Source organism: Molossus molossus, unplaced genomic scaffold, assembly GCF_014108415.1.
Source record: "Molossus molossus isolate mMolMol1 unplaced genomic scaffold, mMolMol1.p scaffold_m16_p_12, whole genome shotgun sequence".
NCBI classification, from domain to species: Eukaryota; Metazoa; Chordata; class Mammalia; order Chiroptera; family Molossidae; genus Molossus; species Molossus molossus.
In genome coordinates this window covers 90,095,169-90,238,246 of record NW_023425347.1, presented here as the reverse complement: position 1 = coordinate 90,238,246, position 143,078 = coordinate 90,095,169, and the positions used below count along the sequence as shown (strand labels likewise).

The 143,078-nt window shown below is 45.4% G+C and overlaps 3 protein-coding genes across 3 annotated transcripts in view; 2 read left to right on the top strand and 1 right to left on the bottom strand.

The window, feature by feature from the left end:
* The window catches only part of CELA3B (chymotrypsin like elastase 3B), a 7,196-nt gene extending 1,700 nt beyond the window's left edge, over positions 1 to 5,496 (top strand). Inside the window, exons 3-8 of the mRNA XM_036256713.1 lie at positions 1,930 to 2,027; positions 2,149 to 2,283; positions 3,384 to 3,520; positions 3,901 to 4,043; positions 4,643 to 4,795; positions 5,479 to 5,496. Of these exons, the coding sequence (XP_036112606.1) occupies positions 1,930 to 2,027; positions 2,149 to 2,283; positions 3,384 to 3,520; positions 3,901 to 4,043; positions 4,643 to 4,795; positions 5,479 to 5,496 (684 nt within the window). The remainder of the gene's footprint in view (positions 1 to 1,929; positions 2,028 to 2,148; positions 2,284 to 3,383; positions 3,521 to 3,900; positions 4,044 to 4,642; positions 4,796 to 5,478) is intronic.
* A 28,197-nt stretch (positions 5,497 to 33,693) lies between these two features.
* CDC42 (cell division cycle 42) lies at positions 33,694 to 92,296 on the top strand. The gene is made up of 6 exons (XM_036255350.1): positions 33,694 to 33,768; positions 68,328 to 68,482; positions 71,261 to 71,333; positions 85,279 to 85,388; positions 85,498 to 85,695; positions 90,792 to 92,296. Exons 2-6 carry the CDS (start codon positions 68,378 to 68,380, stop codon positions 90,879 to 90,881), a joined length of 576 nt encoding a protein of 191 aa, XP_036111243.1. The 5' UTR covers positions 33,694 to 33,768; positions 68,328 to 68,377; the 3' UTR covers positions 90,882 to 92,296.
* Positions 92,297 to 122,586: 30,290 nt separating this feature from the next.
* On the bottom strand, positions 122,587 to 132,697 carry WNT4 (Wnt family member 4). Its single transcript, XM_036257040.1, has 4 exons — positions 132,468 to 132,697; positions 123,962 to 124,093; positions 123,731 to 123,873; positions 122,587 to 123,130 (listed from the first exon to the last, which is right to left on the bottom strand). The coding sequence occupies exons 1-4, from the start codon at positions 132,613 to 132,615 to the stop codon at positions 122,663 to 122,665; spliced, it is 891 nt and encodes a 296-aa protein (XP_036112933.1). The 5' UTR covers positions 132,616 to 132,697; the 3' UTR covers positions 122,587 to 122,662.
* Between the last annotated feature and the right edge of the window lie 10,381 nt (positions 132,698 to 143,078).

Here is a 143,078-nt window from a genome sequence, read left to right as displayed (position 1 = left end):
GGTTGTGTGGGAGGCAGCCAGTCAATGTGTCTCTCTTGTGTCGATGTTTCTCTGTCTCACTCCCTCTCCCCCTCCCACTCTATCTGAAGATAAAGGGGAAAAGTTTCCTCAGGTGAAGAATTCTTCTTTTTTTTTTATCCTCACCGGAGGACATTTTTCCATTTTTTGCACAGACAGAGTGGGAGGGAGAGAGAGGAAGAGAGAGAGAGAGAGAGAAACATCGATGTGAAAGGGACACATCGAGTGGCTGCCACCCGCACGACCAACCAGGCCGGGGACAAACTGCAACCGAGTCTCTCCGGACCGCAGGCCGACGCTCTAACCGCTGAGCCAAACCGGCCAGGGTGTCAGGTGAAGTTTTTTGTTTTTTTTTTTTTATCCTCACCCGAGGACATTTTTCCATTTTTTGTTCAGATAGAGCGGGAGGGAGAGAAAGGAAGAGAGAGAGAGAGAAACATCGATGTGAAGGGACACATCGAGTGGCTGCCACACGCACGGAACCGAACCCGGGTCTCTCTGTACCGCAGGCCGACGCTCCAACCGCTGAGCCAAACCGGCCAGGGCGAGGTGAAGTTTTTTTTTTTTTTTTTTTTTTAATCCTCACCCGAGGACATTTTTCCATTTTTTGTTCAGATAGAGCGGGAGGGAGAGAAAGGAAGAGAGAGAGAGAGAAACATCGATGTGAAGGGACACATCGAGTGGCTGCCACACGCACGGAACCGAACCCGGGTCTCTCTGTACCGCAGGCCGACGCTCCAACCGCTGAGCCAAACCGGCCAGGGCGAGGTGAAGATTTTTTATTTTATTTTTTTATCCTCACCCGAGGATATTTTTCCATTTTTTGTACAGATAGAGTGGGAGGGAGAGAGAGTGAGAAACATCGATGTGAAGGGACACATCGAGTGGCTGCCAACCACACGACCAACCAGGGCCGGGGACAAACTGCAACCGAAGTACGTGCTCTTAGCGGGAACCGAACCCGGGTCTCTCCGGACCACAGGCCGACACTCTAACTGCTGAGCCAAACTGGCCAGGGCGAGGTGAAGATTTTTTTTTAAAAAGGCACCCTGGTCGGTTTGGCTCAGCGGTTGGAGCATCGCCCTGCGGACCAGAGAGTCCTGGGTTTGGTTCCCTCTAGGGGCACATACCAAAAAAAAAGGCAGTGGCTCAATGCTCAATAGCTATATGTGGCTAGTGGCTACCATATTGGACAGCCAAAATATAGAACATTTCTGTCACCACAAAAAGTCCTGTTGGATGGCGCTGGATTATAGCAGAGGTCAGCAAACTTACTCTGTAAAGGACCAGAGAGTGAATATGTTAGCCTTAGTTGGCCATATGGTTTTTATTGCAATGACTTAACTCTGCCATTGTAATTTTAAAGCACAGATGATACATAAATGAATAAGTATGACTATTTCCCAATAATCTTATATACAAAAATAGACCATAAGCCCAACTGGGTCCATGGGCTATGGTTTGCCAACACCTGGTTTAGCGGGAGCCTTTGAAATTCAGAATGTAGGAAATGAGAAGAGAGACAAAGGTCCTGGGGTGGGTTGTGCCTCAGAGGGCCGAAGAAACCTTGAAAGAACTGAGGTTCAGAAGAACTGGGGGCCCTGATAGAACAGAGGGCCTTGGGGCTCTCAAGACAGAAGATTAGAGGACAGAGAATGTTGAGATCCCCAGGGAGGTCATAGGGCTGGGGGTTGGAGGGCTTTGGACAGTCAGAATGTGATTCCAGTGGAAAGGGACAGGGCCACTGCGAGCAGGTGTATGGACTGGGCGCTGCTTCTCTCCAGAGGGCACCGTTCTTTTCTGCGTGAATGATGCCCTCTGGAGTTGTACAGTGCACAGCTTATACAGCCATGGGTAGCAACCTCATTGTGGGGTCCAAACCACTTGGGTTTCTCCCTCTCTGGCCCCCAGATCTCCCTGCAGTATGAGAAGAATGGAGCCTTCCACCACACCTGTGGTGGCACCCTCATTGCCCCTGACTGGGTCATGACTGCAGGCCACTGCATCTCGTGAGTTCCCTCACTTGCCCTGTCCCTGCATGTGACCCAGGCAGTTCAGGGTGGGTGACTGTGGGAGGGAGGGAGCGAGGGGGGCCAGTCAGGCCTGGACTGATGTTAGCTCCACTGGCAGGAGCTCCATGACCTACCAGGTGGTGTTGGGAGAGTATGACCGGTCTGAGAATGAGGGCCCGGAACAAGTGATCCCCATCAACGCTGAGGACCTCTTCGTGCACCCACAATGGAACCCCAACTGCGTGGCCTGTGGGTAAGTGAACTCTCAGGCCTTGGACCTGGGGGCTCCTCTGCTCATCTCTCCATGACCCAAAGCCAATTCTGAGAAGACTCCTAAGTTCAGTGGGGCTGGGTCCAACAACCTGTGCCCAGGTCACACACACTGAGAGTGGGAGCCAGCAGAGCCTTTAAGGACCATCTGCACCAAACCTCTCTCCCTAAGGAGGTGACAGCAGGGCAAAGGAGGGCAGGGACGCCCCCAAGCCACATGGCTAGTTGGCTTCAGAGCCTAGGATTCCTCTGGAGCCCACTCTACCGAATCCAAAGGTTCTTCCATTCAACACATGTCGCCAGTGCACCCTGGGGTCCCAGCATCATGGGCAAAAGGCGAAGCACTGCACTGCGTCAGGCTCTAGTACTGAGCCGCTGTGTGGCCTGGGCGAGTCACTGCCCTTCTCTGGGCCTCAGTTTTACCACTTGTCAAGGGTGAACTTCTGGGCTTCCTGGGTGATGAAGGTCAAGGAGGCAATCACTGGGTGAGGACACAAAGCGGGGACTTTTAAGCCCCTCAACCATATGCAAAATTGCCTGTTTGGATGGCTCAGCATTGTCTGGTGGGATGTTCAAAAAAAGTGCAGAACCCCTAAAAGTGCAGGACAAGAAGGAGGGGCCATAACAATCAAGACCTTGACCCATCTTCACGGGGCTCCTGGAGTAAGTGGAGAGAAAAATCGGCCCAGGTAAAGTGAGTTGAGTGACAAGCAGGTGGATGAAGACCAAGAGCAGGGGCTCTCAAAGTGTGGTCCCCAGGCCAGCAGCAGCAGCAGCCCCTGGACACTTGCTAGAAATGTGGATTTTTGAGCCCCACCCAGACCCCCTGCATCAGAAACTCTGGAGTGGGCCCAGCAACCTGTGTTTAACAAGCCTTCCTGGTGATTCTGATGCAGCTGAAGTGTGAGAACCACTGGGGTAAAAACTGAGGACAATTGTGAAGGTCACGGGTGAGAAGGGAGCTGAAGGGGTCCAGAGGGAAAAAGAGGTGCATATCCAGGAGGTGAAATGTCTGGGGAAGGGCTGGGAGGTGGGGCTTGGTCTGGCCAGAGGACCAGGCTCCTGGGACTCTTCTCTCCTCAGGAACGACATCGCCCTCATCAAGCTGTCTCGCCCCGCCCAGTTGGGAGACTCAGTCCAGCTCGCCTGCCTCCCTCCAGCCAACGACATCCTGCCCAACAAGGCGCCCTGCTACATCAGTGGCTGGGGTCGTCTCCAGAGTATGTGCTGACCCTCCATCCGGCCACAGGGCCAGTGGGCAGAGAGACAGGGCCTGGGAGCCGAGGTTGAGGGCAGTATCAGGACCTATCCTTGCTCCTTTTCCCCATCCCTCCCCCAGCAACAGCCTTCTCCTTCTCCTCCCAAACAATGAATCTGTTCAACTGAACATGTTTAGCGAGTGTCAGGTGCTGGGGATGCAGGTAGACAAAGCGGACAGGACTATATAACCTGGTGGGTAGAGAGTCCCTGTCCTTCCCTTCAGAAGAGCTGCCTGCCTCAAACCCTCCACCTGACACCCAGGCTCCCAGCCTTGACTCCCAGACCGCGGCCCAGGCCCTGCACCCCACGACCCCCCACTCAGTGCTCTCTACCCCCACAGCTGGTGGGCCACTGCCCGACAAGCTGCAGCAAGCCCTGCTGCCCGTCGTGGACTATGAGAACTGCTCCAAGTGGAACTGGTGGGGCAGCTCCGTGAAGGAGACCATGGTGTGCGCCGGAGGGGACATCCGCTCCGGATGCAACGTGAGTCAGCTCTCACCTGCCCGAGGTGGGGCTGGGCAGGAGGGCCCTGGAGTATCATTGCCCTCTACATGGAAGGTGCGGGAGGAATCTTGTCTGCTTGCCCATTCAGCCTCCAGGCCAGGCAGGACTGGGAGGAAGTCAGGTCATCTTTCCTGACATTCTCAGCCTGGGAGTCACGACCTTCGGATTCGAGTCCCAGCTCACACTGACTTGACCTGGTCCTCAGGCTTCCCCATCAGCACAGCAAGACCTCTAAAGTCACCTTCGACTCTGTTGTCCTGATGTTCTAATTAAACCAAACTATTACTGTATTATAAATGAGCATGAACAAGAACATGAAGAGTTAACTGTGGTAGTAATAATGGGAACTACCATTTATTAATGGTTTCCTCTCTACTAGGCATTGTGCTAAGATCATATATCTATCATCTCATTTAATTCTCATAATATCCCATAAGACCGATACTATTCCTCATCACAAATGAGCAAACGGAGGCTCAGACTGGTCAAATAGGGGTTTCTTGAAATCCCCAAGGTCAGAGCCAATTCCTTAAAGTTTAGACGTGGCTCAAACCCCCACTGCTCTCTGACTCTTCCAGGGTGACTCTGGAGGACCCCTCAACTGCCCCGCCGCAGATGGCTCCTGGCAGGTCCATGGTGTGACCAGCTTCGTTTCTGCCTTCGGCTGCAACACCCGCAGGAAGCCCACTGTGTTCACACGTGTCTCCGCCTTTAACGACTGGATCCAGGAGGTGAGCAGGCAGGGGGGCCAGGAAGGTGCCAGGCAGGGGAGGGTGAGGGTGAGAACAGCGGATCCAGAGGAGGATCTCAAAGGATCCTAGAAAATCAGTAGTGAAGGGGCCTTTGGTGACATTCCAGAGGGTTTGAGGACATTTTCTGCTACAGTGTGGCCCCAAGAACTTCTGGGTGGAGCTCTGAACAGCTGAACTTCCTTATTTCACCCAGTGTTTATGATGTGCCTCCTTCGGTGCAGGTCTTTTCTTGCCATGAAGGACGGAGTGATGTGTCCAAGGTTGCCTGGTGGGCACAGATAATTAAAGGAGCAATAATGATAAGTGGTGATAGGAGAAGTTCAGGCCCTAGTGAGAGTGCAAATATCTGTGGTTGAATGTTTAGGGGGGATTAACAGTGTTCATAATAGTAATAGCCACCAATTATAAACTACTTAAATACATATCAGGCACTGTATAAGCATCTTAGTTCATAGTTTAATTTTAAAAGCCCCATGCGGTAACTACTATGATTATCCCCATTTATACAGATGAGGAAACTGAGGCTCAGAGAGGTAAAGTTACTCTCCCAGGGTCACACAGCTAATGAATGGCATGGCTGGGAGTTGAACCTAGCTCCATGTGGCTTCAGATTCTGTGCTCCTCACTTGACTATTCTGTGTTTTCCCCCCTTATTTTTCCAGACCATGGCAAGCCACTAGAACCAATGCCTAGGTGGCAGTACTGATCCACACTCTGCAAAAAAATAATAAAGATCTCTCAGAAAACCCCAACTCAAGTCTCGCTTCCTTCTTTGACTCACCTCTTCCCCTCCAGCCCTTTCCTAAAAGCGTAGATCTGCTACATAGAGATCAGACCAGATCCAACCCTCTCATATGAAGATGAGAAGAAAAAAAAAATGAGACCTAGAGAGAAGGGAGTTGCTACAGGGTGACTAACCATCCCAGTTTGCCTGGGAGTGAGGGAGATCCCAGGACACAGGATTTTCGGTGCTGAAACTGGGAGAGTCCTGGGAAGTTATTATCCTGTATAGCCACACACAATCATTGGCTTTTCAACGCACACAGAAAAACATGGTAGAAGCTGCAAAAAATTTGACTTTGCCGGCTCCTTGGGAGGCTCATGGTAGAGTGAGAAAGGTCATGTTTTTTTCTGCTTCCACTGATGGGCTGGGGAAGGAGGACTACAGTCCTTCATTCATTCAACAAACATTCACTCCTTGTTCCAGAGAAGGGCTCGTGGAGGGACGATGACATGGTTCCTGCCCTGAAATAGCTAATTATTTAGATAGAAATAAGTACATCAGAATCATCCATTAAAACATTTACTAGCACCTTCTTTGTAGAAAGTTTAGGGCTGGGAGTGCAGAAGTGAGTAGGACAACCTGGGGTAGGGATAGGGGGAGCAGATGCACAAACAGATGTGCACACAATGCTGAAAACAAGGTTGGAGCCCTGTGAGCTGTTGTTGAGGTCTAAGACTGCTGCCATGCAGCCAAAGCAACATTCAAATCAACAAATTCCTTCACTTATGTTTTTCCTGAATACCGTGAAAGGAAATATGGTTCCAGTGAGGACATACATATATAATTTTTAATATTAATGTTGTCTCATTGCCCCTCTCTTTAAAAATGATACCTCTGATTTTGAAAGTTAAAAAGGTACAATATAGCAAATGTAGGACACACCCAAGTAGCTTCCCTCCAGAATGAACAAATTTCATGTTTTTGCTTCATATTTTCTAAAATAATAACTACAGTTAAGGTGGAGTCTCCTTTGTACTTTTCTCAGAGGTCACCATCATCATCACCATCAGCTTGCTTGCCTCCCTCTCTCCAATGACATCAGTCGTCAACCCTATCACTGCTTTTCCTTTAGAGCAAATAGTAGGAAAGCTGTTGCCTGACCCCTTGAAATTCCGTTTGGCCATGTGGCTTGCTCTGGCCAAGGGGAAGATTTGAGACTCAGGATGATTTGCTAAGCTCTCTTTCCTTTTGCTCTGGTATCTTGTGGCTACCAGTCAGCCTGGTCCCAGAGTGAGGAGACATGGAGCAGAGCCTCTGCTGACCCCTGCTGGACATGTAGCACAACCAAGAAATAAACTGTCATAAGCCACTGTGATTTGGGGTGTTTGTTACAGAAGCATGGCCCTAACCTACCCTAACTGATCAAATGAGTTTGGTATTTATTTTTCTACTCCATGTTCTTATATTTTGATTGCATATATAAATATCCATAAACAATATATTGCATTGTTTGAGTTTTTAAAAATACATGCATGAACACTGGCCGGTTTGGCTCAGCGGTTAGAGCGTCAATCTGCGGTTCAGTTCCCGCTGGGGGTGTGTACCACGGTTGCAATTTGTTCCTGGCCCTGGTTGGGTCATGAGGGAGGCAGCCACTCGATGTGTCCCTTTTACATTGATGTTTCTCTCTCTCTCTCTTCCTCTCTCTCTCTTCCTCTCTCTCCCTCCCACTCTATCTGAACAAAAAATGGAAAAATGTCCTCGGGTGAGGATAAAAAAATAAAATACATGCATGGAAACCAACTCATAGATACAGAGAACAAGACTGATAGTTGCCAGAGGAGATGGGTGTTGGAAGACTAGGTAAAAAAGGTAAAGGGATTGAGAAGTAAAAATTGGTAGCTAACATATAATCATAGAACTGTGGCTGGTTTTGCTCAGTGGTTAGAGCATTGGCCCTTGGACCAAAGGGTCATGGGTTCGATTCCCAGTCAAGGGCAAGTACCTGGGTTGCAGGTTTGATCCCTGGTCCCAACCTCGTTCAGGAGGCAACTAATTGATGTCTCTCTTTCACATCAATATTTCTGTCTCTCTCTCTCTCTCTCTGCCTCCCTCACTTCCACTATATCTAAAAATTAATGGGAAAATATCCTTGGGTGAGGGTTAACAACAACAACAACAAAAAGTAATAATCAGGGGAATGTAGAGCCCAGTACAGGGAATATAGTTAATAATATTGTAATGTCCGGCCAGTGTGGCTCAGTGGTTGAGCATCGACCCATGCACCAAGAGGTCGCCAGTTCGATTCCCGGTCAGGACACATGCCCAGGTTGTGGGCCAGATCCCCAGTGGGGGGCATGTAGGAGGCGGCCTGTCAATGTTCTCTCTCATCGATGTTTCTATCTCTCTCTCCTTCTCACTTCCATTTTCTCTAAAAATCAATAAAGAAAATAATAATAATAATAATAATAATATTGTAATAACTATGTATGGTACCAAGCGGGTACTAGAAATATCAGGGGAATCACTCTGTAAATTATATGATTGTCTAACCACCTGAAATGAATACAAAATAATGTTTAAATAATGTTTAATGTAAACAAATTTAAAAATTTTAAAAATACATGTATGGCTTCATGCCATAGGGATGGTTTTGCTTCTTCTACCTCACATTATGTTTCTGAGGTCTCTCCAGGCTGATTTCTAGCTCTTTGCTGCTGGTTTTGTAGAGTCTTCCATTGCACAACAACACTAATTATTTATCCTTCCCTCCCTACTGATGGACATTCACAGCAGGGCCAATAGTGCCTTAATGAATGTCCTTGGACATATCTCTAGGTGCACATGTGTGAGTTTCTCTAGAGTATATTCTGAGAAATAGAATTGCTGAGTGGGAGGGTGTGCTCATTTACAACTTGACCAATTGCCAAATTGCTCTCCAAAGTGATTGTAGCAACAATACTTCTCAAAATTCCCACTTGTTTTTCTTTTCCCATCTACTGTTTCCACATATTACAACTACCCCACATTTTTCTTCTACATCCACTCCTGGAATCTCAAGTCTGTCGTACAAAACTCTCCTCCAACCCTTACCCCCACTCCAGCTCCTACAAAAGCCCAAGAACTGGTTAGGCAAGGCCCAAGTGAGGGCAAGGAAGAAACTGCGCAAGCAGAGCAGAGACCTCTGTGTCACGGGAGTGTGGAGGAGGATGGGAGAAATTCTGGAGCTAGCATATGTTGAATCAAACAGACAGTGCTGGGTGATATACGTAACTGTCAGGTGTTCCCAAGGCACAGCAGGGTTGCAAAAGATGAGTATCTACTTCTTCCTAATGGGTCAGGGAAGGGACTTGGACAATTTTCCAAAATAGTTTTAGAATAAAGGGTAGTCACATGTGTAAAATTCCACTCTGTGGCTGGGCACTGGGTTCTCTGGGACCCTCCACCCAGCCTCAAGGGGAGGCTGAGGGCTGCTTTGACATCCTTCTCATGCATGGGCAACAGAGAATTAGAAAATCTTGCCCCAAAATGCCAACAATTTTATCAGTAATTCAATTTCCTCTTGTTTAATCTCCAAGTTTCAACCAATCAAATCCTTTAAAAATTATATAGTCAATGCTCTGGTCCAGATGGCAGACTAGATAAATGCATACTTATCCTCCCGCAATCTCATCAAAATTACATCTAAACTACAGAACAAGCGTCATTCAGAAGTGCCTGAAGCCTAGCTGAACAAAAGTCCTATAACTAAGGATAAAAGAAGCCATGCCCGGCCAGCGTGGCTCAGTGGTTGAATGTTAACCCCTGCACCAAGAGGTCGCCAGTTTGATTCCCAGTCAGGGCACATGCTCAGGTTGTGGGCCAAATCCCCAGTGGGGGACATGCAGGAGGTGGCCAATCGATGTTCTTTCTCATAGATGTTTCTATTTCTTTTTCCCTCTCCCTTCCTCTCTCTAAAATCAAACAAACAAACAAAAAAGAAGCCACGACAAGACTGCTACAAAGGGAGCTATCCAGTCTCCAACATGGTAATTGCTGATATAAGGATGATATATTTTCTTTTTTTATTTATTTTTATTTTTTATCCTCACCCGAGGACATTTTTCCATTTTTTTTTTTTTTTGTTCAGATAGAGCGGGAGGGAGAGAGAGAAACATCGACGTGAAGGGACACATCGAGTGGCTGCCACCCGCACGACCAACCAGGGCCAGGGACAAACTGCAACCGAGGTACATGCCCTTAGCGGGAACCAAACCCGGGTCTCTCCGGACCGCAGGCGGACGCTCTAACCGCTGAGCCAAACCGGCCAGGGCTTTAAAAATTTTTTTTTTATCCTCACCCGAGGACATTTTTCCACTTTTTGTTCAGATAGAGTGGGAGGGAAAGAGAGGAAGAGAGAGAGAAACATCGACATGAAAGGGACACATCGAGTGGCTGCCACCTGCTCGACCAAGCAGGGCTGGAGACAAACTGCAGTCAAGGTACACGCCCTTAGAGGGAACCGAACCCAGGTCTCTGGACAGCAGGCCAACACTCTAACCGCTGAGCCAAACCGGTCAGGGCTGATATAAGGATGATATTTGATTCCAATCCAGTGAAACAAACAGTGAAAATACTTGAACCATCTAGCACACGAACAGGACAAAAGTGCACAACAACCATGTCTTGATTTTTTTTTTTTTAATCCTCACCCGAGGACATTTTTCCATTCTTTATTCAGATAGAGTGGGAGGGAGAGAGAGAGAGAGAAACATTGATGTGAAGGGACACATCGAGTGGCTGCCACCCGCACGACCAACCAGGGCCGGGGACAAACTGCAACTGAGGTACGTGCCCTTAGTGGGAACCGAACCCGGGTCTCTCTGGACCGCAGGCGGACGCTCTAACCGCTGAGCCAAACCGGCCAGGGCACCATGTCTTGATTTATATGGAACGAGTTACCAATCAGACACTGAGCTTTTCCTTCACTATTCTAGAATACACCCTGTAACCTGCTACTGAGAAAGTCTATGATTACTATGAGACAGATGAAGCAGCTTTTACTGAATATAATGCCCTTGCGACACAGACACAGAGCAAGAAAATGTTTGAGGCCCATATTTATAAATAGAGCTTTGCTGAAATCCCCAGAACCAAGACTCTTTAAAAGGATTGTTTTATCTCTGCAATATAGATGCCAAACAAACTTGATAAATAAATATATATTTCCAGCCCTAGCCGGTGGCTCAGTTGGTTGGAGTGTCATCCCATACACCAAAAGGTTTGGGGTTTGATTCCTAGTCAGGGCACATACCTAGGCTGTGGGTTCAATCTCCAGTCTAGGTGCCCATGGAAGACAACTGATCTATGTTTCTCTCTCTCGTTGATGTTTCTCTCTCTCCCTCTTCCTCTCTCTCTAAAATAAAAAACAAAAAACAAAAACATATCCTCTGGTGAGGATTAAAAAATATAATAATAAATATATATATATTTCCAGAGTAGCTTAAAAAATCATATAGTCTTGAAACCTACATAATTTTAATTAATCAATATCACTCCAATAAAGTCAATAGAAAATTTTAAAAAATCATATAGCAATAATTTAATTTTTTGAGTAATTAGAATGTCAATACCAACAATTTTTTTGTTTTTATCTTCTAAAGTGTGAAAAACCATCCACTTGAAAAAGCACAATGTCAATACTTCAATTCCCTTTTCAAAATGAGAAAGGGTCAGTGTTGCAATGCTCTGTTTTTAATCATTATGTCAACAATTTAGTTCTCATTTTAAAATCATTCAAGTGTCAATAATCCATTTTTTAATCTTCAAAGAGTCAACAATTCCATTATCTTTTCCTTTTTCAGGACATTAATAATGGCTATATTTTAGAAATTTTCATTTTGGGAAAGATTTTTATAAATCACTCACATTTGCCCTGGTGGATTTGGCTCAGCTGTTAGAGCGTTGGCCCTTGAACCGAAGGGTCTCTGGTTCGATTCCCAGTGAAGAGCATGTACTTGGGTTGCAGGTTCGATCTCTAGCTCTGGATGGGGTCATGCAGGAGGCAAGCAATTGATGTCTCTCACATCAATCTCTCTCTCCCTCTCTTTCCTTCGCTTCCACTCCCTAAAACTCAATGGAAGCCCTGGCCGGTTTGGCTCAGCGGTTGGACCGTCTGCCTGCGGACCAGAGAGTCCTGGGTTTGATTCCCGCTAGGGGCACGTACAAAAAAAAGTAACGATAAAAAAAAAAAAAAAAAAAAAACTCAATGGAAAAATATCCTCAGATGAGGATTAACAAATAAATAAATCACCCACATTCCTACCTCTCCTTCACAGCCACTACTATCATTTTGATATGTTTCCTTCCGCTTTTTTCTTTGTATTTAGAAAATCTATCAACAGTTAGATCCAATGGACATGGACTGAGCACCTAGTGGTATCCATGCCAGGCATGGACAGAGGAAAAATGACCCAAAGTTGGGCCAAGCCCTCACTGAGCCCACAGTCTGGCTGGAAAGCTGACAGGTACACCCAAGCAGGGAGGAAGGCTTGGCTCGGTGTTCTAATGCAGGCCCAGAGTGATGTGGGCTCCAGTAGCTGGCGTCACACTGGGATGGGAAGATCGGAGCTCTGGGTGGCCCTCACATCCAGGTGACTGAGGTATCAAGGAATCCCTGTCACATGTGAATCTGTCAAACCTTCTTTTGTCACTTAATACCAAAGACATAGTGCTGAGAAACTGTGCTGTATGGAATCATGTCAGTGAGATAGAAACATTCCCCTCTTGTCTAGTGGGTCGGAGCCAGATTTGGCATAGAGAAGCAGCTTGGATTACCAACTCAGCTGCAGAGCCTCAGATAAGGGGTTTTTGGACACGACATTCTATATTTATCTTAACTTTGTGGTATCCAAGAAAACAGGACTATGAGTCCACTTCTCCACCCAAGCCAGATGTAAACGCCTCCTCACACAGCCAGATTTGCTTTGAGCCTATCAACACTGCTTCATTTCAACGTCATCTAAATTCCAGTCTTCCTCCAAATCCTATTATAACCCTGTTTCTTCCTTTATTTAGTGAGACACTCCATGGCTCCTCTGGGTGCTTGCTGAATAAAGTTAATAAACCCAACTTTGTTAAACTCCACCTGTGTCCCTGGTGGTCTTTATCAGACTGACTTTATCATAAAATTCAAGCCTCCTCTGTTCATTCATTCACTCATTTACTCATTCAATACACGTCTGCTCAGGCTATGCTCAGTTTTAGGTGCTGGAGACATGGTGACAGGATGACAACTGGAAGTCTTTAATCTAGCCCAACCCTCTCATTTGGGAGGAAGTGGAAACTGCACTGTAGGAGTGAGTGGGAAGAGAGCCCACAGTAGCCAGGGGAAGTAGGGGTGGGACCACAGCAAGGAGCACTGGTCCTCCGACCACCAGCTGGAGTACCTGGCCATCTAGGAGTTTACCGACTAGCAGTGGCAGTGTAGACAAAAGGCACATCTTCCCGCCCTGGCCAGTTTGGCTCAGCGGTTGAGCGTCGGCCTGCGGACCAGAGAGTGTCCCGGGTTCGGTGCATGTACCACAAAAAAAAAAAAAAAAAAGGCACATCTTCCCTTCCTCAGGAACATAGGCTCTTGAGGTGATAACCCAGTAGGGGGCTTTGAGGTGACTCTCTTAATTCCTTTGTCTATCCTATTTGGATAGGCCAGTAAAAGGAGGGTGGGATGAGCCACCTGAGTGCCTCTTCCTAATAGCCAAGTCCCCTCTCTTTCAGAGTTAAGAGCAAGGTGGAAGGGCTGGCTTGCTTAGCATTTTTGCACTGCTTCTTACAAGCTGTGCTATTTACCTGTGTGCCCAGATACAAACACAAACAAAATCAGACTCAAACTAGCTCAGTATGACTTTACAATTTTAATTCTTTTTTTTTTAATGTTTTTTTTATTGAGGTAGAGAGAGATAGAAACATCGATGAGAGAGAACATTGATTGGCCGCCTCCTGCATGCCCCCCACGGGGATCGGGCCCACAACCTGGGCATGTGCCCTGACCGGGAATCAAACTGGTGACCTCTTGGTGCATGGGTGGACGCTCAACCACTGAGCCACACGGGCCGGGCTACAATTTTAATTCTTTTTTTTTTTCATTTTTTTGTTCAGGTAGAGTGGGAGGGAGAGAGAGGAACAGAGAGACAGAGAGAGAGAGAGAGAGAGAGAGAGAGAGAGAGAAACATCGACGTGAAAGGAACACATCGAGTGGCCGCCACCCGCACAACCGACCAGGGCGGGGACAAACTGCAACCGAGGTACGCGGCCTCAGCGGGAACCGAACCCGGGTCTCTCAGGACCGCAGGCCGACACTCTAACCGCTGAGCCAAACAGGCCAGGGCTACAATTTTAATTCTTTTTTTTTTTTTTTTTTTTTATCCTCACCCTAGGACATTTTTCCAATTTTTGTTCAGATAGAGTGGGAGGGAGAGAGAGAGAGAAACATCGATGTGAAGGGACACATCGAGTGGCTGCCACCCGCACGACCAGCCAGGGCCCGGGACAAACTGCAACCGAAGTACGTGCCCTTAGCGGGAAAACCCGTGAGTGGCTGCCACCCGCACGACCAACCAGGGCCGGGGACAAACTGCAACCGAAGTACGCGCCCTTAGCGGGAACCGAACCCGGGTCTCTCCGGACCGCAGGCCGACGCTCTAACCGCTGAGCCAAACCGGCCAGGGCTACAATTTTAATTCTTAACCACCAGCAATTGGAAAGTCTTGGGAGGAGGCACACAGGACTAAGATTGATCCTCCCAGATGCATGGGGTCCGCCCTGGACAAACTGTTAAACCTGCACGGCACATGCCCACTTCTGTCTGGGTAGACTGAGGCAGGGGTACTTAATAGCCTGTGCCCAGTTCCTCACGTGAAGCGACTCCACGGGGCGCCATACAGGACCACTGTCTCCAAACTGCAGCCACTCAGCCTTCTCTTTTGGTTTCTTTCCCCTGGGTGATGCAAAGACTCAAGGGTGTAACTTGTGGGTGGGGCGCTGACTCGGCTGCGGGCGGGCTTCTAGAGTGTCTCAATCCCCCCTTCATCCTCTTTCCCTTTTGCCGTTGGGCAAACGGGCTCAGAAAAACGACGATCTTCCGCAGAGCGGAAAAGCTGCCTAGGCTGTACCCAGTGCTCCGCACGGCAGGCAGGAGGGTGGACTGAGACAGACCAAAGCACGTCACAGGTTAAAACCATGAAGTTGCAGAGCACCCCCGAGGCCTAGAGAGACGCGGCCCCTCTAACCTAGTCTCCTTCCCACTTCCAATTTCCGGGCGGGCGCGGCTTCCGGTTCCGGCGATGGGGTACAAAGCTCTGCGCCCGGGCCGTGGTCTCCCTTTCTCGGAGTCGGTTGTGAGGCGCCGCTCTCGTGGTGAGCTGCCTCCGTCCCTTTCCCCGCCCTCTGAAGTGGCATATGCGCAGGTGAACGCCCCCTCCGCTCCCTCCCCCGCGCACGGCCGTTAGGAGCTGGCGACCCTGGCGTCGGCCGGTCTCAGGAGTCGGGAGGCCCTGCGTTGGGGTCGGCCGGCTGCTCCGCCCGGCATGACGTTGGGCCCCGCCTCAGCTGAAGAGCAGCAGGTCGCGGTCTGAGTCCCCAGAAGCGCGTTCCGCAGCCCAGCCTGGGCCCTCTGAGCCGCGCCCCTGTAGGTGGGAGGAGTCGGGCTCAGCTCCCCGCCCAGACGCCGGGGATTTTTTTTTTTTTTCGGCCGAGTGGTCCCACCATGCCCTAGCCTCGTGACCTTTAGCACGTGCCCTCACTCCGAGCCTCCGTGTGCGTGTCTGACTGGGAGTAACAGTAACTGCCCCCTGGGTTATCGGGAGGATTGATGGGGGAAGGCTGCCGTGGAGTGTTGGCCTGTGGAATTCAACGCACGGCGGCGGCCGCTGTGGATAGACGCCACTGGGGCAGTCGAGAGTCGAACCCGAGCGGCCAAGAGGAGCACGGAGAAGATAATATACGGTGCTCAGCACAGCGTCAGATAGGAAGTGCCCAGCAAAGCGGAGTTAGTGAGTGGGGAGGGTGAGCGCTGTGTCCGTCAGGTGGTCGCCGAAAACTGGTAGGATTTCCCCTGGCCGGTGTGGCGCAGTGGATTGAGCGTCGTCGGGTGCACCGAGGTCGCCGGCTCCATTCCCGCCAGGTCCATCCCCAGTAGGGGGCGTGCAGGAGGCAGCCATGGTTCTCATGCACGTTGCTCTCCCCACTCCCTCTAAAATAAAAGAACATTAAAAGATAAACTGATAGGATTTATAAGAGGGGTCCATCTTTCAGAGCCATCTTTGAGAACTGACCTACTAGAAACCAGGGTTGTAAAGTCCTCCGTGCTGGAAACTAGAATTACTAAAAGGGTATTTTCCTAAGTGGGTTAGGGGTTTTTCACTCAAGTTGTCTCCCGCTTGAGTCATGAAGGTGATACGTAGTTGTGGTTAAAAAAAAAAAAAAAAAAAAAAAAAGAGCAATACAGCCTGGTGGGTGTGGCTAGTTAGTTGGAGCTCCATCCTGTACACTGAAAGGTTGCAGGTTGAGCACCGGCCCTGGCAGTGCAGAAGGCAATCAGTCCAGGTTCTCCTGTCTCGCCCCCTCTCTGTAAAATCAATAAGCATATCCTAGGGTGAAGATTAAATAAGTAAGTAAAAACAAAAAGCAGATGAAAAAATTTTGTCATACATTTCTTTAGGTGGGTCATACTGTGCATATCAGTTTGCACCGTGGGGATGTGATGATCACTTGTGGACATTAGGTCAACACTCAGGCCTACTCCCCCCCCCCCTTGATTTTTTATTTTATTTATTTTTAATTAATTATTATTTTTTTTTACCTTTATTGATCTCAGAGAGAGGAAGTGAGAGGGAGAGAGAGAGAAACATAGATGAGAGAGAATATCGATTGGCTGCCTCCTCCATGACTGCCACTGGGGATTGGCTCACAACCTGGGCATGTGTCCTGACTGGGAATTGAACCGGGACCTCTTGGTGCGTGGGTCAATGCTCAACCACTGAGCCACACCAGCGGGACTCCCCTTGATTTTAGAGGGAGGAAGAGAGACATCAATTTGTTGCGCTTATTTATGCATTCATTTGTTGCTTGTATGTGCCCTGACTGGAGAGTGAACCCACAACCTTGACATATTGTTAAGATTAACCAAGTAAGCTACCTGGCCAGGGCCAAGCCTACATTCTTTTTTTTTATTATTATTTTTAGAGAGAGGAAGGGAAAGGGAGAGAGAAATGTCAATGAGAGAACATAATTAACTGCCTCCTGCATGGCCCCCTCCTCCCCACTGGGGATCAGGCCTACAACCTGGGCATGTGCCCTGACTGGGAATCAAACCAGCCGCCTCTTGGTGCATGCGCTGACGCTCAACCACAGAGCTAAACTGGCTGGGCCAAGCCTACATTCTTTACAAGGCTGCACAGTATCCCACTGAATGGCTGACAGTACTTTATTTAATCATTTTTCTTGTTGATGGTTACTTCATTTTCCAAACTTTGCCTTCCCACAATGTTTAATTCACCCGCTCCTTGACTAAATATTTCCAAAGCACCTCTGAGTTACAGCAATACTTTGCTTTTATCCTCATCACTAGGTTAGTAACAGCTTAATTTTGGGAATGAGCACACCTTTTATTTGATAATATGAGTAGAATTGGTGGTACTCCAAGAATATGCAAGCTATAGGGTGTGGAATTAATACAAGACTCCTAGAAAATGGGTTAGGGAAGCTTTGGAGAACAGATGACTAGGACTAGTTAATGTAGGGCAGAAGGTCAGTGTTGGTGATTGTTGGCCTCTGTCAGTTGTTACCCAGGAAACGGATTTGAGTCTTTGAAGTGAGAATGATTATTATTTTTCAAACACTAGAATTTTTTTCTTAATTTTTATTGAGGTTTTTAGAGAGAGAGGGTGAAATATCAACCTATTGTTCCACTATTTATGCATTCATTGATTCATTGGTTGCCTCTTGCACGTGCCTTGACCAGGAACTGAACCCACAACCTTAGCACATCAATATGACACTCCAAATGAACTACCCGGCCAGGGCTAGTGAGAGTGATTTTTGTTGTTAAACCTCACCCGCGGATATTTTTCCATTGATTTTTAGATAGAGTGGAAGGGGGAGAGAGAGAAACATCAATTGGTTGCCTCCTACTACCCTGACTGGAGCCAGGGATTGAACCTGCAACCCAGGTATATGCCCTTGACCAGGAATCAAACCCTTAATCCTTTGGTCCTTGGGCCAACATTCTAAATGCTAACACTTACAGGTGGACTAAGGAGGAATTAGTTCTTGGGGGAGGGGAATTAATGAAAAAAGCGATGATCTCTGGGAGCTGACTACTTTGGAAAGGTTATACTCTTTGATTGGACATACCCTTATATGAAAATTAATTTAGTCATTACTATCATTTGAGTTTCTCCCCCTTCTTTAAAAAAAAAATATATAAGGTGTGGTTTTCCTATAAAGAAGCTCTCTTTTGGACCGAGGCCCTAACATAAATGAAGTAAAGCTCTTCTTTTCTGGCATTTTACAGGTATTTGATTTGCCCACTTCCTTCCTGCTACAGTTGGTTTGCTAAACCTGGAGCTGTCAGGCATCCAAAGAGATTCTGAGAAGTTCAATTTCCCACACGCTGATTGGAGTAGCTTAGGAGCTTGATTTTAACATACAGGCTTTTTATTTTATTTTAATTTTTGAGCCTTAGTTCTGCCCTGATGGTAGGTCCTAAAGTAACACTTGTATTCTTTCATCATCATGAAAAAGATGGGGGAAGGTAGAAAAGGCAGTGGAGTAAATGTGTCTAAATGAACAGACCTTTTTCTCTATCTTAGCACTGCTTTGCAATTTGCTTTTGGGCATCACAGATGCTCTGTAAAAATGGTTGGAGGTAGTGAATACCCATGGTTTTAAAGATTTTATTTTTGCCCCCTACAAATCATGTGCATATATAGTTTTTTATTTTAGCATAGTGTAAGATGCTTTGTAATTCAGTGGGGGGCAAATAGATGAAAAATTCTTCAGTTAAAAAGGCCAGTGTTCTTCATTCTTTGTGCTTGAGAATCTTTTTAATTTTGGTAAACCATTGACACATTTCTCAATTTTGTCAGTTGATCCAGCAAGAGAAAGTAAAAATAGAATTTCTGGTAGCTTTATTAAGGAAACCTCACCTGGCCCTGGTGGGTTTGGCTCAGCGGTAGATTGTCGGCCCGAGGACCAGTGAGTCTGGGGTTCAATTCTGGCCAAGGGCACATACCTCAGTTGCAGTTTGTCATGGCCCAGGTCGGGGTCGTGCGGGAGGCAACCAGTCAATGTGTCCCTTTCATGTCGATGTTTCTCTCTCTTTCCCTTATCTCTCCCTCTGTCTGAAGATTAGTAGAAAAAACATCCTCGGGTAAGGAAAGAAAAAAATTTTTTTTTTAAAGAAAACTTCACCTAGCCAGTGTGGCTCAGTGGATTGAGCATCATCCCATGGACTGAGAGGTCCCGGTTCCATTCCTGGTCAGGGCACATGGCTGGAGTTGTAGGCTTGATCCCCAGTAGTGGGTGTGCAGGAGGCAGCTGATCAATGTTTTTCTCTCACATTGATGTTGCTATCTCTCTCTCTTCCTTTCCCTGAAAAAAAGAAAGCCTATTAAGCCCTGGCCAGATGGCTCAGCAGGTAAGAAGAGCGTAGGCCAGAGAACCGAAGGGTCACAGGTTTGATTCCCTGTCAAAGTCAAGGGCATATACCTGAGTTGCAGGTTTAATCCCCATCCCCAGTCTGGGTCATGCAGGAAGCAACCAGTCAGTGTGTCTCACATCCATGCCCCCCCGCCCCCTACTCACTTTAAAGATCAATAGAAAAAATATCCTTTGGTGAGGATTAACAAAAAAAAGAAAACCTATTAAAACAGAAACAGACTCATAGATACAGAGAACACACTGTTGGTTGCCAAAGAGGAGAGGGTGGTTAGGAAAATGGGTGAAAAAGGTAAAGGGATTAAGAAACACAAATGGTAGTTACAAAATAGTCACAGGGATGTAAAGTTCAACATAGAGAATATAGTTAATAATACTGTAATAGCTATAATATAGTGCCAGGTAGGTACTTATTGGGAGGATCACTTTTGTAAATTATATAATTGTCTAACCAGTATGCTGTATACCTGAAACTAATATAAAATAATGCTGTCAACTGTAATTGAAAAATAAAATTAAAAAGAACAAAACACACAAAATCTGAATACATCTCTGAAAAGAAAAAAGAAAACTTAAGGTTGGAAAGCTGATGGAACCTGGGTCTGGACCAGATTCAGGAGATTAGGGTGATTTTAATATCCTTTGTGGTCTGTTTTTGCTGACCTTGTATTTTCTCTTCATGCCTAGGAGCCTGAGTCATCCTTTTCCAGAGTTCCAGAATGGAGACTGAAGGAGACCCAGAGACACAAGGAGATAGAGAAGTCCACAATGATCAAATAATGCCACCACCAAATGAGATGATGGTTAAAGGGCCAGAAGATGACCTAATAGCAGCTCCCCAGGCCCAGCTTCCACAAGAGCCTTCTGGGTGTCCACCAAAGTGCCTTGAAGAAGGCTGTGTCGAAGATGTTGAGACCGTGCCAGGAAGGAATCCTCTCAATCCCGCAGCCTTCAGGCAGATGTTCAGAAAGTTCCGCTATGAGGATGGATCTGGGCCCAGGGATGTCCTCAGACATCTCTTGGAGCTTGCTAGGCAGTGGCTGAGGCCTGATATAAACACAAAAGAGCAGATTGTAGACCTGCTGGTGCAGGAGCAATTCCAGGCCGTCCTGCCTGAGGAGCTCAGAGCTCATGAGCAGAAGTGTCCACCTGGGGTCAGATTCACTGGTTAAGTCTCACTGCTCGTTTCTTGCTCAACCTAGTTATGAGACATTTGGTTAAAGGTTCTCTTTGTTGCAAGTTCCTACTACAGTCATGGGAAATATGAACTCAATTTTCTTTGAGTTTGCCTTTTGACTAGTTGTAATAAGAATCAATCAAAACCCATGTCTGGACCTGTTTTTGCCTGAGGCAGCTCTATTTCCTGGGACTGAACTCCAGAGGGGTTTCTCTGCCCTCTTGTTAGGACAATCAGCCTGCTGTTTGTTTTTGCTCTGCTGAATGTCTCCTTTTTTGCACTTTGTGACATCCTTTAATATATTGTTTTTATGTATCCAAAGAAGTCATTACTTTAACTTTCAGAAATCTTGATTCTTGCTGTTGTGGCATGAGTGGGAGCTTCTGTAATCCCAACAGTAACTCATTTGGGATGTTCTTGAAATGTTAAAGTTTGGTTCTTAATAAAAATGTTCTGTGGTAATTTACCAGTGTAGTGCTTAGTAGTCAGCATTTGAGAAAGATAATTATCAGGAATAGTAGAGCTAAAGATAAGAACTATGACTGTGGCATTTGCTGAGCTAGGAAATAGGAACAGGCCTGGCCCTTGTTTTCAAAGTCAGAATTTAAATTGGACAAAATGGGGTCATAAGAGGTAAGTAATTCTTACGCAGAGCTGTTTGATTTGCTCTTTCTCTATTTCCGTCACCTTTGTTCTACAGCTTGTCTTCCTGTAGAACTCTAAAACCATCTGGCTGTTCTGTTCTGGTCTTCCTGAAACAGGTCATTCTGGCTTTCTGTGTATGGAGACCTGTACTTTGGTTGACAGCTGAGACAGAGCAGTGGCTGTGGTTGTGACAGTAAACAGCAGCTGCTTCCCCAGCGTGACCCAGTCTGAGGAACCTTTCTGCCTCTGTGGCCTGGCTCTTGGATTTATAGTTCTGCTCTGGTGCCAATTCACAACTAATCTTTTGGGTTAGGGGTGATTAGCTTCATGCTGCTGGTGTTTGTTTAGTACTTCTTGTGCCTTTGGGACTGTTCTAGATGCTAGAATACAAATATAAATATGTAAAAAGCGAAGAAGAGGAAATAGCCACATTAGGGAAGTGACAGTTTAATTGAAATTGAGTAGGAGATCATTGGACAGAAGAATGGGAATGCAAAGGCCTATATAATTGGGGAATGGTAAACATAAAGACAAGTGAATTCTGCTTCTTATTAACTAGATTAAGCTTTGCTATTAATTCTAGAAGTAAATTTAACTTGGCAAAGAAGTTAGTAAGGTTGATAGGGTCCTAGTATCTCCAATACTTCAGTTTGTTTAGAAGATTGGAAGGTATTTCCCTTGGTCTGTAGGGATCAGGAACCCCTGGTATTAAGGAATTTCCTGGCCTGTACCAGTTTCTTAGCTGTTTCAATGATCTCAAATCTTTCATGCAAGTAAAGGGGTTTTATGGCAAGCCAGTTGAGGTTTCCAGAATTGAGTAAACCTAGCACAGGTTTTTTTTCAACCTTGGCACTTTGGGGCTACATAATATTTTTGGGGGGGGAGGGCTGTCCTATACATTATAGGATCTTTAGCAGCATCCCTGTGACAACCAAAAATGTTTCTAAGCATTGCCAAATGTCCCCTTAAGGCAAATTTGCACCTGGTTGAGAACCACTGATTATTTAATAGAGTTCATCACAGACATGCTTTAGATAAGCAACATGGCCAGTAAGTGGTGAAGATAGAACCTGAGCCTTGAATTTCTGTTCCCCTAGTCTTGGACATTTTTCCATCATGTTTGGGAATGTTAATTAACAAGTTCTCTTGAGCCCTGGCCGGTTTGGCTCAGCAGTTAGAGCCTGCGGTCCAGAGAGACCCAGGTTCGGTTCCCGCTAAGGGCATGTACTTGGGTTGCAGTTTGTCCCCAGCCCTGGTTGGGTTGTGTGGGTGGCAGCTACTCGATGTGTCCCTTTCACATGGATGTTTTTCTCTCTCTCCCTCCCGCTCTGTCTGAATAAAAAGTGGAAAAATGTCCTCAGGTGAGGACTAAAAAAAAAAACAACAACAACAAAACAAGTTCTCTTGAGAATCTCCTGTATGCAAAAAATGTCTTCTTTTGCTTTATTTTTATCAAATTGAAAATAACATTTCTTAGATTCATTTGATACAACAAAAGTGTGAAAAAAAAAAACCCACCAAAAATGGTGCATAAATTTACTTCCTAGGTAACTGCTATTGACATTGTTTAAGGTAAAAGATATAGTTGCATGTGGATAGTAAAGTCCAACAGTATAGAAGGGTATAAAAGGAATAGTTTTTTTTTATGATCCTCATCCAAGGATATTTTCCCATTTATCTTCAGATAGAGTGGGAGGGAGGAGGAGAGAGAGAAAGAGAAACATTGATGGAAGACATATTGATTGGTTGCATACCACATGACTCCGACCAGGGCCAGGACAGCACCACAACCGAGGTACATGTCCTTGACCGGAATCGAACCCGCAACTCTTTGGTCCACGGGCTGTCACTGTAAGCACTGAGCCAAACCAGCCAGGGCATAAAAGGAAAATTTAAGGGCTTTCTTCTCATTAACACTTTGTTTTAAAAACTTTTTTTTCTTTTATTGATTTTTAGAAAGAGAGGAAGTGAGGGGGAGAGAGAGATAGAAACATCAATGAGAGAGAATATCAATTGGCTGCCTCCTGCATGCCCCCCACTGGGGATTGGGCCCACAACTTGGGCATGTGTTGCCTGGGAATCGAACCGGCGACCTCTCGATGTATGCATTGACGCTCAACCACTGAGTCACACCAGCTGGACCCATTAACACTTTCTTACATACCTTCCAGAAATATGAATTATACCTATGTATAAGCAGATACATACATGTGGCATGTGCACATATACCCCTTATTTATACAAAATACATATTATGCATGTTTAGTATTTATATTTCCTGCCCAATAAGGCTTAGAGGTCTTTTTCTATCAATATAAAGAGATTTATTTAAAATTTTTAGCAGCTATATTAATAGTTTTTTTGTATGGCTAATATGTAGTCTAACACTTTATAGTATAAATTAGCATAAATGAGGTTTAGAAATATAATTGACAGAGCCAACACTCAATACCCATGTTCTAAAACCGGAACTGGTACAACTCACAATTGCCTAGCACTTTTCTCCCAACAACCTTTGGTACTATCTCTTTCCCTTGGAAGTGAATTTACAGATGACATTCCTTGTCCCAAATAAACCCAGTAAGAGAAGCCTGAGTTTCATCTGGCTTTAGCCCCATGCCCTTACCGCAAGGTCACACTGCCTGGATATCAAAGAGCAAACCAATTCTGTTGTTTCAAGGACTCTGCAGGAATTTGGGAGTACAGTAATTCCCTATCTCTCTTGCCACTCCCTGAGATGATTCTGCGCTTTCTGTACTGAGTGGGCACTACCCAGTTACCACCATTGTCTGTCATTGTCATTTCTTGAGTCAATACAGATCCCAATTCTAAAGCACCCTGACAACTAGTTCTGAGGTTGACGAGGAAGGAAGAAGACAATGTGGAGGAACCAGAGGGAAGTATTTCTAAAATGTCTTGTATCTAGTTTTCCCGTTGTGATTATTTTTTCTCCAAATTCCACAAAAGAATAATTTCACTTATTGAAAAATGCTCCTGCCTACTGACTGCTGGTGAAAATCAGTGTTGGGACCACAAAGTAACATGAGATTGCTAGCAGCTGGCTAGTGCCATGGAAAACTCATCTGTTGGGCAGCTACTCCACGGGTGAGTGGGTGACAGGCCCTGGCTGCTGGAGAGGAGGCCAACTCCAGTAGGGGTGGGGCTATGCGGGGGCCATGGTGGTGGTGGCTGGAGAATTCCAGTGTATCTGGCCTTCCCAGGAGCATTACGTGTGGTCAGTTTCCACAGGCCACTCAGTATGATACACTTGACAATGCTGACTATTTTTCTAAACGTTTTCCACCCACTGCCATGCATTTATTGGCATTTTTCCTTTGCCTGGAATGCCTCTCCCCCAGTCTTTGCCAGCCTACTCCTATTCTTTTTTTTTTTTTTCTTTAGAGAATGGAAGGGAGAAGGAAGGGAGGGAGGGAGAGAGAAACATCAATCAGTTGCCTCCCAAACAATTGAAACCTGCAAGCTAGATACGTGCCTTTGACCAGGAATCGAACCTGTGACCCTTCAGTCCGCAGGCTGACACTCTTAACTGCTGAGCCAAACCTGCTAGAGCTCCTATTCATTCTATTTTTAAAAAAATATGTTTTCATTGATTTTATTTATTTTGGGGGGCTTTGTGGGAGGGGGCTGTTTTCATTGATTTTAGAAGGAAGGAAGAGGGAGAGAGAAACACTGAAGTGGAGAGAAACCAATCAGTTGTCTTGAGCACGCACCCCAACCTGGGATGTGCCCTGACCTGGAATCTAACCGGCCACCCTTTGGTGCACAGGATGATGTCAGGGCTCCTATTATATTTTGTTTTCATTGATTTTAGAGAGGAAGGAAGAGGGAGAGAGAAACCCAAAGTTAGAGAGAAACCAATCAGTTGTCTCATGCACGAACCCCAAAACTGGGATGTGCCTTGACCTGGAATCTAACCAGCCACCCTTTGGTGCACAAGATGATGTCAGGGCTCCTATTCATTCTTTTTTATTTTTAAATGTTTTTATTCCCTGGCTGCTGGCTCAGTAGTTGGGCATGGACCCATGCACCAAGAAGTGGCTGGTTCCATTCCCTGTCAGGACACATGCCCAGGTTGTGGACCCGATCCCCAGTGGGGAGCATGCAGGAGGTGGCCAGTCGCAGTTCTCTCTCATCGGTGTTTCTTTCTCTCCCTCTCATTTCCTCTCTCTAAGTTCAATAAAGGAAAAAAATTTAAAAATAAAAGAAAAATCAATAAATATGTTTTAAAATATTTTTATTGATTTTTTAGGGAGAGAGAGAGAGAACAATGTGAGAGAGAAACATGGGTCGGCTGCCTCCTGCATGCCCCCCCCCCCCCCCCCATCAAGCTTGAAACTGGGCACACGCCCTGACCAGGAATTGAACTGGGACCTCTCGGTCCATTTATGCAGATAGTGATGGTCACCTTCCTGAAGCTGTTTTTTGATGTCTGCTTTGAATTGGCATCTGAAACCCTCCTGTGAGCTGTGATAACACCTCAGCTTTAGTTCTCTCAGTCCCTGTTCATTCAGCAAATATTATGCACCCAATGTGCCATGCCCTGTTCTAAGTATCACATTAGTGGAGCCTCTAGTTTGTGTTCCCAGGCAGATTATGAACTCCATGAAGATGGAATCTCTATATTCTTGGTCTCCAAGACCATGTGGCTAATTCTCAAGGAACAGTTTGATTTTTGTGGGAGACCCATGGTTGCTCCCTGATTTAAGATGTTTCCTTCTAGTAAACACAAGTATGGGAGACCATTAAGTGTTACATTGGGAAGAGGGCAGGAAGTGAGATTTTTTTATCCCTATGTAAGGGCTGGTGGTAGCAGTAAAATTTAAACCAAAAAAAACAAAACAAAAACCTTTCATTTAGGCTCAACTCTGGTGACTGGCTTCCCTCTCCATTCTGCACCTGACCTTGCAGTGAGGTGAGGTTAACAGCCCTGTGCTGGCTCTGCTTGAAAGCTCAAGGGCCCCCTTGGTGCCTAGCAACAGCCTGACTGCCCAGAATGGTGATTTTGAAGCTGGGTGTGTCTTCTGGGCAGGAAGCCACCTACACCGCCAAAGCAGCCAGGGCCTCCCCTTCACTTCCTCTGAGGCCAAACTCTACTTTCAATTGGAGCCAATACATAGTGTTTCGGAGCCCTGTCTTTGGAGCACAAATAGGATGTTTCTAGCAAAGATAACTCTAGTGTAATCTTAGGCAAGGCATGTCACCTCTCTGAGTGTCAGTTTCCACACATGTCTTATTGTTCCTGTCTTATTCCTAGCTAGGATCACCCTAGCACAGCACTGGAGGCACAAAAACATTCAATAAAGCAGTTGTATCTGAATCTGCTTGATTAGGGGAAGATTCAGTTAGTGATTCTTTCTCAACTGTCCCTTTGATTTTGTTCTGAGCCCTTCTCTCAAACAGTCCCATCTTCTATCTCCTAATTCTTATACATAAAATCCTGTTCTTAATTGTCCTACTTCCCCACCCCCCATCTCTCTCCTTTTGGCAGGCATTACACCTCACCATCAAAACAAGTGTACACTTCTTTTTTTTTTTTTTATCCTCACTTGACATTTTTCCATTTTTGTTCAGATAGAGTGGGAGGGAGGGAGAGGAAGAGAAAGAGAGAAAGAAACATCGACGTGAAAGGGACACATCAAGTGGCTGCCTCCCACACAACCCCAACGGGGGCTGGGGACAAACTGCAAACGAGGTATGTGCCCTTAGTGGGAACTGAACGTGGGTCTCTCTGGACCGTGGGCCAACACTCTAACCACTGAGCAAAACTGGCCAGGGCAAAACAAGTGTACACTTCTTAAAAGATGTTTTGGTTTTTAGGCCAATACTGCTGTTGTAGTGACCTTTAATTTTTTTAAAAATTTAAATATAACATGTACCCTGTACAAACCTTAATGGTACAAAGTGGGCATACCCCTATAACCACCTTCCAGATGGAAATACAGACTAATCAGTACCTCAGAAGTCTTTCTCATGCCCTTTCCTAGTCATTAATCCCCTGAAAGTAACTGCTGATATGATTTCTATTGCCCTAGCATAGTGTTGCCTGTTTTTGCACCAAATGGAATCATATAGTATATACTCTTTTGTGTCATCTATACCTGCTTTTCCATGCCTGTGTACCTGGACATGCCTGTTCTTTCTGGCAGGAAACTTTTTGTTCTTCCAGCATGCCCCACCCTCGCCTGGCCAGTCTGTGCAAGTCTTCTAGACTCAGTTCAAACATCACTCCTTTGGGAAACCTTCCTGATCACTCTGGGTTTGAATCCCAGCTCCTCCATCTACCGGCTGTATGACTTTTGGCAAATGTTACTAACAACCTCTTCATGCCTCGTTTTGGTTGAAGATAATAGTTTCAATATTCCAGAGTTCTTGTGAGTTTCAAGTGAGATAATATGTAGTAAATACCTGGAACATAGGAAGTACTTAATAAATGTTAGGCATAACTATTGTGAATATTCTTCTTATTCCCTGGCCTAGACCCTTGTACAAGGTCTTATCCTAGCACTTATTTTGATTATTGTTTGTCCTACAATGAGACCTTAATTATTTGATTAGGGATTTTGTCTTCATTTATTGTATTTCTTCAACAGATTTATTGAGTATGCACTATATTCTGGTACTGAGGGTACAGTGGCCCTGGATTTTTTTCTTTTTTCTTTTCTTTTTTTTAAGGAGGAGACAGATAATAAGAAAATTAAGAGGTGAGATTATTTGGGATAGTGATAAGCACTATGAAGGCAGGAAAGCAGTGTGGTGTGATAGTGGACTGGGGTTGCCACTTACGCTGGGTGGAGAGAAGAGGCTCTATATAAGCAAAAGAACTTCAGGATGAAAGGAGCAGGTATGTGCAGAACAGGAGAGAGAACAGCAAGTGCAGGGCTCTGAGGGGCGCAGTAAACTCAAATATATCTGAGAAGAACAAAGTGCAGTGTGGCTGGAGCCCAGGGAGTGAGTGCATGGTCCAGAGGAGGTTGGCGAGATGGACAAGAGCCAGGAGAAGCCACAGGGTTAAGCAGGGGGATATTGAACACCTTTTCATCTGAGGTACCTAGCACATAGTAGACACTAACTGTTGAATACTGGTCACAACTGTCAATGACCAGTTGGTCCACGTGAGCGATTCTCAGATAGTTTTCAAGTTAAAACTTCATCACTGCCTGGCTGGTGTGGCTCAGTGGTTGAGTGTCGACTCTTGCACTGAGAGGTCATGGGTTTGATTCCCGGTCAGGGCACATGCCCAGGTTGTGGGCTAAATCCCCAGTGGGGGGTGTGCAGGAGGCGGCCAATTGATGTTCTCTCTCATCAATGTTTCTATCTCTATCTCCCTCTCTAAAATCAATAAAGAAAAACAAAACTTAAAAAACACAAAAAACTTCATCACTGTGCCACGTGCTTACTAAACTCTACCGGATGGCGATGGAGTCGCTCAGTTCTAGACTTTTCTTTCTCCTATCCCATCTCATCTACCCTTCTTTAGTGACCCAAATGATCTCCACTAGAGATGTGTAACAGGGATGAAAACCTGGCAAGCCTGGACCAGTTGGAGAAAAGGCAAGTAGGAAACAGGTTTGGTCAGTTCCTCTCCTCTCTCTGACTCCTAGAAGGGTCAAGGTCCCTGGACAAGTGGACTGATGTGGCTTAAAGAGGAGGAGAGAGGCTCAGCAGCAGGAGGGGCTGCAGAAGGGGTGGGGGTGAGGTCAGAGCCAAGGAGTAGGCAGACCGCAGCTGCAGCAGCTCTAGCCTCATGTTGTGTCAGGCCAAACCAGGAGCACATCTGGAGTCCTAGCAGCAGAGTGGGGTTGATGATAAGGTCTGGGCCATTATCATTCAGCAGAGGGAAAGACCAGCCAGTAAATCAGAATGTGTTTTTTAAATTTTGTTTTTCTTTATTGATTTTAGAGAGGGAGATGGCCTTGATTCTTAAGTGTTAGGAATTTGCACAACAACATCAACTCTTTAGTAACAACAGTTGAGACTTGATTTTTGTTTTATTGAATTATTTTTAACCTTTATTACCCATGAGAAAAAGCACATAACACAAATGTACAGTATAGTGAATAATTACAAAGCAAACATCCATGTACTCATCACCCAGGTCATGAAACAGAATATTGCCAACATCGTCCCTCCAGCAGGCCCCCATCCCTCCCAGATTACCACCACATTTAGGGGCAGCCAGCAACTAGATTTTTTTTTTAAATAATAATCACTTCCTGGCTTTTGCTTATAGTTTTATCACCTGTGAATCACACAGAAAGTCTTAAATTGGGATTTTCTCATGTAAATCCTAAAACTGAAGACCGGGAAGGTGAGCCTGTATAATGTGGATCCTCCTCCTCTTTTATAAATCTTGTTTGGCCAGGTGAGAAGGTGGGATTTGCTGTCTTCAAGATGTGGCAGAGAATGCAACTTTGAGGCTTCTCTCATCCTGCCCATGTTCAAATGCTCACTATGTTTAAGGCACCTGAAGAGTACAGTGAGGGGCACAGAGATGCATTCCAAACTGCTCCTGCCTCTGGGAGCTGGCAGTTGGGCAGAGACAGCATGGAGATACATGACAGAACAGGGCGTGGGCCTGAAGGCCCCAGATAAGTGCTGTGGCTGTTTTGAAGAGGCAGAGATCACTTTTGGCAGCAGGAAGAAGAGCAGGCTTTGTGGAAGAGGTGGCATCAAGTTCATTCATGCATTATTTATCAGACATTTTTGAGGGCTGGCAGTGTGCCAGGAAATTAGGTCAAAGGATACAAAAACAAATAAGATCCCTGTCTGCTCATAGGCTAATGGTTGCATTAGCACAAATATAAATGATTCTAATATGGTATGCTCGAAATACAAAGTGTAATAGGAATAATTGTGTCCTGGGGTTGTCAGGGAGGGCTTCAGAGCTGAAGTCTAGGATAGTATTTGAAGGAGAGAGGAATAGGAGTTTGTCAGACAGAGAAAGGAACCTCTGAAGATTCAGAGGTGCTGAGGTGGGAAAGGACACAGGTCATTGTTGGCAAAAGGTAGAGTTCATGGTGGGACTTGACAGGTAGGATGGATGAGCAGGAAGTGTGTTCTAAGCAAAGCGAACAGCATGAGCTGGGTGTAGAGGTAAGAAATTATGGTACTTGCATGCACAAAAGGAAGTTGTCAGCGTAAGGTGTGTTTAATCTTATGTCAACTTGACTGGGCCATGAGGTGCCCAGACATTTGGTCAAACATTATTCTGGGTGTGTCTGTGAGGGCGTTTAGGGATGAGATTAACATCTGGATTGGTTGACTGAGTACTGCAGACTGCTCTCCCTATTGTGATGGGACTCATCCAATCAGTTGAAGGCCTGAATAGAACAAAAGGCTGACCAATCCTCGAGTTAGGGAAAATTATTTCTGGTTTTGGACTCAGACTGAAACAATGGTTTTTCTTGGGTCTTGAGCCTGTTGGCTTTTGGACTACAACTGAAACAACGGCTCTTCTGATTCTCAGGCCCTAGGACTTGGACTGGAACTACCCCATTTGCTTTCCTGGGTGTCTGACTTGCCAAGTCACCCTGTAGATCTTGGGACTTATCATCCTCTGTAGTTGTGTAAGTCAGTTCCTTAATATATGTAAAATAGGAGATACAGATAGAAGGAAAGGTAGATGTAGATACAGATCTTTCCTATTGGTCTGTTCCTCGGGAGAATCCTGACTAATACAGAAGGGAAAAGTAAATAACTTTGGAAAGGCAAGCTGGTGCCAGATCATAGAGGACACAGAATGCCTGATGAAGGACTTAGAATTTTATTTGGAAGACAAAAAAGAAAACACTAGGGGTTCCTGAGGCTGGAAGTGACTTAATAAGAGGTGATATCTGGGAAGATGAAGGTTGTGTTGTATAAAATGAATTAAAACAGAGATTCTTAAAGGAAACCTCTAGAAATTGGGTATTAACTTTGTGGGTACAGAATCAATGTTGCAGGAAATGTTGGGAACCCCTGGATATACAAGGGTGCAGGAAGGGACCCAAAACAGATGTAGGCAGCACAGAACCTGGAACAGGTGGGAACTGGAGGATGATTTCAGTGGTGCTTATAGGACTTCTGGGTAGCTGAAATTTGGAGATGGGGTAGGAATAAGTGCTGGAAGAGGTAGAGATTAGGGAATCATCTACATAGAGGGTTTGGCAAGTACCACATGGGCAGACATGGGGGCAAGGGTTGGCAGAATGATTCATCAAGAGTCTTGCAGTTGTGACAGAAATCTACTCAACCTGGATCAGACAGTACAGGAAATTTATCAGTTAATGTGACTGAAAGTTGACCAAGACAGAATCCAAGGTCACTCAAACAATGACACTGGGACTTGGTGTCACTATCTCCATCTCAGCTCGGTTTTCCCCTGTGCCTTGGTCTCATCCTCAGGCACTCTCTCCTTGCAGTGGAAGATGACTGCCAGCAGTGGCTTGGTTACATGTTGTCCTCAGTGGAAAGATTCATTCAACTGGACAGTTCTGACCCAAGTTCTAGGATAGACTCTCATTTGGTCATATACCCATTACTGAAATGCAGCAGCAAGAGTGCTCTCTAAATGCTCTGATTGGCCAACCCTGGGTCACCAGTCTATCCCTGCAACTGTGGGTAGTCATCTCTAGAACTACTTGAAGTGAGAATGGACCGAGGGGTGGCTCCTAGAGAAATGGAAGTGCTACCAGAAGAAGGAGGAATGGACACTGGGCTTGTAACCACAGGAGAAGTGGAATGGGAGACCCACAGGTTACCCTTCCTCTTAATATGAGGCAGCTGTAGCCATTTGGGCAGTGGGAGGCTTGTGTCTGGACGGGCCAGCAGCAAGGGAAGGGGTAGACTAGGGTCAAGCAGTAACGCTACTGCCTTTTGGGGCTTTGGAAAGTTGGGGGAGGAACCTTCTGACAAAAACCTGACAACATAATAGACAAAGTGCTAAGAGAGTCCTTGTCCTCAGAATAGAGGCAGGAAAAGCCAGGCAGTTGGGTGACACCCCATCAAGATCTTGCTGCTGATGGAAAGGGCAGACATTGTCTGGGGACATTCATGGGGTTGCGAGAAGAGATGAAGGAAAGGTCACTGCTAACTGGCCTTGCAGGGGGAGAAACAACAACCAGTTTTCCCTCAAGTTTAAGAAACAAAGCTTATGCATTTTTACAGTAGTAAAAAGTCTATAATAGCCCCAAACAACGTAGATTCCAACAGAAGATTAGGTACATATTATAATGCTCATGCATTAGACTGCCTGTACAAGTAATGCTTTTTTTGACACAAAAAGATGTTCACAATGTAGTTTATACACCAAAATATTAAGAGTTGGTATTATTAGAGGCAGGACCACAGCTGAAGCTTATCTATTGATTTTGCAATAGGGCAGTGTAGTGGTCAACTAGAGCCAGACTCTGCGAGGGTTTAAGTCCCAGCTCAGCCACTGCCTGCCTTGGCGACCTTGGGCAAGTCTCTTGACACTTATGAGCCTCAGTTCATGTATCAATAAGTGGGGATACTAGTTATTAACTTATAAAATGGTTGTTGAGTGCCCTGGCCGGTTTGGCTCAGCGGTTAGAGTGTAGGCCCATGGACCAATGAGTCTCCGGTTCAATTCTGGTCAATGGCAGGTACCTCAGTTGCCTTGGTTGCGGTTGGGCCCTGGTCCAGTACTAGGGGAGGCAACCAGTCAATGTGTCTCTTTCACAACTATGTTTCTCTCTCTCTCTCCCTCCCTCCCACTCTATCTGAACAAAAGTGGAGAAGTGTCCTCAGGTGAGAATTTAAAAAAAAGGATTAAAAAAAAAAAAGGTTGTTGAGTATTAAATTAGCTACCATTACATGCAAAGTTGTTAGCACCATGCCTATAGTAACCACTCTTCTTGTGGAATTAAAAAAGTCCAAAAGAAGGTGTGACTATTAAATCAAATGTATTGAAACAGCTGGCCAAATGGCCGTGGTAGTCATCAACAATCGAACTATTATTAAGGTAAGCTGTTTTCCTCCAATACTGGGAACCGTCTGAGAAAACGACAGAGAAGGTTCCTGGTCCCTCCACTAGCAGGAAAGCCAGATGATAAACAGGTGCATTGAGGATAGGATGATCAGGGAGGGCTGAGAGCCAAGCAAAGGGCTGGTGAAGAGGAGCAGGCGGGGGAGACAGTGAGTGCAAGGCCTGGCAGTGAGGAGGAAGTCTCAACCACGCGAAGACGCTGTGGCTGGAGCGAGCGAGACTGCGGTGTGGGCAGAGATGAGAAGGGCGGTTCAGCTCACGCCTCGGCAGACCCACACAATACAGTGTCATCCACCTGCAGCGTGGTCTCCGGCAAGTCACTCCCCTCCCTCTTTGAGTAGTCTCCCTCTTCTCTGCAAACGGGATGATAATACTGTACTTCACAAGACTGCAAGGATCAAAAGAAATGTTAGTGGAAGCGTTTTGCAAACGACCGTTTACAGTATTATTATAAGTGCAATTATCTCAGAAAGACGTGAGGAGCTCAGCCTCAAGCGAGGAAGGCGCGTGCACGATAGGCGGCCGGCGGGAGGGCGGGGGATGAATTCAGGCCGTGGCTCGGCCTCAGTTCGCCTCCCGGTCCCTCCCACTTCCGCGGGTGCCCAACCGTGCGTCGCCTGCGTGCTGACGTCAGGCGCGTGCCCCTGTCCGGCAGCCGAGGAGACCCCGCGCAGTGCTGCCAACGCCCCGGCGGAGAAGCTGAGGTGAGTGCGGGGCCTGAGGCTCCCCGCGGGAGCGGCTTCCCAACCGTTCCGTCCCCACTGCGCCGCCCCGGGCCTCTCCTCGTCCGCGGGGACACCCCGCCTCTGGGTTCCCGGGAAGTCTGGGAGCGCGGGTCGCGGGGTGGGGTGGGGGTGCCCGGCTCGCGCGGCGCTGTGCGGGCGAGCGCGGGTCTGGGTTCTGTCGGCGAACGGAGGGGAGGGGGTCCCGGCGGGGAAGGCGGGGGGCGCCCGTCCGGCCGAGGGGAGTGCGGCCGGAGCGCGGGGTGCCGGCCTGAGGGCGCGGGCGGGGCCGGGCTGTCACCGGGCAGCGGCGGAAGGAAGGAGTCACACCCATCCCAGCCGCCCGGCCTCCCCTCCCCCCGGCCGGCCCCGCCGGCCCCGAGGCGGGCGGCGGGCCGGGGCGCCGTGGGTCTGGGCCTCGGAGCCGCTCGCAGGCGCCCGGGCTGAGCTGGAGTGTCTGTGTTCGTGCGCCCGGGCTCACTCGGCTCCCGGCGCCCGGGCTTCGACTTCCTGCTTCGCCCGGCGCTGCCGCGGACATTTTGCGGCGGGCGGGGGGAGGGGAGCGGAATTGCTAGCGCGGCGGGGAAGTGGCGGCTCGGGCTCGGCCTGCGACGCCTTCTCGCCGCAGCCTCGCCTCCCGACGCTCGGTCCCGGCGGGGTGGGTCTGGTCGCCGCTCCTGCAGTCTCTCTACTCCTGCCCTGGGTTGAGTTCCTAACACCCTTTCCGATTGCTTCTCCAACTCTGCCTCCCTGCCTGGTCAGCTGAAGCTTCCCTTTCTGGGAGTTACCTAACCGCCTCTCGAAACTGCCGTTCTGCCGCCTTCGTAATTCCTCTTATTAGGGGGAAATTTTCTTTGTTCGTTTGTTTTTTCCTCCCCTTTAAGTCCAAGAAAAATGCAGTGTGGAAGATTACGTCATCGCAGTATAAGGGGTGAGGGTTTTAACTCCTGCAAGTCAGGGACTCTCCCCATTAAGACAGCATTTTGCAGCCTTACTTGGATCTACGGCCTGCTTGCCAATGCATCGAATACAGAGAGCTTTTCAAATCTCGGTCGTCTCAAATGCACCTAAAAGCCAGGAAGGTTTAAATCTCAAGATTAGTTTGTGCCAGGGAATAAAGCGTGAGACAACACCTTCTAGAGCCACCTTCTAGGCAATACCTTTAAATATCCCTTAGTACTTGAATGAAGTGGATGTTTTTTGTAGGAGCATCTCTGGTCCAGAAGGACTTTACTAGACTGTTTAACGTCCCATATGACACTGATGCAGCATGCATACCTGAGTTGACTCACGTGTGGTTTTTGTGACAAGGGAAAAGAGAATCAGTTCATTTTACCCCTACTCTTTGCTTGCTAGACACTTTTTGATTTGATATGAAAAAAGAGTTTTGAATATTTAAAAACACTTGAGTAACATTTTCAGACTTTTGGATCACAGTATTTGTTCCACAGAATGTTGGCCACATCCTTCATGGACTATAGGGTGCAATAGCACAGAAAAATCTTAGCATTGTAAAGCAAATGACATCCAATTGTGTAATGCATTGTAAGGGTAGTTCTTGTTGGAACGTGTACTTTCCTATTGTTTCTCATTTTGTATAGAGAGAATGAATTGCTTGTTAAACACTTGAAAGAAATGGTAGGTTTAAATCAGCTTTCTGTAGTGTGGGTGTTGTAGATTGATTGGATAGGGGTGGAACTTGGATCTTCTGAATATGTTTGCCACAATTTATCACGTTTTAAGAAATAAAAATGGGACATTTATATGTTGTCTTACTTTTTGAAACCTCTATATTTAAGAAGTTTAAATGTACATATATTAGTATCTTTCCTCTTAAAATATATTGGGAGAGTTTGAATTTACAGTGTTTAGAACTTATTTCCCATAAATAGATTTATATATCCCAATATAGCAAAGGTCTTCATTCTAGGACTTCAGTATTCAATATTCTCTTCCAAATCTGTTAGTTTTCCCCATTAGAATACAGTTTCTATGAGGGCAGGGCTTTGACTTGGCATGGTCACCCCTGTATCCCTAGAAATGTTTGTCAGGTGATTGAATTGGATGATGCTTGAGGGTTAACCTTCTCTTTCTGCATATTCTATAGGCCTTTGTAATGTGTTTCCTGAGACTTCTTTTGTGCTTGCTCAGCCATATCCATATTTGGGCTCATTGAAATGATATTTTTGTTTGACCATATCTATCTGTTTAGTCCACTATCTTTGCAGCTGTACTATCTGGACAGTTTACCATTGCTTGGAAAATCTCTTCTAATGATCAGTTCTTACACTCTTAAAAATAATTCAGACTTTAATGTTTGTTTCATTCCTCTATTTCTTTGTTTGCAAATAGCTTATTTTTGCCACTTCTTTTCCTCTACTTGACAGTATCAGATTCCTGGTCATGTTAGGCTTTGTCCTTGACCAGTTTCTACTTTTAGTTACTCATCTCTTCAGTCCAAAATATTTTCGCTAAAGCAATTTTCTTTCTTTCTTTGTGGTACGAGCCCCTAGCAGGAACCGAACCCGGGACTTTCTGGCCCGCAGGCCGATGCTCAGCCGCCGAGCCAAACTGGCCAGGGCTAAAGCAGTTTTCTTGACCTGCCATTTCAGCTGTGTCTGCCACTGCCATAAGTCCTGGATGTCAAAATTCTTCACTAGTTGCCCTTGTGATCCTGGTCTCAAACTGCTTATTTCATGAATTGAAACGAGGTGTCTGGCCACTAAAGTGGTGTCCCATTAAAACAATTTTTTTAGGAAAAATTTTTTCTCTCAAATATTTTGCTATTCTGAAGTCCAGAACAGTTTCTAATATAGCAAAAACTAAATGTTGTTAAGTCATGGTATTCACCAAGCATCTGTGGTCTGTCACCTTGTTGCTCCTCTGCTTTAACACTTACATTGTTTTCTCCAAGACTGAGCCATTATGACTTGCCATTTTAATTCTGCTGCTGTGTGTTCTTGGGAAACATATTGCTAGTATAGTGATTAAAAGTGTAGAATCTGAAACTGGGCTGCCTGTGTTCAAATCCTGGTTCTGCCATTTATTAGCTGTGTGCAATGTAAGTAATGTCTTTGTGACTCAGGTTTTCCTTCTGTTTAACAGGACTAGCAATGGTTCCTGCCTCACAGTGTTATGAGAATCAAATCAGTTAATCTGTGTACTTCAGATAATTAAAATTTTTTTTTCCCTTTATTGATTTTAGAAAGCGAGGAAGGGAGAGAGAAATATCGATGAGAGAGAACATTGATTCGCTGCCTCCTGCAGGCCCCCCACTGGGGATCGGGCCCACAACCTTGGCGTGTGTCCTGACCAGCAATTGAACCAGCAACCTCTTGGTGCAGGGTCAGTGCTCAACCACTGAGCCACACCGGCCGGACAGTGTACTTAAGATAATTCACTGGCACGTAGTAAGTGCTCTATAGGTGTTTGCTCTTGTTATTAATTACAACTGCTCTTTGGCCCCCACTTTTAAGAAGTTATCTGCATTTTCGCCAAACATCAGTATTTTAATAACCATCTCTCCCCCAGATTAATTTCATGAAACCATTAAAATTATGAAGTGGAAATTATTGCCAGTTTAAATTTTTGTCTATTGTCTTAATCAGTGTCATAGGAGCAAAGGTGTAAGGTCCCAAGTATGCATTGTGTGGTCTACGGACCAGCAGCATAAGCATCACTTTGAAGCTCATGTGAAATCTCAGGCTCCATCTCAGTCCTACTGGATCAGAATCTGCATTTGAACAGGACCCCCATGTGCTTTTTATACACATTGAAGTTTGAAGCACCTCTAGGACCGCTAGAGCGATGTTTTGAGGAATTTCAGGAACAATGTTTAGTGTTTTATTCCTACTTTCCCCTCTACTTAATTAGGTGTAACCTGGTTCCTTTTAAGCAGTGTACCGGGATTTATTGCAAAGATCATATTTTAAAGTGAATATGAAACCTATTTGGTTTTTAAAGGAATTACAGTTTCTTGCCTACAGTAGAGTCACCTCATGCTTATACTCATTCAGGAACAAATGTATAGTTTAGTTATTAAAATGCCATTGCCCACTTAGTAATAACTAGATAATTTTAAATGCTAGTTTAGTATATCAGTTACACATTTGAACTCAAATGACATTTTATTGGAAACTAATTTTTATGAAGAGGATCATTCATATAACTGTTGGTTATGAAAATATGGGGAATACAAAATTAGCATTTAGCTGGTCATATATAAAAAGTTTTCTGCTTTCTTTAAAATAAACCATATCTCCAACCTCAAGGGAAGATTTTAGTAACAAAAATCTAGTCTGTTTTAGCTGCTATATTGAAAAATTATTGAGCCCAGCCAGTGTGGCTCACTGGTTGAGCATTGACCCACATACCAAGAGGTCACCAGTTCGATTCCCAGTCAGGGCACATGCCCAGGTTGTGGGCCTGATCCCCAGTGGGAGGTTTGCAGGAGGTGGCCAATTGATGTTCTTTCTCATCGGTGTTTCTATCTCTCTCTCCCTCTAAAAATTAATAAAGGGAAAAAATTATTGATATTTTTTAAGGACTAGATTGAATTTTTCTCTACTAACTCCCCTTTTCCTAAACTATTTTGTGTATGAGAAATTTACCAGTGCTATTGCTTTGCAGTGTATGCTCTAGAATAGTGTTTCCTAACCCTTTTGAAATCAAGGCAGACATAGAAAAGGCCATACTGTAGTAAATGGATGAGGCTGCTCTTGGCTCACGAGGTGCTGCAGACCCCAGGAGAGCTGTAGGATTAATGTCTCAGTCACACCTGTGTCCATTCTCTGTGTCCCAAGTGGCCATATGAAGCCGTCTAGTGTTCGAAGTTAAACCACAGCCATCCTTTTCAGTTAAAAAGATTATCACTGTTTGCTATGCCTTGTGGAAACAGGAGAGATTGAGGACAGATCAAATGAGGAGCAAATTAAACAAGAGGGAGAGATAAAGGTGAAATAAAAGAATACTGTATTAATTAGTGTTAAGGAGTATGAGAAGATACATTTTGTTGAAGAAAACATAAGTAAACTATCAGATACAATCCATTTGCTTTGTTGGTTGATAATTTAAGAATATTTGTAATTTTTTTGTTTGCTCTTAAATCTGTTTAAAAGCCAATGAAGAGGAGTAGAAAGTAAAGAATAAAGTACTTTAACAAAGCATTACTAGCCCTGGCCGGTTTGGCTCAGCGGTTAGAGCATCAGCCTGCGGTCCGGAGAGACCCGGGTTCGGTTCCCGCTAAGGGCATGTACCTTAGTTGCAGTTTGTCCCTGGCCCTGGTTGGTCGTGCGGGTGGCAGCCACTCGATGTGTCCCTTTCACATCGATGTTTCTCTCTCTCTCTCTTCCTCTCCCACTCTATCTGTACAAAAAATGGAAAAGTGTCCTCGGGTGAGGATAAAAATAAAAACAAACAAAACAAAAAAACAAAGCATTACTATTTGTGGTTTCAGGGTTTTCATTAAATACACTGGAGCTACTAGTATTTGTTTCACCAGCTGAGCGCTCTCTGAGAGGAGCTCAACTTTGAGAATCTTTCGAAGTGGAATTAAACTATCACTGTGAATATTAGTGTACAAAGGTTTATTTAAATATGGTTTTACTGATTTTTTTAAAGAGAGAGGACGGGAGAGGGAGATAGGAACATCGATTGGCCGCCTCCTGCAGGCTCTGTACTCAGGATTGAGTCCACAACCCGGGCATGTGCCCTGACTGGGGATTGAATTTGGACCTCTCAGTCCATGAAGCGATGCTCAATCCACTGAGCCACGCCGACCAGGCTAGAATAGTAAGATTTAAATCACCATCTATACCCTCATTTGTTTCAGAAAGTGTACAAATAGTATAAGTAGTACAAAGAATAAGCCATGGAAATGTTTGAATTATTTTAGGTCATATTATTTGTTTTGCTCATTATAGGGGCAGAGGGAATGTTAGATCATTCTAAGGGTTTATAAACCAGTAGAGATAGGGGTTGGGGGACAATTTTAAGAGTAAAGCCTGTGTTGTTTTTCTAGTGTTTCAGAATACCTGAAAGATGTTTCCATGGAGGGGGGTGTCAGATTAATTGAAACCCTACTTATTATACCCCCATTGTGGAAGTTCATAATGTATATGTTTATTAAAGGTTGAGAGGAGTTAGAATCTGTTTGTTTGTTTGTTTGCTTATTTTTAAAATATGTTTTTACTGATTTTTTTAGAGAGAGAGGAAGACAGAGAGAGAGAAACATCGTGGCTGCCTCCTACTCCCCCTACCCCTTGGGGATTGAGACTGCAACTTGGGCATGTGCCCTGACCAGGAATCTAACCTGGAGCTCTCAGTCAATGGGACAGTGCCACAGTAGCAGGGTTGTTTGTTTATTTTTAATTACTGATTTTTTCATTTATTGATTTTAGAGGAAGTGGGGATGGGGGGGGGAGAGAGAAAACATCGATTTATTGTTTCACTTATTTATGCATTTATCAGTTGATTCTTGTATGTTTCCTGAATGGGGATTGAACTTGCAACTTTGGGGTATCTGGTTGATGCTCTATACAGCTGAGCTATCTGGCCAGGGCTGAGAATGTTTTTTTTTTTTTAATTTTATTTTTCAGTTACAGTTGACATTCAGTATTATTTTATATTTGTTTCAGGTGTACAGTATAGTGGTTAGACAATCATATAATTTACAAAGTGGTCCCCCTGATATTTCAGTACCCATCTGGCACCAACATAGTTATCACAGTATTATTGGCCATATTCCCTATGCTATACTTGACATCCCCATGACTATTTTGTAACAACCAATTTGTACTTCTTAATCTCCAGAAAATCTGTTTAATTCAGTGTTTCTTAAACTTGTTTAATGAGACTCTCCTTCCTCCTCAGGACCCCACATCCCCCTATGGAATACTCTTTAAAGTTTTGAGAAAATGGACTGGGAGACCCTGTTGTCTTGTGACTTATTAGTTTCTATTCGGTTCAAAGGCTGTTGATGTGGCCAAACAATGTTTGTTGTGGGTAAAAAAATGGGAAACATTTTTTCAAGTTCCTGAGGCAGGTGAATGGTAGACTTCAGCAAAGGCCATGGATTATCTATTCTTCCTGTGGCCTAAGCTCCATTCAGGAGCTGTTGTATAGAAATAGCTAATTAGCAATTTTTTGGGGGTAGACTTGAGCATGTTATATGTAAAATATATCTTTGAGGTATCTCTGGGTAATAGCTCCATCTCAACTTAAAATTAGAGCAAGGTATTAGAAGGAGAAGCAGACTGATACTAGGGACTGGGGAAGTGATTATCCAGTGGTTGTGGGGGAAACTTGTGAAATAGTTTGTGTTTTATTGTTTTATAATATTCTGAAAAGCTTACAGTAATTTCAAAGCCAGTATTTTAATGCTCTGAAAGTCATATAATTCTTAACTGTTTTATCTGCGATCTAAAAATTTGTTTTTTAAAAATAATTATCACTTCTCAGCTTTTTGGCTAAGATCAAGTATAATAATAATTGTTCACAAACATAAGAAGTTAATTTTTTTTTAAGGAGGTTGTGGCAACAATCTATAAATTCTCTATATTTTTCTTTTTCTTCCTGTTATACATACTACCCAATCCTCTCCTCGCCCCTCTCTGAAAATATCCCACCCCAGTGCTTTTAGATTAATTTTTATTTCCTCATTGTATGTATTACATGGAAAAGAAGATTCTCCTAAAAACTCATCCTTGATTCTAGTTAAATCAGAGCCAGGAATAGGAAAATTATTTTACTCATTTCTTATGTTACCATTATCTGAGAGAGATGGAAGAGTGATGAAGAACATAATTTTGTATATCAGGTTAGGAGTTTAGGTAGGGCTGTCTTATTTTATTTTATTTTATTTTTTATTTATTTATTTTTATCCTCACCTGAGGACACTTTTCCATTTTTTGTACAGATAGAGTGGGAGGGAGAGGAAGAGAGAGAGAGAGAAACATCGACGTGAAAGGGACACATCGAGTGGCTGCCACCCGCACGACCAACCAGGGCCAGGGACAAACTGCAACCAAGGTACATGCCCTTAGCGGGAACCGAACCCGGGTCTCTCCGGACCGCAGGCCGATGCTCCAACCGCTGAGCCAAACCGGCCAGGGCTAGGGCTGTCTTATTTTTAAAAATTACTATTTGGCAATTAAGTTTTCTTTTTTTTCTTTTTTTATCCTCACCCGAGGACATTTTTCCATTTTTTTTTTTGTACAGATAGAGCGGGAGGGAGAGAGAGAGAGAAACATCGATGTGAAAGGGACACATCGAGTGGCTGCCACCGCATGACCAACCAGGGCCGGGGACAAACTGCAACCGAAGTACGTGCCCTTAGCGGGAACCGAACCCGGGTCTCTCCGGACTGCAGGCCGACGCTCTAACCACTGAGCCAAACCGGCCAGGGCCAATTAAGTTTTCTTTAGGATCACAATTAATTCATATCCTGAATGTGACGTGTTGAAGATTCAAGTTTGTTTACTTCTGACACCAAATTTCTTACCTCTGCTACTTTCAGTTGGAGAAATTGGTGTCATTTCTGCTCCTATAAAATATAAATGTGCCACTCTGGCTCTTAGTCACTGTCTTTTTCTTTTTTTTTTTTATCCTCACCCGAGGACATTTTTCCATTTTTTGTTCAGATAGAGTGGGAGGGAGAGAGAGGAACAGAGAGAGAGAGAGAAACATTGATGTGAAAGGAACACATCGAGTGGCTGCCACCCGCACGACCGACCAGGGCCGGGGACAAACTGCAACCGAGGTACGTGCCCTTAGCGGGAACCGAACCCGGGTCTCTCAGGACCGCAGGCCGACGCTCTAACCACTGAGCCAAACCGGCCAGGGCAATCACTGTCTTTTTTAAAAAATAAATGGGAGATCTTAGGAGGGAAGTCCAGGACACAGCACCTGTTTTTATTTTTTTTTCCTTTATTGATTTTTTAGAGAGAGAGGAAGGGAGAGGGGGAGAGAGAGAGAAACATCTATGAAAGAGAACATCGATTGGCCGCCTCCTGCATGCCCTCCACTGGGGATCAGGCCCACAACCTGGGCATGTGCCCTGACTGGGAATCGAACCAGTGACCTCTTGGTGCGTGGGTCGACGCTCAACTACTGAGCCACACCGGCCGGACTTAGTCACTGTCTTTTAAAAATATCACTGTAAGATGATTCTTTACAAACATTAAAAACAAAATAAAACCCAAAAGTCTAAGAAAAGAAACCTATGACAAACAGCTTTCACAAAAGAATTGATCAATGGCAAAGATTTTTGTGAAGACTGAGATTCTGGAGACAATTCTTTGGCAATTACGTGATGCTTAAATTCATTATATACTATTTTTTATAAATATGATTTTATTGATTTTTAGAGAAGAAGGGAGAGGGAGATAGAAAAACATTGATGAGCTGCCCCCTGCTGGGGATTGAGTCCCCAACCAGGGCATGTGCCCTGACTGGGAATCAAACCAGCGACCTCTGGGTGACCTCATGGTGCCTGGGACAATGCTCAATCCTGGGAGCCACAACAGTGGGGCACATTATACACTTTTAATTTATTTAAATCTGAGTGAATTGTTTCAAAATTCGAGGCATATTAAGATTGCTCACATTAACTATTTTACTGTAATACAGTTGCAAACCATGTGATACACATACTTTCGGGGGTATCCTGCTTTTTCTAGTAGAGTGTTTCTTTTTTTTTCTTTTTTCCGCTAGTTCAAAAGTTGGTAGGATTGTGCATTCTCAGAATAAAGTTACTTGTGATGATACAGAGAAATGATTTAGTTTTTACTTTTTTTTTCTTTATTAATTTTAGAGAGAGAGGAAGGGAGAGGGAGAGATAGAAACATTAATGAGAGAGAGCATTGATTGGCTGCCTCCTGCGCATGCCCCCCACTTGGGATTTGACCCACAACCTGGGCATGTGCCCTGACCGGGAATCAAACAGGTGACCTCTTGGTGCATGGGTCAATGCTTAACCACTGAACCATACCGGCTGGGCAGGTATAGCAGTTTAAATGATCATGGTTAGTTTTGTAGTTGGTTTCTCAACTAATATAATGTGTGTTGTCTAGGTCATATAGTGACTTACTATTTATTTTTTTGCTGCAAACGTATGCTTGTATGTAGGATTTCTGATACATGCTGGCACATGATTTCACCCTTGATAGACTTAGGACAGAATTTGTTTACTGATTTTGAAAATGCTGTTTTCTTATAAGAATGCCTTAAACATAATTGCTTTCTTCTGACTTCTCCATTTATCTCTGGTACAAACTTATTCCCAGATTAAATATCTCCCTCAAGATTTACCACCTCCTTAAACCCACCCTCCACCCACAAACTGGTCAACTATTTATTTTCTCTTTCCATGCTCCTACTCTAGTGCAGGTCTTTCATGTAAATCTTGGATTATTAAAGTAGTTTCATAGCTGAGTTCCTTTACTTTATCTGCTTATCTTTGTCAGTACACCTTGGAATACAGGTACAAGATTGGTATTCCTAAACACACACACACATACATACACAAAATACTGTTCCTCTTGTTCACTACCCAGGTTAAATTAAAACAACTCTGCCTAGCTTTCAGGGTCTTTAGTGACTTGGATTCATCTTTTTGTTTGTTTCTTTGTTTCTTCCACTTAGGTTGGCAATAACTAGAGATTTATTCTCACAGTCTACTAAATTATTCTCATTTATTACTCTTTTGAAAATTTATGGCATGTGAAGTGTAATTTTGTAGCAATCAGAGTACTTAAAATTGTGTTAGCCTCTTTTGCTTATAACCAGTAAATTATATAAGGTGATGTATGTCAAGCTTTCTAGCATAGTGTTTGGCAGAGTAGGCATTCAGTAAATTATTGAAATGTTTTCAAGACCTTTGAAGGCAGGATTTCTGTCCTACTCAATGTAGTGTTAAGTAGGCATTGAAATATCCTGCTGACTTTTATAGTTAATAGAATTGTTTCTTGGAAGACAGAAGCCTTTTGTAACATGCAGTAGGTTCTGATCTATGTCCTGATGAAGTGAAGTTGGCTAAGACCTGTTAGGCACCTGGTCTTGTTCTTTAACATGCACATGCACCCCATGCACATATGTGGGCCAGCACAACTGCTGTTAAACTCTTTGCCATTTGTTTTTTACACATTAGAATACAAAATTTTAACAGTTAGTGGTGGTATGTTTTTAATAACATTATGTTACTATATTGGCAGTCTTCATAACTATTTTTTTTTTAATAAAATTTTTTTCCTTTAGTGATTTTAGACAGAGAGGAAGGGAGAGGGAGAGAGAGATAGAAACATCGATGAGAGAGAACATTGATTGGCCGCCTTCTGCATGCCCCCCACTGGGGATTTGGCCCACAACCTGGGCATGTGCCCCGACCGGGAACTGAACCAGTGACCTCTTGGTGCATGGGTTGATGCTCAACCACTGACCCTCACCAGCCAGGTCTTCACAACTTTTTAAAAAAATTTTTTTATTAATTTGTTTTTGTTACAGATATGTCTCATTTTTTATCCCCATTGACACCCTCCTCCCCTCCCCAGCTTTGTTGTCTGTGTTCATTGGTCATTCACAACTATTTTTAATATGTAAAACATTTTATCCTGTGATATATTGTTAATTTTTTGTTGTTGCAATTCTGTTTTTTTTTTAATCCTCACCTGTGGATATTTTTCTGTTTATCATCAGATAGCGTGGAGGGGGAGAGAGTAGAGTGAGATGGGCAGAAAGAGAGAGAGAGAGAGAGAGAAACATCGATGTGAGAGAGACACATCATCTGGCAGCCACCCACACGACCCGCAGTCAAGGTATGTCCCCATGACCGGATTTGGTCCACAGGGCAGTGCTCCAACTGCTGAGCCAAACTGTCCAGGACGCAATTCTGTTTTAATGTTATAGCATTTTATTGTTTCTTGGTAAAATATTTTCTTCATTTTGGATAAATTATCTGAAGTGGTATTGTTTATTTTTTTAAAAGGATACAAACGTTTTAATTGTTGAAATACAGTTGGTAAATTGAATGATTTACATTGCAGTACTAATTGGAAGAAGTGGAATTACTGAGACAAGTGATGTGAATATTTTTATGGCTGTTAAAATACGTGTGTAGGGCATTAAAAGAAACTCCCTAGTCCTGGCCAGTTTGCCTCAGCGGTTAGAGCGCCGACCCGACGACGGGTTTCAGGTTCTATTCTGGTCAAGGGCACATAGGTGAGTTGCAGGTTCATCCTGGCTCCAGTTGGGGTTGTGCAGGAGCCAACCAATCAGTGTGTCTCTCTCACATTGATGTTTCCCTCTTCCTTTCACTCTTTTTAAAAATCAATGGAGCCCTGGCCGGTTTGGCTCAGCGGTTAGAGCGTCGGCCTGCGGTACAGAGAGACCCGGGTTTGGTTCCCGCTAAGGGCATGTACCTCGGTTGCAGTTTGTCCCCGGCCCTGGTTGGTCGTGCGGGTGGCAGCCACTCGATGTGTCCCTTCACGTCGATGTTTCTCTCTCTCTCTCCCTTCCTCTCTCTCCCTCCCACTCTATCTGTACAAAAAAAAAAAAAAAAGGAAAAATAGCCTCGGGTGAGGATTAAAAAAAAAAAAAAAAGCCCTGGCCGGTTTGGCTCAGCGGTTAGAGCGTCGGCCTGCGGTCCTGAGAGACCCGGGTTCGGTTTCCGCTAAGGGCACATACCTCGGTTGCAGTTTGTCCCCGGCCCTGGTCGGTCGTGCGGGTGGCAGCCACTCGATGTGTTCCTTTCGCATCAATGTTTCTCTCTCTCTCTCTCTGTTCCTCTCTCTCCCTCCCACTCTACCTGAACAAAAAATGGAAAAATGTCCTCGGGTGAGGATAAAAAAAAAAAAAAAAAATCAATGGAAAATATCCTTGCGTGAGGAATAACAACAACAACAACAACCAAACCAAACCAAACCAAACCAAACCAAACCAAACCAAACCAAACCAAAAGAACTGCCTATACTTATGAAATAGATCTAGGATTTAGGTAAAATTGGGTTATCAGGACTTGTTAGCTGTTAGACCAGGTTTGCTGATGGTGTTTTTCTTAAAAAAAAAAAAAAATTTTTTTTTTTGATTGATTTTTAGAAAGAGAGGAAGGGAGAGGGAGAGAGAAATAGAAACATTGATGAGAGCCCTGGCCGGTTTGGCTCTAGAGCATTGGCTGCGGTCCAGAGAGATCCGGGTTCGGTTCCTGCTAAGGGCATGTATCTCAGTTGAAGTTTGTTCCCTGCCCTGGTTGGGTCGTGTGGATGGCAACCATTCAGTGTGTCCCTTTTGCATCGATGTTTCTCTCTCTCTCTCTCTCTCTCTCTCTTCCTCTCTCCCTCCCACTCTGTCTGAACAAAAAACAAAAAACATGTTCTTGGGTGAGGATTAGAAAAAGAAAAAAACATTGATGAGAGAGAACATTGATTGACTGCTTCCTGATTGTCCCCCCTGGGGATTGGGCTCACAAACTGGGCATGTGCCCTGACTGGGAATTGAACTGGTGTCAATGTTCAACCACTGAACCACACCAGTCAGTGATGATGTTTTTCTTCATTATTAAATATGTTTTGGATATCTTTTCATTTTAGTAGTTCTGTTTTTAAAAGTAAAGGAAATACATGCACATGGTGAAAACTTTAGTACAAAAGAGAATATGATTAAAAATAAGTCTACCCATTCCTTCCTAGAAGCAGCCACTGTTATCTAGCAGATGTGTCTTTGTAGATAGTCTCTGCACCTGTGCCTTTGCAGATAGTCATGTGTCTTTGCATATTGTCTCTACACTTGAAAGTATATATGGATGTCTTTCTTCTCCATTAAAGAAAACTCACACATAAATTGGCATGTAATACACATTGTTCTGCACCTTGTTTTTTATTTATTTATTTTTATTCTCACCCGAGGATATTTTATGCATTTATCTTCAGATAGAGCGGGAGGGAGGGAGGGAGGAAGAGAGAGAGAGAGAAACATTGATGTGAGAGAGACACATTGACTGGCTGCCACTGCATGATCACAACCAGGGCTGGGGATGAACCACAACTAAGGTAGTACGTGCCCTTAGTGGGAGCCGAACCCAGGATTCTCTGGTCCATGAACCGATGCTCTAACCACTGAGCAAAACCGGCCAGGGCTGCACCTTGCTTTTTAGAAACTTGATATATAGGGTTTGATATACACCTTGATCGAGCCTTTAACCCGGGCATGTGTCCTGAACTAGAATCGAACCTGCGACCTCTTGGTGTATGGGTCGACACTCAACCACCGAGCCACACCAGCCAGGCTACCTTAATTACTTCTTTTTTTTTTTTTTTTTTTTTTATCCTCACCCGAGGATATTTTCCAATTTTTTGTACAGATAGAGTGGGAGGGAGAGAGAGGAAGGAGAGAGAGAGAGAAACATCAACGTGAAGGGACACATCGAGTGGCTGCCACCCGCACGACCAACCAGGGCCGGGGACAAACTGCAACCGAAGTACGCGCCCTTAGCGGGAACCGAACCCGGGTCTCTCCGGACCGCAGGCCGACGCTCTAACCGCTGGGCCAAACCGGCCAGGGCCTTAATTACTTCTTAAAGGCCCTATCTCCAAATACAGTCAGTCATATTTTAAGGTACTTGGGGTTAGGACTTCAACATACTAATTTTTGGGGGACTCACAATTCAGTTTATAACAGGCATTGTAACACATTCTTTATAATACTTACTAATATTCCTTTGTATTATAACCTAGTTTCCCAATCCCCTTTTGGTACACATGTAGGCAGTCTCCTGTCTTGTTCCTACTACAACCAAGGCTGCAGTAAGTATCCTTGTGTCTACCTCTTTGCATACATAGAGAAAGTTTTAGAAATGGAATTGCCACAACAAACAAGTGCTTGTGAGGATGTGGAGAAAAGGAAACCCTAGTACACTGTTGGTGGGAATGCAGACTGGTGTAACCACTATGGAAAACAGTATGGAGTTTTCTCAAAAAATTAAAAATGGAACTGAACTGCCTTTTGACCCAGTGATCCGGCTTCTGGGTGTATACCCTAAGACTCTCAAAATACCAGTCAGAAAGAATATATGTGCCCCCCCCTCCCCCCCACGTTCATAGCAGTGCTATTCACAACAGCTAATATCTGAAAACAACCGAAGGTGCTCATCGGTAGATGAGTGGATAAAAAAGCTGTAGTACGTTTACACAGTGGAATACTATACAGCTATAAAAAAGAAGGAACCTCTTACCCTTTGTGACAGCATGGATGGACCTGGAGATTATTATGCTAAGCAAAGCAAGCCAATCTAGAGAAAGACAAATACCATATAATCTCACTAATATGTGGAATCTAATGAATGAAATAAACTGACAAAGTAGAACCAGAGGCATGGATACTTGGAACAGATTGACAGATCTCAGAGGGGAGGGTGGTGGGGGGAAGTGGATAAAGGAAGGTGAAGGTGAAGGGATTAGCTAAAGAACATATATGCAGCCCTGGCCAGTTTGGCTCGGCGGTTAGAGCGTTGGCCTGCGGTCCAGAGAGACTCCGGTTCGGTTCCCGCTAAGGGCACATACCTTGGTTGCAGTTTGTCCCCAGCCCTGGTTGGGTCGTGGGGGTGGCAGCCACTCAGTGTGTTGCTTTCACATCGATGCTTCTCTCTCCCTCTCTCTCCCTCCCACTTTATCTGAAAAAAATATGGAAAAATGTCCTCGGGTGAGGATAAAAAAAAAAAAAAGAACATACATGCGTAGCCCATGGACAATAGTGTGGGAGGCAAATGGAGGGGGGCCAGGGGCTGGGTGGAGGTGGGCAAAGGGTGAGGGAAATAGGGGACATCTGCAATAGTGTCAACAATAAGAAATTTAAATTAAGAAAATATTAAAAAATAAAAAGGAATTGCCAGGGTCAAGAACACACATGTTAAAGTTTGGTAGGTATTGGCCTAGACATGGAGGTCTTGTTTCTTATTTTTTTTGAAAATTTTTTGTGTGTAATATGTCCTAATCTAAAACCACATTGTTTACAGGGGTACATGAATGGCTTTCACTTCGCACTTTGATGGAGTATAAACACAGTCCCCCTACACAAGATTGCCTAGATAATCAGCTGCTTTTTTGTTGTTGTTGTTAATCCTCATCCTAGAATACTTTTCCATTGGTTTTTAGAGAGAGGAAGGGAAGGAGGGTGAGAGAGAGAGAGGGGAAGGGAAGGAAGGGGAGAGAGAGAGAGGGGAAAGGAAGGAAGTGGGGGGAGAGAGAAAGAGAGAGAGAGAGACATCAATGAGAGACATCGATTGCTTGCCCTCCCGCATGACCTCGCCTGGGGCTGGGGCTCGAACCTGCCACCCAGGCATGTGCCCTGACTGGGAATCAAACTCTGGGAACTCTCAGTCGATGGGATGGTGCTAAATCCACCAAGTCACACACTGACTGGGCTGGAGAAATAGTCGTAAAGCGGTTATGTAGTTTGCCCAAAGTCACACAAGAAGTGGGAGTAATGAACTGAGGGCTGCTTGACTTGAAAGCTGCGCTTGACTGCTACGCTAGATTGTCTTCCTTGGGCATATTAGAGACTTGTTGAATATTTTTTGTGTGATTAAGTAATGTTCTTTTGTCTCTTCTTAAAACAGAGGCAGAATTCAACCCTTTTAAAAAGCATTCCAAATCCTCTGGTTAATAATAATAAGTTTCCTTTAAACTTTTGAGATCATAGTGCCTGGGTTTCAAAAAGGATTGATCAAGTTAGCAAATAACCCTGTCAAGTAGAAGCACAGAATTTTCTGAGTTTTCTCTTAATTATAGTATTCAGATGCTTTCATTTTAACAGTAGTAGTTCTAATCTTTATCATAGGGCTGTTTTGCCTTTTCAACGTTTAATTGGGGATACGAATAAAATGTCATATTATGTATTTACTCTGTGCCTGGTGATATAGTAATTGCTTTATATACATTACCTCATTTCTCTTTATAGTATTTTTTTGAATTAGATGTTATTGTGTAGATGAGAAAATGAAGGTATAGAAGTGAAGTGACTTGCCAGGACCCACACATTGAAGTGGAGCTAAAATTGGAACCTATATGTGCTCGGTTAGAGTGTCCGTCCGCAGATCAATGAGTCTCAGGTTTGATTCCAATCAAGGGCACGTACCTCAGTTGCTGTTCATCCCCAGCCCTGCTTGGGTTGTGCCGGAGGCAACCAGTTGATGTGGCTCTGTCATATTGATGTTTTTCTCCCCATCCCCCCCTTTCTATCTGATGATAAATAGAAAAATATCCTTGGGTTAGGAATGAACAAAATCCAATGCTTTTTTATTTTTTTTATTCCTTTTTTTAAAAAAAAATCTTTATTGTTTTATGTATTACAGATGTTCTTCATTTTTCCCCCATTGACCTCCTCCTCCCCTGTCCCACCCCCCTCCCACCTTTTCCCATACTATTGTCTGTGTCCATTGGTTATGCATATAAGTTCTTTGGTTTATTTCTTTCCACCCCCCAACCCCTTTCCCTTTGAGGTTTGTCATTCTAGCAATGAATTTGTACTTCTTAATCCTTTCACCTTTTTCACCCATTCCCCCAACCTCCCTCCCATCTGGCAACCAACAAAATGTTCTCTGTATCTATGAGAATGTTTCTGTTCAGCCTGTTCATTTTATTTGTAGATTCCATTGTCGATAGATAAGTATTTATTGCCATTTTGTTTGTTCATACATTTTATCTTTTTCTTCAAAAAGACCCTTCAACATTTCATATAATAACGGTTTGGTGGTGATGAACTCCTTTAACTTTTTCTTGTCTGGGAAAGTCTTTATATGGCCATTGATTCTAAATGACAGCTTTGCAGGATAGAGTAATCTTTGTTGTAGGTTCTTGCTTTTCATCACTCTGAATATTTCTTGCCACTCCCTTCTGGCCTGCAAAGTTTCTTTTGAGAAATCAGCTGACAGCCTTATGGGAATTCCCTTGTAGGTAACTAGCTGCTTTTCTCTTGCTGCTTTTAAGATTCTCTCTTTGTCTTGAACCTTTTGCATTTTGATGATGATGTGTCTTGGTGTGGGCCTCTTGGGGTTCATCTTGTTTGGGACTCTCTGTGCTTCCTGGACTTGTATGTCTGTTTCCTTCACCAAATTAGGAAAGTTTTCTGCCATTATTGTTTCAAACAGGCTTTCGATTTCTTGTTCTCTCTCTTCTCCTTCCGGCACCCCCAAGATGCGAATGTTGGCACGCTTGAGGTTGTCCCAGAGGCTCCTTACACTATCCTCATTTTTTTGGATTCCTTTTTCTTTTTGCTGTGCGGATTGGGCGTTTTTTGCTTCCTTATATTCCAAATCAATGATTTGCTTCTTGGATTTATGTACTCTACTATTGAATCTTTGTAAATTATTCTTTATTTCAGTTAAAGCCTCCTTCGTTTTTAACTGTTCATCCTTTTTTCTGCTCTTGAGGCCCTCACTAAGTTCACTGAGCATCCTTATAAGCAGTATTTTGAACTCAGCATCTGTTAGGTTGCTTATCTCCATTTTGCTTAGTCCTTGGGGTTTTGTTCTGTTCTTTCATTTGGGGCCTATTTCTTTGTCTCCTCATTTTGGCTGCCTCCTTGTGTTTGTTTCTGTGTATTACTTAACGAGAGGTATGGGGCTATCTGAGACCAGATGCTGCTTATTTGAAAGAATTTAGGAACACCTGAAGCAGGATCCAAGCCAGGCCAATCCTATGGTTAAGCAACTGGCAACAGCTTGGGTGGGCCTGAAAGTTGGGTGGGGCGGGGCCTCAGGGAATCTCCAGGGCGGAGCTACCAGTGTGAGCCAGGTTGCTGGAGTCCCAGATATGGCCGCTGTCTGCTGCCCCAGGGAAGGACTCACCAAAGGAACAAAGGCCTCTGACAGCACGTTTGTCCTAGAGAAAGCCCCCTCTCCAGCCCTCGCTCCAATGCCAAACAGCTCAGTTCTTCCCTGTTGTTGTTTTGTTTTTTTATCCTCACCTGAGGACATTTTTCCATTGTTTTTGTTCAGATAGAGTATGAGGGAGAGAGAGAGAAACATCGATGTGAAAGGGACACATCGAGTGGCTGCCACCCACACGACCAACCAGGGCCAGGGACAAACTGCAACCGAGATACGTGCCCTGAGCGGGAACCGAACCCGGGTCTCTCTGGACCGCAGGCTGACGCTCTAACCACTGAGCCAAACCGGCCAGGGCTCAGTTCTTCCCTGTAAGTCTCTGGTGCCCCTCGAGCTGCCTCCCCTCCAAGCTTAGAGGGAGGGAGTCCAATAAGTCTGTGCGCGGGCCCTTTAAGAGGAGATACCTGGGACTCCAGCCGGGTCAGCTTCCCTGAGCCTCAGTTCCCGCTGGTTTTTCCAGCCAGAAGTTATGGGGATTCTCTTCCTGGCACTGGAACCCTGAGCGGGGCATCTGGTGTGGGACAGGGACCCATCTCAGTCCTCAGAGAGGACCTTCCCAGCCGAGGTAGCCTCCTGATTTTTTTTTTTTTTTTTATCCTCACCCGAGGACATTTTCCCATTTTTTTTGTTCAGGTAGAGTGGGAGGGAGAGAGGGAACAGAGAGAGAGAGAGAGAAACATCGATGTGAAAGGGACACATCGAGTGGCTGCCACCCGCACGACCAACCAGGGCCAGGGACAAACTGCAACCGAGATACGTGCCCTTAGCGGGAACCGAACCCGGGTCTCTCTGTACCGCAGGCCGAAGCTCTAACCGCTGAGCCAAACCGGCCAGGGCTAGCCTCCTGATTTTTATCTGCCACACATGGGTGTGGGACCAGCCGGTCGAGCCTCTGCCCCTCCTACCAGTCTTGATGCAGCTTCTTTAATTCCATAGTTGTAGGACCTCCAGTCAGCTCGATTTCAGGCGGTTTTGAATGATAGTTGTTCTGTAGTTTAGTTGTACCAATGCTTTTTTAATGTTACTGCTTTAGTGAACAAGGTTTTCAAAAAATATTTAACATTTTATTATTTCTTGCCCTTAATATATGGTCAGTACTGTATTAGGTGCCTTGGGAGAGAGATATAGAAGTATAAGCCTAATTTTTCTCTCTGAGGGCCTATAATCTGTTAGAAAAATCACAAGAACATGTGAATAAAAACAGTATGATTAGTAGTCACTTGTGAAATTAATTTATTCAGTGAGTACTTAATGTGTGTCCTGTATTGAGTTATTTTCTTGTAATACAGCAGAGTCCCTGCCTTTACAGAGATCTTATTTTTTATCTGCCTTCTTTGCTGCAATATAACAAACAAGATAATTATAGATTATGATCATACTGTAGAGGAAATAAACAGGGTAATGTGATGGAAGTAAGGAGGTGGGAGGTGGTTGGGTATCTGGGTAGTGTGCTTAGGGAGGATTTTCTGAGGATTTGAGTTGAAATCTGAAGAATGAGAAGTCAACAGCTTTAAGAGTAGGGGAAAGAGTGCTCTTGTCAAGACAGGGCCTAGCATGTTTGAAGAATATAAAGAGGTCTGTGTAACCAGAACATGGAGAGTGAAGGGGAGAGGAATATGAAATGTGAGATCAAAGAGCTAAGAAGGGCCTTGTTAAGGGAGTTTAGAATTAAGGCAGTTTTTGATAGTTGAAATAATTAGGGAAGGATTCTCAGATAATGTGGGATTTTAGGATGGAAAAATAGGACAGAAATAGGATGAGTTGTGAGGTTAGACATCCATGGTTTGGAGAGATGATGGGAATAGTCATAGTCTTTGAAATACACACCAGCCCTGGCTGGTTGCTCAGTGGTTAGAACATTGACCCGTGGACCAATGAGTCACGGGTTTGATTCCAGTCAGGGCACGTACCTCGGTTGCAGTTCGGTCCCTGGCCCTGGTTGGGGTTGTGCAGGAGGCAACCAGTCAATGTCCCCCCACCTCTTCCCCTCCCTCCCTCTCTCTCTGTCCTCGGGTGAGAATTAAAAAAAAAAAAAGACGTGTTGATAATTATATAGTATCAGGCAACTGACAATTGATTAGATGGATATAGTAAGATAGATGCAAAGAAACTGATTGAGCAATGTCTTTTTTTTTTTTTTTGAGAGAGAGGGAGGTAGAAACATTGATTGGCTGCCTCCTGCACGCCTCCTATTGGGTATAGAGCCCACAATCTGGGCATGTGCCCTGACTGAAAATTGAACCTGCAACCTTTCAGTGCACGGGACGATGCCCAACCAACTTAGCCACACTGGCCAGGGCTAAATGTTTTTATTTTTGGTCACAAATACAATATAAAATAATGATTCCGGATGGCCTCCCTTATTTTTTTTTGCTAAATTGAGAAAGGGAAACACATTAGTTAGTAAAACTAAAGACATGTTTTGATTGGATCAGATATTTTGGAATGAAGTCATTTTCAGAAATGATGCTGACAAAACAAACTTGTCTAGCATTGCTGAAAACATCTTTTACCACATAGAATCACAGTCTTTCATTTTATGAGTGCTATTATCAGCAATTTTTCCTCTGACAGTTGCTTCGTTTTTGTCATCTCAAGGACCCTTAGAACCTCAATTTGAGACTTGCCTCTCAACTTTCTCATGTAGGTTGTGATTTTACAACATATGAATTCTTTCACAACTGGCAGAAAATTAGGAATTAAAAAAATTTTTTTAAAAATTTTAATTGATTTTTAGATGGGGGGGGGGATAGAAACATCGATATGAAAGAGAAACATTGCCCGGCCGGTGTGGCTCAGTGGACTGAGTGTGGTCCCATGCACCAAGGGGTCACTGGTTCGGATCCCAGTCAGGGCACATGCCCAGGTTGACATCTTGATCCCTGGTGGAGGGGTGTGCAGGAGGCAGCCAATCGATATTTCTCTCTTATTGATGTTTCTATCTCTCTCCTCCTTTCCTCTCTCTCTAAAATTGATGGGGGGAAAACATATATATATAAAAAAATAGTGCTTTCTCTTTAAAAGAAAAAGAAAAAAAAGAGAAGAGAAACATCGATTGGTTGCCTCCCGTACCGTACCCATCCTAGCCGGGAATTGAACCCGAACCTGGGTATGTGCCCTGACCAGGAATCGAACCCACCACCTTTTAGTGCATGGGATGATGCTCCAACCAACTGAGCCACACCAGCCAGGGCAGAAAATGGAGTCATTTGAATAATTGTTTAATATTTGCCATCCAGTACTTTGCCTTTGTTAATGCATTTAATTGGTAACTGGAGTGTTAGGACCTCCGCAGCCATTTTGTGGAAGAGATTTACATAAAAAATTTAAGGTGGTATGTGTTTGTCAAAAACCTCAAAATACTTTTGTTTTATGCAACATTTGAGAAGTACATTTAGGAGCAGGGGTAGGAGGAGGAGACCCAGTATTTTTTCCAACAATCAAAAGCTGTAGTATCACTTATATTCTGCTTGAGTCTATTTCTATGATTTTTACTATTTTTTGGTGAAATAGCTAACAATTTTGTTTCTTTTCATGTCTCATCAAAAATCAACAAGAGAAAAGCAGGGCTCTTGGACATACACCATGGAGAACCTTGTCTTTTAAATTTCTATAATGACTTAATTCTGAGGTGAATAAGTAGAATTATAGGGGAAAATAGGGTTACTCACATCTATTCAAGGATAGGAGAGAACAAAATAAGTTTTGTTTGCTTTTTTTTTTAATTCTCACCCAAGGACATTTTTCCATTTTTTGTTCAGATAGAGTGGGAGGGAGGGAGGAAGGGGGGGGGAGAGAGGGAGAGAGAAACATTGACGTGAAAGGGACACATTGAGTGGTTGCCACCCGCACGACCCAACCAGGGCCGGGGAAAAACTGCAACCGAGGTACATGCCCTTAGCGGAAACTGAACCCCGGTCTCCCTGGACCGCAGGCTGACGCTCTAACCGCTGAGCCAAACCGACCAGGGCGATTTTTTTGCTTTTTGAAAAATTAATTTTTTAGCCTTACTAATTTAAAGCAAAACAAGTTACTATATGATTTCTCTCTTATTTTGATATGTTCACTGTGAGGAACCACTTTGATTACCACCTTTCTTTTTTCTTTTCTTTTTGTTTTAAATCTTTATTGTTGAATGTAGAATGTATTACAGATGTTCCACATTTTTTCCCCCATTGACTCCCCCCTCCCCACTCCTGCCTCCCTCCCACACTATTGTCTGTGTCTATTGGTTATGCATATAAGTTCTTTGGTTTATTTCTTCCCACCCCCCTAGCCCCTTTCCCTTTGAGGTTTGTCAGTTTAGCAACCAATTTGTACTTCTTAATCCCTTCATCTTTTTCACCCATTCCCCCAATCCCCCTCCCATCTGGCAACCAACAAAATGTTCTCTGTATCTATGAGAATGTTTCTGTTCTGCCTGTTCATTTTGTTTGTAGATTCCATTGTTGATAGATATGTATTCATTGCCATTTTGTTTGTTCATATATTTTATCTTTTTCTTCAAAAAGACCCTTCATCATTTCATATAATAACGGTTTGGTGGTGATGAACTCCTTTAACTTTTTCTTGTCTGGGAAAGTCTTTATATAAAAGCCATTGATTCTAAATGACAGCTTTGCAGGATAGAGTAATCTTTGTTGTAGGTTCTTGCGTTTCATCACTCTGAATATTTCTTGCCACTCCCTTCTGGCCTGCAAAGTTTCTTTTGAGAAATTTCTTGCCACTCCCTTCTGGCCAGAAAAGTTTCTGGCCTGACAGCCTTATGGGAACTCCCTTGTAGGTAACTAGCTGCCTTTCTCTTGCTGCTTATAAGATTCTCTCTTTGTCTTGAACCTTTTGCATTTTGATGATGATGTGTCTTGGTGTGGGCCTCTTGGGGTTCATCTTGTTTGGGACTCTCTGTGCTTCCTGGACTTGTATGTCTGTTTCCTTCACCAAGTTAGGAAAGTTTTCTGCCATTATTGTTTCAAACAGGCTTTCGATTTCTTGTTCTCTCCTCCTTCCGGCACCCCCAAGATGCGAATGTTGGCACGCTTGAGGTTGCCCCAGAGGCTCCTTACACTATCCTCATTTTTTTGGGTTCTTTTTTCTTTTTTGCTGTTCTGATTGGGCGTTTTTTGCTTCCTTATATTCCAAATCGATGGTTTGCTCCTTGGATTTACGTACTCTATTATTGAAGCTGTGTAAATTATTCTTTATTTCAGTTAAAGTCTCCTTCGTTTCTAACTGTGCATCGATCATTTATGCTCTTGAGGCCCTCACTGAGTTCATTGAGCATCCTTATAAGCAGTATTTTGAACTCAGCATCTGTTAGGTTGCTTATCTCCATTTCGCTTAGTTATTTTCTTGGGGTTTTGTTCTGTTCTTTCATTTGGGACCTGTTTCTTTGTCTCCTCATTTTGGCTGCCTCCCTTTGTTTGTTTCTGTGTATTACCTAAGGAGCGGTATGGGGCTAGCTGAGACCAGATGCTGCTCGTTTGAAAAAATTTAGGAAAACGTGAAGCAGGATTCAAGTCAGGCCAATCCTATGGTTAAGCAAGTGCCAACAGCTTGGGTGGGCCTGAAAGTTGGGTGGGGTGGGGCGGGGCCTCAGGGAGTCACCAGGGCGGGGCTACCAGTGTGAGCCAGGTTGCTGGAGTCCCAGATATGGCTTCTGTCTGCCGCCCCAGGGAAGGGCTCACCAAAGGAACAAAGGCCTCTCACAGCACGTTTGTCCTGGAGAAAGCCCCCTCTCAAGCCCTCGCTCCAGTGCCAAACAGCTCTTCCCTGTATGTGTCTGGTGCCCCTCGAGCTGCCTCCCCTCCAAGCTTAGAGGGAGCGAGTCCGATAAGTCCGTGTGCGGGCCCTTTAAGGAGCTACCTGGGGCTCCAGCCGCGTTAGTCTCCCTGAGCCTCAGTTCCTGCTGGTTTTTTCCAGCCAGAATTTATGGGGACCTCTCTTCCTGGCACTGGAACCCTAAGCAGGGCACCTGGTGTGGTACGGGACCCCTCAGTCCTCAGGGAGTACCTTCCCAGCCGAGGTGTCCTCCTGATTTGTGTCCTGATTTTTATCCGCCACACGAGGGTGCCTGTCGCGCCGCCGCCCCTCCTACCAGTCTCGATGCAGCAGCTTTTATTCCGTAGTTGTAGGACTTCCACTCAGCTTGATTTCAGGCGGTTTTGAATGGTGGTTGTTCTGTAGTTTTGTTGTAACTTGGATGTGGTTGTGGGAGGACGCGATACTGCGTTTACCTATGCTGCCATCTTGACCGGAAGTCCTGATTACCACCTTTCTTGATGATAGGATTCTGTCCTTCACTAATTTTTTCCTATTAGAGTAGACAACTAGAAGATGAAAAATGAACAAATGAAAATAACCAATCAACTTCTAGAGAAGATATGTTGGCTGGCTTGGGAGTGAGAAGGAGAAGGTGGGAAAATAAATCTTAAAAATTATTTCAGGAGGATTTTCCTATAAAGAAAAAATTTAATAGTGGATAAAATATTTAAGACTAGGTAGTTTTGCCCTGGCCGGTTTGGCTCAGCGGTTAGAGCATCGGCCTGTGGTCCAGGGAGACCCGGGTTCAGTTCCCGCTAAGGGCACGTACCTCGGTTGCAGTCTGTCCCTAGCTCTGGTTGGTCGTGCGGGTGGCAGCCACTCGATGTGTCCCTTTCACGTCGATGTTTCTCTCTCTCTCTCTCTCCCTCCCACTCTATCTCAACAAAAAAATGGAAAAATGTCCTCAGGTGAGGATAAAAAAAAAAGAAAAAAAAAAGAAAAAAGACTAGGTAGTTTTACTTAGCCTCTAGTGTAATAATTATTCCAAGAAACTATCTAATTGCTCCATTACTTACATACAAAATGTAAATTCACAACAAAATGATTATCTCTCACAAAGCTCAGTCAAGTAAACAGGGTGTGGGATTTTATTTTATTCTCCTTATAACCTAGAGTATTAGCCTGGTATTGTTCAATGGATACTGGTGAAAGACTTGAGACTCTTGGGTCATAGACAAAGAATTTAGTTAATTAAGGCACAACCAGCAGCTGATTCGTCTTAACCCTAAGACTTCCATGCAGGGGATGCAGTGGGTTTGTGTCAATACTGAAGAACATGGAGCTTGCAGGACCCACTGTTTAATAGCATGGGGGAAGCAGACCTGCTCTTTGTCCCAGAGGGAGACAGTACTGTATCCTTCAATGTTGTTTGCTGCAAACATAACCCCCTGGCATGGCCTGGGTAGAGTGGTCAGGGCCTTGCATTCTTAGGGTATCAAGCAAGATGTATAGGAGTACAAGAGACCCATGCAGGACTCTCTCTCTCAACACAGGGTTGTTTACTTTTTACTAATAGAAAGGTATTTTACAGAATTATAATTTATTTTTCAAATTGGAATGGATACATTTATTATTGAAAACTGAAGCAAACTGCTGATCATGTTAAGCATCTTTTGTTTTTTTATTTTTATTTTTTTATTCTCACTCGAGGACATTTTTCCATTTTCTGTTCAGACAGAGTGGGAGGGAGAGAGAGGAAGAGAGAGAGAAACATCGATGTGAAAGGGACACATCGAGTGGCTGCCACCCGCAGGACCCAACCAGGGCCGGGGACAAACCGCAACCGAGGTACGTGCCCTTAGCGGAAACCGAACCCAGGTCTCTCTGGACCGCAGGCCGACGCTCTAACCGCTGAGCCAAACTGGCCAGGGCAAGCATCTTTTATTTTTATTAGGGCAGATAACTTTGAGCAAGCAATATCTGTATTGGTTTGACTTTTTGAATGAGTGCCAAAGTTCGTAAGATTATTTCCTGTTTATTGAGGACTCTGGAAAAAAATTATACAGTTTAAAAAGAACTGTCTTTATGTGGCTTGTTGTGTATTTAAAGAGTTGGAAAAGAATGTAAAGATGAGTGTTAACATTCTGGCTTTGGGGCAGTTAAGGGATATTTTAAGTCCTAAAAAGATTCTCATTCTTTTTTTATCCTCACCTGAGGACATATTTCCATTTTTTGTTCAGATAGAGTGGGAGGGAGGGAGAGAGAGCAAAACATCGACGTGAAAGGGACACATCGAGTGGCTGCCACCCGCACGACCCAACCAGGGCCAGGGACAAACTGCATCCGAGGTACATGCCCTTAGCAGGAACTGAACCTGGGTCTCTCTGGACTGCAGGCCAATGCTCTAACTGCTGAGCCAAACTGGCCAGGGCAATTCTCATTCTTTATTTTGGTTCTTTTGTGTGTAATATGGGGTCATCTAATGTCATTAAATTCTCTTGAATTTTGTTTGAAGCTAACTTTATTTCAAGGTTTAAAAACATTTCTTCTTTTTTTCATCCTCACCCAAGGGTATTTTTCCATTTATCTTCAGATAGAGAAGGAGGGAGTGGGGGGTGTGGGGGGGAGAGAGAGACATTGATGTGAGAGAGACGTTGATTGATTGCCACCCACACAACCCCAATTGAAGTTGGGGACAAACTGCAACTGAGGTACGTGCCGTTGGCCTGAATCGAACCTGGGACTCTTTTGTCTGTGGGTCTACGTTCTAACCACTGAACCAAACCGGCCAGGGCTAAAAACATTTCTTTTACAATGTGTCATTTGTTTTGGGGAGAAAGGTGGAGGTATAATAGGATTTTTGGAGTTTAGCTGGCAGTGGGCCAATAATAATGATCCTAAAGAGAGAGTTCCATATCTTCTTTAAATCTATACTCAAGGACCCTGGAAAAATAAAGGAACTTTCATTCTGAGATTCTTAAAGAGTATTTGGACCCCCAAAGCATTTAAAAACCTAGGAAGTGTAGGGGTTTTAGTGTCTCTGTCTGGCGAAGTGATAGGTACTCTGTGAAGGAGTGTGGAAGATACACCTTATTTAACAATTTATTTTCCTTATGATTGATAGAATCATTTTTTATACTTTAAGTTACTCAACCCCAATTCTAAGTTCAAGTACAAATGAACTTCATTGTTAAAGAGAGATAGTGTTTAGTTATTGGTGCAAAATAACTTTTCTGCCTCTTTGGATAACAAAATGGTAATTGGTACTACATAGCCTCCTAGCTGCCATAGTGATTTGACATTGTTTTAACAGGAAGTTAACATAGGACATACAATCATGTCTGGCCTAGATTTCTTCATATTGTTGAAGCTGGCACTGTATATTGCAAAAACCAAAGCCTCTTCCCTGGTCACTTGCTTCCTTCCCATCTGGTGACTTTTTTCTTTCTTTTTTTAAAACTATGTCTTTATTGATTTTAAAGAGAGAGGGGAAGGGAAAAGGGGAGAGAGATACTGGAGATTGAGCCTGTAACCCTGGGTGTGTGTCCTGACTGGGAATTGAAGTGGTGACCTCTTGGTGCATGGGGCAACGCTCAACCATCTGAGCCACACCGGCCGGGCTCTGGTGACATTTTAATACATGACATTATTATTGTTATTGTTATTAATAAATATTTATAGCAGCTTTATTTGTAATACCTGAAACTGAAAATGACCCAAATGTTCATCAGTGGGTGAATGAACAAACAAAATGTGATATATATACACACACACACACACACACACACACACACACACACAATACAATACTACTTAGCAATGAAAAGGAAAGAACTACTGATATATACATTGATGAATCTCAAGATTATTGTGCAGACTGAAAGAATCCAGACACAAAATAGTATGTGTTGTATGATTCCATTTACATACATTCTGTAGACTACAAAGTACTCTACAGTGAGTAATAACATTTGCCTGAAGATAATGGTAAAGGGAGGGATGGATTCCCAAGGAGCATGAGAAAAATTTTGGAGGTGATGGAAATGCTTGGTATTAGATTTTTCCAATAATTTCATAGGTAGAAATATAAATAAAAAGTCATTGAGTTTTACACTTTAATTACGTGGTTTGGCCCTGGACGGTTTGGCTCAGCAGTTAGAGCGTTGGCCTGCGGGCCAGAGAGTCCCGGGTTCGGTTCCTGCTAAGAGCACATACTTCAGTTGCAGTTTGTTCCCGGTCCTGGTTGGGGTCTTCTGGGTGGCAGCCAGTCAATGTCTCTCTTACATCTCTCTCCCTCCCTCCCTCCCTCCCTCCCTCCCTCCCTCCCTCCTGCTCTATCTGAAGATAAATGCAAAAATGTCCTTTGGTGAGGATAAAAAAAAAACATTATGTTGTTTGGTGTACATAAGTGACACCTCAATAAAGTAATTTAAAAATTCTACAGTTTGAGCCCTGGCTGGTTAGGCTCAGCGGTTGGAGCGTCGGCCTGAGGACCAGAGAGGTCCGGGTTTGGTTCCTGCTAAGGGCATGTACCTCGCTTGCAGTTTGTCCCCGGCCCTGGTTGGGGTTGTGTGTGTGGTGGCCAGTTGATGTGTCTCTCTCACATCGATGTTTCTCTCTCTCTCTTCCTCCCTCCCTCCTTCCTGCTCTGTAAAAAAAAAATAAAATAAATTTTACAGTTTGATATGACAATAGTGTTTTGACATGTCATGACCAACTGAGTTCATAAATCTATTTTTACAAAACTTTGTTTCTTGTAACACATCCTAGAGGCCATTTTCCTGGGGAGAAAATGGTGTGAACTCTAGAGAGCAGTACGTGAAATTATCAATAAATACTACATGTCAAATATTTTGCAGAATAGTTAATTAAATTGGAACTTGACTCTGAAATGACCACTTTTATAATGATAATTCTATATATGACTATGTTTTTAGTAAGAACAATGAGTACTGCAATTATTTTGGAAATAAAAAAAATTATGTGCTCTGTTCTAAGTGGGTTGTAATTGTTGATGTTTTAAAATTATATTGACTTAAAAGTGCCTTTAAACATTCAAGATTAATAGCTAACATTTACTAAGCATTTACTGTATGCCAGGCACTGTTTTAAATTCTTTACACGTATTATCTTTTTTTTTCCTTTCTCTTTTTTTTAATCCTCACCTGAGGACATTTTTCCATTTTTTTTTGTTCAGATAAGAGTGGGAGGGAAAGAGAGGAAGAGAGAGAGAGAGAAAGAGAGACACATTGATGTGAAAGGGACACATCGAGTGGCTGCCACCCTAACCCAACCAGGGTCTGGGACAAACTGTAACTGAGGTATGCGCCCTTAGAGGGAACTGAAACCCGGTCTCTCTGGACCGCAGGCCGACGCTCTTAAGCGCTGAGCCAAACCGGCCAGGGCTACATGTATTATCTTAATCAACTTATCCTATGAGGAAGATACTACTATTTTCATTTTTTAGATAAGAGGATACTGAGCCACAGAGAAATCAAATAGCTTGCCTCAGGTCACATAGCTATAGTAGTTGGACCAGTCTGACTCCTGAACCAATGATCTTAATAGGGGACCCACAACCAGTTTCCAACAGATTGCTGAGCTATTAAGTCAGGAAGCCTAAGAAATGGAAGATTTGTGGGTATATAGAAAGGGGAAGAGCAAACACAAACTCTTTCTTACTAATTCTTCTATGTCTCCTTTCCCCAATAAAATTCAGTACTTGTCTGCAGGGTGAAGAAACAGGAACTGAACTTCTGTTTCTTGCTTCCTCTTCTGCCTTCCCTTTTCCAATGCCAGCAGCTGTCATGAGTATATACTTGCCACTCCATTTGCAGTGATCATGTTTTTTTTTTTTTAATCCTCATCCGAGGACATTTTTCCATTTTTTTTGTACAGACAGAGTGGGAGGGAGAGAGAGGGAGAGAGAGAGAGGGAAACATCGATGTGAAAGGGACACATCGAGTGGCTGCCACCCGCACGACCAACCAGGGCCGGGGACAAACTGCAACCGTGGTACATGCCCTTAGCGGGAACCGAACCCGGGCCTCTCCGGACCACAGGCGGACACTCTAACCGCTGAGCCAAACCGGCCAGGGCGTGATCATGTTTTTTATTAATTTCACTTCTCAGGCATGAGGTAGTATAGTTTAGTGTTTTAGAGCAGGGGCTTGACAGACTGCTTGGGTTTAAATTTCACTTCTGCTGTTTGTTGGCTCATTAATTTTGGCCTAGTTACTTCACTGAACCTCACTTATCTGTAAAATGGACATAATATAGTACATACCTCATAGGATTGTTGGGAGGATGAAATGTTTGAATATGTGTAATATGTTTAGGACAGTATGTGGCACATAGTAAGTGCTAAATAAGTGTTTGCTACTCTCACTATTATTATTTGAAAATACTTTTAGGTTGAAACACCTCTGAAGTATACCAGTTCATGATCTCTCAGTATTCAATGTGAATTTTTCATTACTGAATATGTAAAATGCTTGGATAATGCAGCTAATTCATATTGATCATTTGAATTCTACTTTAAGAAAGTACTTCTAGGTGACCTAAAATGCCTGTAATGTTTATCTTAGCTTAGATTCTTGTGTTACTGGTGTTTCTTATCTTGCTATCATATAGGAAAGTGGTTCGCAAACTTAACTTTGTTGTGCATTAGAATTACATAGGGAGTGTTGAGTTCTAATTTATTAGATTTGGGGTGAGGCCCAGGAATCTGAGTTGTTAATAAACCCAGTCCAAGTCAATTCTGACTCTGGTGGTCTGAAGTGATAATTTTGAAATTTCTGATTTAGAGGCTGAATTAAAGCACAACAGGAAGGAGATTATAAAAGGTAATAACTGTCAGACTTTTGTTAGTTTGCATGTAGGCAGGATGATTTGTAAACTAAAAAGCATTTAATTTATTGTTTAAAGATAGTGATAGGGTCTTTTCTTCTACCTAAATTATTTTGTTAACACCTGTTAGATAACTTGGGTTTTTTTATCCTTACTCGAGGGCATTTTGCATTTATCTTCAGATAGAGCGGGAGGGAGACACATCGACTGGTTGCCACCCACATGACCTCATCTGGGGCTGGGGACAAACTGCAACTGAGGTACATGCCCTGAGTGGCAACCGAACCTGGATTTCTCTGGTCCGCGGGCCGACGTTCTAACTGCTGAGCCAAACCAGCCAGGGCAGATAACTTGGTTTTAGGGACTACTTTATAGATACAGAAATGATTCAGGAAGAACAGAAAGAAATAATACAGGAGTTTTTAGAAAGAAGAAATATTGGGATGGATTTCTTGGTTTTTGTGTCATTAACTAAGTAGTAGCAAATATATTTAGTTCATTTTAACCTTTTTTTTTGTGTGTTCTTATTGTGTGCAAAGCATGAAAAGTTCTATTAGATACTATTAGATAGTCCACCAAAGAGAGGAGGAAGTAAAGTGTATGTTGTTGTTTGCTTTTTTAAAAAAATCCTAACTCAAGGATATGTTTTTATTGATTTTTAGAGAGGAGAGGAAGGGGAAGAGAGAGAGAAAGAGAAAGAGAAACATTGATGTGAGAGATAAACATTTATTGGTTGCTTCCTGTACACACCCTGGGGCCCCGACTGGGGATAGAACCTGCAATTTAGGTATGGTGAGCCACCCGGCTGGGGCTACAGTGTAAGTTTTGACCCACTGGACAGAAATAGAATGTGATAGGATTGATTTAATTGACATACTAGGCAGAAGAGAGTTAATGTATATTGAGCATGAGCTGAAAGCCAGGTCTTTTCTGAATTATTTAATCTTCATAACAACTGTGTGAGGTTTTGATAGAATTAGTTCTGTTTTACAAATGAGAAAATTGAGGCAAAAAGAGGTTAAGAAACTTGCCCAGGTCACTAATAAGTGCTAAATAGTGAGTAACACCCAGAGTTTTCCTGACTTCAGAGTCAGGAAAGTTATTATTTTATGTATTAAGTTTATGTCTTTTGGATCATCTTTCCAGCTTATTAGGCAGGAGGACATACAAGAAGGGCCTGATTGACTTGAGGACTGTTTTTTCTACTCTGAAAAAAAAAAGAAAAAAAAAAAGATAAACAGTCCTAAAAGTTTTCAAATAATAATTGTCTAATGATCTACCCAACTGTATGCAGAGCACATTTCTCTTTACCCATTACTTTCCATTGGAAAATCTTAAAGATTGTTCTCAGAAACATTGGCATTTAGTTATAATGAATTTGTACTTAACAATGCAGAAATACTTTTCCTTGGTTATAAGACTTATGTTCAGCTAGTCTTCAGTTGGTTATTCAGATCAATTGTTCTGTGATTTAGTTGTAATTCCAGTTTGGATCTGGGAGGAGGTGAGTGTAACTTCCACCTACTCTGCTGCCATCTTGAATCTTCCACTAACACAGAAATATTTAAAAAAATTGTAGTTGCGCCCTGGCCGGTTTGGCTCAGGGGTTAGAGCGTCGGCCTGCCGTCCCGAGAGACCCGGGTTCGGTTCCCGCTAAGGGCATGTATCTTGGTTGCAGTTTGTCCCCGGCCCTGGTTGGGTCGTGTGGGTGGCAACAACTCGATGTGTCTCTTTCACGTTGATGTTTCTCTCTCTGTCTCTTCCTCTCTCTCTCACCCACTCTATCTGAACAACAACAACAACAACAAAATTGTAGTTGCCCTGGCCGATTTGGCTCAGCAGTTGAGCGTCAACCTGAGGACCAGAGAGTCCCGGTTCGCTTCCCACTAGGGGGACGTACCACAAAAAAAAAATAAAAGAAAAGACTACAGTAAGAGAAGCTAAAGTAATTATATCTGTTTATAAGTCAGTATTTTTAGAGTGATTTGACTTTTTTATTATGAAAAGGTAGGTTTTGGCCTCTTTATGCACAAATACTGAATTAGTAACCAGGCAACCTGGTGCTAAAACAGCTGCTGAGCCCAGCCGGTGTGGCTCACTTGGTTGAGCATTGTCCCAAGACATCTCAGCTTGATTTCCAGTCTGGGCACCTGCCCAGGTTGTGGGCTCCATCTCCAGTAGGGGAAGTGTAGGAGGCAACCAATCGATGTTTCTCTCTCATTGATGTTTTAATCTCTCCCTCTCCTTTTCTCTCTCTGTAATAAAAAAAAAAATTAATAAAAACATGTTTTAGCCTGGCCAGTGTGGCTTAGTGGTTGAGTGTCGACCCATGCACCAGGAGGTTGCCAATTTGATTTCCAGTCAGGGCACATGGCCAGGTTGTGGGCCCAGTCCCCAGGGCGGGGCATGTAGGAGGTGGCAAATCAGTGTTTCTATCTCACTCACTTCCCTTCCTTTCTCTCTAAAATCAATAAAAGAAAAAAACACACAAAAAACATATTTTAGAAATAAAACAGCTGCTGAGATGAGGGATTACCTTGATCTTTATCTAGTTTCTTATGTTTCTCATCTCTTACAATGGGGTGGTGGTGCTCTGCTGCTGGTTGGTTATAGTCTGAGTAACTGTAGCTCTAAGGTTGGATATATGGATCATTCTTTAAAGCAGTGGCCTTTATATTTCATTCTAGTACACATACACGTATACACATGTGTGCACATAGAACTGAAGGAAAAGTTTTACAAAATACTTCACACACTAAATGGGATTCATTCTGAAATAGAAACATTCTCTTTCATTATAATAAGAAATATACTGCTTTTCCCCCCACTTTGAACTTTTAAAAAAACATTTAACTTGAAATAACCAGGCATCAGAAACTTGACTCTTATTTATTATTGTGATGTTGAGCAAGTCACTATTTCTCTTTAGTTTTTTTTTCAGTCAGAGCAGTTGGGGTGCTAGTTCTGTTCTTGCTCTGAATGAGTAAACCTGTTGCGAGTTGAAGAAAAAAATACATATATGAGTACAAATAAATAAAACATATCTTTAATATTTTTGTAGGTCATCGTCGGATTTGAAATATTTAAAGTGGATAGAAAATTGTTTCAGCAATGCAGACAATTAAGTGTGTTGTTGTGGGCGATGGTGCTGTTGGTAAAACATGTCTCCTGATTTCCTACACAACAAACAAATTTCCATCTGAGTATGTACCAACTGTAAGTATGAAAGCTTTCATCTGTTAGTGAAAGATACTATAATTTGATATCCTTTTGAAAACTCTCTGTATACTGAAATATTTCTGTTGTCTGCCTTTGTTTCCTGTTTTTAAAGATCTTGACATCTCATGGGTAAATTATATACACTTTAAAATTAAACAGCTGAAAAATCAGTGGAAAGTCAGAAGGGGTGACACAAGGGTTTGCAAGAAGTGCTGGGAGGCAAAACTCCAATAGACAAGATTCAAAAGAGTGGTGGTCTCAGTTTGGAGAAGTATGCCCTACATCTTGGAATGAGGTGACTTCTTTTTTTTGATATCCTGGCCAATGATTAATCAGTGCTTGGAGGTCTTCTGGGATGCTTTTTAGTGTCTTATAACTTCAGAGAAAGTAGTATGTATATCTATAATTATTCTCCTGAGGCAGAAGAGAATCTCATGGAGCTGTTGCCTTAGCAGTAATGGAGCTCCAAACTGATTTTTAGGGGCGGAGAAGACCTGCTTTTGTTATGCGAACACCAACAGAAGCCTTTGGGGGTCCTCTCCTACAAGTCTTTTTATTAGCTCCTTGGAAGAATAGAGGGAAAGTGGGAATAACAAAAATAATGAAGAGAGAGAGAGAAAGAGAGTTACTCGTGAAAGAATGGGTTTGGGTATCCAGTTTTGTCCTGGGTTGTTGGACCAACTCAGTGATCCAATTCTGTTAAACATAGATATCCATTCATTGGTGAGAGTACAGTAGAGTTGGCCTGGCCTGGCAACATCCACCTGTTAAATGAGCTATTTTAGGGGTTATGAAGCACCTATGTAGATTAATATGGGATTAATATTGTTTGTAAGTAAAGGGGAAGAAAATATATGAGTACTTTAGGTTAATCTTCAGAGACATGACCATTGTGAAGAGGGTGAATTGTTAAAGGCTTTGTAATTATGTTAATTGGAATTGACAGTCTATAATATCCCAAATGCAGGTAAAGTGAATGAGGTGGGGAAGAATTTGAATGTATAATCAAATACAAAATCATATTTTTGTGTTGGTCCTTTTGGGGACATTGTAAGTGAAAGAAATTCTGAGGTTGAAAGGGACTTTTAGGGGACTTTTAGAGATACATGGATCTTCTTTCAGAGTGAGGGCAACTATCATAATTTTTGTCTTTCAGTTTCCATTAACATTATTGTCTTATAAACATTTCTGTCTCTGTTTTATGACTTTGGTAGGTGTTCCTTTTAAGGTGGGCTTGTGGGTGCTTTATATATATGTTTGTATGTGGATCTCTGAAAAAGGGTTAGGTATGACTTAAGAAAATAACCTGTATGGTTTGAGAGCTTAACCACATGAGTTACATTTCCTTGTTCTTGTTATTAAAAACTGACTTTCTTTTAGCTACCACCTCCCCCATGCCCTTGCTTCCACACTTGTTTACATTTAAACGAGCTCCTAACCTATTAAAATGTGAATCAGAAAATTAGTGTTCAAAGGTTAATAAACAGGGCTGATCTTAAAATATAATGTCTTTCTAGTTGGGAAACATTGCTTTTAAATTGTAAATTAATTCAAAGGCATCCATGGATTAGTGTTGGGTCTTTTTCTATTTAGCACCATTATCTCCTATTTTCACAAGTAACTTAGTACAATCATATTAATATATATTGAGTTTGTAATGGGTTTTACAGTCTATTTACAAATAAAGCATATAGCCAAAGAGGGTATCTTAGGTCATTGGTTTGTACCCAATAACATAAGTTTTATTTATTAAATCCCAACAATTAATCTGCCAGCCTTTTCTTGGACACTTTTCCTTGAGTACCTTGAGGGAACCTTTATTTCTCTCTAATGGGCCAGTTGGCAACAAGGCTCTTCTTTTTTTGGTGTTAATCCTCACTCGAGGATATTTTTCTATTAATCTTTTAGATAGAGTGGAAAGGAGGGAGAGAGAGACACATTGATGTGAGGGACACACATCAATTGGCTGCCTCCTGCACAACTCTAACTGGGGCAGGGGATTAAACCTGCAACCTAGGTATGTGCCCTTGACCAGAAATGGGCCCGAGGACCCACTGAGCCAAACCAGCCAGAGCAACAAGGCTCTTCTTATCTTGAACCTTGAAGGGAAAAAGATTATTATGGATCTAGGATATTTTAATTCTAGATTAAAAGGAAATGGTCTATGAAGGAATAATTTCTCAGAAATCAGATTGACCATTGAGGAAAACATTAAACCACTTGTCTCAACATTTTCAAACTTGAACAGGGTCATTTTGTTTATCTAGGGACTCTGCTCCTATGGCTTTTTATCCAGGCTACTGGGGTAGAGTAGACATTTCAGAATATATTTCCTGTCACTTTTTCTAATAACTGTTTAGCTCATGCCAGGGCTTGGTTGGCAAGGTTGGTTATATAAAGAAATGGGCTAAGACGCCCTGGCCAGTTTGGCTCAGCGGTTAGAGTGTTCGCCTGCGGTCCAGAGAGACCCGGGTTCGGTTCCCGCTAAGGGCACGTACCTCGGTTGCAGTTTGTCTCCGGCCCTTGTTGGTCGTGTGGGTGGCAGCCACTCGATGTGTCCCTTTCACATCGATGTTTCTCTCTCTCTCTCTTCCTCTCTCTCCCTCCCACTCTATCTGAACAAAAAATGGAAAAATGTCCTCGGGTGAGGATAAAAAAAAAAAAGAAATGGGCTAAGAGAGGAGTAAGTCTTAGGAAGGAAATATTGCCTTAAGAGTTGTCCTATCTCATTTTGACCATTGCCTTGCACACTAACAGTGTGTTTTGTGTTTTTAGGTTTTTGACAACTATGCAGTCACAGTTATGATTGGTGGAGAGCCATATACTCTTGGACTTTTTGATACTGCAGGTGAAAACTTGATATCTTTTATAATGTTTTGGTTTGTAACTATGACTATTTCTCTTTTTTGGACATTTTTGGGAAACTAGCATATTAGCGAGCCAATTGCCTTTAAAAAAACAATAGCAGGGTTATTTTTGCTTGACCAAGAGGCAATCAGTCAATCCCAGACCTGAAATGACAAATAGGGGTTGGCATATCCTAGGTGGATGGTGTGGAAAGAGATCAAGTAGGGTGAGAGCAGAGTATATAAACAAGCTGTATTATCACTCCCTATAATTTGGACTTGTTTAGTATGTGTGTCTGTGTAATATATATACAGGGAGCTTCTTACAATATACAGATAGCTTGTCATTTTATACTACATTTGAAAATAATTTGAGAGTGATCCAATATCTAGTTTTATAGTATTGACATTTGTGGTCAACTTCTCAAATTGAACAAATCTTTTTCTTTCTTAAGTATATCCAATTCTTCAGTGTTATTTCTTCCTTATTTTGACAGTGGCTGCACATCTTAATTTCTGACATCTCTCAATTTCCAGTTCAGCTAGCCAAAAGAAAATTTCAGAGTGTTATCCTTTTAGTTTGTAGGAATTCTAAATTTTTCACTTTTTATGAGTTACCCTCTCACTCACTGTCTGCTAGCTGACATAATATTTTTATGGAGTGTATTATACTGCCCACTTTGAGGAACTGTCTACATTCAACTGGGAGGGTGAAATGGAGAGAGAATAGTAAGCAGTTAAGTTTAGAGACCAGTGATTTTCTAATGGTGTTTCACGCCTTTAATATTTTTATGAATAAAAATTATAGTAATGGTATATTAGAGGAAACTTGAAAAATAGAGAAAATAAAATAGTGACCTATATCTCATGATAGGTGGATTTTGTTTTATGTGTGCCCTTGAAAGAAATCTGTATGAAGAAAAAAGACAATTTAAAATTTTATTTTTAAATTTCAAAGCCTATTGTTATAAGTCTTTAAATTTTAATCAGCACTTTATTTTTTAGCTTTATTAAAATATATAATACAACAATTCACTCATTTTAAGTGTTCAGTTTGATAATTTTGCTGGCTATACATATAATTGTGTAACCTCTACTATAATCAACATATATCACCTTAAAATTTTCTCTATGTCCCTTTCCTTGACAACCACAGATCTGCTTTCTATCCCGATAGTTTTGCTTTCTTAGAATTTTATATAAATGGAATCATACAATATGTAGTCTTTTGTGTTTTATTTCTTTCACTTAGCATAATGTTTTTGAACTTTATCTGTGCTGTGTGTGTCAGTGGCTTGTTTTTATTTGTAGCATTTCATTGTATGAACATAGCAAAATTTATCCATTTATGAATTGATTGTTTTTTGGGTTTCACTTAAAAATTTTTTGTTGTTGATTTTTAGAGAAAGAGGAAGGGGGAGAAAGAAATCGATGTGAGAGTGTAACATTGATTGGCTGCCTCTCCTACACACTGTCAACCAGGGGATCTAGCCCGAGACCCCAGCACGTGCCCTGACCAGGAATTGAACTGGCAACCTTTTGGTGCACAGGACAATGCCCAACTAACGAAGCCACACTGGCCAGGGCTGAGTTCCACTTTTATTTCCCCTTTATTTATTTTATTTATTTTTTATTTTATTTGTTTAAAAATTTTTTTCCCCTTTATTGATTTTAGAGAGAGAGGAAGTGAGAGGGAGAGAGATAGAAACATCAATGAGAGAGAACATCGATTGGCTGCCTCCTGCATGCTCCCTACTGGGGATCTGGCCCACAACCTGGGCATGTGCCCTATCGAACCAGCGACCTCTTGGTGCATGGGTCGATGCTCAACCACTGGGCTACACCTGCTGGGCTAGGTTTCACTTTTTTTTTTTTATCCTTACCCGAGGACATTCTTTGATATTTTGTTCAGATAGAGTGGGAGGGAGAGAGAGAGAGAGAAAAACATCGATGCGAAAGGGACACATTGAGTGGTTGCCACCCACACGACCCAGCCAGGGCCGGGGATAAACTGCAACCAAGGTACATGCCCCTAGTGGGAACCGAACCTGGGTCTCTCCAGACCACAGGCCAACCGCTGAGCCAAACCGGCCAGGGTCTAGGTTTCACTTTTAAGCTATTATGAATAATGGTGCTATGAACATTTTTACGTGAGTCTTTGTATGGACATATTTTATTTCTCTTCAGTGAATAGCTGGGTAAACCTTTAAATTTAGTTGCACAACTTACTAAATTTTTTATTGAAATCGTCAATTTTAACAAATTTTCAAGATAGACAAGGGTCCTTTGATTAATATTGATTTATTTAACTTAGATTGATAAGACTTTAATCCCAATCAGCCTCATTTTACAACCATTAAATGTCTTCCCATTTAATGTATTCAGTTTTCTATTAAGCAATTCAGAGTGCTTGACTTGACAAGAAAAACATTCCCAAGTTTTTGCATATATAACTTTAATTAACCTGGTAACCTGTGATTTCCTGTATTAATTTATCTTAAACAGTTTTATTTGCACCTTTCATAAAATTTTTAACATTTGGAACAAGGAAATCCCAAGTTTAAGATCAGTTATTCAATTCTACATTTTAAATTGGAATCAGAATCATGTTCTTTAATATGGCATGCTATTTTAAATATTATATATATATATATTTTTTTTTTATCCTCACCCGAGGACATTTTTCTATTTTTTTTTGTTCAGGTAGAGTGGGAGGGAGAGAGAGGAACAGAGAGAGAGAGAGAGAAACATCGATGTGAAAGGAACACATCGAGTGGCTGCCACCCGCACAACCGACCAGGGCCGGGGACAAACTGCAACCGAGGTACGTGCCCTTAGCGGGAACCGAACCCGGGTCTCTCAGGACCGCAGGCCAACGCTCTAACCGCTGAGCCAAACTGGCCAGGGCTATTTTAAATATTATAGACATGAGTGATAAATAAGGATAGAATATTCCTAAATGTAACTGAAAATTAACAGTAATAGTATTTGATTTATTTTATTTCTATGTTAGATTTTGAATCTTTCTGGGAGTTAAAAGACATTCATTAAGAAATAGTTTTACCGCCCTGGCCGGTTTGGCTCAGCGGTTAGAGCGTTGGCCTGCGGTACAGAGAGACCCGGGTTCGGTTCCCGCTAAGGGCATGTACCTCGGTTGCAGTTTGTCCCCGGCCCTGGTTGGTCGTGCGGGTGGCAACCACTCGATGTGTCCCTTTACATCGATGTTTCTCTCTCTCTCTCTCTCCCCCTCTCTCTCCCTCCCGCTCTGTCTGAACAAAAAATGCAAAAATGTCCTCGGGTGAGGATAAAAAAAAAAAAAAAAAAAAAGAGTTTTACCATCCCAGGCAAGTTTGGGGGTTTCCATCTGATCTGGTTGAGATCACTATAAGCCAGAGATTTTTTTGTGTGTTTCCTGCCCCTAGCGGGAACCGAACCCGGGACTCTCTGGTGTGCAGGCTAACGCTCAACTGCTGAGCCAAACTGGCCAGGGCCAGAGATATTTTTTGACAGGCTCTGGAGACCTGGGGCTGAGAATCCAGGGTGAGTCTCCTTTGACACACTTGGGGAGACTCCATTTCCTTCCTCAAAGGCCTTAATCTCAGAGTCCATTTCCTTGTTTAAGTCATGTTATTAAGTCAGTTTAATTCTGCTAAAGCTTTCATCCCCCCTGAGATGGCGTCTGACTTCCTTTAACTGTTTGGTTGCATTTAATCTGTTGACTGTCATTTTGTTCTGAATTCTTTTTATAGCCTTCCTATCTCACCTCTGGCTGCAACTCTTATGGTTGTAGTTAAATAATATCATTTAAGAGCAGAGATAGGCCTCTCCCTCTGTGTTATGGCATTATTTTTGCTTTGGTCACAACAGTAAATTCTTGCTACTGAGTTCCTCACAGTTATTGTGTTCTTTTTCTCCCCTGCATATGTTTTACTACTGTGTATGTAGTTTTATGTTTAACCTTTTTTACTTAACTTGTTTATCATAGGCTCTTTCCCGTGTTGTAGAATCATCAGCACCCCCCACCAATTTTTTTTATGTCAAAATTTAAATGTCATTCTTTATTACAGAGATGCAGGTTTTGCTTGTTATAGGAAAAAACAATCAAAATATAACATAGATAAGCAAAAGGAAAAAAACGAAAAAGCATTTATATCCAGGATGATCACGTCCTAGTGTCCTCAACAGAGCTATTCCTATACATTCATTGTATTTATACATAGGAGAAAAAGGATATTATTTTTTTCCCTTTCTGGACCTGCCCTTTTTTCTTAAAAATACGGTGACTTCTCTGAGTGTTGTATTTGTATGTCATAGTCTTTATGGTTACATGGTAGTCTGTTATGTGGCAGATCACACCAAAAAAAATTTGTTTTTTTAATCCTCACCCAAGGACATTTTTCCATTTTTTGTTCAGATAGAGTGGGAGGGAGAGAGAGGAAGACAGAGAGAGAGAGAGAGAGAGAGAGAGAGAGAGAGAGAGAGAGAGAGAGAAAATCGATGTGAAAGGTGCACATCGAGTGGCTGCCACCCGCACAACCAACCAGGGCCGGGGACAAACTGCAACCGAGGTACACGCCCTGAGTGGGAACCGAACCCGGGTCTCTCTGGACCGCAGGCCAATGCTAAAAAAGCCAAAGTGGCCAGGGCAGATCACACCACAATTTAACTTCTTTTGTTAACATTCAGGTTCCATTTGCAGATTTTTTTTTTTTTATGGCCTTTCCCTATAAAAACATTTTAATGTTTTGACACACATTCTTTTTGTCCTTTATATCCTGATTTAATTTCTTTTCTTTTTTTTTTTTTAATCCTCACCCGAGGACATTTTTCCATTTTTTGTACAGATAGAGTGGGAGGGAGAGAGAGGAAGAGACAGAGAGAGAAACATCGATGTGAAAGGGACACATCGAGTGGCTGCCACCTGCACGACCAACCAGGACCGGGGACAAACTGCAACCGAAGTACGTGCCCTTAGCGGGAACTGAACCCGGGTCTCTCTGGACCGCAGGCTGATGCTCTAACCGGTGAGCCAAACCGGCCAGGGCCTGATTTAATTTCTGTATCACAGTGACTTGTCCTGAATATCATTCATATATTAAGGAAGAAAATAACATTTATTCTGGATAATGAGTTTTTGTTGATGCCTCTAATGCAGTCCTACTGCAGGAGCCTTCTTTGCCTTCATCAATTCCATATTTTCATTTCTTTTTCTTCTATAGTTAGAGGTTTGTTTTTCCAAAAGATCCCTATTTAGCCCTGGTCAGTTTGCTCAGTGGTTAGAGCGTTGGCCCGCAGACCAGAGAGTCCTGGGTTTGGTTCCCGCTACGGGTGCATGCCTCAGTTGCAGTTTGTCCTCACCCCAGTTGGGGTCGTGTGGGTGGCAACCACTTGATGTGTCTTTCTTACATCGATGTTTCTATCTCCCTCTCTCTCTATCTGAAGATAAATGCAAAAAGTCCTTGGGTGAGGATAAAAAAAAAAAAAGATCAATATTAACTCATTTTCAGTCTTTTTTTTTTTTTTTTTTTTTTTTTTTTATCCTCACCCGAGGACATTTTTTCTATTTTTTGTTCAGATAGAGTGTGGGAGGGAGAGAGAGAGAGAGAAACATCGACGTGAAAGGGACACGTCGAGTGGTTGCCACCCACACGACCCAACCAGGGCCGGGGACATACTGCAACTGAGGTACATGCCCTCGGTGGGAACCGAACCCGGGTCTCTCAGGACCGCAGGCCGATGCTCTAACCGCTGAGCCAAACCGGCCAGGGCTCATTTTCAGTCTTATACATATAAAACAGTTTTAGAATTGCTATACCATACTGAAAAATAGGAGTTCAAGATCTGTTTGCAGTTCTTTTTTCTTTAGTCTAATAGCATACAAAGTTCTTTTTTCCAGTGTTACTCGGACTTACCCCCACCCCTCACTCCCCACCAACTCTCCCAAACCAGTATGGCTATGCTAGTAATTTAGACCATAGTTGGTTTATTTGTTTATGTTTACATTAACTTTTAGGTTGTTTTACCCATCCTCATTACTTTTATTTACGTATACTCTTGTTTTCTTAGGTTAAATTTTTGGAAGATATCTTCACTTCGAATTTTAATCATTGTAATCACAATCACTCATTTATTTCAGGTGTTACCATGGTAACAGAAAAGAGAGCATGCAGATTTATAGGCTAGCTAGACCAGTTAGCTAGATAGTTGGCAAGTTACTGAATTGTGTAGAGCTTGATTACTTTAAAATGTAAAATGTTTAAAATACTTTTCTCTTAGAGATGATGTTGTGAAGATTGAATGATAATTTTTAAAAGTGCATGCATATGTAAAAGTTCAGGAACTATGCATTTATGATTCATTCACTTTACATTAAAAAACAAAACAAGCCCTGGGTGGTTCGGCTCAGCGGTTAGAGTGTTTGCCTGCGTACCAGAGAGACCTGGGTTCGGTTCCCACTAAGGGTATGTACCTCTGTTGCATTTTGTCCCTAGCTCCGGTTAGGGTCATGTGGGTGGCAGCCAGTTGATGTGTCTCTCTCACATTGATGTTTCTCTCTTGCTTCCTCCCTCTCTCCCTCCCACTCTATCTGAAGATAAATGCAAAAATGTCCTTGGGTGAGGATAAAAAACAATAAAACAAAACAAAGAAACCCCAGTACAGTGATTGGGATGTGTTTGGTGCACAGATAATATAATTCTCTCCCTTAGCAGATGAGTAATGTTCAGAACAAATCATAGTGCTGCAATTTGACCTGGTTTAGCTGATTCTGCTTTTTGTTTTTTTAAATCCTCACCTGAACATTTTTTCCCATTTATCTTTAGATAGAAAGGGAGGGAGGGAGGGAGAGAGAGAATAATTGATGTGAGAGAGATATATCAATTGTCTGCCTCCTGCACGACCCTGACCAGGGGTGGGTGACTGAACCGCAACCGAGGTACGTGCCCTTAGCAGGAACTGAACCTGGGACACTGGTCCGTGGGCCGATGCTCTAACCGCTGAGCCAAACTGGCCAGGGCGCTGTTTTGTTTTTTAAAAAGAAACTCCTTCCGTTCACGGAGGTGTTTTCTAGTGTCTGGCCATTTCTGCAATTGTTCAGTTATCTTAGTGGGAATGGCAGTGCTCTCCATAGAGATATTTATAGCCTTGGTGTCTAGTTGAGTGATATAGAATCTTCCAGAACTGTTAATTGAGTTTGGCTGATTTTGTTTTCTTTAGGACCATTTTTTCCTTTTTAATCCATTTCATGTTTGTAATTCTACATTATAATTTAAGAAATGAAAGTTATATATTGAAGTGCATACCTTTGAATTCCTTTTACTCTAACCCTAGCGTATTGTTATAGTAAGTAGTCAGTAAATATTAGAGGTGCTGCTGATGATTTTACTGTTTTGTAACCCCCTTCATTTGGACTTTTTTAACCTTTGTTTCTGTATTGTCCCGAAGACAGCTTTTTGCCTGCTTTAATGTATTCCTTATTTAAGTGGCAATAATAGTAACATCTTTTTTTTTTTTTTTTTTACAAAAAGAATAAGCTTTATTTGAAAATAAGTCTCCTTGTGGACCCTGATATAATAGATTATGAATATTAACTGGACATTTCAAGTCATTGTTTTCCTTTTAGTTTTCTCCATGTTTCAAATACACATATATCATTCTTTGAATTTCTATTCATAGTAATTTTTTCTTTTCTAACTTTTCTAAATAAATTTTTCTTGATAATTCTTATATTTTGACTCATCTGGCTGTAAGTGATTTTTTGAACTTTTATTATGGCAATGGAAAGAGATAGTCAACCAACATGGTATTTCTGTTTGTTTTCTTCCATACCGTTTTTTACTTATAAGAACAAAATGGAGGAAATAATTAGCCTTATAAGATTTGATGTTCTTTTCACAACAGCTCATTTTCACTATAGTAAAATGAAATAGACTTTCAGGAGAATGTGAAAGAGATCACCAGATATGTGCTCTACATGATCTACCGACCTTTCTTTGTTACAGGCCATTCTGCACACAACATACATGCCTTTGAACTCTTTCAGCAGGCCTGCCAGCCTGAGAATTGTGTGTGTTGTCTCTCATGATTGGAAATGTAATGGTTTCTGTAAAATGCTAATACGCATAGATTAATAAATTGTAAAGCAGCATTTAAGCCAGAACAACTATACCTAAATGTATTTTGGTACTAAGTAGTGCTAAGAAAACCAAGTTCCCTCAGCCCTCTTACAGCTTTTTCCTCTCTCCCTTGAATAAATCCATCCTATTTTAAGTGTTCATTTATTACCTACATGTAGATGCCTCCTAAATTACTAAAGTTTATTCCCAGATAGCTAGAGCTGCTTTAATTTAGAAGTTCTACAGTCAACTCAAATGTGATTTCCTCCACATGTAGTTCCCTTCCCATTAGCTTCTATCAACCGTATTGGTCACCTTGGTGGGAAAATTCTCACAGATATTTACTTCTTCAATTTCTATGCATTCATATACAATTTGTCATTAAGCCTGGCCACTTCTAATTTCAGCATGCCTTTCATATTATCATTGCCATCACACTCCATGTTTTTGTAGCTACTCTAAATTCTTGTCTTCTCTTTTAGTGGTGGCCAGAAAAAAAAACTATTGGCATACAAAATATTAAATGCCCCCCCCCATTTTTTTAATTAAGTGTCATTGGCATGAAATACTTATTTTTAATACATAGGATTGCTGTAGCTTAGTTTTGGAATTGGAGTATTAAATCCTTCCCCTGCGATGATTCCCCTCTCCTCACAGTTTTGGAAATGTATATGGCTATTTAAAAAAATCATTTTATCTGCCCTGGCCAGTTTTGCTCAGTGGTTAGAGCGTTAGCCTGCGGTCCAGAGAGATCCAGCTTCGGTTCCCGCTAAGGGCACGTACCTCGGTTGCAGTTTATCCCTGGCCCTGGCTGGTCGTGCGGGTGGCAGCCACTCGATGTGCACCTTTCACGTCAATGTTTCTCTCTCTCTCTCTCTTTCTCCCTCCCACTCTATCTGAACAAAAAAAAGGAAAAATGTCCTTGGGTGAGGATTAAAAAAACAAAACATTTTATCTGAAAATAATATCAAGCCTACAGAACAGTTACAAGAATAGTTCCAGGAGCCTCCCATATACCCTTTAACCAAATTCATCAATTGTTAACATTTTGCCCTATTTGCTTTATTATTCTATTTAAACATATATGCATATTAATTTTCTCTGAACTATTTGAGATTCAGTTTCTTTTTTCTTTTTTTTTCCCCTCACCTGAGGACATTTTTCCATTTTCTGTACAGATAGAGTGGGAGGAAGAGAGAGAGAGAGAAAACATCAACGTGAAAGGTATACATCGAGTGGCTGCCTCCTGCATAACCCAACCAGGACCGGGGTGATACGTGCCCTTAGCGGGAACCGAACCAGGGTCTCTCTGGACCGCAGGCCGACAGTCTAACCGCTGAGCCAAAGTGGTCAGGGCATTTCAAACATCATTGTTGTATAGTTTTGAATAAGTACGAATTTCCCGAGAACATTCTTATGTGACTGGAGGTAGGAAATTTAACATTGATACATTATTTTAACGTTTATATTCCAGTTTTGTCCATTGATCCAAGTTCAGTTTTTTCTGCTTTTAGTACAGGACTATGTATTGCATTAGTTGCCATGCCTCTCTCTCTCTCTTTTTGTTTGTTAATCCTCTTTAGATAAAGTGGAAGGGAGGGAGGAAGAGAGAGAAACATCGATTGGTTGCTTCCCGCATGACACTGACCTGGCTGGGGATTGAACCTGCAACTCAGAATAGTGCCCTTGACTGGGAAATCTAACCCAGGACCCTTTGGTCTTGGACCAAAGCTCTGACCACTGAGCAAAACTAGCCAGGGCTTATGTTTCTTTAGTCTCTTTTAATTGGATCAGTTCTTCAGCCTTTCTTTGTCTTTCGTGACATTTTTTTTCTTGCTTTAAATTTTTTAATCTTTATTGTTGAATGTATTACAGATGTTCCTCATTTTTCTCCCATTGACCCCTTCCTTCCCACTCCCGGCCCCCCCCCCCCCCCGCCCGCCTTTTCCCACACTGTTGTCTGTGTCCATTGGTTACATATAAGTTTTTGGTTTATTTCTTCCTACCCCTCAACCCCCTTTCCTTTGAGGTTTGTCATTCTAGCAACCAATCTATACTTCTTAATCTCTTCATCTTTTTCACCTATTCCCCCAACCTCCCTCCCATCTGGCAACCAACAAAATGTTCTCTGTATCTATGAAAATGTTTCTGTTCCGCCTGTTCATTTTATTTGTAGATTCCGTTGTCGGTAGATATGTATTTATTGCCATTTTGTTTGTTCATATATTTTATCTTTTTCTTCAAAAAGACCCTTCAACATTTCATATAAAAACGGTTTGGTGGTGATGAACTCCTTTAACTTTTTCTTGTCTGGGAAAGTCTTTATATGGCCATCGATTCTAAATGACAGCTTTGCAGGATAGAGTAATCTTTGTTGTAGGTTCTTGCTTTTCATCACTCTGAATATTTCTTGCCACTCCCTTCTGGCCTGCAAAGTTTCTTTTGAGAAATCAGCTGACAGCCTTATGGGAATTCCCTTGTAGGTAACTAACTGCTTTTCTCTTGCTGCTTTTAAGATTCTCTCTTTGTCTTGAACCTTTTTCATTTTGATGATGATGTGTCTTGGTGTGGGCCTCTTGGGGTTCATCTTGTTTGGGACTCTCTGTGCTTCCTGGACTTGTCTCTTTCCTTCACCAAATTAGGAAAGTTTTCTGCCATTATTGTTTCAAACAGGCTTTCGATTTCTTGTTCTCTCTCTTCTCCTTCCGGCACCCCCAAGATGCGAATGTTGGCACGCTTGAAGTTGTCCCAGAGGCTCCTTACACTATCCTCATTTTTTTGGATTCCTTTTTCTTTTTGCTGTTCGGATTGGGCGTTTTTTGCTTCCTTATATTCCAAATCAATGATTTGCTTCTTGGATTTATGTACTCTACTATTGAATCTTTGTAAGTTATTCTTTATTTTAGTTAGTGCCTCCTTCATTTCTGACTGGTCCTCTTTTCTGCTCTTGAGGCCCTCAGTAAGTTCGCTGAGGTTCTCACTAAGTTCATTGAGCATCCTTATAAGCAGTATTTTGAACTCAGTATCTGTTAGGTCGCTTATTTCCATTTCGCCTAGTTCTTTTCCTGGGGTTTTGTTCTGTTCTTCATTTGGGACCTATTTCTTTGTCTCCTCATTTTGGCCGCCTCCCTGTGTTTGTTTCTATGTATTACTTAACGAGAGGTATGGGGCTATCTGAGACTAGATGCTGCTTGTTTGAAAGAATTTAGGAACACCTGACAGGATCCAAGACAGGCCAATCCTATGGTTAAGCAACTGGCAACAGCTTGGGTGGGCCTGAAAGTTGGGTGGGGCGGGGCCTCATGGAATCACCAGGGCAGGCCAACCAGTGTGAGCCAGGTTGCTGGAGTCCCAGATATGGCAGCTGTCTGCTGCCCCAGGGAAGGGCTCACCAAAGGAATAAAGGCCTCTGACAGCACGTTTGTCCCGGAGAAAGCCCCCTCTCCAGCCCTCGCTCCAATGCCAAACAGCTCAGTTCTTCCCTGTATGTCTCTGGCTCCCCTCAAGCTGCCTCCCCTCCAAGCTTAGAGGGAGTGAGTCCAATAATTCCGTGTGCGGGCCCTTTAAGAGGAGCTGTCTGGGGCTCTAGCCATCTAGGCTTCCCTGAGCCTCAGCTCCCACTGGTTTTTCCAGCCAGAAGTTATGAGGACTTCTCTTCCTGGCACTGGAACCCTGAGTGGGGCGCCTGGTGTGGGACGGGGACCCCTCAGTCCTCAGGGAGGACCTTCCCAGCCGAGGAATCCTCCTTTTTATCCACCACATGTGGGTTTGGGACCAGTCCGTCGTGCCTCCACCCCTCCTACCAGTCTCGATGTGGCTGCTTCTTTAATTCTACAGTTGTAGGACTTCCATTCAGTGCTATTTCAGGCGGTTTTGAATGATGAGTGTTCAGTAGTTTAGTTGTAACTTTAATGTGGTTGTGGGAGGACGTGATACCGTGTTTACCTATGCCGCCATCTTGACCGGAAGTCATGACTTTTTTAATGACATTATTTTTATATAACAGTCCAATTCTCTCTTCCTCCTCCCCTTATAAAATGTTCCTCATTTTGCCCGGTTGGTGTGGCTCAGTGGTTGAGTGTTGACCCATGCACCAAGAGGTTGCTGGTTCGATTCCCGGTCAGGACACATGCCTGGGTTGTGGGCCAAATCCCCAGTGGGGAGCATGCAGGAGACGGCCAGTCGATGTTTTCTCTCATCGATGTTTCTCCCTCTCTCTCCCTCTCACTTTTTCTCTCTCTCTAAAATCAATAAAGGGAAAAAAAATTAAAAAATTAATAAAATGTTCCTCATTTTGAGTTTGGTCTGTGTTTCCTCATTAGATTCAGGTTATGCTATTTGTTTGAAATACTATATTAGTAATGTGACTTTATGATATAAATCTGGAAGCACATAATAATTCATTCAGTTAAGATAATGTCTAATTGCCTCACAATGTAGTTACATCTTTCCCCTGTGGTTTATAAAATAATGTTTTAGACTATACAGATACTTTTTTTTTTTTTTTTAAGAATTTTTTTTTTTTTTATCCTCACCCGAGGACATTTTTCCATTTTTTTTTTTTGTTTGTTCAGATAGAGCGGGAGGGAGAGAGAGAGAGAGAAACATCGATGTGAAGGGACACATCGAGTGGCTGCCACCCGCATGACCAACCAGGGCCGGGGACAAACTGCAACTGAGGTACATGCCCTTAGCGGGAACCGAACCCGGGTCTCTCTGTACCGCAGGCCGACGCTCTAACCGCTGAGCCAAATCGGCCAGGGCTAGACTATACAGATACTTTTCACCAGGATTTCTCCCCATTGATTTGGCATTCATTGAGTCTTGCCAAATAGTTTTATTCTAGGGATTCTCGGTTTCTGATACTGGTCTTATATGCACATGTTAACTAAACATGTGCTAGTCATGAATGGGCAATGAATTTTGTAAGCTGGTTTTCACTGAGATTTTTGTTTCCTTAGATGGTGTCTTTCTTTTTCTCTTTTTTAGAAAAGATGTTTTATTGATTTTTAGAGAGGGAGGGAGGGACAGAGAAACATTGTGAGAGCAGAACATTGATTGGCTGCCTTCTGCACACCTCCTACCAGGGATCGAGTCCACAACCTGGGCATTCGCCCTGACTGGAAATTAAACCAGCAACCTTTTGGTTTGTGCATGGGACGATGCCCAACCAATTGAGCCATACTGGCCAGGGCTCCGTAAATGGTTTCATTGTGATCTTTTTTTTTATCCTTACCCCAAGGACACTTTTGCATTTATCTTCAGATTGAGAGGGAGGAAGAGAGAGAGGGGAACAACGATGTGAGAGAGACACATTGAGTGGTTGCTACCCACATGACCCCAACCAGGGCTGGGGACAAACTGCAACCGAGGTATGTGCCCTTAGTGGGAACCGAACCTGGGTCTCTCTGGTCTGCGGGCTGACACTCTTAACTGCTGAGCCAAACCGGCCAGGGCCCAGTGTGATCATTTTTTAACCAGATCTGAGTAGGATTAATTTTTAACCATTTCTTTAGCAACAGTTTACTGTGTGTATTACATTATTGTTGGATTGCTAATGGACATAAAGATTGAAAACTGTAAACTGGTAATAAAGCAAATAATATTCATCACAATTCTAATGGCTTGAAATATTAAAGAGAATTAGCCCAGTGAGAATGTTCTCAAATACTGTATTGTAAAGTCATACATTTTATTAGATAAATTGCTTTCTTGTTAATATATCACTGTGCTGTTAGCTGCATACTTAATTTGCTGACTGACTTGTGATTTTAATACTATGAGGACATCAAAATTGAGTAGATGATTTCTCCAATTTTTTTTCCCTCTCTAGGGCAAGAGGATTATGACAGATTACGACCGCTGAGTTATCCACAAACAGATGTATTTCTAGTCTGTTTTTCAGTGGTCTCTCCATCCTCATTTGAAAATGTGAAAGAAAAGGTGAGTTGGTCCTGCATAATGTTGTTACAGACCTTCTGTTGACTTGTAAATAGTTTTAGAAGCTTTGTGGGTTAACGAAGGTGTATCTTTTAAAATACCTTTTCTCTAGTGGGTGCCTGAGATAACTCACCACTGTCCAAAGACTCCTTTCTTGCTTGTTGGAACCCAAATTGATCTCAGAGATGACCCCTCTACTATTGAGAAACTTGCCAAGAACAAACAGAAACCTATCACTCCAGAAACTGCTGAAAAGCTGGCACGTGACCTGAAGGCTGTCAAGTATGTGGAGTGTTCTGCACTTACACAGGTGAGAACTATGCGGAACTCTATTTTAATTACAGCCAAATAGTTTCTTAGAGCATTAGGATTCAGGGGTTGTTTCTAACAGTGGTCTGCAGCGCTCAGGAAATCTGCCCAGGAAGACTATGATCAGAGTTATAGTGTATATTCTTTTACATAAATATAGAGGTTAGTATTTATGGAGAAGTTATTAGTCTCTAAGTAAAGCTCTCGTGCTGGTGAGCTTCCATGTGGTACTGAATCATTTGTAGTGGTCAGGGATTGTGTTTAAAAAAATTACTGGAAAGGTTCAGATGAACACAAATTTACAATAATACCCCTCCTGTGCTTCCCTCCCCACTCCCTGACTTACATTTTCATCTAAATAGAACTGATCTTGTCAATTCTGACAGTTGATGCTATACTATTTCTGGGATAGGGAATTAGTCATAATAGAGACTGTCATGTCAGAGAAAGTGGCCATGGCTATTTCTTAAACATGCTTATATAGTGTCTCTATTGTTCAGTTTTGGGAGGCATTTCTTCCTCATGTGGCCCTCTTTCCTCTGTCTCTGAATGATTTAATTGGAACTCTTCTCATAGCTTGATGGAAAATGTCAGATTCTGAGGCCAGGGAACAATGTTAGAGTATTTAGACTGAGAGTTGTAACTGACTTGTGTGTTTTCATCTTCTTGACCTTCATGGTTATTGCCGACCAATTCCCCCTTTTGATTTCTCCCTCTAGGGGCAAAGGGAAGAATTATAGAAATAATTTGCACATAACTGTTTTATTTGACTAGTTAATGGTGCTTTGACTTTTAAACAATGAGCAAACATGCCTAAGTAGATTAGGACAGGGTTAAAGGGAAGAGATTTTTTTTTGTTACATCTACCTATCTATCTAATTATCTATCTCCTTCCCCTCCCCCTCCCCCCTCCCCCCTCCCCTCCCCCCTCCCCTCCCCTCCCCTCCCCCTCCCCCTCCCCTCCGGATATTTTTTCATTTAATTTTAGATAGAGTGGGAGGGAGGGAGGGGGAGAGAGAGAGAGAGAAACATTGATGTGAGAGAGACTGGTTGCCTCCCGCATGACTCCAGCTGGGGCTGGGGTTCGAACTTGCAACCTAGGTATGTGCCCTTGACCGGGAATCAAACCTGTGACCCTTTGGTCCGAGGGCTGTTGCTCTAACCGCTAAGCCAGACTGGCCAGGGCAGTTGCATTAATCTTCATTGTATGTATACTAAGGTAAATGGCATATATAATTGTATATTAGGTATTTAATATGTGGGGGTCTAGACATAATTTAATAATCTTCAGTTTAATGCTAGGTTGGATATTTAAAGATAAAATTTTCATGCTTATCTGGATATTCCACAGGATAATTTCAAGGTCTGATATTCTCCCAAACCCAGTTTTCCTTGGCAATTCAGTTCTATTGTAAAAGCAGGTATTTGAAACTAAAGAAAATTTTATATCTTCTCACACATAGCACTTACTGAGATTTTAAAGAAATGCCTGATGCCTCTATGTTTTGATACCATCAGAAAAGTGTGTGTGTGTGTTGGGGAAGGATATGTGTGGAACATGTGTGTCAAATTATAACTAACTATATGCATCTTTTGTATGCTGTTTTTCTCTAAGTATGGGTTGCTTTGGGGGAAATGGAGGCACGTGGGCCACGTGGACCCAATTTTAGGTCATTGGTGAAGCTTATTTTAGAGAATTGGATGCTTCCATATATATATATATATATATATATTAATAGTATGAACAGGTTTGTCGGGCTGGTGTGGGTCAGTGGGTTGAGTGTCGTCCCATGGACTGAGAGGTCCTGGTTAGATTCCCAGTCAGGGCATATACCCGGGTTGTGGGCTCGATCCTTAGTAGGGGTCGTGCAGGAGGTGGCTAATTGATGTTTCTCTCTCACATTGATGTTTCTTTCTCTCTCTCCCTTCCTTTCTCTCTAAAAAATCAATAAAAACATTTAAAAAATATAGTATGAACAGGTTTATAGAGTAAGTCACTTTTCAGGGAATAAGAATTTGAAAAGGTCTTAGCAACTATATTTTTCTTACTAGATTTTGAAGTTGGAGAAGTCAAAAGAGGGGAAGATAAAAAATAGGGTCCGTGGTTATGTTTGGGAGCTATAACTTTTAGGACTTCAAATTCTGTTTGTTGGTTCCTCTAGAAATGAACTCTATGTAATCAGATAGTGTGGGTCAAAGCAAAGATTAGTTTTGTAGGGGATCAGTTGGTCTTTGTCAGTGAGCAAGAAAGGATTTGCTTCTTATTAGAGATGCCCTAGTTTCTAATAACTGTCTTCCATTTTTTTCCTTATAAAATGTATTTCTCTTCCCATTCTTTCATATTTGACTACCAGAATTTGCTTAGCCTAGATGTGTAGAAAGAATTTCAGAGGAAGTTTAATTTTTATCATTTCTACTTTCTAAAAGATAGGGAAAGAAGAAAACTTTTTAAACTTTTTGCTTCTTTTTAAGAACTTACTGTTTTTCTGATTTATTTTGTACCTAATAGAATGTGTAGGTGCCAGTCCTCTGGGATGCCATGGTGGGGCCATGGTAAGGATAGGGTTGGGGTGGGAACATCTGGGGTAGTCTGGGGCTGGCACTTGTTATTGGAGCTGTATTCTGGGATTTTTGTGAAATTTGTATTTGGGATCAAACTGACCTAAAGAACATGTGAAACTTCTTAGGGTGGTAAACCTGTGACTTCAGATTTAGGTGAGTTTAGGTGAGTCTGTAGACCTGGGCCTAAGGTACCAGTACTACTGAGTCACACTGTCACGTTGGAGTTCTGCCTGAGGTGTAAGTGTATTTATGCATTTTAATCCCTGTAGATCTGAGAATATTCTTTGTTTTCACTCCACGCTTTTATGCTCTGATACCCATGCAGACACCTTAAAGCATTGGACTGCTTGCTAAAACTCATTCTAGGACCCCATTCTTTATTTTCCTATAACTTGGGTGGTGGTTACTTGCTCTGATAACATTACTGAATAACTGAAGTATGTGTATGCTGTTTCTAGAGTCTGTTCTTTAAACTTTTCCCAGTTGGTACTGTTGAACAGTTAACACTCTTTCTAAATGTCTGAACCTTTTTGTTCTGGAAAACTGATTAACTCTGAAATCCCGATTAATCCCATCCAGTTATGTCATTGAATCTAGAAACATGTAGCATGCCTGTTAGTCTGCTATTTGTGTCTTTCAGTTATTCAGGGACTGAATTCACAGAATCCTGAAATTTAATAGATTTCAAATGTGTGTTCCATTCTTATCATTAGAAATACTGGGCGATTTACAAGGCTCAATTATACAATGCATCTATTCTTGTGTTTAGATATCCATTTTTCTCTCCTGACATTTTCATAAAAGTTGCTTTCTTGCTCAGTTAACCTTTTTTAAGTAAAAAGTTTCTGTTCATTTATGTGCTTTCCCATTAATGAGCTTAAATTCTACACTGGCAGTTATTTTTCTTAAGGCACATTGCTTCTGTGAATTCAGCCCATTTAATCCAAACTGCTATTGTATCTGCTAGTCTTTCTAATCCTCTAACCTGGCTGCTATTCTCTCTCCTCCCCTCTGTCTTATAGAGAGGTCTGAAGAATGTGTTTGATGAGGCTATCCTAGCTGCCCTCGAGCCTCCGGAAACTCAACCCAAAAGGAAGTGCTGTATATTCTAAACTGTTTTCTCCTTCCCCTCTTTGCTGCTGCTTCCTGTCCCACTACTGTAGAAAGATCATTTAAAAACAAAGGAATAAAACCATCCTGTTTGAAAGCCTCTGCGTCTTTTTACTCACCACCTTAGAGCAACCTCTGTATTAGTTTTTGATCAAGAATGCAATATCTTACAGAATATTTTTTGTGATCAGTAGTCAAGTTGGACTTGTTTACTTTCTGCTGCTTGAGTTGCCTGATGCTCAGAGCTTTTTGGTTTGGATTACTATTGCAAAAAGGGAACTTGGTCTGGCATTAAGAATGTCCTCTTGGAGAAAATAAGAGTTTTAACACTTCTAGATCTTAGTTCTAGATGGAGAAAATAACGCAAACATCATTTTACTCTTACGATCAATTGTTAATTGTAATTGCATGACAAACTTCATGGAAAAAGGGTGACTTGTCTAGTAGAGTGTAATGGGGAAGGGTTTTTTTTTCCTTTTTTTCTTTCTTTCTGGTTTTTCTTTGTGCAGTGAAACTTTGTGTTGCTATTGCTTTGGCTGTCTGTGCTGTAGTGGAGTATTTGTCAGTCTGGGGTGGGAAAGATATTGATGTATCTGCTACTGCTTTATGAGATTATTTGTTACATTATCTTTTAAGAATAGCATCCATTTTAACAGTTGACTTAAGGTTTGCTAATGTTGAGATGTAAAGCTGCCACCTTTATATTTTCCTGCTTCTGATTTTATCGTTGTGAGGGAAACATACAATTGTGGTTACCTTCAAATTTTGAAATTAAAAAATTTACAATTGTTTGTATAAATGCCTGATGAAGCTTTATTCCTGTTGTACTGACTGGCTCTAGTTTTACATGTGTATCAGGTACCCACATTTTTGCTTCCTTGAATCCCCTTGGCTCTGTCTAATTGGTGGGATAAAGGGAGTTAAGAGTGAATATCTTTGCAGCCACTGTAATTGCTCTCTCCATCTTTGCCTGCGCCTTCATGTAATAAGGATGCCACACTGCCTGTGCTCATCCTTCCAGTCCTGTTCCATATCCAGCTGTTTCATTTGAATGCAGAGCTGCTTCACTTGTTTTTATGTAAAATGTTTCAGCAGCACATTACAAAACTCATATTGAATGAGCAAATGACACATGTGCTTGTTTGCTTCTTGTGACATATATTGGTCTGCAGAAAGCTTTCTCAAAGGACCACTGTTTCACTCATGAATATCTGCTCCTCTCCTCCTGAATTGCTGGATCCTTCCAGGGCCCTGCCTGGATGGACAAAACTTGGTGAAGTGAGATGATTGTGTGGAGATTCAGGATTGTTTTGAATGTTTTGTTCTTTGCCGATTTTGGGGGGTTTGAATGTTTTTAATTTGAGCTTCAACTTTATTATACTGAAAATCAGACTGCCCATTTTTTTTCTTTCTACCCCTTTTCAGAAAGGCCTAAAGAATGTATTTGATGAAGCAATATTGGCTGCCCTGGAGCCTCCAGAACCGAAGAAGAGCCGCAGGTGTGTGCTGCTATGAACATCTCTCCAGAGCCCTTTCTGCACAGCTGGTGTCGGCATCATACTAAAAGCAATGTTTAAATCAAACTAAAGATTAAAAATTAAAATTCGTTTTTGCAATAATGACAAATGCCCTGCACCTACCCATATGCACTCGTGTGAAACAAGGCCCATAGGTATGGTCCCTTTCCCCCTCTCAGTACGAGTTAATTTTGAGTAATTGTGTATTGTCAGAAAAGTGATCAGTACTAGTTTTTGTTTTGTTACTCAAAAATTTTTTTTGTTTTTGTTTTTATTTTATGTTTAAAAGCAAGGCATGCTTGTGATGACTCTGTAACAGACTAATTCGGGTTGTTGAAGCTGCTCCCGGGTTCCACTCTGCAGGGTGATCCGGGACATCTAGTTTTTTTTTTTTTTTTTTGGGGGGGGGTAGTGTGTGTGGGGTTTGTTTTTATTTAGTCATTTTTTAAAAAGTCATTAACCATTTGACAGCCCTTTAGGTGAGGAGGATGGAGTGATTCCACATTCCACTTCCTAGATCTAGTTTAGAAAACATGTTCCCCACCTGGTGCTCTTAGGAAGGAGTATAGTAAATGCCTCATTTAATAACATACTCCTTTTTGAAAGTTGCCTTTTCTCTCCACCCTTGAGTAGGTTCAGTGTTTGATGAAACTCATGAAAGTGGGTGGAACCTGTCTTGCCCCTCCTCTTTTCTAGGATGCACTATATATGTGACTGACTTTCAAGGAAATTGTTAGCCATTTGCTGATTTCTTTTCTTTTTTTTTTTTGGAAGTTAATGTCTAACTTCTTTCAGTGGTTAATGAAGAAAAGTATTGCACCTTTTGAAATATACCAAATGGATTTACGTATATAATTAAAAAAAAAAAACATTTTTTTCCTTGTCAGTCATTGTCTTATATGCTTAGCATAGATGTGCAGCTTAATAGTGTATGATATGGTGTTCCTAGAACACAGCTGAAGACCTGGTATACATGAGGTGTGGTGCTAGAAGACAGATGTCTGTGGAATGATTCACATCCTCTTCAAGTTAGGAGGATGGAGACCTGCTTCATTAAGAAGCTAGGGGTGGGGTGGGGGTGGGGAGAACATTTAACAACATGGGGACCAGTCAGGGGAATCCCCTTATTTCTGTTTTACATGAGGAACCTTAGAGCAGCCAATTGACGCTCTCTAGTTTAATAAAAATCTTGGAGAGAGTCTTATGAAGACTCTTCATAGTGTTAGGGATTTTATCAGCTTATTTTGGTTGCAGTTTCCAATTTTTAAAAAATGTTTAGGTAATCATCTCCACCTTCCCCAAATCCTAATTCTTGTAGACTTGTTAGTGTTGAACCAATGCTTTCTCATGTCTCAATTCTTTGTATATGCATTCTTTTCAGATGTATTAAACAAACAACAAAACCCTTCACAAGTCAGCCTGGAGGTTGTTATTTTTCCCTCCGCCTCTTTTTTATGTATTTAGCAGTGGGAACTTGACTTACTAGCATCAATTTCTAACAAATTTTGGGATAAGATTTTAAAAGCTTTATTATTTTTATTTTCTGGCATTCAGTTTGAGATAATTCTTTTTCCTCTGTATATTCAGGTTTATGCCTTCTCCCCTAAGTTTGGCAGGTAGCCTATAAACTCCTTCTGTTCAATACCAAATGGGTTCTTGACAGGTCTTAGTGAGGAAGTGCTCAGGAAGTTCACTGTTCATGTTGTTGGAAGGAAGCACACCTCTAATCTATCATTTTGTTGGAAAGCAGCCAGTTCCTCCAAGTTTTCTGTATCTGTGGTTTTCAAACTTTGCTGCTTACTGGTGTGCAGCTTGAACAGTGGGGTACCTAATTGAACTATTGCTCCTGGGTGGTTAACCCAAACTGCTTCTGTCAGATTCTAGATTCTGCTTTGTGAATCTGAATATGGGACACATTTTTTTTTTAAGTGGCAAGAAAAATTTATTTACCTTAAGGGCATTATACTAGCTGTCTGAGAATTTTATTAGAAACCAGGAACTGTTAATCCAGTCAATAAGGTTAATATAGTGTAGCCTCATTTTGATAGTTTTACAGGGAGTCATGTTTGGCTTGATTCCATACTGTGGTGGAACTAACCTGGGTTACTTGGGAAGGGGTTAGGGAAGAGGCAGATCTAAGATTACTATCTTACCAACGTGTCTTACTTATTTTTGTTGACCATACTAGGGAGAGAGGTACTTGGATTGTGCTATGAGACTCTGTGGAGCAGGGACTGTGTAGCCCTAGTTCTTAGGTGACATGTAGGTCCATTCTGATTATTGTTGTATCCCTGGCCTAGAGCAGTGTTTGACACATGAGATGGCTCTAAAAATAGTCATTGGATGGGTACATGATTTCAAGAGTGAATAAATGGCCCTGGCCGGTTTGGCTCAGCGGTTAGAATGTTGGCCCGCGGACCAATGAGTCGTGGGTTAAATTCCGGTTAAGGGCACGTACCTTGGTTGCCTTTTGTTGTTCCCAGCCCTGGTTGGGGTCGTGTAGGAGGCAGCTACTCGATGTGTCCCTTTCACATCGATGTTTCTCTCTCTCTCTCTTTTCCCTCCCTCCCACTCTATCTGAACAAAAATGGATAGATACAAATGTCCTCAGGTAAGGATGAAAAAAAGAATGAATAAATGGAATAAGGCAATTCACATGATTGTGTTGAAGTATGCACACATCAGAAGAACAATGGTGACAGGAGATTGAAGCTAATGTTTTCTAATTGAATATTTTCCATTTCATTTTTATATATCAGAAGAATATAGGTGGCAAATGGATGAAGTTAACACCATTTTCTACTTAAATATTGTTTTCTATTTGACTTAAGAAACATGTCTGTCATCTTGGCTTAGTGACTGATACTGCCCAGATTGGAAAAGAGTTATTTAAAACAGTTCATTAGCAGACTTAGCATGTGACAAAATTTACGTTATTTAGGCTAATACATCACTGTTTTTCTAAAATGTCAATGTTTTACTGAAGGTCTTAGAAATAGGTTCTGTAGTTGGTTAAAGTTGCATCTTTAGAGCAGTATTTTATGCTATTAGTGGAGTGAGTATATGCTAAAGGGAAGAAAGGATTGTGGTCTGGAAGGAACAACTGCAGTATTTCCTTTATTCTAAGATGTAGTTTTCCCCACATTTTCATATTATAATCAGAATACCTTTTAAAACTTTGTATATGTTTAATGTAGTAGTACTTTTTTTGTTTTGTTCTGAAGAACTGTCCTTAAATGAGTGGTGTCTTGTAATTGTTATCTTCATAAATGGATAAAGGTATTTCTTTTTTTTCATTGTTAGGTTTGGACTGTTTTCTTTTTTCTTCTCCTACTTTAATGTTGTTCGTGGTTATTTGTGTGCTGATTGCCAGGGAACTGTGGCGTACAAGGACGCTGCTTGAAGGATTGGAACTTAGTCCCCACTGGGTAACAGCTAACATACGTTGGAAATTTAACACTGTGGGAAAGGGACAGCATTTCACCAGAAAGTAGTACCTCTTGTACTTTCAAGAAGGGCTGAGCACTTCAGTGGTTAGGGCATCTCTGATTGCTATGTGAGGGGGAGTAGCTTTAAATCACCTTTCTAATATAGATAGCTCTCTTTGTTTTCTGTAGGCCTTACCCCGAGATCCCCCATATCAGAGCATGGTGATTTAACTACTTAGAACAGAAGACTTTACCGTACTATTTTCTTTCCAGGACTATTGAAATACTTTTTTTTTTTTTAATCCTCACCCAAGGATATTTTTTCATTTATATTCAGACAGAGTGAGGGGTCCGGGGGGTGGGCATCAATGTTAGAGAGACACATCTGTCAGCTGCCTCCTGCACGACCCTGACCAGGGCTGGGGACCGAACTGCAACCAAGGTATGTGCCCTTGACTGGAATTGAACCCATTACTTTGGTCTGAGGACTGATTCTCTAATCGCTGAGCCAAACTGGCCAGGACTTATTTAAATACTTTTAAGTTTATATATTGCTCTGAGTTTTTTCCAAAGTGCCCTTACCTTTGAAACATGTTTTTATGCCTGGCCGGTGTGGCTAAGTGCTTTACCCAGGCACCAAGATGTTGCCGGTTCGATTCCCAGTCAGGGCACATGCCCAGGTTGTAGGCCAAAGCCCTAGTGGGAGTAATGCAGGAGGTGGCCAATCGATGTTCTCTCTCATCGATGTTTTTATCTCTCCCTCTTCCTTCCTCTCTCTCTCAAATCAATTAAGAAAAAATTTTATTAGCTATTACTACAATAATATTGCATTATAAACCACCCTAATGGGCTTACTACGATAAGCATTTGTTTTTCTCATGCATGGGTCAGTTGGGTTTTGCCTCCAGGCTTCAGATTGGGCTCAGGTTTGGCACCATGTTTTTTATTCTGGAGCCCAGCTCCAGAAAACAGGCAACCTGAGAGTTTACTTCTTTCTCGTGGTGGGCCTGGTGAGCCAAAGCGGGTGTGAGGTCACGCACATTTATAATTTCTCATGCTCAGTTGCCCAGAGGATTCCATATAGCTAAGCTCAGAGTCTGTGTCACTCATTCATTGAAAATTCATATTTAGTAAATTAAAAAATGGTTTTTGTAAGCACTTACTAAGGCTCTAAGAAAGTAACAGAATAAAATAGATGTGGGCTCCTCATGCCTAGTTGATGTTTTCTTTTCCTTACAATTTTGATAGTTGCCTCTTTTTTTAAATTTTTATTTATTTTAAAAAAAAATTTTTTTTTCCTTTATTGATTTTAGAGAGAGAGGAAAGGAGAGAGGGGGAGAGAGAGAGAAACATCGATGAGAGAGAACGTCGATTGGCCACCTCCTGCATGCTCCCCACTGGGGATTGGATCCACAACCTGGGCATGTGCCCTGACTGGGAATTGAACCAGTGACCTCTTGGTGCATGGGTCGACGCCCAACCACTGAGCCACACCGTCTAGACAATAGTTGCTTCTTTTTTTAAAAAAAATACGTTTTTATTGATTTTAGAGAGAGAGGAAGGGAGAGGGAGAGAGAGAGAGAAACATCAATCAGCTGCCGCTTGCATGGCCCCTTCTAAGGGATCGAGCCTGCAGTCTGGGCATGTGCCCTTACTGGGAATTGAACCAGTGACCTTTTGGTGCCTGGGATGACACTTAGTCTGCCGAACCACACTGGCTAGGTGATAGCTTTCTCTAGAATAGCTGTGCGGGTTCATCACACTTACAGAGTGATTCTCAAGAGAGTAAAAATCAGGAAAACAAAGTAAAAATCTCTTGGGTGCATTGCATGCCACACATTTATTTGTCAGATCACTTGTTCCATACTGGGCACTACAGACCTGGGGAAGGACAGCCCTAGCTCAATGTGTTCTTTGGTAGTTAACTTTCACTATCCTGACCTTTTTTTTAAAAAATATGTTTTTATTGATTTTTTTAGAGAGAGAGATAGAAACATCAATGTGAGAGAGAGACATTGGTTGGCTGCCTCCTGCACACCTCCCACCGGGATTGAGCCTGCAACCGAGGCATGTGCCCTGACGGAATCAAAGTGGGACCTCTCAGTCCATGGGATGACACTCAGTCCACTGAGCCACAGCAACTGGGCTCTCCTGACCTCTTTATCTGTAAAATATGTACTTTGTCTTGAGGTCTCAGATGCAAGTCAGGTGCCTGGTTGGTCAACAGTTAAAGGGAAGCTGAAAAAATTCCTCTTAGAGTGGGACCTGTGAATCAGTCTAGTTATTTTTTTTAAAGATATGGTTTTTTTTTTGGTGTTCATTGTGGATTTATTTCTAGGATATGTTGTTAAGTCAGGTTCTAGATACATTTTATAGTTGTCTATAATTATGTACAATATAAGGACAAAAAGATATATATATTCTTGTGAAAGGATATAGCACAAAATATTAAAAATGATTTTCTATGGCGTGGACTGGAAGAAGTGATATAAATGAAAGTAATATTTCTCTAAAAAAATCATTTTTAAAAGTTTTCATTTTTAAATGACATCAGTGTTTTATATAGTAAAACTATAAAATTCAATTTTTTTAATGAAAATATGTACAATTTTATTTTCTATTAGAGGCCTTGAATTTACTTTTATTTTTAAATTTTTTTTTTGATTGATTAATTTTTGTTACCGATGTTTCTCCTTTTTCCCCCCACTGATTCCCCCCTCCCCCTCCCTCCCTGCCCCTTCCCCAGATTGTTGTCCATGTCCACTGTTCATACATACATGCATATAAGTTCTGTGGTTCATCCCTCCCCCACCTCCTCCCTCTTTAGGGGATTGTCAGTCTATACCCCGCTTCCGCGTCTCTGGGACTACCCCAGAGCACTTTGTAAGCTTGAGAAATCTGTTTAAACTTCTCTCCTTCATTTGGATTCTTATCAGGGTGGTACTTCAAGGCCAGCTTCCTGTAAGCCTTTTTCAATTCTTCCTGGGTGGCATTGGGTTTGACCCCCAAAACATCATAGTAAGTGGTTTCTTTCACCATTTTTGACAGCCGATGGCGGGCCGAGACAGGTGTGGAGGAACTGCAAAGGGCGCGTTACTGCACGCAGCTCGGAAAGCCACCGCTTCTCCACCTCTTACCGAGTGTTCTGGAAAGTTCCATAAAGATATGTTTTTTTAAGAAAGGGGAGAGAGAGAGAAACATTGATGTAAAAGAGAAACATTGGATGCCTCCTGCATGTCCCCTACTGGGGACTGAGACCATAATCCTGGCATATGCCCTGACTGGGAATCAAACCGGGACCTCTCAGTCCATGGGATGTTGCTCAATCCATTGAGCCATACCAGCTGGGTCAATCTAGTTCTCAACAGTTCCCCAGGGCCCTGGCCAGTTTGGCTCAGCAGTGGGAGCGTCGGCCTGCGGACCAGAGAGTCCGGGGTTCGGTTCCCGCTAGGGGCATGTACCCCCCCAAAAAAAGTTCCCCAGGTAGGCACTGACTGGTTTGGCTCATCAGCCCTCGGACCAAAGGGTCTTGGGTTTGATTCCCGGTCAAGGGCACATAGACCTGGGTTGTAAGTTCGATACCAGAGTCCAGTCAGGATCATGTGGGAGGCAAACAATTGATGTCTCTGTCACATTGATGTGTTGTTGTCCCCCCCCCCCCCCCGCCCCTTACACTCTTTCTAAAAAAAAATCAATAGAAAAAGATCCTTGGGTGAAGATTAACAACAAAAATGTTTCCCAAGGTAGGACTTAGACTTAGCTATATTTGGGGATTAGTGCACACCTCAATGGTTCTTAACTTTGGCTATGTGAATATCACCTCGGGAGCTCATTTTTAAAAAGAAGGAAATAATGCCTGGGACCATTTCAGTCAATCCCTGGAGATAGAGCCTGATTTTTCAAATTATTTTTTGAGGGGCATCACTTCTTTAAAGCTCACCAGATTATTTTAATATGCCAGCCAGGTTTGAGAATGTGGCACTAAATTTCTCAAGGTTTCATTTACATTTGACATGAGTTTTAGAGTAAGTTGGGGTATAAGTCTTTACAGCTTTATTTGTTCTTTGAGGAAAGAGAAGTTTTCTAAACTTGTTCCAAATTAGCACTCAGTCTTGACTGCTTAATCAGAAAGAGGGTTTACAAAGTTCAGTCATAATAATTTTACTGGTAGACTGGCACTGACTGAGATAGTTTGGGCAGACTTCTAATTAAAAGGATTTGAGTTGTAGAGATCAGCTAAGATTTTCTAAGTCAAAGCTGGAATGTAGAGGAAGGCTATTATTTCCCTAATAACTTCAAGACAGGTGTGCACTACAAGTTTCACTGGATGGAGATGGATATGCTTTCCATTCTTCTCAGTAATATTCCAGTTCATCTGCAGAGAGCAAACAGGATCAGATTCCAAATAGTTTTAAGTGACTGCTAGAAATGACTATGAAATTAAAGTTATACCAACGGACTACATTGGACTTCTAGGATGTGAAATCTCTTGCTAACTTGAAAACATCATTTTGTCCTTGCCAGTGTGGCTTAGTGGTTAGAACATCGGCCTGTGGACTGAAAAGTCATGGGTCTGATTCCTGGTCAAGGGTGGAGGCAACTAGTCGATGTTTATCTCTCTCTCTCCCTCCCCCTCTCTAAAAAATCAATGGAAAAAATATCCTTGGGTGAGGATTAACACCCCCCCCCAACATTTTATTCCTCTGCTGCAGAGACCCCCCCTTCACCCATTATTTTTGTCAGACCTTTTGGCGGGATGTGGGCTAGTGTTACGTGGCTTTATTTCCCTCTCAGAAAATATATAGTTACTGGTGGATTTATTTATTTATTTTTTTATCCTCACCTGAGGACATTTTTCCATTTTTTGTTCAGATAGAGTGGGAGGGAGGGATGGAGGGAGAGACAGAGACAGAGACATTGACATGAAAGGGACACATCGAGTGGCTGCCACCCCCACGACCAACCAGGGCCGGGGACAAACTGCAACTGAGGGTACGCGCCCTTACCAAGAACCGAACCTGGGTCTCTCTGGACTGCAGGCTGACGCTCTAACCACTGAACCAAACTGGCCAGGGCTGATTTTTTTTTTTTTTTAAGTCTAAGTAATTAAACAGGTAGCAGCTTTCTCCGTGTATTAGCCTGATATTGACATTTGATTGGATAGGGTCTTTATTTCTGTGTCTTGGTTTGTGATTTAACTGTAATTGAATGCAAAGTCAAGTAGCCAGCCTTCTCAGAGGCAGGAACTAGCCAGAGCTACCTGTGTGGGGTTTGCAAATACTTGTTTTTGAGCCAGAAGCACTGAACTGAAAGAAGTTCTTTCATAACTCCCTGAGCATGAGCTATTTGGAATGAAGGTGGGAAAGCTTGTGCCAGTACCATGCTATCTATTTCTTGTTTCTTTTAAACAAATATTGAGCTACTGTTATTTATTTAAAAAATATATTTTTATTACTTTTTAGACAGAGGAAGGGAGAGGGAGAGGGAGAGAGAGAGAGAAACATCTGTGAGAGGGACATCCATGGCTGCCTTCACACCTCCCACTGGGGATCGAGCCCACGACCTAGGTATGTGCCCTTACTGGGAATCAAACTGGCAACCTCTTGGTTCATGGGTCAGTGCTCAACCACTGAGCTAGGCTAGCTGGGCTGAAGTATTGAGCTACTTTTAACTCTGGCCTCTGTTTTTCTTTCCCAATGAGTTGCCTCCATTGTCTTCTTAGATTGTTGAGATTAGCTCCTCCTCGTGGTGAATTTGTTAAAATTCTGGTGGTTGAATCAAGGGTACCTAATTTCTGGATACCACTTCTTATGGGGTCTTGATAGATGTCAGAAGGGAGGGCAGTGATGACAAAGAAAGGAATTGAGGCTGAGTAAATATACTGGTGGATTGGGGAGACAGTCTGAAGAGTCTGTCCGAATTCATAGTTAACCAAAATTTAAAATCCAAGGTGGTGTCTGCTGTTGGGAAATAATGGCCTTGAGTTTCCTCTCTGGCCTTACTAGCTGTGTGACCTTGGATAAACAATAAATGTCCTTCAGCTTCATTTGTTTCATCTGTAAATTAGGAATAATAATAATAATATCAACATCTTAGCGTTGAGTGTGAGGATTAAATGAGTTCATATATGTGAATGTGTTCTGTAAACACAAAAGTGCTATGCAGATATTAACAGCTACCAGGTTTGCATTGCAATGGGAAGAATTTTGGTTATGTGTGAGGAATTATTTACTGATACCATTGTCACATGCTACTGGGTGTGTATATTGGAGATTTTGTATTTTAGTAATTATAGGAGTACAGATTTAATATTTATAGAACTAGGATGTTAGAGCTCAAGGTAATTTAAAGCTTTCTTTTTTTATCCTCACCCATGGATATATTTGTTGATTTTAGAGAGAGAAAGGGAATGAGAAAGAGAAAGATCAATGTGAGAGAGAAACACCGATCAGTTGCTTCCTGTATGCACCATGACTGGGGATCAGCCTGCAACCTAGGTATGGGCTCTGACTGGGAATTGAACCCACAACCTTTTTGGTGTACCGGATGAAGGTCCAACCAACTAAACCACTTTGCTAGGGCTAGAGCTTTATTTAACAAGAACCTAAGACCTAGAGATAGGGTTTCCCCCTAGTTTTTTAATTTTGTGGAAGTACTTCATGTACACAGTAAGTTGTTACCTCTGAGATCACTTTGTTTTTTGGATCTCTGGGAGGCAGGAAAACAAAAAATTTCTGCAGATCAGGTTAGTTGTGCAATTTCCCCAGTGTCCCAGAGTTACCAGGACTGGTTGTCTTAGTTGGCTAAATCTCTTGAGGCTAGCATGAAGATCTTGCTGGTCCAAGCTAGTTTTTTTTTTCTTTTCTTTTTCTTTGACCAAGCTAGTTTACAAACATCACAGGATAAGAAATATTCAGAAGACATTATTATATTAAGAACTATAAATCTCCCCAAAACTTTTATTTTGTGTAAAGTCAATTTAACAAATATTTATTTAGTACTGGGAGGCCCTCTGATAGATAGCATGGTGGATGAGGATGGTTCTAGTAAGAATGGAAGTAAAGGAAGGTAACTGAATATACCAGGAAGAAGAGAAAACACAGTTGTGTATGTATATTGTTGGGGAAGGGTGAAAAAATCAGGAAAGGCTTCTTGAAAATGGTGACATTTTAGTTGTACTTTAAAAGATGGGTCTGATTTAGAAATGCAGAGTTATGTGGTAGGATGGGGTCAGGTAGATGAGCATGGATTTCTAGAAGAGAGGAATGTGAACAAATATGGGGGATACCTGGCATGTTTGGGGAGTAGTCAGGAGAGCCCTACTTAGGTATAGGTGTAGTGGGCATAAAGCTAGTTCTCAAGGGCCCGCATAAACAAATGAGCGAATTAAAGGGGGAACATTAATCATACTGAGGGTAGACTTTGTTCTAATTACCTAGGATCATAAAAGAAATGGAACATACTCTGGTGAAAGAAACTATTATTTATTAAGCACTTATGTGCTTTATGTGGAACCCACAGTATTACCACATTTAGTTCCCACAACAGCTATATGACATTGATACTACAAGTATCTTCATTTTATAGATAAGGACTCCAAGACTCTTTAATTGGTTAATATCTCCAGCCAGAGTTGGAACTCAGGTTTGTCTCATTCTGGAGCCTGTGTGTTTAACCATATGTATTTTTTGAAAATAAAGTACATGTGACTAATTACAAAGCTGAAAATTGTAGTTCAAGCATCATATAACGCCAGGGCAAGCATAGCAGTATAAAAGGCTTTATCTATAATGGCAGATTAATTGGGTAGGAGTTTTTTTTTTCTTTTACTGGTTTTTAGATAGAGTGGAAGGGAGGGACAAGGGGAGAGAGAGACACACACACATCGATTGGTTGCCTCTCGCAGGAGCTCATCTGGGGCTGGGGATCAAACCTACAACTCAGGTACGTGCCCTTGACCAGGAATCAAACCCTTGACCCTTTGGTCTGCAGGCCAACACTCTAACCACTAAGCCAAACCGGCCAGGGCTGGGTAGGAGCTTTAAGGGAGATGACTTAATTGTAGCATGAGAGAAAAATATCTTTGTCTTTCTGTATGAGGTACCTTTGAATTTGGGTAGTCTGCCCCTAGAGTCATAGCAGCCCTGTAATTTGACAGAGCAGGGTTTGTTGATGAGAAAGCTGGACTTCAGTGAGTACCGAAGGCCAGGGGAATGATGGGAGTGCCAGTTCTGAGACCTGGCACCCTTTCTCTTTTCTCCTTACCATTCCATGTAAAAGCCTTTGGAATAGCACCATTGTTTTCGACATATTTAATATGGGCCTGATCAGGAGAAAGGAACCCTGTTATTAGGGAACAAGATCTCATTAGCTGGACCCAAATAAAGGGAGGTGATTGGGATTCTGGAGCTACATCTTCCCTAAACTCAGGAGTTCTCACTGTTTTGAATTTAGGTAGTAAACTCATAAACTTCAAATCATGTTTGTATTAGTGATTTCACTTATCCTCAGTACAGCCCTGTAAGGGAGGCAGGATAGATGAGATCATTTGTCAGAGCAAGACTGAGATTAAACAACTGGCATTGTGGTGGAAGCTGCATGTATAGGCTTTGGATTTGAGTTTGGGCGGTCACTTGATCTTTGACCTTCTGCAAGTAACTTCAACCTGCTGAGCCTTGCATTCACCTCTGTGAAATGGAAATAGCTATATTTACTTTACCTGAGAGTTGTGAGGGTTAAATGAAATGCTTCACATAAAGCACTTAGCACAGTGCTTGGCAAGTAGTACCAGGGCCATAGAGCCACACTGTTAGCTTCTAGATCGTAGGCTGCTATATGAGTGAGGGACCCCCAACCTCTTGCCAGGAACAGGATAAGACTTTCAGGGAGCTTGAGAGTGTATCATACCCTCCTTATGTCTCATCCATAACAACTCTGTGACAGGGATGGGCATTTGTCTAGAGCCAGGAACAGGATAAGACTTTCAGGGAGGTTGAGAGTGTATCATACCCTCCTTATGTCTCATCCATAACAACTCTGTGACAGGGATGGGCATTTGTCTAGAGCTCCAGACCTACAGTGGAGCCTTTGTGCCAGCTTCCTAGACCTCCTTTGTAAAGCTTTATAAGATCTGCACAGCTCTGATAGGAGAGGGTTTTTTGGCTTGATTCTGAATCTTTTTTTTTTTTTTTAAATATCTTTTTATTGATTTTCTTTAGAGACAGAGGAAGGGAGAGAGAGATAGAAACATTGACGTGAGAGAGAAACATTGGTAGGCTGCCTCCGACCCCTCCTACCCCCACTGGGGATCAGGCTACCCTACCCAGGCATGTATCTTGACTGGGAATTGAACTGGGACCTCTTAGTCCATGGGACAGCACTCAATCCATTGAGTCATACTGGCTGGGCTTGATTCTGAATCTTTTACTCCCTAAAGAAATGCCCCCTTTTCTCCGTAACCTGAGGACTTCACAGTTGAATTGATGTTCGGTAGTTTGCTGCATCACCCTTGGCAGTTGTGAAGGGTGGGCAGGCACCTGTGGATTCTTCACGTGCTTGGTGAGAATGACTCCACCCCAGGATGCTGAGTTTGCAGTTACACCATCCACTACTGCAGTAGTCAGCCCTTATCTGTGGGGGATATGTTCTGAGATCCCCAGTGGATACCTGAAGCAAGGGATACTGCTGAACCCTAATCAGCTTCTTTCAATTTTGCTAGAAGTGTGGCAGCAGTTTCTTCATTGGTGGACGCAGCCTCTCCAGTAATTTTTATATATTTTGGTCCAAATCAGTAAATGGCTCGGTGTCAGGGGATCCCTTTCTGAAGTCTTCGTATAAGCTCAATGCTTTCCGGTGCAACACATTACTGTCAATAAGAACACGCTTTCCGTTCATGTCTTTGACTCACAAATTTGATGCTTTTTTCATCTTTAAAAAAAATTTTTTTTTCTTTATTGATTTTAGAGAGAGAGGTAGGGAGAGGGAGAGATAGAAACATCGATGAAAGAGAACATTGATTGGCCGCCTTCTGCATGCTCCCCCATTGGAGATTTGGCCTACAACCTGGGCATGTGCCCTGACTGTGAATCGAACTGGCGACCTCTTGATGCATGGGTTGACGCTCAACCACTGAGCCACACTGGCCAGGCGTCTTTTTCATCTTAACTAAGCACGTATCATGTACTGTGACTGTAACTTTTGTAGTTTGAGGTATGACAGCAAAAAACTGGCACAGATTTCTTTTTCCTTATCAATTTCACAGATAGATTTTTTACTGTAGATCTGAGAAACCTCAACATATGTTTTTCCCCCTTTTTCACCCTTTCACTTAAAGGGAGCACTTTATGGCTTCTCTTTGGCATATCTGAATTGCCAGCAGAACTGTACTTGTGCTTAGGGAGGACCATTAGTTAAGTGAAATAAGGGTGACTTGAACATAAGCACTGCGGTACCTTGACAGTCAATCTGATAACTGAGATGACTACTAAGTGACAGACTGGCAGGTAGCACATGCAGCACAGATATGCTGACAAATGGATGATTCACATTCAGGGAGGGACAGAATGGGACAGTGTGAGATTTCATCACACTATTCAGAATGACATGCAATTTAAGACTTAAGAATTGTTTATTTCTGGAATTTTCCATTTATTATTTTTGAACCGCAGTTGACAGGTAACTGAAACCGCAGAAAGCGAAACCACAGATAAATGGGGGTCTTTATCTGTGGTTTGTATAAAATTCCCCTGAGTTCGATGCTCCTTGATTTTAAGACCAGCCTTTTCTTAGCCCATAGGGATCTTGAAATCTGGTAAATGTAATGTGATGAGATGAAGTCCTGGGTTTTTTTTTTTTTTTTGCATTATGGTGTTTCACGTTATCTCATTTCTCCCAGGGTGGTAATGTCATTACTGGAAGCAGCTCTGGATTGGGAGTTGGAGACCCAGGTTCTAGTTGGGGAATCAGAATTTCCTTGGAAAAGTTGCTATACCTCTCTGGGCCTCAGTTTCCCTATGTGTAGATAAAATAGTTTTCCTTGTTGGTTTGTGTCTTTTTAGCAGTAGACCTCTTTTTTTTTCCATATAAAATTTTACATATAACCTCTTATAGAAACAGAAAAGGTGTCATGAACAATTGCTATGATTGAAACAACCCCAGCAGTTTTGCTCCTAATGACTGCTTCTGTGTCCCAAACATGGGTACACACTTTGTGTACCCCTATGGGACCTGTAGGGCTTTGCCAAGAGATTTGAATACCACTGGTGCAGGATCATCTCTCCAACTCTAGGAATTTTTTGCTATTGACAGGTAGTTAATAAAAATCTATAAAAACTATGTATTAAATATACAAGGAGACCATTGAGTCTTGAAACCTATATATTAAATATTAAGTAGACTATCGAGTCTCTCTTTTTTTAAATTCTCACCCAAGGGTATTTTTCCATTGATTTTTTTTCAGATAACGTGGTGAGGGAGGGTGAAACATCGATGTGACATAGAAACGCATCGGGACTCTGGTCCGCGGGCCAAACCGGCCAGGGCTTTTTTTTTTTTAAAGTGAGGTGGGACCACACATTGATAAACACACACACTATATATATAAATAAAATTATTATTTTTTTTAAAGAGAGAAAGGGAGAGGGAAAGAGAGAGAAACATCGAGTGAGAATTATCGATCGGCTTCTTCCTGCACATCCTCAATGGGGATCAAGCTCGCAATCCAGGCATGTGCCCTGACCAAGAATCGAACCAGTGACTTCTTGATACATGGAATGATGCTCAATCCACTGAGCCAAACCAGCTAGGCTAGACTATTGAATCTTTAAGAATAATTAGATTTTCATTGATATATTTGAGATGTTCTAATGTTTGGTTCAATGTGTAGTATTTTGTATATTACAGTGTCCAATAAAGACTGATTTGGGCTTTGCTTATGGGATAAATATGGTTTCTTAACAGTGGCAGACACTGTATTTCCCTTTCTTATGGACCACTTTTTTTTTTTTCTGGGGATACCAGTAGGACTCAAGCATTCATAGAATTTTGTAATGAAATTGTATCTGTCCCCTTACAGATCTCTTCTTGTAAATATCCTGATATTCTCCATTACAATTTATTTAAAATAGAACATTTGCTGTGGTTATTTGTATTTTGGGAATCTGGTACCAGTTCCATATAGGACTTTTTAACTTCAAAGAGAAACAATATTGAATAATAAGAAAAACACACATATCTTGGAGTAGAGGGAACTACACTTGAATTAGACTCAATAACTAGCAGTGTTTGAGCACTTAAGTTTTTCAGTCTTGATTTACACATCTGTAAAGTGAGCCAATAAAACCTGCTAACCTTTTGAAGAATTGTCATAAGGATTCGGGATAATGGATCTTCAATTTCCAGTGAGCAATTCAGTCAGACAAAAGGACAAAGACTGGTCTGTTAAGGGATTCTTCTCATAGAAGAGCATCCAATTGTATAATGTTAAGAGGATCAAAATGGTGCATCACCCAGTGTGATTTATTCTTGCTTAGGTATTTATTCATTTCAGGGAACACTTGCTTATATCTCATCCGTTTTGCAAGAAGCAGTATAGAGTAATAATCAAGAACATGGACTCTAGAGCCAGACTGCTGGATTTGAATCTCAACTGTACTATTTTCCTGCTGAATGATCTTGGAAAGGTTTTTAAACTTTGATGGTTTTCTTGGGGTAATAATACCCTCTCAGTAGTTATTTTAAAACTAGGGACAAATCTAGTCCTGTAGAGAAAAGAGCGCACAATTGGAGAGAGGATTTGGTATGGTACCAGAGATGCAGCTAAAAATGTAGCAAGTGGCTAGTCTAACCCCAACAGCGTATTTCTGCTTTCTGGTTGTAGACATCTTTTCTGTCTATTTAAGTGTGGCATTTGATTTTTGTTTAAACAATTCAGTATTAGTGATCACAGGTTACTGGAGAGGGTCTTATACACCTAGAGGAGATCTAAGGTTATTGTTAGTCCCTCATTTTACATATGGAGAAGGGAGGGTACTTGTTCAAAGTCACATACAGTACCTTTAGTGGCAGAACCAACCTGAATCCTAGACACAGTTCAGGACTTTGTCCTTGTTACACAACACAGGATACTTACTTTGTAAAAAGGCTGGATGAGCAATTCTTGCTAGTGAAGAGTAGCAAAACTTAGCATTAAATGATAGGAAAACAGGAAATCTGCAGACATGGGGAGTTTGTTTTTCAGAGGTGTGGGTCATCAGACTCTACTTCCGTGCTTGGAAGACTGAAAGTGAGGAGAATAATCAGTGAGATGGGGCTGTCAGGTAGGACTTCTCAGAGAATCGAGTTCTTGAGCCAGGGTGTGTTCCTGAAATCTTGTGCAGGGGGCCTGGCTTGGAATGTCATCCTCTAAAGATACACCTGTGCTTTTCATAATAGTAAATGAATAGTGGAAACTTATTCATAACCATTTTACAGGATATTTAGCATCAGAGTAGCTAAGTAACTTGGCCAAGACAGAGCTTCAAAATGATGAAACCAGATTTATCTAATTCCAATGCCAGCGTGTTTCCCACAATACAGGCTGCCCCCCAAAATGTGAATGAACAATGTCAGAAGGGTTGAGCTCAGACTGGAGTCATTCATTAGGAGGATCTCTGAAAAACAGGACCAGAGATGTGTCTGCCCTGTTTTTCTTTCCTAGAGCCAATGAGTAAGTATATAGATGTCTGCATTTTAGGTTCCTTAAGGTAGGGAGTGTATCTACCTCTTAGAGGCAGAGGCTGCTCAGGTCTTGGAGAGAGGTCATGGAGCAAAGCTACTCCAGTAACCTTTGATGAGATTGGTCTTAATACCAATTTGAGCTGGTTAAGGCCAATTTATCAGTGCTGGCACTAACAATGATAGATTACTTTGTCTGCTAAAAACACCTGGAATAAAGGGCCTTTAGATTTTGAGGTTTAGAGCAGCCCTCTAACTTTTTTGGGGGTGTGTGCATGCAACATTTAAAAAAATATATTTTTTCTTTATTGAGTTTTAGAGTGGAAGGGAGAGGCAGAGAGAAACATCGATGAGAAAGAACATTGATTGGCTGCCTCCTGCATTCCCCCCAGTGGGGATTTGGCCCACAACCTGGGCATGTGCCCTGACTGGGAATTGAATCAGCGACTTCTTGTTGCATGTGTCGACACTCAACCACTGAGCCGGCCAGGCGCAACAGTTTTATTGAGATAGTTCATATAGGATAGAATTCACTTAATTTTATTAAGTATACAATTTAGTGGTTTTTAGATATTCACTGGGTTGTGTAATTATGACCACAATATGTCCTAGAACATTTTCTTTACCTCAGAGAGAAATCCTATATCCTTTAGCTATCACTTCCTAAACGCCTCTTCCCCTGCCCCTAGTATCTTCATCCCTAAGCAACTACTAATCTTTCTGTTGTGGTAGATTTGCCTATTCTGGACATTTTATATAAATGTAATCATGCAATGTGTGGTTTTTTGTGATTAGATTCTTTCACTTAGTGTTTTCAAGGTTCATTGATATTTTAGCATATATCAGGAGTTCATTCTTTTTTATTGCTAAATATTTTATTTTATGGCTATACCACGTTTTGTCCAATTCATTCATAAGTTGATGGACTCAAGTTTCCAACTTTTGGCTATTACGTATAATGTTCCTATGAACAGTTGTGTACATGTTTTGTGTGGCCTCTCAATTTTCAGCTGGATAAATTGAGTGGGGTGCTTTGTCCAATTCCCAGTGCTGTGCCTGGTGTATCCTGGGGCAAGTAGTGGTATCATCTACTTGACCAGGATGTTAACAAACTGTTAGGACCTTGGAACATGTAGGGATTTATGGAAGAATTAAGATTATCTTCAGTTTTGGGGCCTTCTTTTCCTCCAGGAGGAGTGATACAATAGCATGAGGATAGACTTATATATCACATTTTTCACTGACCCTGAGTGCAGTCATGGTCAAGTGATGTTACTCTACAAGCCTTGGTTTTCCTATTTGAAAAGTAGAATTAATTTCCACCTTGCATGTAATGACTAACAATAATATAGGTGAAGCACCCAACATAACGCTTGGCTGTCTAAGTGCTAACCATTACTTAGGAAGAGAGGGGCCAAGGAAAAGGACCATGAGGTAAAAGGACCTGTAATACTCCAGAGGAGCCACTAGATGGCAGAGAAACAGCAAGAAAAGTCTGGTTGGTTGTGGGACTTAGCAAGGTTTCTTGAATTTCTCCTTTTCTCATTGCCCTGAGAAGAGAGTGCAGACTCTCAAATTGATGGGAAAAGACCCCACTGCCCAGTGTCTTGTTGCCCATACCTGCAGCCTGTACTTCCAGTTCTGAGAACCATTACTGTCCTCCAGAGCCAATGATCTTGCTTGCCATTTCTCAAATAACTGAATATACTTTTTAAACGATATGTATATTTAAATTATTTATTTATTTTAGAGAGACAGAGGAAGGGAGAGAGAGAAATAGAGAAAGAGAAAACATTGATTTGTTGTTCCACCTATCTGAACATTCACTGGTAGATTCTTGTATGTGCCCTGACTGGGGATCGAACCTGCAATCTTGGCATTTCGGAATGGCACTCTAACCAACTGAGCTGCCTGGTCAAGGCATAACTGAATGTCTTAGTTGACCTGCAGGCAAACATCTACCTTCATTCTTTCTGTTTTAAAAAAATGGGTCATGAACCAAGCTTGGTGCATACTCTGTTTTTGGGGAGCTTGCCAACCAAGACATCCTGTTATAGACAGATATTCTCTGTCCCTATAAGCAGCAGCATCAAATTTAGGCTTCCAGGGAAGAGTGAAATGTCTATATGGGATGGAAGTTGAAGGGAATTGGTTTATTTCAGGGTTGGGGGAAAGGTTTGGGTTGTTGGAATGTGTGCAAGCAGAGAACTTCTCTTAAGGGTCTGACCAGGACTGTTAGACCAAGTGACCTCCACATTCTCTGACAGTTCTGAGCCTAGATGGTCAGAATGGGTAAGTAAGGGGAATCTTCAGCTTTTCCCTGGGTCATTCAGAAAGATTTTGTACTGCTTGGTTTCTTTTAGCCTCCTTTTGCTCCAAAGGAGGGAAACCATATGTCTATTAGAGTTGAAGCTCCTTAATTTGCCAAGTCCGATGGTAGACCATGAAAAAAGCAGGTAGTTAGGGGCAGATTGGTAGACTCCTGGGGCTGGAAGTAGCTTTGAAAGATCATGTGGTCCATATGTTTGCCTATGGGCAGATACATGTCTGAGTTAGGGGAAAGCTAAGTCCTAAGGCTCCATAGCCAGGCTGAGAGGACCATGGGCAGGCCTGAGACTTAAACAGACCCTTAGCAGACCTGGCCCTTTACATCATTTGTAGCCACTTGGCTCTGGTCTCACATGGTCTGATGTTCTTAGAGATAAACATCGACTTGTTGTTTGACTTATTTATGTATTAATTGGTTGATTCTTATATATGCATTGATGGGGGATTGAACCTGCAACCTTGGCATATTGGGACGATGCTCTAAACAACTGAGCTACCCAGCCAGGGCCATTTGTCATCTTTTCTTAACCTGTATGTGAGCTTCCCCTTGTATGGACTTGAACAGAAGAAAGGCAAGGAGAAGAGGAGTCAGAATGGAGAAGAAACCAACAGGGAAAAAGCATGCATGGAGCTGCTGATAAATGCTTTCATGTTCATCCTCAGGAAGGCCTGTGAGGCTAGTAGAACACGTGATTGTTTTACAAATAAGAAAACTGGCTTAGAATTGAGCTGCTATAAGATTTCACAGATTGAACCAGAGTCTTTTGGTTCTGAATCCAGTGCTCCCTGTGCTCTAGCACTCCTGTACTCAAACACTTTACTTCTGTGTGGACGATACCCCTTTTCTACCTGGCAGTTCTGTAGTTGGGAAAGCCAGGACTGGCATTCCACTAATTCATAAAGTAGATAGGGTTTATCCTTAGACGCTCTCGTGTCCCTTTTCCTTCCATGAAGCCACACGCCCTTGGGATTGGTTGTTGTTCACACTTGATCAGGTTGATATAGGAGTGATTTATGGGAGCCCAGGCTGGCAACCACAGCTTTGGCATCCAGATTAAAGATTTTGGGTTCTGTTTCCCTCATGAATTTTTCCCTTTAGATATTAAAGGGTAAACCACCTCTTTGGGGTTGAGAAGATGGATATTAGGGAAGGGGTGGAGTTTGTTAGAGTTACTGTGGAAGTTGTAGGCTTTGGAGTAAAACAGATCAAGGTTTCAAACCATCCCTATCATCGAATAGCTGTGACTGGACAAGTTCATTAACCTCTCCCAGTTTCAGTTTCTTCACCACTAAAATTGAGTCGTCCCTACGTTGGAGGGTTGGTGAGAATTAGAGATGCATGCTCAGAGAAGGGCATGTTCGCCAAGTAGGCATTCCACATCTTGGTTACTCTCGGTCTCCTTTGTGCTACGATGGGGTGGATTCCTGATTGCCTTCTGCTCTGGTGAGCCGAGAGCAGGAATCCCGGGCCTGGTTCTTGGGAAGCTCACCCCAGGGGCTATAGAATCTGATGCGTTTGTGCTTTCCCAGGAGAAGGGGGAGGATGTCTTTAAACTTCTTGCTGGCTGCTGGGCCCTGGGACAAAGGGGAGACAAGCCCCAGGGCTGAGACAATCATGTCTTTATTATCTCAGATGTCTCAGGCCTGTCCCCCGCCTGGAGATATATGGCCGGGAAGGCTAGCTCCATGGCCTCGGCGGGATTCCAGGTCCTAGGAATGTCTGGCTGTTTTATAGCAAACAGAATCACGCACAACAGCCCAGCATCCAGGCATCTCCACCCCAGCAAGCTCTTTCTCTCTGCCAACTTGTAAAACAGTGGGACCTACAGCAGTGTGACACAGGCTCCATGCCTCTTGGGGTCCCAGCAGCTGGCATAGGGCAGCAATCCTGGGCAGTGGCGAACCCATCCAAGACTCTGGGCACAGGGCCAGCAGTGCAGGCCTGACCACACCCAGGGACCATCTTTCAGACCAGGCCTTGCCTGGCTCAGTTCTCCCTTGTAAGCAATGGGCTGCCCGGATTCTAGCCTGATCCCTTGGGAGTAGCTACAGGGAGCCACTGAGAAGGCTTGTTTACAGATGCACTTGGCACGTGATGGGGAGACCAGCAGCGATGAGTCCTTGAGTTCCAACTTCCAGCTGCTCCCAGGTGCTGGGGAGCCTTCCATTCTGGGCCCTGAAGAAATGAGTCCACACTGTTGTATTTGGCAGAGGCTCCAGGAACTCGGAGATGAGACCAGGAGACAGTGGGTCAGATGGCTGTCCAGGGCATCATTTATAACAAAGCCGTGTGGGCTGGCCGTCCAGGGAGGTGCTGCACAGGGACCGGGGGTTGTGGACCCAGGCTGAGGCTTTTCTCTGGGGCCTGGAAAGGGGAGTGGGGTCCTTCAACCCAGGCACAGCAGTGGATGGAGGTGGTTTAATCTATTCCCCTGACTCCTTTATTCCGAAGGAGTCCAGAATATCAGCCCTAGAGCTATTGTGTTTTAGAGCTTTCAAGGGTATGAGCCCAACCTGTGCTACCCTCATCAGGCTGGCAGTCCACCTTGTGCCTCTGGTGCTCAGCAGATGACCGCACAGCATTTCTAGAGTGCGTGCCTCAGTTTATTTGACATTCATTCACTGCTTCCTGACAGCCCCTCCCCTCCTTATAAAATAGTAGATCCAGATCCCACCCACCTTGAAAGGGCTTGCAGTTCAAGGGGGGGAGGGGGGGGAATGTGTAAGTAAGAGTGTGTATGGCACAAGGTGGTATGGACTTCAGGGGAAGCACAGATCTGTGAAAGGGGCACCCACCATTTTTCTCTAAAGTGTCCTCTGCCCAGCTGAAGTCTGGAGAGCCCACACTGAAACATCTGGCTCAGTGAGTCTCGGGATCAGAGGGAGTGGCGGCAGGCGCAGTCTCCAATGTTAATAGCAGTAGTGATAATGGCTGATGGCTGAGCAGCAACTGTGTGACAGGCAACTTGCAAAGTGCTTTATATTCTCTCTTTTCACAATAGCTCCGTTTATAATTGAGGAAACAGGTTAAATCACTTACTCAAGGTACACAGCTAGGATGTGGTGGAGCTGGGATTATTAAACTCCAGAGCGTTTAACTACTAGACTCCTCTTGAGGGGAAGTATTAGAATAGCCAGCGGACAAATGGTGTATGTAATTTGAAATGCTTATTTTAGTCACAAGATTTATTTTGAAATGTCAGAACAGAGCAAGGTTTTTTGTCTCAGAGGCAGGGGGCATAGGTTAAAGGTTGAGAACCTCTTTTTTGCTAATGAGCTGATGCCTTTTCTGGGTGAGCTGGACAGAGCTCTGATCCTTAAGGGCAATTTGGAGGGGTGTAACCTACCTTTCCCCTCACCATGCTGAGGTCCTTTTGTCAGACTAAAGCTTGCTGTGGTTAAAGGGACACGGAGACCAGGAATCATGCTGTTTTGAATGTATCATAGGTGTCGAGAGGAGACAGTTGGGGTAGAGTATATGGGGTGCCATCACCAAACATGGCAGTGGTAACTGGCTAGATAAGAAGGGGAGAATGCATGTTTCAGGCCAGAATGGGACAGGGAACTATATATTGGACACCTGTCTACATTATGGTTCAGTTCCCACAGTAGCCTTTGAGATGGTACACATGGGGAAGCTGAGTCTTATATGGGTTAACTTATCTGAGGTCATACAGCAAGTGAGAGGCCTAGAAGAAGTTCAATCCCAAATTTATGTGACTTCAGTGCTCTCAGACTTCTTCCACCATGCAGTGCCCATTCTTCCACCATGCAGTGCCCATTCTTCCACCATGCAGTGCCTGTTCTTCCTGCACCATGCAGTGCAGAGCCCGTTCTTCTTCCACCATGCAGTGCCTGTTCTACCTGCACCATGCAGTGCAGAGCCCGTTCTTCTTCCACCATGCAGTGCCTGTTCTTCCTGCACCATGCAGTGCAGAGCCCGTTCTTCTTCCACCATGCAGTGCCTGTTCTTCCTGCACCATGCAGTGCAGAGCCCATTCTCCTTCCACCATGCAGTGCCCGTTCTTCTTCCACCATGCGGTGCCTGTTCTTCCTGCACCATGCAGTGCAGAGCCCGTTCTTCTTCCACCATGCAGTGCCTATTCTTCCTGCACCATGCAGTGCAGAGCCCGTTCTTCTTCCACCATGCAGTGCCTGTTCTTCCTGCACCATGCAGTGCAGAGCCCGTTCTTCCACCATGCGGTGCCTGTTCTTCCTGCACCATGCAGTGCAGAGCCCGTTCTCCTTCCACCATGCAGTGCCCGTTCTTCTTCCACCATGCGGTGCCTGTTCTTCCTGCACCATGCAGTGCAGAGCCCGTTCTTCTTCCACCATGCGGTGCCTGTTCTTCCTGCACCATGCAGTGCAGAGCCCGTTCTCCTTCCACCATGCAGTGCCCGTTCTTCTTCCACCATGCGGTGCCTGTTCTTCCTGCACCATGCAGTGCAGAGCCCGTTCTTCTTCCACCATGCAGTGCCTGTTCTTCCTGCACCATGCAGTGCAGAGCCCGTTCTTCTTCCACCATGCAGTGCCTGTTCTACCTGCACCATGCAGTGCAGAGCCCGTTCTTCTTCCACCATGCAGTGCCCGTTCTTCCTGCACCATGCAGTGCAGAGCCCATTCTCCTTCCACCATGCAGTGCCCGTTCTTCTTCCACCATGCGGTGCCTGTTCTTCCTGCACCATGCAGTGTCTGTTCTTCCTGCACCATGCAGTGCAGAGTCCGTTCTCCTTCCGCCATGCAGTGCCTGTTTTTCTTCCACCATGCAGTGCCTGTTCTTCCTGCACCATGCAGTGCAGAGCCTGTTCATTCACCATGTAGTGCCTGTTCTTTTGAGGAATGAGTCTAAAGTCCCCTGTCCTCATCCCTTTTTGATTTGAATGATTGAGCTGCCCTCTGTCATCTTCTTTCCCAACTGAAACAATTTGAATTCATAGCAGCAACCCTGCATCCTCTTGGTCAGTTCTCTGGATTCACTCCAGTTCTGTGATGAATCAGAAGGGCAGCAACTCACCCTGTCCTGGCTGCGATAACCATCAGCCATTCCTGAAGCTTTCCAGGTGGCTCCAGCCGTTGTTCAAAAAGGGGATGAGGAGGAGGCCCAGGCTGCAGGAGATGCTGGGAGGAGAGAAAAGGAGGGATGGGAAGACTCCCAGGAGAAGAGAGATCCAGGAAATTCTAGTGTCGAAACCTGATGGGATCAGGAGCTTACAATGCCATCTCCACTCCTCCCACACACATTTTCCTCACACTTAAAGAAAGAGCCAGGGTGCTGGCTGATGATGACCATCAACGCCTCTTATAGCCCTTCCCAGACCACAAAGCACTTCCCTATCCAGTGATTCACTTGGTCCTCAGACAGCCATAATGCCGGGGTGGGGAGGCTGCCTAGAATGAAAGCTTTCGAGTTAGGACCAGGTCTGGTCCTGGCTCAGCCATGATCTGCATCTCTTTTACAGATGAGATTTAGAGGTTACTGACTTGCTTCAGATTTTACAACTGCCAGCAGTGGAGCTAGAATCAGATCCCAGGTCTCCTGATGTCTATGGGGAAAGGGAGATGCAGCATCTACAGGGTGCTGGTTAGGTTCTGGTTAAAGTCCTGCTTAGGAATCTGCTTGTTTCTGTGTACTTAGGATCTGTTTTTTTTTCTTCAGTTTCCTAGTAAAAAACTTTTTTGAAAAACACCTCCCTTTTTGGCCGAACTAAAGGGGAAAAGGACCCATCTACTCATCTATACCTTGGTTCAGGCTAGATAGTCTAGAGCCAGGTGTGGGAACAGCCCAAAGAGAGTTCAGACTGGACTGTCAGCCCCTTCCTTCTGTGGACAGGAACATGACAGCCTTTCTGGCAGGCTTGGGACTGGACCTAAAGTCTTCTGCCACACCAGCCAGGGCAGGGGTGGGGTGGGTAGGGCTGCCATTCCCAGCTGTGGCTTGTCAGCCCTAGCAGTGTGATTCTACTCTTCTTTGCTCTCTGCCCTAGAGAAAGCTGTGTACGATGTATAGGTCCCCAGCAGAGTGACAGAGTTGAGCTTAGCCTAGCCAGAGACGGATAGTGCTGTTTGAGGGGTTGGGTTCAAGGCACTGAGGCCCATTGGACCAGGAAGCATCAAAGGTAGGTTTAGGCCAGCATTGGGGTGAGGGAAAGTGGAGAGGTGTGAGAGACTGGAGGAGGAGCCCGGTGACACACACACACTTGCCACTATAGGCAAATCTCCTCTGCTGTGAGCCTTGGTCTTCTTATCTGTAAATTGGGGATAAATCATACACCTGCCTCTCAGCTGGTTTATCCAACAGGATATATTCATGTTTCATTATTTGCTTGTTACCCTGACATAGGATAATGCTGATGGTGGTATTTAATTTGGGCCTGACCCTGCTATTGATAGGTGCTCAATAAATGGTAGTGATGTTGCATTTCAATGATCAGCACAGTTTCCTAAGGGGCCTGGCCCATTCAGGGAGTCCATGCTGCTTTCCCTAGTAGAAGCTCCAAGGAGGCTGTAGTTCTGATGTTGCTGCCAAGTTCATAGGTACCTAGGTAGGTGAGGAAGCACAGTGAACATAGAGGGTTTGACTCAGAAAGGAGATGCTCCCTGGTCAAAGGCTGAGGAAGGTAGAATTGGACTGGAATCAAAAAGTCGGGTTGCAGGGGTAGGGCCTTGTCTGGGGCCTGAGTTCTCCTAGTGGTTGCTGGGTTGTGCAGAGGAGTTACTTTCTGGTCCAGGACCAGTCTGTGCCAAAGTTTGTTCTGATTCCCTCCTGCCTCCCTTGGCACCATCTCCCGCATTTATCAATATCTGGGCCTCTGTTTCTTCTCCTGGGCCCTTTTTGCTTCTCAGTCGTGGGGGTTCTACTATAGCTTTTCCACCTTGTGGAGGGCAGGTAGTTGCTGATGGGAGTAGAGTCTGACCCCACTCCATAGTCATACATGGTCTGTTCTCTTGCCAGACTGTGAACTCGTTGAGGGCAGGGTCCAGGTCTAAATTGCCTCTGGGGTCCCATGGCCAGCATGGAGCCTGTAAGCCTTGGGTTCTGACCAGAGGACTCGATTGTTGGGCTGGTCAAGGCAGTACAAGCCTGAGTTGGCCCTTCTCCCTCACAGGTGGCATGGGTTGGGGTGGGGGTGAGTGCTGAATCATAGAGTATGTGGCTCCTTGTGTCCAGCTTCCTCTTCCTGGCTGGCCCAAGCCTTGGGAACAGTGGCTGCCTTTCTGGGGCAGTCAGGGCGCCTGGCCAGAGTATTCCTGTCGGGTATGGTCAGCTCTTCAGCAAGCCTCGGTCCTCCTCTTAACCTAGAGAAGGCCCCGGGTTATTAGTGTTGTTCTTGGCGGACCACCGGGCCCCTCAGCAAACAGGCAGGCGAGTGTGCACCGGGCCTGGGCCTGTTTGTGTTGGCCTCGCCAGGCGGGGGATTAGCTCAGCTGGGCTGCTAATTGCCTCCGAAGTGCCGGCCGGGATGCTGACAAGGGCTGGGCCTCTAGGCCCCTCCTTCCCTGCAGGCACTATGCCAGGCTAGGGGGCCTGGCCCAGAAGGGCCCCTTCTCTCCCCTGTCAGCGCCTGCTTGGCCTAGACCCTTGAGATGCGGGCAGGGGGTCACTAGGGCTGGCGGCTCAGGAAGGAGTGGGGGGAGATGCCTATGAAGTCATCGCCTGGGCCAGGCCAGGCCACACTCCACCCTTCCCCCACATCCCTTAGACATCCCCTCACACCCCCCTTCTTGAGTCAGACGCGTTCTCCTGAAGCTCAGCACTTTCTCCTCTTACTAGGAAGCTGCTGGGCTCCTCTGCCCAGATGCCCTCCAGTTTCTCAGCACCTTCCTCCCTTTCTTCTTGTGCCTTTCTCTTTCTCTGTTCATGTGTCTGTCCTCCCATCCTCTGTTTCTTCCTCACTGCATTTCTCAGCCTGTCTTAGCTCCTCTCAGTTGTGCAGACCGTATACTTCTTTTACACCCTTGCTGTGTTCCCTGGCCTTTCCTTGGCCTGATAGCCACCTTAAACCCTGCCTCTGGTTTCCCCAGACTTCCCTTGGATCACTGGCTGTCAAGAAGGGGCTGAGGAGGTCTGCTTTATCATGCAGTTTCACAGCCCACCCTGAGACCTCAGGCCTGAGCTCTGAGGGCAGTGGTCAAGGATGGATCTGGACATGGTCCCTCAGCTACTTACTCAGCCTGGGAGTTCTGAAAGCCTTCCATCTTTACAGGTGGAGCCCTGGGGCCCCACGACGTGTGCTTCCTGCAGCTCTGACTCCCACCTCCACTTCTGATGGGGACTCCCACCTCCACTCCTTGGCCCTTGCTCCCTGGCCTAACCCTGCTTCTTGCTCACATTGGGACCTTGGTTCACTTTCTCCTATTGGTGCCTAGGGGCAGCTTTGCCACTGCCTTGCTTTCTGCTGCCTGGGTATCCCACTCCTGGGATGATTCTGTCTCTGTGTCCAGCCTGGTGATCTCTGTCCTGAGACGTCTGTCTGCTTCTGATCTCTGGGATGAGGCCAAAGGAAGACCTCAGTCTTGGGGTACCTGCCTTCAGCTCTTAACCAGTCCCCCATTGTCTCTGCTTTCCTCCTTGTTCTATCCCCCTTTCTGGCTCCCTCAATCTTAGAGCTACTTTACCTCCTACACTCCTGTAAAGGGAATGATACTAATATTTATAATAGCTGCCATTTGTTGAGCTTTACATGTGCTATTTTATTTAACATCCCCATTAAATATGTTCTATTATTATTTAGCCCCATTTGGAACTGGGGCAAGGGCAGCAGCACTGTATTACGAATAAAGAAAATGAGTCCCAGAGAGGGTGATGAGTTGTCCAAGGTTCCATATAGTGAAGGGATTCCAACTAAGGTCTGTCTGATTGCAAAGTTTGGGGCCTTTTCACAGTTCTAAGAAATGGTTGGGACACCTTCATCTCTTCGCTCTGCTGTCTTGGACTCTGTATTACAGTTCCCTCCTCTCTGCCTTGGCCCTTATTTGAAGATGAGGTCTTCTTTTCTAGCCACCTACAGTCTAGACTCCATTCCCTCCCTCCTTCTATTACTCCCTCCTCGGTTCCTCACTAGTTTGTGGGCACTCCTGCTGTCCTCAAAGCCCTTTGCATCGCCCTTTTATATCCCACTACACTTTTGGAAAGTCAAGCAGTTTCCGGCCTGTTTCCAGGCTGGTGTGAATTTGCTGCAGTGGGGGTGGTGGGTGGGGAGACAGGCCATGCCCCCCTTGGTGAGGATGAGGATTTCACTAGACTGAGGTTCCTCAGAAACCACCTTGGGTCTCCCCTTCAGCTGCGACTTGAGTTATATGGTATTTTCTATTCAGACACCTCATTTTGACTCAGCTCCAATCTTGGAGTTTACTTCTAGCCACAGGCTTTGAATCCGTGTGTCCTTGACAGGAACTAAGTTCTTTTCCATTTGTTCCCTATCTCCTCAATTGGCACCCACTTCAGCAGACCTCCCCTGTCATTGTATGTGCCCCTCCTTTCCACATTAACACTCGGGAAGGGTTCTGAGGCCTTGGCTCAGGCCAGGGTTCAAATAGCTGATCATGGCTCGGTGAAATGCAGACATGGCCTCTGTGTATTAAAAGTGAATTCTAGACAGCCTGTCCGTGGGTCCTTTACTCGTGGCCATAAAACCAGTTATTCAGAAGGAAAGGGCAAAAAGGGTGCCTATATCTAGAGATTGCTACTCTTTATTTGCTTTTCTCACATCTTTTCCCAAATTTCTCTTTTCCCAAATTTCTCTTTTCCCTCTTCTACAAAAAAGTCACTACCACAATTGCAAGATAAGGAAATAATCATTTTATCGTGCATCAGACTATTTCATGGGGATGTCACAATGTCAAGGAGCCTAGTATAAAAATTGGAGGATGGGATGGGGCAGCAGCATCCAGAGCTGGGGCTTATCCAGCCCCAGGCCTCGGAGGATATCACCTTTGCCTGTGGCAAGATTAGTGGAGAAGGTTTTGGGCAGGACTTGGACCCTCTGGCCAGCTTTCAGAGTAGATGGGCTATGTCAGGTCTGTGCTGGTTCTTCCTTTCTTTGGGACAGTTTGGAGGAGAGCGTGTCCAAGGAAGCTCCTTTTTCCTGTGGCTGTGGATCCATTTGGCATTTGGGGTGCTGGTGGTAGTGGTGGTAGGGCTGGGCAGAGGTTCCTAGAATCTAGTCTGCTTCGCCGAGGTTACACCCTTCAGAACCCCAAGAGGATCAGCTTTGAGGAGCCCCCTGGCAGGTAGAAGGGTGAAACCTATGAATGGGCACAGACCCTGTCACTTCTTCCTGGGGGCAGTGCTCAGCATACTAGCATTCAGCCTGGACCCATTGTTCCCCTGGCTCTGGGGATAGGACTTGGGGATGGGGGAGAGTGGCTCAGCCCTATCTCTGGAGGGGGAGGGGTCCTTACTGCTTCCTTTGTCTGGGTCTGGCCTCTGCCAGTGAGGGATAGTATTTTCCCTGGCGCTGAGCATACAGCTGAACAGAGCCCGCCAAAGGAGCAGTGAGCCCAGCTGGGCAGCTGTGGGGACACTTAGTCAGCTCAGCTTTCATCCACATCAGAGCCTGCCTGCCCCAAGATTATCCCCACATGCGAATGTGGCTCCAGCATCTCACTTGGTTTTGGCCTTCTTGGATGGGCATTGAGCAGAAAGCTTGGCTGGAGGCCAAGAGTGTTGACCTCTTCGTGAGGGAACCGACACCAGGAGGCACGAACCACAAGGCCTAGAGGGCTTCTACAGGCCAGAGCCTGTATTCTGAATCTGGGACTTTGTTTCTTTCTTTGAACCCTGGAGCCAAGAGCTTGGGGTCAGAAAACCTCCAGTGGGGATCCCAGAGCTCAACAGCTCAAACCAGAGGCCTAGAGCCCCAACGTGGGGGAAGCCTGGAGACGGGGCTGGCAGCGAGTTCCTCTGATGCTTGGGAGCCCTGGAAGTAGTTGGGTCAGGCTAGGTCTTGCTGTGTGCTTGTCTTGCTCACAGAAATTTGGACTGGACTCCTGACAGTTCAGGTGGTGTGCAGGACCAGGCCTGGGCTGCTGGTGCTATTTCTGGGGGACTCTTCAATACCTGTGGTAGCCCAGGGCAGGAGTGCCTTCCAGCTGTCCACCTCGTCCCTCAGCCTCCTCTGCCCTCAGGAACTGTGTGGGCTCTAGCTCAGCCTGTGGTCTATGCCTCCAACTGCCTCGGAGCCCCTCTTCCTCCAGCCAGAGCCCCCTTTGCAAAGCTCAGACCCAAGAAGACCTGCAGTTTCTGGACCTTTGGGTACAGAGGCCAGGAGGAGCCTTGGCTGGAGGGTTCCTGTGGCTCTGCCTCTGCATCTTGCTTGCTCTGAGACTTGGTTGGGCATTGCCCTCTCTGCTGTAAAATGGCACAAGCATCCCTGTCTTCTCCACCGTCCAGTGAGATGGCCCAGTACAGGGCCTAGAACATAGTATTTGCTCAGTAAATTTGATTGAGTAAATAACGGTTAGGAGAGGGCTTTTTTACATGGCCCTTTCCTCTCTCTGTGTGTGAGCGATTTCCAATCTTAGTTCCATGGAGGAGCAGCACTGTGAGGAGGAGACGCACATGGGGGAGTCATACAAAGGCCCGGCTGGGATCTCTGATCTAGGAGGGCAGGCAATGCTCCTGCCTGGAAGGGACCAGGGAGTGGAGGTTTCCCTCTCTGAGGGGGAGGCCAGGCAGGCTGGGCTCTAGGGCGGGACTGTAGCCTTCGTCCTCATCTCACCTGCTCTTCCTGCCTGGAAGGTCCCACAGAGAATGAACCTCCAGGTGCTCATGGAGGGCTGAAATGAACCCTTTGCCCTTGACCTGGTATCTGCCCATTCCCTTTCCAGGGGGCTTGAGAAGACAAGGCTACCAGGCTGAAGCTGCCAGGGGTCCATGTGTATGTGTGTGGGTGCAACTTCCAGCAAAATGGCACCGATTTCCCCGCCATAGGGCCACCTCTTTCCCTAGATGGCAGGGTCAGTAGGCATGTGGCTGTAACACTCCTGTTACCCATTTTAAGTCCACAAGTAAAAAAACGGATACAGATAACAACCGAGTGGTCAGCAGCAGCCACATGTGGACAGCCGGAAGCATGAGCAAGGTCCCTTTGGTCAGTGGTAGCCACAAAGGCCCAGGCTTCAGGGAGACCCCAATTGGTGCCCTTGGGGTCTCCTGCCTGGTTTCGGTAATAAATAACATGAGGACCCAAAAACCAAACCAAAACAAAAAAATATAACCAGTATCTTTTGGGGTAGGTGGTGGGGGACTGTTTAAATTATCGGCCTTCCCCGGGCCACTAGGCGGTTGCTGGCGTGGGCTGGGCGGCAGTCACCGGCACGTGTGCAGCTCCACCAGCCGCTGGCACTGCCGGCACTTGACGAAGCAGCACCAGTGGAATTTGCAGCTGCAGCGCTCAGCCAGCTCCACCTGTGCCGTGTGGAAGCCGCGGCCGCAGCACAGCAGCTCACAGCCGTCGATGGCCTTGGACGTCTTGTTGCACGTGCGGCCCCTTGTGCCCAGCACACCGCTGCGCATGTCCTGCTCGCAGAAGTCTGGGCTGGGCTCCAAGTACACCAGGTCCTCATCTGTGTGCGGCTTGAACTGTGCATTGCGTGGCACCAGTGCCCTGGAGGAGCCCACACGGCGTGGCTCCACCTCAGTGGCACCATCAAACTTCTCCTTCAGCGCGTGGCCCACCTGGCGGAAGGGTGGCACGGCTCGCCAGCACGTCTTCACCTCGCAGGAGCCTGACACCCCGTGGCACTTGCACTCCACCCGCATGTGTGTCAGGATGGCCTGCAGGGGACGGGGAGGGCAGAGAGGCATCAGGAGATGTCAGGGGAGGCTGGGGAGGGGCCGCGGGGGCGGGCAGTGGGGCTTGGCTGGGCATGCTGCAGAGTTGGAGGAAGATGCAATGTCATGCTTCCTCTGGATTAAGCATCTCCTGTATGCCATGGTGGGTTGACGGGGAGAGACGTTTTTAAGGGCAGTGTCATACGAGTGAGGAAGAGCACAGCTGTTGAACCTGCACAGGAGCCTTGAAAGGGAGGCATTAAGGCAGGTGGTGTCAGTGAAGCACATGATCTCCGCTGTGACAGGACTCAGTCCTAGCTGTGCTGCCTGTTAGGGGTGTGTGTGTGACAGAGGGGCGGGGACATACACCTATGTACATAAATACATGTGTGTGGGGGGCCACTCACTGCTCTGCGACACCTCCTCTCCTGTCTGGTCCCCACCCTGCCACCCTGCACCCCACTGGCCAAAGGGAGGTGCCTGGTGCTGGTGAGAGCCTGAACACATGTGTTCTGAGTGGCGTGGGGGCGGGGGTGATTCAGGGATGTTCCCGAGCCCACCCCTGCCCCACTGGGGATGGTGACAGGAGAAATACCACACTACCTTCCTGCCGGCCTCGTTGTTGTGGAGGTTCATGAGGGCCCGGCTGGACGAGGCCCCCTTGCTTCTCTCCCGCACGTCCACGAATGACTGTGAGAAGGCCACACCATAGGCGATGTTGTCTGAGCATCCTGACCACTGGAATCCTGGGGCGCGATGGGCAGAAGGGGCCGTGGGTGAGTGCGGGCCAGTCCCCTGCTGCCCCACGCCCGCCTGCCCACCTCCTGCACTTACCCTGGGGGCTGACCCCGTGGACTGTCCTGTCACAGCCACACTTCTCCAGCTCCCCACTGCTGCATGCCCGTGTCACCGCGAAGGCCACACCTGCTGAAGAGATGGCGTACACGAAGGCCGCCTCCCGAGTCCCTGTGGGAGGCAGAGGGAGGGCAGGGCTGGGTCCCAGTGCTCCTCTCTGCACCCTCTGTTCAGAGGTAGGGGTGTGTGGGACCTGATCGATGGGGGCCCTTGGAAAGATCTAGCTCCCATGGGCCAGGAGTGGCACTGTGCTAGTGATTATTCTCACCACACGATGCCAAGTACCCTTACTACATGCAGGCACTGTTCTACCTCCATGCGCTGAGCATTTCATCCTCAGCGCCGGGGAGGTCAGTGCTATCATCCCCATTTTACAGAGAGATCAGTCACCTTGTCCCTGTCACACAGTATGTGGTTGAGCAGGCAGACAGGCCAGCTCCATTGCTCTTAGCGTCTGTGGGTTACTGTTCTCACAGCCCCTCCAGAAGGCTAGTGATGTTCACGTCGTTTTCGAGAAAGAGGACAGCTTAGAGCTGAACGGACTTACCAAGACTACTGAGCTGTGAAGTGGCAGGCTGCACGGCCAGCCCCCACTGGCTTCCTCTGAAACCCGTGTTCTTTTTGTGCCTTTCCCAGCCCTCCCCCTGGGCTCTGAGGGGTCCCCCCACGTTAGGATCCTGCCCCAGCCCTTCCTGCTTAGGCCAAGCTCATTCCTGAGGAATCCTGCTTCCTTCCCTCTTTAAGAATGAATTGTAATCACAATGGACTGCTGATGAGGGCATGCCCTCTACCACTAGGAGCTCTGTGCCCATTTCACAGATGACAGTGCAGGCTTGGGGAGGGGAAGTGATAGGACCAGGATTCAGGCACAGGTCTGTCTGCCTCTGTGCCTGTTCTTTTCCTTCCGCCCATGACTTCTCAGTGGTTCTATTTTGGTGCCTGCCCTCGCCCCCTGCCTGAATGGGTGTTTTTATCCTCCTAGGAACTGTGCCTCAGGGGGTGTAGCTTCTGTGGAGCCTCTTTCTGGGGGTGTGGGTGGTGAGAAGGAGTGTGTCTGTGTGTGTGTAGTGCAAGTGTGGTGTGTGTGTGCGTGGCTGGCTGGGAGTGTGACCAGACAGACCCTGCTCCTCTCCTGGGCCCTGTGAGGGCCTCTGTGTGCCCGTGACTGTCCTTCTGTCTCTTGCTGGAGCGTCTGTGTCCGCAGGAGTGGAGGGGGCAGGTTTTGGCCCCGTGGTTGGCAATTACCTCTGCGACACCCAGGCCTGTGCTCTCGGCTGCCCTGGGGAGCAGTCGCCGTGGTCAGACAGAAACAATCACCTCCTCTGTGCCGGTGTCCATGGACAGGCAGCAGAAAAAGCGGAGCTGGGGTGGGGGCAGCTCAGGCCCTGGTGGCTCAGGATGCCCTGTTCTCGGTTCGGCCCTTGAACTGGGGATACTGCCCACCACCCACTCTCCACTGCCCACTCTGCCCTGACCTGGCCATTTTGGGCCGGCATCAGGGGCCTTGGCTGGGGCCTTGACAGCCTGAGATGGAATCCTCTCCAAGTTAATCGAGGTTAATAGCAGGATCATGTTGGTTGGTTTTGTGCTGTGGCCGCCCAAAGAGAGCCGACTTTAGTTTCTGGTATTTCTGGTATTTCCAGGCCTGAACCAGCACAATTCTTTGCCCCGAAGACCGAGGGGGAAGGGAGAGCGGGAGATAGGGCCATGGGCCCCAGCGCTTGGCCTGGCGAGGTCCTTTCTCCCTTCCTTCTCTGGGCTCTCAGGCAGCCTGGCCCACCCCAAGCTCCGGTCTAACCTCTTCCCTTGCATGCTCGTGGCCCTGGGGTGCAGGGTGCCTTGTGAGGTTGCCTCATTTCCCAAACCAACACCTGTCTGCCAGGACTCCGGGTTCCCCTTGACCTGGCTGTGGGAACAAGGACGCTATGGTCTTCTCAGCTTGGGAGTGGGGCTGAAGGAAGAGATTCTGGAAGGACCATCATAATAAAAAGAGCTAAAGTTTATAGAGCGCTTACTCTGTGCTGGGCACTAAGCACTTACAGCCCTATGAAATACAGACTTTTAACCCTCGTTTTACAGTTGAGGAAACTGAGGCACTGGGTGGTGAAGCATCTAGTCCAACAAGACCCAGCTTGGAAGTGGTGTAACTGAAATTTGGACTCAGGCAGCCTGGCTCCAGCGCTTTCAACCTTGACCTTATCCTGCCGCATGGCCAGAGTCCCCAGGGATATATGTCAGCGGCTCTCTTCCTACCTCCTGTGTATGAAGCCAAGAAAGACGTCCTTAGGTCTACCCTAAATCTCACATGCTGCAGGACAAGCTCAGTTCCTTTGGTGGGTTCTTTACGGGGGGATGGTGAGCAGTTGGCCTCTGCACTCAGCACAGAAGGCCTGGAGTATGTGGCCAAGCCACTGTGCCCCTAAAGTTGATGGCAGTGGTTCCTCCAGCTTTTTCTAACTGGCCCTGGGTCCCAGCTCCTTCACTCTAGTGCTGGAGCCCCTCCGAGCTCTCCCCTCTGCCTGGGTGCCAGGCTGGAGCCTTGCTTACTAGTGGGGCACCTGGCCGCGACTGCGGAGAGGACTGCGGTGTGCCTGCGAGCAGCCGGAGGGAGTTCCCCAGCCGCGTGGCAGATAACTGCTCCCTGCTTAGGGTTTGCCTGTTCCAGCTGCAGGAGAAAGACAGTCCTGGCTTTGTCCTCCCGGGACAGCAGAGCTGGCCCGGGGCAAGGCGGCCCTCTCTAAGGTGCCAGCAGCCTCCCTGCAACCTTCTGCCTTTTCCACGGAGCCATCTGCCCATCCCACATCCAGTTCCTTCCTGCCTTTTCTCCTTCCCAGGGCACTTCCTTTGCTGCCTCCACTGGTCTCAATTCTGTGTGTCCTCTGGGTTCTGCCTCAGTGCCATCTTTCCCAAGGTGCTAGGCCTCCTGAGGCTGGGAACTCAGAGTCGTTCTATGGATCCAGCAACAGCTCCTCTTTCTGAGGGCCCCGGGGCCTTTGCATACACTAAGGCTCCCAACAACCTGAGCAACCAGCTCTCTCCAGCTCTGCTCTATGAGGAAAAAGCGAGGCTCAGTGGCTTGTCTGGGGTCCCTTGGCCAGCCCTAGCCAGGAGGAATTGGAACAAGGTCTGTCTGACTAAAGGCTTGTGCTCTGAGCACATCACATGCAGCATCTCTCCTAGATGTTAGAAGGAAGTGCATTCTAGCAGGAAGGGGTGTTTGGAGGAGAACCAGAGGAGGCTGAGTTGGGTGGAAAGGAAGCCATAGACATGGTGATCCCCTGGGCACCAGGCAGGGGTCCTGGTGGAAGTGCCATCCCCAGCATAGCTCACATGTTTCCAGTGCAGATCCAGTGGGAGGCCTAGGGAGGTGGGTAGGACAGACATTGGTCTCTGAGAAAGATATCATTCCCCGTTCTCTGCCATCCCTGTTCAGCCCGCCTCCTCGGTTTCCTTTGCTCTCTTACATGCCAGAGCTCACCTTTTCTGGAAATCAACCTGAGTCCTGGTTCTGTCACCTCCAGGAAGCCTCTTTGGATTTAAGGGAGGGCAGGGGACAAGGAAAGGCTTTAGAGCTGGACAAAGCCATGTTGAGACTCTTACTACTGGTGTGACCTCCCTCTCTGAGCTTCATTTCCCTGGTTTGACCATGGGGAAGTCCTGCTGCCCGCAGGCTGGACCCTAGCACTTCTCCCGCCTTTCCCTCCTCGCGCTGGCCTGCTGGGCCCTCCCAATCGTCTTGTGTGTCTGTCTGGCCTCCGCAGCCAGACTAGAAGCTCCGGGGACCTGGCTGTCCCTAATACTTCTCCCCCAGGCCCCAGCACCCAGCACAGAGCTGGGCACAGAGTGGGCCCCTCACAGTTGCTTGGAGACAAGTGGGGTTGGGAAAGAGCGGGGCGTTGGGTGGGGTGTTCACCAGGCACCTAAATGTGTGATCTCAGCTTCTCGTCCATAAAATGGAGCTGATACTAGTACTGGCTCCATGAGGTGGTTCTAGAAATCTAATGAGGTGAAGTAGGGAACATGCTGAGCCTAGTGCCTGGCACATAATAGGCGCTCAGGACATACTAGCTATTGTGAGGCTTAGTGTTGGGTGACTAATGCCACCTGATTCATTGGCTAACAATTGTCGATGGGGCACGTACACGCTGGAGGCCAGTTGACCATGCCTTTGCCACTGGGCTAAAAGCTTCCTTAGGGCAGAGACTCTTCTTTCTTGTTGCTGCCTCACCAAACATTTATTGATCACTGACTGAGCTAGACGCTATGCTATACACTGGGGGGTACTGAGGTGCATGAATCCTCCAGGAACTCCCAGTGGCAGGATGTCTTTGGGTTTAACCAGCCCCCCACTCGTGTATTAATGGCACCAAAGGCTGGCCTGAGAGGTCACCCAGAAGGAAGGCATGTCCTCACCCTCACTGGGTCCAACATGATGCCAATATTGAGGACCGAGATGAGAACACAGGTTTTAGTGAGTCACTGCGCAGGACTGAAAAGCATTTACTTCTTAAATCCAGCCCAGTGTTAGAGGCAGTAAGGTGCCCTAGATGATGTTAGACACGTGGGGGTGGAGAGAGGGGCCTGGTTTGGAATCTTCTCTTGGTTATGGCCAGTACACCACACGCCCTCCCAGCCATGGCAGCCAGAGCCTGAAGGCCCTCAGGGCTCACTGAGTCCCCTTTCTCAGGACAGGAGCATGATCAAGGTCACAGAGCGAGATGCGGAGAGGCAGGCGAAGTGGGTGTTGTCTACAGATGGCGGGAAGCAGAAGAGTCTGTGTGGCCTTTCCCACTCCCTGTCCTGCTCAGGCCAGCCGCTCTGGGACCCCCTGCCCATATCCTGCTCATGGCAACCTCCAACCTCCGCCAGACCCTGTGGCCTCTCCCTCCCATCCCCAAACCCTTTTCATTCATCTGACAAACATTTGTCAGTTACCTGCAATGCGCAAGTGCTGTTCTGGGCACTGGGATGAGGCAGTACCTGGGACACAGAGGCCACCCCACATCGGGCCCTTAGCACCTGTGCAGCCAAGAATACCTACCTTCCCCCATTCCTGGCTTCCCCAGGAATGGGGGCAGGTAGGTATTTCTGGTAGCTTTTCAGCCCAGGCACACAGTTTGGCCCTATCTTACACACTGTCCTCCCTAGTCACCATTATTTCACCGTCTGTCTGGCCTCAGCAGGACAGAAGCAGGGTGGTCTCTGCTGTGTGGGGGCGGGGGGAGTGCAGAGTTGGAGGCTAGGAGGCCTGGGGCAGTCAGAGAACCCAGGGGGCGTCTGTGTGGGAGCCAGTGAGCCCTTTAGAAGCATCATCTCTGAATCCTGACGGGTGGCCCAGGAGCTTGGTCCTGGGATTGTCTTCACCTTACAGGGAGGTGGACAGTGAAGCTAGGGGATGGAAGGACCAAGATGTCACAGCCAAGAGTTGGCAGGTCCTAGACCTGGGTGTGTCACCACCCTCTGCTTGCTGAGTCCCTTTCTCAGCTGTGAAACGGGAAACATACTACACACTCGCAGAGTCAGTGTGATTTGATGCAGACAGCATGCAGGAGGCCCTCAACAAACGGGGGGTCCTGGCTCTGGGGCCATCTGTTAGCTTTGGCCTCTTCTGTGTCTGAGGTCATGACCCCAGCCAGGCAGCTCATGAATGCAATACTGGCCAAGCCCCCCAATTCCCAGAGCTGGGGGCTGTGAGGGAGGCCTGCCCAGGCCGGCTGCTGCTGCTGCTACCGCAGCCAAAAACGACAGCAGCTGGTGATGACGGACGGCTGTTCTTGGGGCAGGGTCTACACGCAGTGCTGCCACACATTACATCACAGTCTTCGTGACAGCCCCATGAGGTAAGCGCACCTGCCGGTCTCACCGACAGGTGAGGATGCCGGGCGCGGAGAGTGAAGTCACCACTCCAGGTCATGCTCACCACGTGCTCCCTCCAGCGGCCTCACCAACCCTGCACCTTCCGTGAGCAGCACTTTGGCCTCGGGATGGACAAGTCCCTTCTCCTCCTGGTCAGTGGAGCCACATTAAGACTTTTCCAAGAGGAAGTTTACTCAAGAAGAAAATGAAAGACACAAAAGCGAGGAGATGGATGGAAGGGAAGACAGATTCCTGCAGACACGACTGCCCAGTGTGGGCCCTGGGGGAGGGCACCCTGATTCAGCTCCGCAGGACTGGATGCCTGAGCGAGCAGGTTCCAGCCACGCTGGGTAGGATTCTCAGCGTCTTCCCAGACTTGCTGAGCCAGGGCTGGCCCCCTCCTTGGTTCCTGTCGCAAGCACAGGCAAGGAACGAGGTCCCTTACCAGCTTCAGGCCAGCACTGACCCATGCCTGCCTTTCTTTGCCCCTTCCAGTCCTTGCTCTGACTTGCTTCCTGTCTTTGGAAGACATCTGCTGACTGCCTCCTGCATGCCAGGCTCTGCCATGTGCGGGCAAACAGGTACATGTGGTATCACCCTTGCCTTGGAAGAGCTCAAGGTTTAGGGATGGGGGAACAGAGTGGGGAGACAGGCGGCGCAGTTCAGTCTGAAAGGTGTGACAAAAGCTGTGTGAACACCAGTGGTTTAAACAAAGGTGTGCATGTGTTTTGAGAGAGAAAGAGAAAGAGAAATTGATAAAGGCAAATAGGTTAAAATCTGAACAGTTGGTGAATCTAGGTAAAGAGTGTATATATAGAAATTTTTTGTACTATTTTTACAACTTTTCTGTAAGTTTGAAATTATTTCAAAACAAAAAATTACCAAAAAAAGGGGGGGGGAAATGCCCCAGCATGAACAAAAGAGCTTCAGGGCCAAGAGGAAAAAGCCTAAGGCTTGGGGGTGGGGGTGGGGGGGGGAAGACGGTAGGGTGCTGGGAAGACTGGAGGAGGGGCCTGCTGAGTTGGTGCAGAAAGAGGGTGGGTATTTGGGGTAGAGGACACAGCGTGTGCAAAGGCCTGGGGGTTCGAAAGGGCTTGGCATGTAAAACCTGCTGATCTACCCGCTAGTCCACCCAAAACACCAAACACCTACTTAGTGTAAAAGGGGCTTCCCACACTCGGCGTCTGTTATTTGAGCTTAGTGTCTGGGCCTCATCAAACAGGCAGCCCTGGCCCCCAGCGGTGGTACGATCATCCCTGGAAACCCTCCACTACCAGGCTGCTCCCTGGATCGCGGCTTCTTCTCCGGAGCAGTAATATTCAGCAATGCCAAGCATGATCGTGCCTTTTTGGCTTCTGCCAGCTCCCAGGAGAATGGCTTCCAAATTTCTATCACAGTTGGTTTCCAACAACATCCAAATGGTTTGCCACAAGCCCAGCAGCCCTAGCTGTCCAGGACCACAGGTGCCAAGACAAAGGTTGGCCCAGGCAATGCCTTCCTGCCGGCTGAGCAAGTCATCGGGCCCCATTGACTGTTGGAGGCTCCAGAGTGTCAGTTTCATGCTCAGGAAGTAGAAAAAGAGGCAGCTGGTTTAGAGCACTTCCTCGAGGGCAGAGGCTTGACCCGGTGACCTCTCAAGGAGCCTTCCAGTTAGTTGTATGGACCGTTCTCTATGCCCTGGCCCACCGTCCTTTGGCTTAGTGCCGTCTCATATTTCTGTTCTCAGCTGTGGGTTGACCTTCTTGGGAATGCTTTCTCTGAGCCCCAGCCCTGGCCAGAGGAGGGTCCACCCTTGTGCTCCCAAGATGCCCGTGTCTCTTCCATCACAGCATTTTCTCATCGTGGGTAAAAGCGACACCCTGGAGCTGGATTGCCTGGACTGCAGTCCTGGCTCTGCCACTTTCTAGTTCTGTGACCTTTGGCAAGTTACTAAACCTCTGTGCCTCCATTTCTCCGTGTGTGACATGGAGCCTATTTTGTGACAAAGGGCCAGATGAGTTAAAACACTTCGAACAGTGTCTGTCCCCAGTTCGTGCTATTGGTGTGCAAGCCACTACCCCTCCCGAGCTGTGGCGGTTGACGTGACTGAGCGTGGACAGGAGCTGGTGCTGTTTGTCCCTGGGTCTCAGGGCTGGGCGTGATGAGGCTCTCAGTACGGGTGGTCAGAGGTACGGAGGGGCTCACGGACGAGAGGCTGAGTGCAAGGGCAAACAGCAGAGGGCGGGGTCTGGAGCCCAGGTTTGAATTCTGGTTCTGCAGCTGACCCTCTGAGGAGCCTGTCTGAGCCTCGATTTCTTCCTTTGTAACACCAGATGGTAGCTCCAGGGCTGAAGGCCCTGCATGCTGCAGGGTGCTGCCCAGCACAAGGAACAGCCACCTCCTCCGATGGCCCTCCCACCTCGCTGCCCTCTCCTGGATCGCACCCCTCTCCTGGAGACCCCATGGGCACCCTATGCCTTTGCTGGAGCAGGATGCTGTTTTCACTTGCTAAATGACTGAAGAGTCTGGCCACTAACGAACATATCATTCCTCACCCAAGGAAATGGCGCTCTCTTCTGGGGTCCCCTGACAGAGGCCCCCCTCCTCCTGCACAACCGGCCCCCCAGCACCCCCCGAGCCCCCCCCTCACCTTGAGTCACCACCTTGCCGAAGACAGGCAGGGAGTCGAGTGTGGAGCAGTTCCAGCGCCGGTTCCGGAACTGGTACTGGCACTCCTCGATGGCGAGCTGGGCGCCGCGGCGCACCGAGTCCATCACCTCCAGGTTCCGCTTGCACATCTGCACCTGCCTCTGGATCAGGCCCTTGAGCTTCTCGCATGTCTCCTCCTCCGAGATGCTCCCCACCGAGGACAGCTTGGCCAGGTACCTGGGGAGAGGATGGCGGGGTGGAATGCGACGCAGGACGAGGCCATGCCCAGCCCAGGTCTCTGGACACCGACGTGTCCCGTGTGGGTCCTGGATGTCAGGTTCTGTCTGGATCCAGCGACAGGCCCTCCTGCCCAGCTCTTGGGGCTGGAGGAGGGAAGTGCTGTCTCCCCTGAGAATGCTTCCACTCAAGCTGGCCAAAGCAGGCAGAGCCCCCATGGGCCCCTCCCTGCCCTGGGTACCCCTGCACCAGCGTCTGTGCCCTGATGTTATCCCAGCCCCTGGGCTCTCACCCCTTCCTATGGAGATGCCCTCTGGTTGGGAGTCACTGTCTGTTTTGGTATCACTCTCTCCCACCCCCAGGCAGGGATCCCAGTGACCTAAGCCCACCGTCTGGCTGCAGAGCCAAGATCCTCACTGCCAGCCACATCTCAGGGCCACCCTGGAGACCGGCATCAGTGCTGCGGCACTTGGGGGCGAGACAATGAGGGCAGTGCAGGGCTGGGGGCTGGGTGTCAGCAGACAGGCGGTGGCAGGCAAGGGAGTCCTCGAGAACCAAGTGTGCCGTGCTCTCCTCAGCCCCTTGGGTTTTGACAGCCTGAAGATGGGTTGACAGTGCTGGCTCCACCTCATAGGGTGGTGGTGAGGACCACATCTCGAGATAATTTATGTCAAGAAGCTCCGAGACCAGGCACATGTGGGGAGAAGGGGCTTTAATGTGTCCATTTCAGTGGCGGGCAGGAGAGAGCACTACTGTTCATTGAACACCTACTATGTGCTGTGCAAGGTGGTAGGCACTTCATCCTGGGGCATCCTTACCCCAAATCTATGAGATGCCAATTATTATGCCCAGTATACAGATGCCGGAGTGAAGGCTAAGAGGACGATGTGCCCAAGGTGACATAGACAACAAGTGCCAGAGCCGAGTCTCAGACTCCTTCCGACCCCAAGGCTGTCCTCTTGCCTGTCCTCCTCCACAGTGGGCAGAGGGTCCCAGAAAGGCTCTGCCTCATCTAATGACAGACACTCTGGGATCTTGACAGGAAGCAAGGGGGCCAGGAGCAAGACAGAAATGCTCACTAGGATGGGGAAAGGCCCCGTGAGGAAGAAGCGATCCCTCTCTCAAGGGAAGGCGTGCGTTAGCGGAGCACCTCCTAAGAGTCGGTTATGTTTCAGAGAGGTCAAGTGCTGGCTCAAGGTCACCCAGTTTGGAAGGGTGAACCTGGATTGGAGTCCAGGTGTGGCTGTCCCATGACTTGTGCTGTGACTGCTGCCCCTCAGCCTGTCCCCCACCCCAGCTGTCCCTGGCACATAGTAGGTGTACAGCCTAAAGGTGGGAGGAGAGCTGGTGGTGACTCTGGAAGACCTCTCTGTTCCCTGCCTCCCTTCCCCACCTGCTCACCTCCCAGGGTAGGTGGCCTGGGGCTGCCTTCTGGATTCTTGGGGGAGCAGCAGAGCACAGAGAACCACAGACTTAAGGAACATACTTGGACAGCTGGTCTGCTCCAGATCCTTCATTTCACAGGTAAGCACAGAGAAAGAAAGGAGCCTTCTCGCTATTCCCAGGAGGAACTGAAGACCATCGCTGTACCCGCAGCCTCAGCCACAGACCGGGGCTCTGAACCAGACAGCGAGTGTCCTTCTGCCCCCACTCCACAGTCACCCGGGACCCCTCCCCCGTGGGGGCTTGGCCAGCAAACCCAGTCAGGGCAGCTTTCTGGGGGTGGAGGTGAAGGCGCTGTTGCACCCTATAAGGGAAGCCACGGATTTCTTGTCTGAAGAAGATTTAAGGGGGGGAAGGTAACTATTTCTGGGACTCAGTTTTCTCATCTGCAAGGTGGAGAAGATACTTAAGTCAGGAACTGTTGTCAGAGGCAAAAGGGACCTTGTGCGGAGCCCGAGGCAACGGGGTGGAATTCAACAGTTGTTTGCTGAATGGAGCGAAAGACTACATGGTGACCAGATAGAAGAGTACACAGAAAGCCCTATTAAAATGTGGGGAGTTTTTATGATGGTGATAAAAATAGCAAACTTTTACGGAACTTAGCGAGGGGACTAAGTACTCCGTTGACACGATTGCATTTAGCCTCCCAGCAAGACAGCGGACTCTCATTGTATAGAGGAGGAAACTGGGCAGACAGGCTAAGCAATTGGCGCAAAGTCACACAGGTATTAAGAAGTGGGGCCAGGACTCAGCCTGACTTCAAAGCCGTTAGTAGAGACATTGTGTTTTTTTTATGTGGCTCAAGGACTAGAATTGACACCAGCGGGCAGAAGCTGCTGGGAGCTGGACTCGTGCAGACCTAAGGGTGACAGCCAAGGTGCAGTTGGCGGGCCGCCTGCTGTTTCGGGCTCTCCATCCCTGGAGGTGTGCAGGCAGCAGCTGGATTCTATTTGTCAGGCATGTGGGTTGGACCAGAGTGATGGTTCTCAAACCTGGCTGTGCATCGAAACATTTGTGGGATGGTTGAAAGCACAGGTGCCTGGGCCCCGCTCCAGGTAGGCATCTGGGCTTTTAACACGTTCCCAGGAGCAGCTGGGAAACCAGGCTGGCATTGGCCTGGAGGGCACATTAGGGGAAGCTCTTGGGTAACCACTGGGGGTGTTACCTTCTAAGCCTGAGGGAGATCTGATTCTGGGACCCACTTTTGTCCTCACTGCAGCGTCAGCCCCTGGTTATGGGGTCTGAGTCTGGCTTTTTTAAATCTAGAAGTGGAGATAATGGTTCCTGCCCCAGGGGGCTGCTGGGAGAAATCAATGCGATTTGACGTGGCTGCTGCGTCTGGCTCTGAAGAGCTGGGCACATGGTGGGTGCACCGTGATTGTGAGGGTCTCTCCCTTCCCTGGCAGCACAGGCGAGTGGGAGGTGGGTGGTCTTGGGCTAAGGCAGTGCAACCTCCCCTTGCCTCCTGGGGCCTCCTTGTCTTCTCTACCAGGCGCTGCCTAGTGGCCGCAGAGACTGGCAGTCATGGCAGAAGCCTGAGTCTCTCAGAGGGACACAGGGCGGGAAGATGGCTTAGAGGCAGGGAGAGAGTGCATCTGGAAGGCGAGGGGACCCCTTGGCTCCTCAGTGCTGCAGGGTGCTCCCCTGCCTCTGCCCGCTGAAGGAAGGGGTCCCCTATGGAGCGAGTCCATCTGGTGCTCTTGGCCTGCAGGGGGCGCCAAGAGCCCAGCTACTGGCTATGGGCCAGGGCCACTTTTGGGAGCCCACCAGTGAGAGACAAGAAGTTGGGCCTCAAGTTGGATCCTTTCTTGCTCAGACCTAGGGTTGGTCTCTTGGAGGAGGGTGGGAGCCTCTATGTCCTCTGTGACATGGGGGCACAGAGTTGGCCTGTCCCCATCTCAACCTATGCTCCCTCTGCGTCTAGCCAAGGGCCAGGTCGGACTATGCTGGGTCCTGGCTTCTGGTGAAGAAAGGTGTTCAAGGGTGGAGGTTCTCTGGGCAGAGGGAGCAGGATAGGGAGGCCTGGCTGAGCCAGCAACTCACTGTGTGACCTTGGGCAAGTCCCTGCCCCTCTCAGAGCCTGTCTCCTCATGGGTGCAACAAACCAGTGGGTCTATGAGGCCGTTCCCACTGTCAGAGTTGGCAGCTCTCCTTCTACAGACGGGGATCAGGGGGGTTCCCAGCCTCAAAGTCCTCCTGGAGCCATGCTAGGCTGGTAGACAGAGCTCCTGCCATTGAACGAGGAATGAGATGGACCGGAGGGGCCTCCTACCCCCTCCCCTAGGCTCAGAGCTCGACGAGGGGAGATGGGCTGAAATAACAGTAGTAGGGATTTAGGGGTGAGCTGCTAGGCTGCCATGGCTGTGAGTCACTGGGACGGCTTCCAGGGAGAAGCTGAGAAACCTCTTCCGCTGAGGAGCATCCCTGCCCCCACGGCTGGCACCAGTGCCCACCACCCCAGCCCCTGCCTTTATCTGGCCCAGCAGCTGTCCCCTTCCATGCCACAGGAGGCACAGCCCCACCCCCACCCCGGTTCTCCCAGAGTCCAGGGTCTTGCCTCGGAAGGGCTGGGTGCCAGAGCTGGACATGGAGTTGGAAATGGGGTGTCACAGGCCATCCCTTGCATTTCTTGCTTGTTCTGGTATCCTCAGGGTGTCTGGCCTCATTTTGCAGGTGAGCAAACTGAGTCCTGAAGAGGTGTAGTGACTGGCCCGAAGTCACACAGCTAGTCAGTGGTAAAGCTTGGAATGCAAATCCGGCTCTCACTGGGCCTGTGTCTTCTGTACCCTGGTTGTGGATCTGTCCCTGTTTGACAGCTGCAGGGGGCTGATGCCACCCTCCGCGTCATGTCCCGTCTGGGGTCTCAGCGCCTAGCACAGCGTGCAGCACATGGAAAGTGTTGAATAGAAACCTGCAGTGAACAGGGGGCTCTGTCCTGAGCAGGTCCCCTCGGCTCGGCTCCTGGTAGTGTACTCAGGGTAATAAGAATAGTGTGTAGGGGCGAGGGACAGTGATGGGGATGGCTTTTGCCTTTCAGTCTGCTGAGGGCCTGGAGACCCGTTGGGGCTGGGCCCACCTGATCCTGGGGACCTCAGGAACCCCTTCTCTGCACTCTAAGGTGGCTCAACCTTTCCCCCAGACACATGCATGCCACTTGCTGACCCTGGAGCTGGGCTGGGCTCAAATGTCAACTGCACAAGCCATTTCTGGGGGAGACAGAGAGCCTGGGCATGACCAGTCTCTGCTGCTGCTGGGCTGGGCTGGCCGTGGAGGGCCTTGACCATCCTGCTTCTTCTCTGGTCCTAGATGCATTGCCCCAGTTTAGGCTTCTTCCTGCTACTGCTGAGTACAGGCTTAGCAATTTGCCACCTGCTGCCCCGGCCACCCAGGACTCTAGCCACAGCCGTGCCATCGATCAGGTTACCCCACCAGCCCAGGCCGCCCCGGTTGCTGCTGCCAGCCAGCTCGTGCCCCATCTTCTCAAACAGGGCTGCGGGTCCTTCAGGCTCCTCCCAGGAGGCCCTCCCCGCACCCTCCGTGCCTACAGCCTGCGCGACTGGCGGCCGGGCCCTGCCAGGGAGATCAGATCCTCTCGGCCACCTGCTGTTTTCATTAGAAACTAAAATTAGCTGGGCTTGTCCCAAGCTTTCCCAGGTTTGCTTGCTTTTTAAAAAAAATATACAAATTCCTAGAGGAAAATCCGTACCTCTCGGACTCCTCCCCAGCTCTCACTCTGCGCGTCCAGAGAGGAGAGGAGACGGGAAATAGCTGGAGCGTTTGGGAGGCCAAGCGGATCAGTGTCGTGGATCCTGGCCCTGCGGGTGTCCAGGTGGGGGCTGGGACGCCGGCCCAGGCCTCTCTGTTCCCTCCCTCTGGCCTCCCTGCCTGCTTGGGCCACATTTAGAGCCTCCTCAGGAGCGGTCCTGCCTGTGACACCAGGGAGGAGGAAGGCCAAGCGGGAGGGAGGAGGAGCCTGACGGAACCCGTGTGCTGTGGAACAGTGAGCCACCTCGGGGAGTGTGGGCGAAAGCAAGGGACACAGAGTCCATCCAGAACTGCGTTCTATGGCAGGTGGGGAGTACCCCAAGATCCCTACCCCCCCCCAATCGTTCAGACCTTTGAGCGTTTCCATACCCATGGTCTCCCATACTCTGCCGTCTTCTCCCCCATGGCGCCCCACCCCCAGACTCTGATCCCTCAGCGTGGCAGGAAGTGTGGCACACGGAGATGGGAGGCGGACAGACTGGGTCCGAGTCCCACCTCTGTGCTACTGGAGCAAGTCAGTGCACATTGCTGAGCCTCAGTGTCTTCATCTCCAGGGTGAGCAGAGCAGCAGTTCTTATCTCGCTTAAATGAATGAGATGTTCATATAGTAGGCACCCTCCTTCTGTTGGCAACATTACTGTATTATCTTCATTATTAGGATGTTGATTATCATCTTTATCATCGTCACCATCTCAAAGCCTCTTCACAGCCCTTTGAACTGGACCCCTGCTGGACCTCAGACCGGCTTTGCTCCTTTGTCTTCTTTGCTCGGCTCCATCAGCAAGCTTGGACCTGGGTTCCCAACACCTTTTTTTCCAGCTGAGCACACTTCGGGGAAGACACATGCCCACGGGGAATAGTGGGTCGCTCCAGCCTCGACCACAACCGCAGACCATGGACAGGATCTCCAGTCAGAGTATGTAGAGTTAGGAAGTGTGCTTTCCTGGTGCTTCTGGCCCATCAGATGGATCCCTCAGGGACCGGGAGTGTGAGAGATGGGATGGGGGCATGGAGATCAGGAGCTGGGGACACTGGAGTGAGGAGGGCAGGGACAGTGGTGTCCAGAACCAGCTCAGGTGTGCCCAGGGCACTTGGAAACTGTTTCTGGGGCTAGAGGACTGGAAGAGAAGCACCTTATGTCCCCCGTCACTTGTGCTCTTCAAACAGTAGTCACGTGCTTTAATATATCCTTACTGCATCCATTCAGGTATTATCCACTCCATTTTACAGATGAGGAAACCGAGGTTCAGAGACATGTGTTCAAGGCTATGCAGCCGGTCAGGGGTGGTCGGGATCTGAAAACAGAACATTCTGGCTCCTAAGCCTGGGCTGGCTGATCAGGCTCCAAAGATGGCCCAGGGCACCGAAGGCATGATGGTTTGGATCAATGGACAGCGCCGAGAGGAAGTGGCTGTGTTCTTCTCTGGTGCGTCTTTCCAGAGCCCCCTGTGGTGCGTCTTTTCTGCACCACACTGAAGGCGTCTGGGCTGCTTTTAGAAGTAGGGGGCTGGGGGCGGGGATGTCTTAGTAGTTACGTGGCTGCCTTGGCCAGTGTCTGGGGCCCGTGGTCTCCACAGCATTTGGGGCCGCAAAAGGAGTTGCTGCTACTGGCCTGAAACCCCTGGAGGGGCAGCCAATGGGGGGAGGCTGGCCTTGGATAGTGGTTGTGGGGTAGTGAGCACTGCCCAGTTTCAGCAAAGCCCAGCCCAGCTCTCTGTGCTCCAGGTGCATTTCCTCAGCTGGGGGCAAATGATGGCTTCCCCCGGGGCCCAAGTCCCCACTCCTGCACCTCAGGGCACTAGTCCCCCACTTACTGTCTCCTGGGATCCTTTTCTCCCATCTTCAGAAGGTTTAGCACCCCCATTTTCTGTCTCTTGGCTTCCCAGTTTCCCTGATTTCCATTCCAGCAACCACATTTCATTCTTGAGGGCTCTGTGGCCCCCACTTCCTGTTTGGGAGATGGCTCCGCTCCCCTATTTCTAGTCTCACAGTATTTTTCCCAGGGGAGCTGGTGGCTGATTCAGGGCTGGGAAGTGGCCACTTGGACCTGAGTCTGGATGACCCCAGAGCTGTGCCAGAGGCAGGATTTTTCCTTCTCTCCTGGTGCAGGTGTGTTTGTGGGGGTGAGTGGGAGTCAAACTTAGGGCACTTTCTGACCTTGCTTTGGCCCCTAATTTGCAAGTAGAGGGCTTCACCCTCAAACAGACCTACCCACTCCTTGTCCCGAGTGCCTTTCTTGTCCTTGTAGCCTTTGGACGGTTGCACTGTCCTCCCTGGTTTCACGGAGGGAGCCCTGGGAGGAGGAGGATGGGTGAAAGCCCAGCTGAGCTGTCCAGCGCTGGCTTCCTGGAGTGACGCTCGTGCTCTGGGGCTCCGGCTTTCTAGTGAGGTCCTTGGCCTTGGGGGATCCCTTCTAAAGGCCCACTCCTGGGAGACCCTGTGACCAAACTCGTACCCCACTCTGAACAGGCAGATGGGAAAACCGTGGCTCCTTCCTGCAGCAGGTGCTCACCGCCTCCAGCAGAGGACCGGCTGCGGCTGCGGCTGCTCTCCCGCTGCAGGGCAGGTCCTGGGAAGTCAGGAGACCTGGGATGGAGCACCAGCTCTACCACAAATGTGCTGTGTGACCCCAAGTGCCTGGCACAGAGCCTGATGGAGTAGGTCTTGACAAATCCATGTTTGCTCAGAGGCTCAGTGTCCTGGGAGGGGTTGAGCTGATCATATCTCTGAGAGTCCCTCTTACTTTGATGGCTGCGATTCCATCCTCTGTGCCTGGGGGGCCAGCACAGTGGGCACTCTTGACTCAAGAGGAATACGTTACGGTCTCCAGCCCTTGGGGAAGAGTTCCTGGGACCCAATCTTGTGTGTAGGACTTGTGTGTAGCAGAGTGAGAACTAGGGTCTGAAAGGACCATTCAGAGTCACAGTGGAAAAGAGGCCCCTCTAGTCTCTTCAGCAACTTCCTACTGCTTCTAATGAGCCTCTCCAAAGTTCCCTCCTGGGCTGTGAGCTGTCAGGAGGTTCTCTCCCTCCCCGGACACATACTCCCTCTTCCCACCCACCTCCCTCCCCCTCTCTTCTAGGACCAGGTCCTCTCCACTGCGGGGGTTCTGACTTGGCCAGGAAACTCTTAGTTTGGTTTCGAGTTTGCCAGAAGATGGGGGAGGTGGAGAGGGGTTTGGATGGGGAAGGGGAGCTGGTGGGGTCACGGCAGGGAGCGAGCCTTCTCCTGGGTTTGGCTGAATCACAGAAGAAGCAGTTCAGGACTCAGAGATAAAACCTGGCAACCCCTGTGGAAATCTGGACAGCGCCCACGGGGTCGCCTCTTGGCCTTCCAGCTGTTTGCCGAGCACACCAGCGAGGCTCTCGCAAGCTTGTTTGCAAGAGTGGGGGTGACTGGAGGGGCCAATGGTGTGCAGCTGTCACCCCATTAGTGGTTCCCTGGCCAGCTCTGTGCCAGGCTGGCCCAGGCCAAGCCTTTCTTCCCAGAGGGAGGGACCAGAAGAGGAGGCTTGGTGCAAATGCTCAGCTTTCCAAACGCACCCACAGGGCCTGAGTTGGGCGAGTTTCAACAGGTTTGGGGAGCACTGTCTTGTCAGATGCTTGCTGAGTTGCTCAATTGCTAATCCAGGGCTGAGGGAAGAAAGTCAAGCCATAGCAGACAGCTGGGTCGTGACTGCTGCCTGAGCAAACCCCTCGGGCAGAGCCTGGTCCTGGAGCCCCGGAGCCCCGCTATGGAGGGTGAGGGGGAGACAGCGCTTAACCTGGCTCTGAGGGGTGTGCCCTGGCTGGGGAGCTGAGGTCAGAGCAGCAGGTCTGCTGGGTGATAGCCACACTTCCTGACCCCCACTCGGGTACATCTTAGCATCACCTGCGACTCAGAGGAGTGGAGCGGAACTTGCCTCCTACTTGAGGTCTCTGAAGATAGGGCACCATCTGACCGCAACTTAAAACCCTCTGGAAGGAACAAGCCCTTCATTCCTTTCTCCGTCCGGCACTGAGCACCCACTGCATGTGAGATGTGTGCCGGGCACTCCGAGGGTGCCGAGATGTGCTTATGCCACAGCCTTGGCCCCCAGATGTTTATAACCTTGTAGGAGAAGCAGCCACGCTGCCGAATGATAGCGGTCTATAATTCAGAATAGCTCAACAGGCAGGGGATGAAACAGCAGGACACGGGAGAGTAAGTCAAGTTCAAGTCCTGCTTCTGATTTTCAGAATGTCCTTGGGGAAGTCATTGCACCTCTGGGCCGCTGAAGTGGGACTGGAAAGAATACAGTCTCCTTCCGCTGGACAAGGAAGGGAAGAGGTTATGTGTGTGAAAGCGCTTTGTAAACCACTGATTCTCAGCCAGGGGTGATTTGACCCCACTGGGGACTTTTGGCAATGTCTAGAGACATTTTCGGTTGTCATCTGAGGGGGTTCCTATTGGCATCTAGTGGGTAGAGGTCAGGGATGCTGCTAAATATCCTACAATGCACAGGACAGACCCCAGGATCAATGGGGCGATTTGAGAAATCCGGGTGTAAACTGTAAAGCGCTGTGGGTGTGTTAGTGATTGTGATTCAATGCCGAGAGCCATGAGGGGAGCTCCAAGGGTTGGGTCTTTACTATTTAGAAGGGAGAGAGGTATCCTTTTCAACTGGGGACTAGGGAGACACTTCCTGCGGGAGACAGGCCACGCCTTTACCTATGGGGCTGGCACTGACATCTGGGCTGGCTCTGTATGCACACCTGGCCCAGAGAGTTGGGCCCAGAGTGCCAGGCCCCACTCTGCCCAGGGCCAAGGGAGTTACGTTGCCCACCGGGCGAGCAGATGCACGGGAACTTGGCTGGGAGATGAGCACCTGTGGGAATTCAGACCCAGGAAGGAAGGTGATGCTTCCCCCAGTGGCACCAACGGGCTGTCCCAGCAACAACTCCCCAGGCCAGCGGGGTTTGTCTGTGAGCCAGGCTGGGCCTCCCTTGCTCTGTTATGCTCTTGCAGACCCCTGGTTGGAGAACAGGCAGGTGGCAGCCTAAAGTCCTACCTGTGTGGCCTGTGTAAGATCACAGGATCCAGACGAATAGTTTGGGGTAAATAGGGCTTAGGAGCAGCAGCTCGAGGCCTGTTCTGTCCGCCATCCCTGTAAGCAGGGACACGACCCCCCCCTCGCTGACAGCAGCCT

Excerpts from the sequence above, each read along its gene's own strand:
- CDC42 (XM_036255350.1), top strand. The coding sequence starts at position 68,378 with ATGCAGACAATTAAGTGTGTTGTTGTGGGCGATGGTGCTGTTGGTAAA. Across the intron at positions 68,483-71,260 it reads CATCTGAGTATGTACCAACT|GTTTTTGACAACTATGCAGT; the intron begins GTAAGTATGAAA and ends TTGTGTTTTTAG. Across the intron at positions 71,334-85,278 it reads TGGACTTTTTGATACTGCAG|GGCAAGAGGATTATGACAGA; the intron begins GTGAAAACTTGA and ends TTCCCTCTCTAG.
- WNT4 (XM_036257040.1), bottom strand. The coding sequence starts at position 132,615 with ATGTGCAAGCGGAACCTGGAGGTGATGGACTCGGTGCGCCGCGGCGCC. Across the intron at positions 123,874-123,961 it reads CCACGGGGTCAGCCCCCAGG|GATTCCAGTGGTCAGGATGC; the intron begins GTAAGTGCAGGA and ends ATCGCGCCCCAG. Across the intron at positions 123,131-123,730 it reads ACAACGAGGCCGGCAGGAAG|GCCATCCTGACACACATGCG; the intron begins GTAGTGTGGTAT and ends CGTCCCCTGCAG.